This window comes from Sminthopsis crassicaudata, chromosome 5, assembly GCF_048593235.1.
Source record: "Sminthopsis crassicaudata isolate SCR6 chromosome 5, ASM4859323v1, whole genome shotgun sequence".
NCBI classification, from domain to species: domain Eukaryota; kingdom Metazoa; phylum Chordata; class Mammalia; order Dasyuromorphia; family Dasyuridae; genus Sminthopsis; species Sminthopsis crassicaudata.
In genome coordinates, this window is record NC_133621.1 from 130312561 (window position 1) to 130456739 (window position 144179).

A 144179-nucleotide genomic window follows, 5' to 3' on the forward strand; every position below is an offset into this window, starting at 1 on the left:
TATTCCCATTTTATAAAGGAAGAAATTCTTAAAATTTTTTGCTGAAAGTCATACAGATGTTAGTAACTGAGCTTAAGTTGTTTTCTGGTTCCTCACCTATCTAAAAATTATTTCATTAATGAGAATAGAGTTGAAAAAGAACTGAAATATCAACACTTCCATTTTCTTTGTTTTACTGAAGAGGAAACTGAAACCCAAGAAAATTCAAAGATTTTTTCTCAAGCATCCAAACCTCCTAATTCCTAGGGCTTGTGCTTCCTTTACCATCATATTTACTCACTTATTCAAATATATATTAAAAAATCAACTTGTGTTTTCCTTATTCAACAATTGCTGGTTCCAGGAAAGGTAATTAGGAATGATTTTCCTTTCTTTATCTAAAGGTCTAGACACCCTGGAGAAGGGCAGCAATGGAAAAAAATCCATAGCAGCTCTTGGCAAATGTCAGCATCCACTAAATAATCTTTAAAGGAAATTGTTCAAAATACAAGTACAAATATTAATAGAATATTGCTGAGTATCTTTAAGGGTCTAATCATGCCTGTCTTATATATGAGAATACTGGTATTTATAAAATTTACATAATTTGTCCAGGGTGATGGCATTTTTTTCACATTAATGACAAAAATTATTTGGCAAATATATTTAGGCAACTTTTCACAATTTTCATGAGCTCTCAATTTTATATTGAGGTACATATAAACAAGCTTAAAAACGTAATTTTGAACTCACATATATGTATAAAATAACCACTTGTGAATATACTAAATAAATTATATTAGTCAAAACCAAATTGTGTTCCAACTTTTTTGGAAAACTCCTCCCACACATACTCACCAAAAATTAAAGATACTATAGAAGAAAGGTACTCTAGGTTTAATAATGATAATTATAATAATGATTTTAATGATATTTACATGGCATTTTTATAAGGTACTCTATTTGTATTACCTCATTTAAGTCTAAATATTGTGCATTAACACGTCAATGTGAACAGAAAAATCTAGAAGGGGAAGGAAATGCTCAGTGAGCACAAAGCAAAATTATAGAATCATCAATTTAGAGCCCAGAAGGCTCTTAGAAGCCACATACACCAACCCTTCACATTACAGATGAAGAAATGAAGGCTAACCAAATACAGGGGAACAAGATCACACAGTTCAGTGGTAAGGGTGGAATTTGAACCCATATCTCTTGATTTTTAAGCCCACTGTTATTTTTCTTACACAGACATAGCTATAGTCATACTTATTTTTTTCTGGTACTTAAGTGTCCCAAAGACAAACTGAAATGTGGTGATGGATCAAGAAAAAGGTACGCCATTATTCATCCATGGGATTTTCTCCCTAGTAACCATGATCAAATTGGATGAAGTGAAAATGCCTTCTGGGTGAGAAAATAAAGATTCTCCCTTTGAAATACTTCAGAACCATTTCACTAAATTCACACTGGGAGATGTGTGTGCTTGGCAACTTGTGTTCAATGTAAGGAGAAAAAATCCCCACACTTCCCTTGAAATATCAGGGCTGCTAAATCTAAAAGACTTAATATTGATTTTATACTATGATTCTTTAGCAAAAAACCATCAATTCTCCAATGCTACTTGAAATCCAAGTACCCTAAAAATCTGTCAATCATTCTAATAGCTGCCACTCCCATTCCAGTCATTATCCATTCCAATCTATCAAGTATATATATAATATATATATTGCTTCCAGTTAAAGTTTCCAAAGGCAGTGTTCTGATCATGTCAAATATTTTCCTCAACCCCTGCTCAAAAATATTTGATTATTTCTCAATTAACTACCACAATTCACTTTTATGACATCCAAGATCATGATTTGTCCTCAATCCTCATTTCCAACTTATACTTTCCAGGGAGCATCTGTTAGCTAAGCCAGACCATATGCTGTCCTGTAAGCACAGTACTGGGCTCCTGGTCTCCATCCTTGCCCTCTCACACTGTCCAGTTCTGCCTGTCCAATTATCCTGTGCAACTATCGATATCAACATATCAAGGATCAGCTCAAATATGATCTTTTTCTTGAAGTCCTCTGCTCTGTCCAACCAGAAGAAATGTTTTCTAATCTACATGACATTGTGTGCTTTCTTAATGCACCTTTTTATTCTGGTTGTTAGTGTGCTTTATGGAAAGTAATGTTCTGTGAGAAAAAGCTTTAGAAGTCAGAAGACCTAGGTTCCAATTCTGCCTTTGGCAGTATTTGTGTGACCTTGTATAATTTAAATTTATTTCAACCTCTCTGCCCCTGGGTTTCCTCTTCTGCAAAATGAGGCCTTTCTAAATAGCCCTAAGGTTTCTTTCTAGCTCTAGGTCAATGAGCTTCTGATCTGTTTTAGTAACGGTGAAGCTCCATAATGTTAAAAACATGATCTTATTCCTCTTTATTCTTCAGTGCCTAATTTGTTGATGTTTAGAGTTGTTTCAGGCATATCTTCCTCTTTATAACTTCATTTTTGTAGATTTCTTGGCAACGATACTGGGAGAAGTTTGCTATTTCCTTTTCCAGCAAAGTGACTTGCCCAGAGTCATTTAGCTCATGTTTGAGGTCATATTTGAACTTGGGAAGATGAGTCTCCCTGATTTTGGGCCGAGTATTGTCTGTCTACTCTGTCACAAAGCTGTCCACAATACCTAATATAGAACCTCAAACAGAGTGGGTATTAAAGAAATATTTCAATGAATGCACACTAATCGAGCCAAATATGTCTGTCTTTACACTTGAAAATATTTGGTTGTTATTAGTGAGGGTAACTTTTCACTAGCCGTTACCTGAATATTCTCATGCTTTGCACCCTAGCAGTTAGTGAACAAATTCCCCCCTTTGCCTCATAATTTATTTAAAAACAACTTATCCCCCACCCTGGGCCAACCATAGTATCTTGGGACACTCCAAGTTAGCACAAAGACCCCATTCTGTTTTATCAGTAACTTAAATGGAGGCAAAAATGGCATGCTTATCAAATTCACTGGTGACACAAGCCTGGGGAGCTGCAAAAGTAGCTACTATGGTGAGTGGCAGGATCTGAAAAGATAAATGTAAAGGTCTACTATAATAAATGCACAGAGAGAAGCTGAGGGTGGGCATGACTGGCTACAAGTTTTTACAAAAGGCTCTGGAGGCTTCAGTGGATAAGAAATCCAATATGAGTCACAGGAATGTTATGCAGGCAAAAAAGGTAATAAAACCTCAGCATTGTGAAGTATGTGTCAGGGATATGCCGTACTCTATCCTGTCAGACTGGAGAAGAGAAGGGTAGAAGATACCATTTTCAAGCATTATAGGGCTGATTTACTGAAAAGGGATCAAACTTTTTTCTGCTATGCCTTAATGGAGAGAAGTGGGAACACTGTGGAAAAGTGACAGAGAAGAGAGCTTCATTTCAATTTAAGTTTCCACTTCGTAATAATTTGAGCTATCAAGAAGTGGAATAGTAATTTTAGAGTGGTGACATTGTCAAGACTATTACTTAGAAAGATTATTTTGACAAGTATGTGGAGGATGATTATTAAAGGATATGGACCAGAAGCAGTATGAGTAACTGGAAGACTCCCAAGGTGATTTAATCAATGCTGGTATTCTTTTTTTGCTCCTATCACCTGGAAATATCTCTCCTTCCTTCTTAACAACCCTTCATTTTGGTAAAGGTGTAGTGATTGGGACTGCCTGATGCAACTGTCATTGATAAATCTAGTTGTTGACCAAATTAATATTATTATGAATCAGAAAATCTAAAGTATTCTGGGCACAGGTTATAAGAGGCTTGCTGCTTTCAGGTAGCTTTGTTTAGGAGAGCATATTATTTCATATGCTAAATAAAACCCTCTTATTACCAGCTAGTCAGCCAGTCTTGTCTTGTGCCTCAATCCCAGATGAATTTTTGAACTTTGCCAACTTTACATGGTATTATCAATCACCGGAATTTTAACCACTGACAAAAATAATCCAAAGGCATTTTTCCAATGATGCCATTATTCTTTCATTTCTCAAGGGCTTGGACTGAATAAAAATTAAGATTTAGATTCAGGTTTGGAGAATCTTTGGATTGTACAGGTTCTACTAGAAGCTGAAAGTCTTATTCAAAAATGTAGAAATGTTTAGAAGAATTGCACACATTTAAACTATATTGGATTATTTGCTGTTTAGGGGAGGGAGAAGGTGGGCAAGGAAGGAGGAAAATTTGCAAAACAAGGTTTTGTAAGATTGCATGTTAAACTACATGCATTTTGAAAAATAAAGTAATTATTAAAATTATTTTAATTTAAATAATTTAACAATTTAACAATTTTTAAATTATTTTTAAAAGTCTTATTATTCAACCATAGTTCACATGAGTTCACTTAAGTTTTGTTTAGCTTAGGTGGATGGCACAATGGATCACTTGCTGGGCTTTGAGTCAGGAAGACCTGTATTCAAATTCATTCTCAGATAAATCTAACTGTGAGAAGCTGGCTCATTAAATCTCCATTTCCCCATCTGTAAAATGGAGCCAATAGTGGCTGTATAATTTATTTCACTTAATTCTTATGACCTTAAATGCCTTCAGATAAATATATTAATATTAAATTTTAATACAGGGAAAAAAAAAACAAACAAGGAAGCTAGAAAAGACAGTAGATAGAGCATTGGGCTTGAAATCAGGAAGGCTCATCTTCCTGAGTTCAAATGTGATCTTAGATACTTACTGTGTGACAAAACAAGTCGCTTAACCCTGTTTTCCTCAGTTCTTCATCTGTAAAATGAACTGGAGAGGGAAAGGACAAACCACTCCCGTGTCTTTGCCAAGAAAACCTCAATTGGGGTCAACAAAGAGATACAACTGAACAAGTACTCAACAACAACAACAGTTTTCTTTCTTTGTGCAGTTAAAATCTATACTTATGAATCCCAAACCAAAATGAATCATAATGAATGTCTTTAAAATTAAAAATAATATTAACTTTTTAAAAAACTGTAACCTTCCCAAAATTAATTTTTTAAAACTTTTTTTGGGGGTTAAGGCAATCTCCTTTAGGAAAAAATACATATTAGTTATACACCCATGATCCTTCAGTTAACTTTTTGTTATTCATTTGTTTCAGTCTTATCTGACTCTTCACGACCCCATTTGGTATTTCTTGCCAAAGACACTGGAGTGGTTTGCCATTTCCTTCTCCAGCTCATTTTACAGATAAGGACCTGAAGCAAAGAGGGTTAAGTGATTTGCCCTGTGCCACACAGCTATTAAGTGTCTGAGACCGGATTTGAACTCCGGAAGATGAGTCTTTCTGACTTCAGGCCTAGCACTCTATCTTCTGTGTCACCTAGCTGTCTCTTAGTTAACCTATTGTGCCAAATATATAGATTTACTCCAGGCACACAACAGACCCAGCTTCTAGTTTGGAAATGGGCCAACCTCCTGTGATCTCAGTAGTATCAGCAAGCAGTACACAGACTGTCTCAGAACCAGAAAGACCTGAGTTTTAAGTCCCATCTCTGACAAAGATAAGCTATGTGTCTTTGGACAAGACACCATTTCAGAAAACTCTCCCAGGACTATAAGTCAGACAAGTTACTGATCTTTTAGATAGACAGGAAAAAGTTATCCCATGATAAAATCAGTCTCATCAATTGTAACAAAATATTTCCATACACTTTGGAACTACTTTTTCTCCTTCAGTCGTCGGAGGGTGTGGAATGGAAATTCTGCTTTTTTTCTGTCATAAGCCTTTTTGGCAACCTAGTGAGATTGATGGACCTATCCTTGAAATTTGGAATTCATAAAATATGTAGAATTATAATGGAAAATCATTATATTAATTTTTTTTTAAATTCAAGGACTATGTCCAATCTTTCCTCAACTTTTAAGACTTATCTCTCAAGATTATAAAAATAACATGAAAAAATACACATCAAGTTCATTATAAGATAAAGTGCTGTACAACTAGAAATATTTTACTTTTTTAATGATTTCACCTATTAAAAATAATTTTTTATCATCTTCATATACAAGCCTTTAAAATTTACCTAAAAACAGTAAAATCTTCTCTAATGTAAAAATAAAATAAAACATTACACAAGTAAAGGACTTGTGTTATTAAAAAGCAACTCTTAGTTAAATGAATGAAATGGCCTTTAGGGTCCCCCTTCTAGGAAACTAATTTTATGATATCATGATACAGAACACTGTGTTCAGACAGGAACAGATAGATGCTCCTGTTAACAGAAGAAAAATAGTCTGAGACGAGTGATAAAGTCCATATTCTGTTTTTTTCCTAGAGGAACATGGAGTATTAGATATATTTCCCTAAAAACGTAGGGGATAAAAACCTATTTTATAGTAGAAGTGATTAATTTTGAAGTGAGAAAATTATTTCAGCATTATAGACATATGTTCTAAAATTAAGGCAGGGATGGGTTCAACTAAATGATCTTAAGTCTTTTATAGTTCTAACATCCTGGAATGCTCTGCATGCAAAAAGGTCAAAACAGACCTTCAGATTTTCTATTTTTCTTTGCCTTGGAACCTAATAGAAAAAAAAAAAAAAAAAAAAATATATATATATATATATATATATATAGAAAAGCCATTTTAAAAGTCTTATATAGAAGTGAAGTTGTTACTATTGTACAGAAGTAGCAATTAGTAGGGACTGGCAGGAACCCAGAACCCACAGATCTCCTTGGGTTTGGAATGAATTTTAGCATTTTGCCACTTAACTATCTATGAATCCTTAGGTTTTCATTTAATTTTTTCTGGGCCTCAGTTTCCTCATCTTACAGATGAAGGTATTAAATCAGATAGACCATTGATCTATCTATCTACGGTAACTTGTCTAAGATATATAGTCCTGGAAAGTTTCCTGGGGATTTGAGACAGTGCCTTGTCCAAAGACACACACATTATTCACAATACAAAGATGTTTTAATTCTTAATGCTGTATATTTCTAGCTATTGTCATACACAAAACTTCTATGGGAACCTTGATAAATTTTTAGCCTATAAAGGAGTCCTTAGAATAGAAAGCTTGCAAACCACTGAATCTTACTAAATTCACTTCCAATTCTAAAATCCAGTGCTCTCTGAATAGGAAATTTAAGTACTAACTACATCTTTAAGATAATTACAATTCCTAACCAACCAAACATTGATGCTCTAAACCCTTTATTCTTTTGCAAATAAAATATTAAGCTTAATGTCAAAGTTTCTCACTTTGAAAAGCTCAGGGATTCCCAGACTTTAAGCAGTAGCAATAGCTTACTCATTTTTTTGTCTTTAATCCTTGAAGATACTGCCCCCTGCTGTAAAAAAACATAGTTGCAATAGGATTTAATTTTTCTACTAAAAAGATGAAAATATACAACCATTAAAGTGATCAAAGATTTTATTTTGATATAACATGCACAAATACACCTCTCTAAGGTATGTATAATTTGGATGCTTTTGTAAATAATATCCTACATAATTGTTTATAATACACACACACATTTTCTGAGGAAAAAGAAATTAGGCACACCAATAAGCATTATTATAAATCATCACAGAACAGTTATCATTTAGAAAAAAAAAATACAAGGATTTATCAGATTCCAAATTTGTCAATGGCAATTAACACATTTCACAAGTTCTTATGGCTCCACAGTATATACCTTGAGATATAGACACAGATGTTCTTAGAATCGACAACATACGCTATAACTGAGTATCTAAAATTCAAACATCATCTTTAAAAAAAAAAAGCCCAATAAAAATTGTAAAGCAGGCATTTCTGTACTATGTACAAAAATACCCCCCCCAAATGGTATCTATAGCTCAAGGACAGGTCATTGACTAGAAAAACTTACTACGAGACTAGGGATGTGAAGTTGAGGAGTTCCAAGTAGAAAACAATGATCAAAACAAAAAAGAAAATGATACATATCTGCTTACATCATCGGACAGTGAATATACAGAGGTTAGAAATAAATGACAGTTACAAATTTTTCTGAGATGCACTATGTATATCTTTCAATTCCTTCCTATTATCAGAAAAGCTCATCATTACACACCATCAGAAAGCTGTATAAAAAGGGACTGAGAGAGGATACATACATGTTTTTTACTTAATTTTAAAGTTGCTTCCTTTCATTCTTAAAAGTGAGGGGGGGGGGGGAAGAGACAAATAAAGAAATACTTGACCTTCCCAAATCAAATATGCCATTTTCATCTATTTTAGAATTGAATATGTACTTAATACAAATTCTAAAAGATGAAAGCAAAGGCAGAAAGAAAAAGGGGAAAGAGAAACAAATAAAAATTTCTCAATTTATTCTAGGGTTTTTTTCCTCTTTTTTATTTTTTGCAAATGCCCAAATTCCATTTTACAGTAGAAATGCAAACCACTTTGGAAGACAGCAATGGCTCAGAATTATCTAGTGCTTTCTCATTAAGACATCATCATCTTTTTACATTCTACTGAACAGAAAAGCATTGCTTCTACTGGCATAAACTTCTGACCAATCAGACACTTGCTGCAACAGGAACAGAGAAAGCACTCTTCGGTAGCATGCCAGTTAAAATTGTTGTAAGTCACTCGCTGTACTTCTGGATCAATTGCATTATGACACCCTTGGCAAATCTGTTGAACAAAGAAGAAAAAAAAAAAGAATCAAATAAAATCTTCACCAAACATTTTTGACTCAAATTTTTGAAAAGATACATTAAATATCTGTCTTATTTAAATGCAGGAGATACTCCCCCAAAGGTAGAGGACCTTACTGTAAAAGCCTGGGCAGAAATACTGTCCTTGAAATTCCATTTTTCTTTCTATGGCAATAAAGAATTGAAAACTGAGGGGACTATCCCTTCACTTGGAGAATGGCTCAACAACCTGGGGAATATGATAATGATGGAATACCATTGTGCTTAATGTTGAAGGGAATGGTTTCAGAAAAAATATGGGTTTGGTTCTATTATACACAATTAAGATGTATACTAGTTCATTGTAAACTATAATAACAATCTAAAAAAGTTTTCATGCTTCATTAGAGCTGTATTTAGGCAGATCTCACCTATTATATAAAGAATACTTATTAAGAGCTTTAGTTCTTATAGACAATGTTGAATGGAAATATTAAAGGTGATCAAAGATTTCACTTAAAAGGACAATGAATTAGCTTTGTAAAAGTTATACAATGATATATAATAAATTGCATACTTATTTGGAGACAAGATGATTATTTTAAAAACTACTAATTTCACAGGGAAAATGGCAAGCTGTTAAGGTCAGTCATTCAAAGTCAGGAAGGTCTAGTTTGAGAGACTGAGAAGTATAGAAATCAGGGGTTATGACTAGGGTGTTGAAGAATTGGAAGAACCTAAAAGAAAAGGAAGGAAACAGAAGGGAGCAAAAACAACTTGTCAAAATTGCTTTAAGAGCCAGTGGCAGGAGCTGCGGCTAACAAAAAGGTTAGACTGTTATTTCATAATTGGCTGATTGAAGAATGCAGGTGTCACTAATGCCTTTTTAGCATCACCTAGCATTTTAGGAGAGGTGAAACCTCCTAAAAGAGCTTGTGGTCCTTCTCTGCTCCTCCTAGTTAGAAAATGACAGGAAATATTAGTATTGTAGCTGCTTTGCTATAGATTCTGCAGAATAAGAGAAAAAACTGGGTAGGCTGATTTCCCTTGCTCAAAGTTAGTTAACCCTAAAGTCTTTTAAGAGCTATGTTCAGATTGGAAAATACTGTATCTTGGGTGAGTGAAGAGACTGCCTGGGATGGTGGGTAGAGCTCGGAGATTGCTAGTTTGAGGGGTTTTTTTCAGTTTTCCAATTTAAAGAGAATTACTATTTGCAGTAGGAAGTAATACTGTCAAAATACCACTTTAAGGGTGATTTTTACATTAAGAGATCTTGTAAATTCTAAGTTTCCAATATAGAAAAGCATTTGCCAACTGAAGAGCAGTAAGGACCAAGAAACAGAAGTTAACAAAGAAATGGGTCACATGATGGAGGGGTTCCTGAATAAATCAATGACTTCAGAGAGTACAGTCCAAACTTGTGAGTTATCCAGAACAACATATGGGTTTTCCTTCTTCGTGTGCTTTCCTGCCAGGTTTTACAAGTGCATGCTTACTTTTCCCCTCAGATACTAGGTGCAATGGTACAATGGGAGAAACAAGTGTGGTATAGGAGTAAGATGAAGAGAACAGCTTAGGATTAAAAGGAATTGTATCAATAAGATACTGAACTCCTTGAAAAAAGAGGAAGCATGAGCTGGGAACTGAGAAATAACTGTCACCAAGATATGGATGGAATGATGCATCTGGATGCTCCAAGGAAGAAAGATTGCTGAGCTGGTGGCAGTTCTATGTCTGCTCAACTTTTATGAATCTTCCAAAAGGGGTCCACCTGACAGCCTTGGCATATGAGTGTGTGTCATATGTCCATATATCTTAATACAACTGTGATACTAATGGAGCAAGTGGACTGTCCCTCAAGTATTCCCTGCTCTCACTTATTTTTTTCTTTATCTTGTATCTTTCTGATTATAGCCTCTAAGCTGCTTGTCCTATACAATTTTTATAATGTTTCATCCTGCAAATGCCTGCCATGTGCCTCTAATGTGCCCTTTCAGTGACTTTCAACTTTAATTCTTCAGACATTGGGTTTCTTCTAACTTGCAGACACACAACATCATGGAAGAACTCATTGTTAAAAGATGAGCATTTTGGCTTGTTGATGCACTAGATATATTCCCAAATGCAATTCAGCCCAAGCATTTCCTTTTCCTATTCAATTCTGGGATTTCTTCATTGTCCATGGGCAACATCTATCTAGGACATACGTCCTTATAGAGTACTTTAATGGTTTATTTATAAATAGCATCATCTACACAATAGGCGTTCTTCAACGGTGTGGGTTTTTCCTGGATGGATAGTTAAAGTCAAACTTCTTTGAGTAATTAAGGATCTTGTTTAGGAGGTACTTTAGTGTCCTGGGGTTTGTTGCAATCAGCTCAATGTCATTCAAAATCAGGAACATCTGGAGGACTCTGCCATCTCTATGGAATCTTTCCTTCCTTTTCTTGGACTCTGTCCTGGTCCTTTCTCCATGACAGTAGAAAACATCTTTGGTGAGTAAGTATCCCTGGTTTTTTTCTTACATATTTCTAATAGTTCTTTCTAGTATTGCATCATCTATTAAAGTTTCTTGTATGATTTTCATATATGCATAGCAGAAGCTCCATTGGATGTCTGTTGCTCACTAAATCCTGATGAGAAGATTCTGAGGTTTTTGCTAAGTCTTTAGTATCCTCATCATTAGGAAAACACCAGTGTTGAAAAGATAGAAAGTTTTTAACTCAAAGAGAAGTTATTGCTGAAAATGCTGTGTAGTCAGGGCATGATGGCCCATATCTATAATCCTTGTTCCAGAGGAAGGCTGAGTGCAATGGGTTACATGAGTTCAAGAGCTCTGAGCTACAGTAATGCACATAAAGTTCACCGTTTGTTTCCTAAGTCTGGCAAAAATATAATAAGCCTCTGAGAAAGGAAGATAATTAGATTTACCTGAGATAGAGTGAACCAGTTCAGGTCTGAAAAATAAAATAAGTTAAAACTTCTGCGCCAATCAGTGTTGGGATCCAGTTGTGAATGGTCATCACTATGCTTCCAGATTGAGAAATAGGATGTGATCTCAAAAAAAATTGTATAATTATCTAGGCCTGGCTCTTGCTCATTAATTTTGTAATGAAGTTCAGTCCATCTCTTGTCCAAGATAAATTTCCTTGTGAACTAATATGAGATAGGCAGCCCATACAACCACATGTTACAGTCTTGGTGATAAATATTATTCATCCACTTCTTTTTTTCTTGTGTGGATTTTAAGGCTGACTTCAAAGGACTAGAAATCTCATTGAAGAGGACCCATATTATTTAGGAGCTTAATGCAACTACTATGATGTTGCTACCAAACAGGAGCATCTGGGATATTTTGCCACCTCAAAGGAATCCTTCTGAAGTTTGTTTTTATCTTTCACTTGATATTGATAATTAGAAAACCAATTAGAAAAAAGAAATCCCATATAATCTTAATATTTTCATGTGAGGCATCTTATTGACAAAGAGCTTTTAATGCTGTGTTTTGCTCAGAGGTTTATATAATCTTATAATTTTTTTTAAAAAGCACAAAAAGATTTTGTACCCTACTTTTTAATCCACTATGTGAGTGAAGATAATTTCTACTGGGGACTATAATATGTGAAAGCCTGCCTAATCCCTTCTATTTTCAAGGGTCCCTAAAACAGCCTTGCAAATAGTAATTGCTTAATAAATTTTTATTATATTGAATAAAAGATTTCTTAAAATGATCAAACAGGTATGATTAGCACAAGTTATTGTTAATAATTTAGTCAGTGAATTTCCTATTGTTCTTTTGAATATCTTTTCTTCTTTGAGAAAGTGTGAACATCAAGTGTCTAAATTAAGAAATTACACTTATATTGGCTTTTTTAATGCTTTCTTTAACAAAGAATTAATAATAATTAACAAGACAAAACACCTGGTTATCCCTTTGGTTTACAATAAAAAGCAATAAGTTGCCGAAAATAAGAACTCTAATGGTTGAACGACTTCATGTGATTGATGAAATGTGAATCCTTTTTGGGTTGCTTAAAAAGCAAACAAAAGCTGAGAGGTCAAATAATGAGGACTAGGACTATGAGGACTGTTTTTTTAGAAAAGTCCTAACATCACAAAGAACCATTAGTAGCATCCAAAGAAAACTATAGAATCCATCAGGAATATGGAGCTAATTATTTTCTATCGGGGCTTCTCTTTTTCTTGACTTTTTGCTACCTTCAGTTTTTCCCTTCTCGTGTCCTCTGATTTCATTATTATACATTTGTACATTGGTTGTTCAGTCATTTTTCTAATCATGATATCCAACTTTGTGACTCCATTTGAAGTTTTCTTGGCAAAGATACTGCAGAGGGTTTGCCATTTCCTTTTCCAGCTCATTTTAAAATAAGGCAACTGAGGCAAAGAGAATTAAGTGATTGGCCCAGGATCACAGAACTAGTAAAGTATGTCTCAAGGGTCAGATCTGAATTCAGGAAGATGAATGAGTTCCTGATTTCTGGCTCATTGCTCTCTTCTTTTTACCTCCTAGCTGCTCCACATATACATAAGGAAATAGGAAACTTGATGGAACCTCAAGAATCACTTTTCATACTGAAAAAAAAAATTGCCTATTTCCTTCTCTTTGCTCTGGGACTGAATTTGTGATACCTTAAACTCTTAAGTTATATGCAATTGATTGGATTATCTAACTGAGCTTTATGTTCTTTGTCCAAGTATGCACAGAAAATGGACACACTATGTGAAACAAGCTCAAGTTAGTACCATTTATCATTAGAAGTTTACCCAAAAATTGCCCTTATAATGAATTATGAAGTTATAAATGAGTGGTTTAGAGATCATAATAGAATTAATGTACTTAAATATTTATGTTTCTCAAGGTAGACTTGAAGTATACACACTTCAAATTATTTTGCAATTCATGTTCTCACCAAAAAAATTGGCATATAGCTAATTTATTTTTCATATTCCAGGTGGTGATCTTAACTAAAGAGATACTGGGCTCAAAGATTTGATACAGGTCCATATTTACTTTTGCATGTTTATTCATATTTATGATGAAAGAGTTTTTTTGGTAATTGGTGGAAGGTCAGAGAAAGAAGAAAAAAGTTTGCTAATTAAAAAATATACTTAATTTTAAAAAGAAATGAACATCCCAGGAAGTACAGATATAGTTGAGGTAAAAATTCATTTATAACTACTATAAAAGTAATTAGTCTCCAATTCACCAGAGTAGGTTCTGACATATGTATGTGAATGAATTAGTTGTTATAAGTGGGTTTCAAGAGTAGAATTCTATTTTTCAAACCAAGCTTACTAAGACTGCACTGTAGGAACTCTTCAGTGGTTCCTGTTTAACAAACCTTTTCTGTTTAAGTTCCTTGGATACAGCACTTCATATAAAGTCCTCCTAGAGAAGCCATATGTTTCTGGTTCAGTAGAGCCTTTTGCTTTCTGTTCCTAAGTTTACTGATGTATGTAAATACTTTATTGTGCTACAGGATATTAGGGTAATTCTGTGTCCAGAAGATCTCTTACCACAGCATGGTTCCTCACGTAGCAAGGCTTGCATATGGGCTTGTTATTGACCATAACATAGATTTCCCCAGCAAGAACGCAGTCACAATCAAAGCAGCAGAAATGTTTCAGATGCCAGCTCTGATTCTCTGCCTGGGTATATTCATTGCTGAATATCAACTAGAAAGATGACAACAACAACAAAAAAGAAAAAAGTCATTTTTTTCCCTTTAATCCTATTTAACTCCAAAAACCCATTTGGCAAAGCACATATAATTAAATTCATTGACCCCTTAAAGCATTTAGATACAATCAATTTGAGAGATGGTACCATAGAAGGGTTAAGTTTGAAAGTCAATTCAAGTACCCTCCCTAACACATATTGATTGGGTGACCATAGCAACCATAGTTAATTAAACTCTTGGGAGTCCTTGGTTACCAACTTTCCAAGATTACGAATTGCCAGTGTGCGATAGCTACCATACCAGAAATTCCTTGCGAGTTTGCTTTCCCTGCCCTCCTAGGCCCTCAAATTCCCCAAATGTAGCATCTTAAGTTTCATACTTTGAAAAAGAATATCTAAGTTCTGACCCAGTCATCTCAATACATACAAGGCAGCCTTCTTTATATTTTCCACTTAAACATCCATCATAAGTTCTCCTGTGTCTAAGTGACACAAGAACTCAGAAGAAATTATTAGTCATTAAATACCAATTCTTGGATAGGTGAATAAAACACTTTAACTTGAACATATCGCACTTCTCTGTATGGTTATATCACTGAGGAGGACCAGCTTGGGACTACCGTGGACATTTGTAAGTGTGTGTGTGCAGTCAGTCCAGGAATCTCTTACCTCATCACACCCTGCACACCGAGGTTTCTCGCTGTCACAGTAATGCCGGCCACAATACAGCTTCCCATTCTTCCAAAAATAGATCATGTCCACCAGGAGCTCATTGCAGGTGCCGCACACGAAACAGGCAGGGTGCCAAAATTTGTCATACCCAGCTCTCTCAGCGTAAACTGCGGGATCACCTTCTTTCATGCTCTGCTTGCAGCAATAGCAGTACTGAAAGGGACACAATGTGGAAAATTAAGTCATGCGACGACAATGCTAATAAATACATCAGATTTACTAGGAATTCCCTTCATTCATTCATACATACATTCAGGGCTGCTGTCACTTGATACAATGAGGACAAAGCATTATATACATCCCTGACATTCTATATCTTGCTCATCTCTGTCCAAACAACTGGACCATTTCTTCTTCCCACTAATATATCTACCAAAAATATTAACCTATCAAAGCTAGTATGGAGCAGTGAGTTATCCATGAAGGAAAAATAATGTTCTTTGAATTTGTAAAATTACACAATCCCATCTAATTTATATCCCACACATCACCACTCTGCTATGGAAAAAACAACAACACATATTTATATTAGAGATTCTTAACATAGGAGGGAGGAATGTAAATGACTTTCTTCCCAATCCTATGCATTTTATTTTACATATTTGTAAAACATTATTCTAAGGAGGAGTCTATAGGCTTCAGCAGCCCAAAGGGTACCATGACACAAAAGAAGTTTAGATAACAGAAATCTTCTCCCTCCTTTAGCTTTAAGAAAGTGAAGTATGACAAATGGGAATCCATTCCACAAATGAGAGGCAACATGGCTTTAGTGAATAGAGAGGCAGTCTTGGAATTAGAATTTGACCAGAAATATTTCTCTGGACACTTATGGCTGTCTGTGTGACCATAAATGGATCACCCAATCTCTCTGTGTTCCAGGCAGTGTCTCTAAAATTAGAAGTCTGTCTATTTGCATGGATGGAGGCATTTTCCTCACTGGGAGGAGAAATTTCATTACACAGGTTGGCCCTATATAATCAAGAAGTAATTAGTCATTTTATAAAAAAATTTTGATTTGTACAAAAGAACTCATGTAGGATTTCTTTAGATAATTCACATCCTATTATATTTGGAAATATGATAAAATTATAAAGAGATTTGACTTGTGTATACAATTTTTCTATCAGTTACTTCTGTTTTTCCACACTGAAAAGCACAGTGTCTTTGAGTCAGAGCTTGCTTTTGTCTCATTTAAAAAAAAAATAATCAAGTTGTTACATAATCTGCTGGCAACTTAAAGAGATAACAATAAGAAATTAAAAGCATCAAATGAAAAGTTAGTTACTGAACAGAGGCAAGTGGTGATCTGATGGAGATAGGAAAAGAAAAGTACTTGGTAAAACCAAGTACCAGCATACTCATGGTGAAAGAAAAGACAGGAAAGATAACTCTGGTTACCTGCAAAAGTAGGCAAGAAATCTACAAATAAAGCATAATCTAAAAGATTAACAATTAATCTGTCTACTTCATTTCGCTGTCATTATTCATACAATCACAGTATAGATATGCTGTAACATTTATTAGAAAAGGAATAAAGATTAGAAAAGTGTCCTCTCTTAGGATACAGGATCACAGATTTAGAGTGATCTGCCTCAGTTTCCTCATCTGTAAAGTGAATTGTAGGGATAAAAGTAATGAATATTTGCAAAGTTCTTTGAAAATTTTAAAATACTATTTATCAATATCTTATTTGGAAGTTTGTCCATTCCTAACATTGCTATGTTGATTATATACATAAACACAAACATATAATAAACACTATTACATAGAAGATAATTGTGTGTTTCTATATACATATATACACTTTTATTAGTAGAATTTTAAAATAAAAATGTACACCTTATTTGCCTCACATATTTTTCTATATTTAGTACATTTATTGTGGAAATAATAACAGCTAACATTTATGTAGCAATTTAAGGTTTGCAAAGAGCCTGATTATATTATTTCATTTAGTCCTCATAACAACTCTTTAAGGTAGGTGATATTATTATCCCTATTTTACAGATGAGGAAGCTGAGGCATTGAGAGGTAATTTGTCAAGATCACACATCTGAATATCTGAAGCAGAGGTTAAACTCAGCATCTCCCTGAATCCAAATCAGCACTCAAAGTCACTGTGCCCTTATGAGGAAATCTGAATTTTACTCTTTATTCTTCTAAATTAACAGTATGAGTTACCTTGAGTTACTTTAGGAGCAGTTTGGTGGCAGGCTGGCCAAGAATCAGGAAGGACAGTGTCTGAATCCAGCCTCAGATACTTATATGTTATATGATCCTGGACCAATCTCTTAACCTTTATCTACCCTCATTTTACTCAATAGTAAAGTAGGGATAATATCATCTGCCTGGAAGGATTGTTTTGATAATTAGAGTAATGTAGTGACACAGTATTTATCACACAGAAGGAGATTAATAATTGCTTATTTCCTTTTTTTTTTCCTATTTACTTATTCCAACCTTCCGTTTTATCATTTATAAAATGAGAGTTATCTAGATTTTATCTCTATACGCCTATCAAAATCTAAAATTATGTAACTAAAAAACTAAAACTATTGTTAGAAATTGAGACTCACCAAGTTCTATCCTACTAATTATCTATATACATCATTTCAATTCTTTGGACTCTGGTTTTCTCAGTAGTAAAACATGGATTAGATTAAATTAGATAGTAAATATGGGTCTGTGAAATTTAAAATAAATAGATAGATAACTATATTTTGATGTAATTGGTTTCCTTTAAACACCTAAATATTTTCTTTTATGCGTAAAACATTTTTTTTTTCTGAGAAAGGGACAACAGGCTTCACCAAAGTACCAAAGGAGTCTATAATATCCAATAAATGAATGAATGAATGAATGAAATCCTAGATTAAATAATCTCTTGGGTCCACTATTGCCCTAAAGCGCTTAACATTCTGTGAAAACAGTAGTGTGAAAACTATTTAGAAAGTCAGAGAGCTTGTGCTCTCTATTTTCTCTCCCCTCACCCATCATTCACATTCTATCCTTGTCCTCCAGATCCTGAGATTTGAAGTAATACTATATTTTGTCAGTCACAAAAAACTTAAAACATAAAAGTATTGAAGAGTACTTTTAGAATATATTTTATGTGAATTTTATCCAACTTAAAGTACTTGTTCAAAGCCCTTTAAAACATCCCCCCCCAAACCCTCACCCAAATCTTAGCCATCCACCTCCAAACTTTGTGAGTCAATAATACTGGCTCTCTTTGCTCTTCCTCAAAAAACTCTTGAATCAGGCATTTTCATTGGCTGTTCCTTATCCCACCCCACCCCCATACACAGAACTCTCAAGGCCACTCCCTTCTTCACCTCAGCCTCCTGGATTTTTTGCTTTCCTTCAAGTCCCAACTAAAATCTCTCTTTTTCAGATAGCCTTTTCTAATCCTTTTAATTCTATTGCCTTTCCTCTATTACTTCCAATTGTTCCTGTATATAGCTTGTTTGCAGTTATTTGCAAGTTGGTATACTTGACTTTTCTTGTATACTTGGAGCTTAACATAGTACCTTGGCATACAAAAGGTGCTTAATAAATGTATTACTAGTAAGAGTCTGAGGCCAAATTTTACTCCAGGACTAGGAATTTATCTACTGTATCACCTAGGTATCAAAAGTCACATTAATATACTAAAAAGTCATTATAGATTCAAATTATTGCTAGCTAGAAAGAAGTCAAAGTTAAAAGTTAGGATTATATTTCTGGTTCTTCTGCTGGTTTTCTACCAAATACTACCAAAAAAATTTACCATCTACATGCTTTTATTTCACCAGATACAAAGGGCATTTCTTTATGATTGCAATTTTGTGAGGAAAAAAATCAGATGGCATTTCTGAAAATACCCTGAATCCTTTCAAAGAGAAGTCACATGAAATTAAGAGGTCATTGTTATGAAGTAAAATAAATAACACTTGTTTTCTGGAGGATTTGTCAATACTTTCAAGGTTCTCCACATTATTAGGAGCATGTTAAGAGAATTTTACCATAAACTATTTTTCATATTTTACTTTTTTAAGATCAATTCAAGTAAACATGAACAATGATTCAGGAATTGCCCCCCTCACCCTAATCCTTTGTTTTTTTTTTCAGATAAAGGAAATGAATCATACTTAATAGTTGTTTTTGAAAAACTGAGTTATTAAATTGAATCAAATTGCAGGAAGAAATACTAATTATCCTAGGATTACAGTTTTAAAACTAGAAAAGATTTTAGAGCTCATGAAGTACCAAACTTTCACTTTAGAGAAAGAGAAAAATTGAGGCCCAAAGAAGTTAAATTATTACTTGGGTGAGGTAGGGAGAATTCAACTTCGGATTTTTTGGACACTAGGCCTAAAATTCTACCCACTCTCCCAAAGGTGTCAAACACATAGCCTGATGCAACCTATAACACTTCTGAATACTGCAGCATCAGATTAAAATGTGATTGGGAAATAGTTAAAGAAATAAATAAAAATACAATAAAACAAAAATTTTTACATTTTAAAAACTAACTCAATATGCAACTGTAAAGAGCTTTATGAACATTGATTGGCCCTATTTCTATTTGTATTTGACACCTCTATTTCATAATTCTAACGTACCAGCATTACTTCTGCCTTCCCCCCAAACCTGAGTTAGAAGAAACTTAGAGATATCAAATGTTCTAGTAACAATTTTTTAAAAGAAAGAAGTAGCAATTAAACTTTTTTAAAAGGGTAATATAATTTTTTTTCTTAAATAAATATCTTCTTGGACATGTCTATAACTTATCACCCATTACAAAATTCTCTTAAGTTCTTATTTAGTCATTTGTAGGCACAGACACAGAGAGATGGGACAGATCCTCCTTGAAAAAACAAAAACAGGACAACTAGGTGGTGCGGTGGATAGAGCACCAGTCTTTAAGTCAGGAGGACCCGAGTTCAAATCTGGTGTTAAGACACTTAACTCTTCCTAGCTGTGTGACTCTGGGCAAGTCACTTAACCCCAATTGATTCAGCAAAAAAACAAAAAAACTGCTCAAGTAATTAAGTGGCAGGTATTATTTCTTAGCTTTTTCTTCTCCAGGACTGCCAAGCAAATTCAGTTCTCTTTAAAATCTGTATCAGTATTTGAACTCCATTCTTTCTGATTTCAAGGCCAATTCTATAGGTACTAGACCATGCTGCCTCTAGTGGCCTGTGTGGATATATCACACAAACATATTATTTATTAACATATATTTAATACAAGCATAAATGAAAATGATCTTTTTTTTTTAATTTTCACAGTTAAGAAAGCAATTGAACCAATAGACAAATTGCCATATAGACATTCTAGTGGTAGATGAATACCATTATAATTTTTATTATAATCTGTTATATCATTATAATATCTATTTTTTTCTATAATTGCGTATTTCTATAACTAAAAATTATGTTAAAAAAAAAAGACTAAGAGGTTAGGTCCATATTCATTAACATCTTAATTCTTCAGTGCATTTGGGGAAGTGCATAGATGAAAATCTATCTTTGAACAATAATCTCAACGTTACTTCTCCTTAAATTAGTTGATTTGAGTTAAATTTTGGTTTCTCTTGCCTGTTCTCCTGGAGTAGTATGAGGAGTAGAAAAATTAGTGATCCTAGGGAAACTGAGTAAAAACGAAAATGTGGCTCATGGCCTCAGAATAACAAGGACAAATCTTACTTACATAGTTCTCTTTTTGCTCTGCTGATTTATCCTCCATTGCTCCCACGGAAGCTGTAGTGCCCTTGTGCCCTCCATCAAGTGTACTTCTATCAAAAGCTTTGATATCCATCTCACTCGGAAGTTTGACATCTCCAACACCGAGAGCCTCATTCTTGTATTTCTTCACAAATTGTTCCATCTGCTTCACCTCATTGGGAGTCAATTCGTGACATTTTGAAGGATCCTGATCATGAGCAGGGAGTTGCTTAGCTAATTGCTTCTTCCGATACTGGGCCCCTTCTGAGCCAGCCACAGGTTGTTTGTCCCTTGGAAGCAACTGCATATATCTTCTAGCCTAGAGTTAAACAAAGAACCAGAGCGCCATTATAGAATTCAACACTTTAAAACAAAGGTTAGAGCTAAATTTGCCATTTCACTTAGGCAAGCTTTTATTTTTATCTAAAAAGGCTTGCAATATAAATAAATCCTGGGGTGTCTTTTTAAAAGGAAATTTTGAGAACAGTATTAACTATTATAGACTGAGTTCTATAAAGTTTTAAACTAAATAGATCCTCTTTTCAGAATTCAGCCTAATTTTTTCCAACTTCCTGATCAGTTTTTAAATAATGAGTCCTGTTCAAGATATAGAAGATACCCTGTTTTCCAGAACTAAGTTTCAGCAAGCAAGATGTGTCCTGAGCTTGGCATAATAATAATATTTGTGTTAACCCCTCAATGATCTTGGGTTCCCCCCCAACTAGGGGAGGGTTCCAGCACACATGTCCTTGTTTGCCTCACTAAAATGACATTTTTGTTTGATCCCTGTCTTTAGCCTTCTCTGTTCAGCTCTGACCACCCACACATCAGAAGCTAGTTCTGTACTATGGACAGTCCATATAGCATTTTCCTTTATAATATGTACAACACAGTTTTTATAAGGCAATACATATATTAAAGAACTGGGAGTATCTTTTTTCTTACATTTTATTTTCTTGGTCACATACACACAAACGACATTAATTCACCATGTCTTCACAAAGCTGCCTTCACTCAGTTCTACATTTCTGAGCAAAGAAACTCTCTTAAAAGACTTTTCAGATGTCCAATCTGGCTGTAGTTCTAAGAAAACTGGAACAACACTCTGCATAGTAGAGTTTTTTGGCCTTATACAGTAATAGAAGGGCTCCACTGAATGTTTTCCTCAGCATCAGTGATATAAATTATATTCTTTACTATTACAGAAGTCATCCTTTATGGTCTTTTAACAAATGGAAAAGTTTCAAGATTTGCAAGCTTAATAATGTATATAACTCTCCTTTTGCTATTTAAAGGGAATATATCCTCTTCAAGGAATTAAAAACAGACTCAGAAATCCTCAAAATATTTCCTAACATATTCATACATGGCATAATTGTAACACAGAAAAAACTATGAGTTCAACAAGTGAACTCCCTAAAATGGACTTTATTTTATAACAGAGGACAATAGGTAGTAACCTATTACAACATGAATGAAGATGTTAAAAGCACATAAGAACAGTGATTAACATCAATTTCATTACAATTTTGTCAAAAAAGGCCAAAAAAGAAAAATTCCCAACCCATAAAAAAAAGCCCAGATCGAACATGGTCCTCTATATTGCCATATGTAGAGATCTTTTCTGTGTGTGTGTGTGTGTGTGTGTGTGTGTGTGTGTGTGTGTCTTTATCTTTGTCTTTCTATTACATTCTCTTTCTTGTATGTGCATACACATACACACACACACACACACACACACACACACACTTCTTTTTTTTTATTTAGAATTTTTTTCCCACAGTATATATGCATGAGTAATTTTTTTATAACATTATCCCTTGTATTCATTTTTCCAAATTATCCCCTCCCTCCCTTTATTTCCTCCTCTAGATGACAGGCAATCCCATACATTTTACATGTGTTACAGCATAACCTAGATACAATATATGTGTGTAAATACCATTTTCTTGCTGCACATTAAGTATTAGATTCCGAAGGTGTAAGTAACCTGGGTAGATAGACAGTAGTGCTAACAATTTACATTCACTTCCCAGTGTTCCTTCTCTGGGTGTAGTTGTTTCTGTCCATCATTGATCAACTGGAAGTGAGTTGGATCTTCTTTATGTTGAAGATATCCACTTCCATCAGAATACCTCTTCATACAGCATTGAAAACACACATACTTCTTTTAAAAAAACAAAAACAAACAAAAAAAAAAAACTTACCAAAGCTTGATTCTGGACAGGGGGAGCCCATTCATAGGTAACCGTGTTGATGGAGACATTCTTCTTAGCAGGGACAGGATTGGTCAAGATCATAACATTACGTTTATACATGGGAATTCCATCTGTTTTCAGCTTTGCAATCAGGGTAGTATATTTAGTATCTTCAAAAAGTTTTCCCACTTTCCTATCTTCCTCATTGCTCATGAAAACATCGTGCTCCTCTTGGCCACATTTGCAGTTGCGGCATATTTTCCTATCATTTTGGAGAAAAGCATGCAATAATAATATTTTATTTACTTATTGTGGGATAACCTTGTTTTAGTTTCTAATAAAAATATATATAAACACTCACAATGGAGGCAAAAAGAACACATTGTTAATTCAATTAATAGCACTATCCTCTTTGTGAAATGTTCTGGATAACACGTCTCATCCCAAACAAAAAATGATTCTACCCAAAGTTATAATTCCTTTCTCTATTTTCAGGTTAACATTTGGCTGCCACCAAGAAAGGGCAAAAAAGAAGATTTGTCTTCCTAATACCAAAACCCCTGTATTCTCATCTCTTTTCCAATAGTACTTCTCTTCCTATATTTATTCTAGTACCTGAGGCCTTCAGTTCAAAGACACAAATAAACTTTACAATTAGGCCATTCATTCTGCATACAAATCACATTCAACTGAAGTCAATTACTACTTGCCCCCTTAATACTTCTAAATCCCTATCCCTGGAAAAATCCAAGCAACTGGATGCAATCTAGAAATTATATTCCTATTACAGCAAGAGTCCTCAAAGCTCTTCTGTAATTTATAATACATAATAACATTTTGCAACTTGCCTAAAAAGTTCTTCATTGAGTTTCCTTTTACTAAAATAACCTTTTTTTTTTTTTGTGAAAATAACCATTTGTCAATTCATATTTAAATAATGATTACCAAAAAAGAAGGGCTACATAATTTGAGAAGGTAGGCTATAGAAGACTAAGAGCAGCCTGGAATGAGTCAACAAAAGACTCACAGAGTATGGTAGCTGGAAAGGAATACCATGGCTATCAGGTACAACAAAAGGAATCCCTATTATATAACACCCAACAAGTGGTCATTCAGCCTCTGCTTGAAGATCTCCATGAAGCAGAAACTTAAATCTGTCTCAAGGTAGCCCATTTAACTTTTGGACAGCTCTAATTATTTACAAAGTTCACTCTGATATGAAACCTATATTGATGTTTTTCAAACTTCCATTGCTCCTGCTTCTGCCCCCAAATGCCAAATATTAAGAACAAATTTATCCCATGGTAGCCCTTCAAATACTTGAAGGCAACTATCAAGATGCCCTTACTGCATCCTCTCTTCCTCAGCCTATGTATATCCAATTCTTTCAACAGATCCATATATGACATCCTCAATATCCTTTCACCATATGGGTTTACTTATTCTGAATAATAAGAAAAATGTTCTTATGAAAATGTGGTATTCAGAATTGAATACAACACACCAGATATACCAGATGAGACTAGTGCTCAGTGGTTCTATCTGAGAATATAGAGAGATGTGTACTTTTAAGACCTGGAAAATTGGAAAATGTTAACCAACTGTGAAAGATAGACTATCATTTATTCCAGCTATGCAAAGTCTCAGAAGTTACTCCAGAAGTAGAATCTGGGACTCAGCGCATTATGAAGTCAAAAAATCATGCAACCTGAAGAAAATCATTGAACAAACCACCATGCCCACCTCACAGGCTTATATAATCATTTAAAATTGCAAAGCATTTTACATGATGATCTCATTCATAGGTATGCAATGTACTAGCTGTGCTCTGTGTCATTTCAGTCTCAAAATAACACTGTGAGGTGCATATTTATATTACCCTGTAGTATAGAAGGAGAAGCTTAAAGCAGAACTGCCATCAGGCATCGTGTACAATGGACCTTCCTTATACTGCCATGCTAAGTGATGAAGAAGCTTTGTTTCATTTAAGGGAGGAAAGGTAAGACCACTGACTTGGAAATATAAACAGGTCAAGGTCAACAAGAGGTTTTCCGACATTGGGACTATACAGGATCAGTCAGGGTTAACTAAATAATCTTTTCTCTAGCTTTGTATATTTGAGAAACGACCTTTTTTCTGAGCTTATTTTCCTAGAAGAGCTTTTAAAATATCAACTGTCTCATTAAAAGAGGGAGGTATCTTTCTGGTCCAGTAAGTAGGAGAGAAATGAAAGTCTTCTTGGGTCCCTGATGAAAACTAGTGACAGCAAAGAATAACAGGAAAGTGCCTATTGCAGAAGGACTACAGAGGGGAGCAATAAAGGCTATTCTCAGATTCCTAGTGACATTTCTTCTTAGTCGCTCCTTTACAATGAAAATAGTAAGATTCTACATTTAAAAAAAAAAGATACCAAATTTCCTAAGTAAACCTCATTATCTTTTCTCCTAAAACTGCTCTTCCTTCAAACTTCTTTATTTCCGCTATAGAAACAACCTTGAAGTTTGCAACTCAGACACCATTAACCCAATTCCACTTCATACTACATGTCTAAAGAACTGCTAATTCTTGTTGATTCTACCTGCACAAATCTCTTGCATTCATCATTTTCATGATAATTACCTTAGGTTCAGGTTCTCACTGCTTCCCATCAAGTTTATTATAATAGTCTCTATTTTTCCCTCTTTTAAAAAATGTTTGATACCTTTGTTTTTTCTCAGTAGTATTTCATTTTTTCAATTACATGTAAAAATCATTTTCACCATTCATTTTTTTTATAAGATTATGAGTTCAAAATTTTTCCTGTCCTTCCCCTTTTTCCCCTCTCCAAGACAACAAGCAATCTGATATAAGTTATGCTGTATAATCATTTTAAACATATTTCCATTAGTCGTCATATGAAGAAAAAATCAGAACAAAAGGGAAGCCATGAGAAAGAAAATCCACACAATTTTTTTTAAAGGTGAAAATAGTACGCTTCTAGTTCTTTTTTTGAATGTGGGATGGCATTTTCCATCCCAAGTCTATTGGAATTGTCTTGGATTACTGTACTGCTGAGAAGAGTTAAGTCTACTATCATAGTTGATCATCATTTGCTGTGACCATATAATGGTATTCTCCTGGTTCTATTCACTTCCCTCAGCATCATGTAAGTTTTCCACAGGCTTTTCTGAAATCAGCCTGCTCATCATTTCTTATAGAACTATAATAGTCTCCCAATTAGTTTCCCCTACTTCCTGTCTTTCCTCTTTCTAATTCATCTTTCACAAAGCTGGTAAAATCATCTTCTTAAAAGAGAGGTGTGATCGTGTTCCTCCCCTATTTACAAACCATACCTAGTGCTTAGCAGAGTGTCTGACATATGTCATTTCAGTTTTCAGTCATATCTGACTTCATGATCTCGTCTGGGGCTTTCTTAGCAAACATACTAGAATGGTTTGCCATTTCCTTTTCCAGCTTATTTTACAGATGAGGAAACTGAGGCAAACAGGATTAAATGATTTGTCTGGGGTCATATAGCTAGTAAGTATCTGAAGCCAGATTTGAACTCATGAAGATCAATCTTCCTGACTCTAGGCTGGGCACTCTATCCACTGAACTACCTGGCCTTATGCCCATACCTGGCATATAGTAGGCACTTAATAAACATTTACTGAATGACTAGGAAAGAAAATGAGACAAGGGATGTTAAAACCCAAGGTCACATGTAATATTCTCTCTAAAATGTAATGTTCTCTGTTGAGGTTTTCTTGGGGTCTCTGGGAGCAGCCTTCATTTCAGTTCAGTAATCACCACAAGAGTAGCCAGGGGCTAAAGTCCAAATCCTTTATTGTCTCCTTCAAAGTCCTATCTCCTTCACTTGGGGCTTGGCTAGTTTTCTTAGAGGCCTATCTCTCTCCTTGGTTCTGAGAGCTTGAGCTCCTGCCTCCTTCTCTGCCTTCCAAATCTCTCCAAATGTCTCTGAATCCAAAGGTTTGTCCTTCAGCCTGCAGCCACCACAAAGGTGGACAAAGGAATGAATCTGTCTCAGCCTCCGAGAGCTTCTAGTGCGCTTGTCTTTTTGGCCCTGAGAGCTTCTTGCTTACACTGAGTAAACACCATTCATTATATCACTAGGAAATCATTATTTGTTGTAGTATTAAATTAAACTAGATTTAACCACTGTCTCCTCAATTCCATTTAGTACCTTGTTTCAAGTTCTGGCCCATAACATCTCCTTGTAGGATTAAAACAATCATACTGAACCATGCTAAATTAGATAACTACTGTCTCTATCAATTCCACTGACTTATTAGTACCTTGTAAGAATCCTTTGTTTCAAATTCACAGTTCTGGCCCATAACAGCCATACAAGGAAAAACTGTCAGAGGTAGGATTTGAACCAAACCTCCATGATACCGCCTTGCTCCTATGTGAAACAAAACCAACCATATATCATCTGTCTGGGCCTTAGTTTCCTAACCTATAAAGTCCAAAATATTCTCAGTGAGTCCCAATTCTAAGTCTAGAGATAGAATACAGTATGTTTGAAAAACAATAATGTGAAAAGTCTGGGAAGATAGAAAATAATCTTTAAAGTCAGAGTTCTTAACCTTTTTTGTGTCATGGACCTTCCCATCCCCCTGCAGTCTGGTAAAATTGCTAGGTGGACCCCTTCTCAGGGAAGAAAAAAAAAAAAAAAGTTTAAGGAAGTGTTAACTTTCAGTGAAAGGTCAGTGAAAATAAAAATGTATTTTTTTCCCACCCAAGTTCATGGATCTGCTAAAATCTGTCCATGGCCTCCAAGTTAAGAATCCTTACTTTAGGAAGAACAACAACAACTCGGTTCTGCACATATATAGTGTCTAGGATATACTGTAACATATTTAATATGTATGGGAATGCCTACCATCTAGAGGAGAGGGTGGAGGGAAGGAGGGGAAAATTTGGAACAGAAGGGAGTACAAGGGATAATGTTGTTAAAAAAGTACCTATGCATATGTACTGCCAAAAAATGTTATAATTATAAAATTAATTTTAAAAATCAAAAAAAAAAAAAAAGAATCCTTACTTTAAAGGGCTTTAAAAATGTCAAAAAGAAGAATCTACATTTTATCTTAGAAGCAGTTGGGAAGTACTGAAGCTTTCTCAATAGAGTGATTTGATCAGACCTCACAACTGTGACAATATTAATATGATAGAGCTAAACATTTCAAATTTAGCTTAGGGTCACTGATATAGTTGTTCTTCAATTTTAACTTACTGGAAATGCTATTTTCCAGTGTGCATGTAAAATCACATTTTTAGAAAGCTACACAAATTATTTTATGTAGTTCTATAACAAACAATGTCTATGTAGTGAGTAGGGGAGAAAAACAGCCTTTGATATAATTTCATATGATTCTAATGATAGACAATCTTATGAATTTAGCTAGGGCATGAATGATTAGTCCTTTTTCATGTAAACAAAAAAACCCCAGAGAGTTCCGTTGCCTTACTTTCAGCCCTTCTGATTCTATTCTCCTATTATTCTTCTCTCATTTTATAAGTTTGCCTTTTTGCATATAGTGTTGCCTTAAAGCAAGGCAAATATAGTAAAACAGTTAATTCAGAACTTCAAGTCCCCAGGGAGAGTACAAATTACTTTTATTATCCACACAACATTGGTTTGAATTTTAAACTTTGCAAATAGCTTCCAAACAGTCAGCACAAGCCAATTTGGTTCTCAAAGATTTCTTGCTCATGGCTGTTATCATACACTCCCATCTAGTGGAAAAAAGTGCAAGTTCTCTTTCTGAGGTTTCTATTCATTTTCTCCTGTCCTTTACAAACGCTCAGGGAGGGATTTTTTATGCTGTTTAAATACATTTTTGGTTGAACCTGATAGAAAACTGTTTCTCTGAAGAGAAAGCATAAAAACAAACAGGCTTTTAAGTTTTTCAAAAATTTAAATATGTAATATTTTGTCAAAGAGACTTCTTATCTAAGAAGTAGACATAGTCAACAAAAGTGTTGCCCCAAAGGAGATCCTATAATAGGAATCAGGATAGGGTATCGTAAGGTTGTGTCCAAATCCCCATGGATGCCATTAAAACACAGAAATAGTTATTTTGTTACTTAAGGTATGGTTATATATACATAATAAAGAATGAAAAGCAAAATTTTGGAAATGATGTCAAGCATGAAAATGAAGTTTTACTAAATGAAATAATTCTTGCTTGTTTATAGAATACCCAAATATAACAAGATATCAACAAGATATAACAAGTATCAGATAGTTTCTGTAAAATATATATTTAGGCATATGTAATATGTATATGAGAGAGGAAGGAAGGAAATTGGAAATAAAGGATTTTTGTCCTAAGATATTACCCACTGGGGTGACCCCAGAAAGCTATCTGCAAGCTCTAGTAAGTTCTCTGTAGCCAGAAAAACCTCAAGGCAAGTCTAGCTACTTAGCTAGTTTGACTCATAAGGCAAGTATTTTTCTGTGATGTGAGAATCAGTCTAAAGAACCTAAAAAAAAATGAAGTAATGAAGCAGTTATTAAAAAAACAAAAAGTAAAATACCTCTTTGTGACACATTATATATTTCCCAGTGAAACAGGAATATGTTACACCTTTCTGCCCACTAGTAAAAGTCAACCTTGAAGAAGCAAATAAAAATACTGGCTAGTTTTAGCTCCCAGGAGATAAGATTAATTACAATGAGTATCAAAAGCGGAAATGAAATCACAAAAATGCACCTTGGCCTAAAGTTATATGGAAGGAAATAAAGTAAGAGGACAATTCACTTGGAGCCTAGGAGGTTTAGGGTCATACTGGATGATTAGAATATTAAATTTCATCTCCTCTACCTTTCTATCTGCTTTTCTAAGAATAGTGACTGGTAGAACACTACTCCCTTGCCAAGAGCTATCTCCACTAGTTCTGCCCTCAGTCAGTCACATATTGAATATGTTCACCAAGTTTAGGAAAAAACTGTAACTTAAAATATATTGTCAAGCATATACAAATTAATCTATAAGTTCTGCCAATAGTCATATTTTCCTTTCTTAAACCCAGTGTGAAAGAGAAAGTAGCATAACCTTGGCTGAATGTGCACTCTTAAGATTTTGGGTCTGGTTATAGTAGATCCTTTCAGATTGTGGCAGTTTACTGCCTACAGTGCAATGGTAGAAGGTAATTACAAACAGAACAGCACTGGCTGGATGGACAATTGGAATCAATCCTTTTTAGCTCCAATCTTATACTGTAAACAACAGAAGGGAAAAGTCTAGTACTTAGATCTGAGATATGAGATATAGAGGCTTCTATTTTAAATTTTAACCCTTTCAAATTAACACTGAAAGGCTTTATATATGACAAACAATGCTGTACACACTGGATAGAAAGGTAGCCTCGAAAGTCAGAGAAATAAGATCAAATCTTGTCTCTGGCATTTGCTGTGTGATTGGCCAAGCCTCCTCTACGTTGATTTTAAACTCAGCAAGAAAGGGATTCCTGTCAGCAACATATTGACTTAAAAAACCACAAATAAAAATTGTCTTTCATTATATTTTAGTTTTATTTTATTAAACATTTCCCAATTATATTTTAATCAGATTTAGGCAGCAAAGGATTTTTATACCTCTCAAAATAGTAAGGAATAAGACATTTCTCCTTTAGTCTAAGTCCATAATGAATTCACAGAGGGAATTTCTTCACCCAGGAAGTCTTCACCAGGAAAATCCATAGATCTTGTCCTGATCTAGTTGTAATCTCTATTCTTATACTTGAAAATATTTTTTGAGATCTTTAAAAAAAGAAAATGACTTTCTCCAACTGATAAATGGTCAAAGGACATGAACAGACAATTCTCAGATGAAAAAATCGAAACTATTTCTAGCTGTATGAAAAGATGCTCCAAGTCATTATTAATTAGAGAAATGCAAATTAAGACAATTCTGAAATACCACTACACACCTGTCAGATTGGCTAGAATGGCAGGGAAAGATAATGCAGAATGTTGGAGAGGATGTGGGAAAACAGGCCCACTGATACATTGTTGGTGGAATTGTGAATACATCCAGCCATTCTGGAGAGCAATTTGGAACTATGCTCAAAAAGTTATCAAATCTGTGCATACCCTTTGATCCAGCAGTGCTACTACTGGGCTTATATCCCAAAGAGATCTTAAAGAAGGGAAAGGGACTTGTATGTGCAAGAATGTTTGTGGCAGCCCTCTTTGTAATGGCCAGAAACTGGAAACTACGTGGATGCCCATTAATTGGAGAATGGCTGGGTAAGTTGTGATATATGAATATTATGGAATATTATTGTTCTGTAAGAAATGACCAACAGGATGATTTCAGAAAGGCCTGGAGAGACTTACATGAACTGATGCTGAGTGAAATCAGCAGGACCAGGAGATAATTGTTGTATATTTCAACAACAATACTATATGATGATCAATTCTGATGGACATGGCCCTCTTCAACAATGAGATGAACCAAATCAGTTCCAATAGAGCAGTAATAAACTGAACCAGCTACACCCAGCAAAAGAACTCTGGGAGATGACTATGAATCCCTACATAGAATTCCCAATCCCTCTATTTTTGTTCCGCCTGCATTTTTTATTTCCTTCACAGGTTAATTGTCCTATTCTTTTTGTACAGCAAAACAACTGTTTGGACAAGTATGCATATATTGCATTTAATTTATACTTAACATATTTACCATGTATTGGTCAACCTGCCATGGGGGAGGGTGGCAGAGAGAAGGAGGGGAAAAATTGGAACAAAAGGTTTGGCAATTGTCAATGTTGTAAAATTACCCATGCATATATCTGGTAAATAAAAACTATAATTTAAGAAGGAAAAAAAAAAACGAAATGACTATTTCTTGAACTCATTCTCTTTTTCATTTCCATGATTTTGTACTGGCTATTCTTCCACCCCTAGGATGTTCTCCCTGATTTCCTTCAAAGCTTAGCATCAATCCACCTTCCAAATGAGTTCCTTCCTGGTCCACGGTCTACAGTCAGGAAGATCTGAAATTCAAGTCCAGCTTCAGATAATTTATTAGCTGTGTGAACTGGGGTAAGTCATTTAATCCTATTAGTCTCAGTTCCTTTGTTTATAAAATGTGCTGATGAAAGAAATAGCAAACCTATCCAGTATCCAGTATCTTTCCCTCCAAAGATTCTTTCTTTCTCTCTTTCTTTCAACCTGCCTTACCTACCTAGATATTCATCCATTGCCCTATAGCTAATGGAAAATATAATAATTACAAAGATTCTTTCTTTCTCTCTTTCTTTCAACCTGCCTTACCTACCTAGATATTCATCCATTGCCCTATAGCTAATGGAAAATATAATAATTACATATGCACATATTCTCCTTCTTTGCAATGAACATTTTATGTATTAAAATTATATTGATATCTATATTGTACATATATTTCCCTCTTTGTAATATAAGCTCCATGAGAGTAGAGACTGCACCACTTCTGTTTTTGAATCTTTAGTACCTGAGGACATAACTTAATAAATGTTTGCTTCTTTTACTGATCTTTAGCTTATAGTCTTAGAAAGCTGCCAGGCCACTGAATGGTTAAGAGCTTTGCACATTATCCCACAACTTATTTGTATGAGAGGAAGGAAAGGAACCCAAGATTTCCTGAATTCAAGACCTGCCCTCTATTTCCTATTCCAGACTGCCTTGCAAAACAAATACACACACATACACACATTCAGAGAGCACTCTGGTGATTAATTAAGTACTGTAACAAAATACTAAAATCTAGAGTAAATGACTATTACCTTTATAGAATATTATATAAATGTTTAAAATCAGAGGGGTGATAAAGTATTACTCTGGAGTGGTTGTGATGATGGTAGCGATACTAGCAGTAATAGTAGTAGTAATAGCTAACATGTAAATAATAGCTAGGTGGTACAGTGGAGAGAGATCATGGTCTACAGTCAGGAAGATCTGAAATTCAAGTCCAGCTTCAGATAATTTATTAGCTGTGTGAACTGGGGTAAGTCATTTAATCCTATTAGTCTCAGTTCCTTCGTTTATAAAATGTGCTGATGAAAGAAATAGCAAACCTATCCAGTATCTTTTCCAAGAAAATCCCAAATGGGAAAGGCAGACAAAATTAAATAACAAAAAAATAACACTTTAAGATTTGGTATCTCATTGGATCCTCACAACAATCTTATGATGTACATGCTATTATTATTATTATTATCATCATTTAATAGATAAGGAAACAGAGACAAAGAGGCTACGTGCTTATTCAGGGTCACATCATTAGCGTCTGAAAGAGCATTCAAACTCAACTCTTCTTCACTTTGTCCAGTTCTGGATGCACTCTGTCACCTAGTTGTAATTCTTCCTCCTCTCCTGTTTTATACTTAGTATCAAAAAAGACAACTTCTGCAACAGCTTTTCCGAGACAAGTAAATGGAGCTTCAATTCAAAGAAAGGAGGTCCTTGAAATGTTATCAACATTAACATTGGTTTAATCTAATCAGGTCATGGTTGCAAACTATAATTTTAAATAGTTAGGAGACAGTTTTTGGTAATAAGCATATACATATATGGCTAGAAATCTTTGTTATTGCTACTAAACCTGACAGAAACACATGTGCTCATCTATTTTTGGATGTGGAGTTTTTTGGTCTTCTGAAAACCAATCAAAACCAGTTTGAACCAAAGTATATTTTACATTCCAAACTTTTCCTCTAATGATATGGAACTCTTTACTGTTCCATTAATAATTCCAAGAACTTCACATTAATTATAGTTGAGATGACTATACTTAGACATTTATAAGAATATATAACTTTAGAATTTTTTACTTTAGTGTTTATTTGGTTTACATAGTGTTTATTTTGTAAATGCTCAGAATTCAATAATAATTTGTTAGTAGATATCCATCAGAGGCCCCCAACTTTTAGGAAGCTACCTTGTAATTCTCCACATCAGTGGAAGGATAGGATACAATGAAATCTCTTGATTATAAGTAATAGTACTGGTGGTAACAACAATAATAAAATATATAATAAAACTAAGCATTAATTCATTTGGCCTTTCAAACAATCCTCTGAAGTTGTTAATATAGGTAATATTTTCATCCTGATTTTACAGATGAGGAAACTGAGACGTAGAGAATTAAATGACTTGCTCATTATCACAAGACTTGGAAGCCTCAGAGACATCAGTTTCAGTATTCCCCAGATCAGGTACATTTCCCACCATACTGCACAGCTTCCTAAGGGAGGACCTGCTTTTTTATTTCCCCAAAGTCTTTAAATCATTAGATGGAAGGATGAGAAACAAGGAAGGGGGAGGCAGTGACACAAGGGAGGGGCTACCATTTCCAGTTGCAGATCCTTCTCCAGTGATTATTTTGGTTGAAAACGTCCCCAAGGATGCATAACCGTAGTACCCAGCTTAGAATACAAATTTACCCAATAGATCTTGAAAATCTACCCACAGATCCCAAACCACTGGGAATTCTTAAGCAGATCTAAAGACAGAGAATCAAAGAAACTTAATGGCAGAAGTTTGGTATAATGGGAAGAATAGTAGAAAACAGGAAATGTGTAATATAGTCCTAGCTTGAGGACCTCAAATAATTGACTTTGCCTCATCTATAAAATGAGGAACTTAAGCTAGATTATCTCTACATGATTTTCTACCACTATAATTTTGTGATCTGATGATTCAATTTTCCTCTACTTACCACACTCTTGTTCTGTGGGGAAATAAGAGGGCTGTCAAAACCTGGCATCCAGGTTTGTCATATCACATACTTTGAATTTCCTCACTGATGTCAAGTTTTCCTTTGAAGGTGAATTCAATCTTCAGAAATAGCCAGATCATTTAAATAAACTTTGGCAAAAGTAAATTTTTAAAATTGAACTTATGATGAGTAAGATCAAAATAAAATAATGAGAACTTTTTGATAATGGTTAACACGTGGCCAATTAAGGGAAGCCCAACTATTTAAAGAAATGGTGCCATTAAGGAGAATATGTTAGTAGTATGCCAAAGTAGCACTCCTAAAGTACAACTCACTAGTGTATATATATATATATATATATATATATATATATATATATATATATATATATGTATATATATATATATATATATATATATATATAAGTTTTGGTAGACATTGTTCAAATAATCAGTTTCATTATCTTCTTATTAAACTTTGAAGTTTCCTGCCTGTGGACAGCAGAGCTTTATTCCTTATCTCTTGGAATGGTAGTACATCAGGAAGAATAAGATCAAAGTGCTCAGAGTATCACATGATAGTTATTATACATGTATTATTCACATATATTTGGGAAATGGTACTCTAAATATTATTTCCTGCTGGTTGGTTGAAATCCCATGGGTCTGATGACCTTTGTACCTGCATGTATCATTTCTGTGATCAAATAAGGATGTTGCCTTCTATATATCTAATTTTTTTTTCTATATAAAAGTTACTAACTAAATTCAAGTATTAAGGGATAATAAATGAGTAAAAAGTGACATCTAAATTGTAAGAGTGGTGGCTCTGAACTTCAACTTTACCAAAAAGCTAAAGCAAAAAACAAAACAAAAACCTGAGGTGATATCCAGGTGGAAGGCAGAAAAGCAGTTAACAAAGAAATCTATTAAGTAAATTCTATGCAAACTGATGATTCAAACATATATTTAGAAATGGTACAAGAATTAGATTAACATTCAATCCTGAGCAGAGAATAAATATTAAAAGAAACAAGAAGTCACCATGACTGCTACTAACATTTATAAAATGCCCGAGAGCATTCTCTCCTTTGAATCTTATGAACTGCCTATGTGATAAGTATTACAGGTGTTTTTATCCCAATTTTGCAGATGCAGGGAAAAAAGCCTTAGGGAGGTTGTGTGACTTGCCCAAATCCACAGCAGATTAGGGTCAAAAGAAAAGTCAAATTTTCCTGACTCCAAGCTCTCTACTTTTTATTAGGAAGGTTTGTAGCACTTATACAGTACATCACAATTTCCTACAATACATACTTAATCTAAAGATAAAGGTCATATAACTTTTAAAAAGAGAAAAAAAAAAGAAAATAGTACTTTTACAATCAAAGGTTGGAGAAGAATTTCTCAACTTTTACAATCAATGGTTGGGAAAGCAACACACAGAAATGATGAAAAAAAGGCAAAATAAGCAATTTGAATTACTTAAAGTTTCAGACATAAAATCATTTCAGATAGTATAAAGAAGTTAACAATTATATCATAAAACTAGAGCTGATAGAGACCTCAGCAGAGCCCATCTAGTACATAACTCCCTAATTCTGCAAAGAAAAAACCCTCAAAATATTAAGATTTGACTAAGTCATACAAGTAGTTAATGTAGAAGAATTTAAATTCTTGTTCCAGAATCCAATCCTCTTTCTCCTGTTGATGCTGCTTTAGTCAATTTTGGGGACAAATTTCCTTTGCAAATACTATCTCAAAAAAAAAAAAAAAGGGGGTCTTAAATAGCTACAGAGAACTGACACAAATATATAAGGCTGTGAGCCATTCCACAACACAACAAAGCAGCAAGTGTCTGGGGCCGGATTTGAGTTCAGGTCTTCTTGACACAAGGCCTATTACAGTATCCACTGAGCTACCTAGCTGCTTCAATCTTAATAGTTGCTCTGAAAAGTAATTTAAGATTATGAAAAAAATCACTAACAAATTCCAAGATGGCTGAGCACATATGAGCTACTGTTGCTTTGTAATTAGGGAAAAATCAACTTTACCTGAGGATAGAACTAGCTTGCAACTAAAAAGGGAAAATGGACTTGCCATACACTCAAAGGCAAGAAGGCTGTGAGCTGGGAATGGATTGTTTTAGGCTGCCTGGCTAGAACTATGGAATGTCTAAATAAGAAATCATTGAAGCAGCCAAATTCGAGTTTCATGTTTCTTTTGGGTGCCTCAAAATGCCCAGTTGTATACAGCTCATACTTTTATACCCAAGAGTTTTTACAGCACTACAAATGTCAACATTGGGTAGAAAGTGACAATTTTCCTCCCACAGGGTGAAATGTAGGGAGGGTACAGAGAAAGGAAAGGCTATATCTGGGAGGCTGTCACCATAAGAAAGAGCCCCAAATTCCATCTCTAGCTGTGGAAATAAAGCCAAATGGATAAGTAACATATTTTGTTATAGCCCAGACTATAAAGGCCAGAACGAAGAGAGAAACTTGTATCTACTGCATATCAGAAGGAAGATTGATGGATTCTTGTCTCAAATGACCTTGGAAAAACCATGATAGATATGAGGGCTTGTCTAGGCTCGTTGTCTTTTATGGTTATTAATAAATTCTGAGGTTACATCTGGGTGAAATCATTAGTCTTTGTATAGGAGAATGGAAATGAACAATCCTTTTTACATATCAAAGATCTGCCATTGTTGAGCTTTGAAAAATCATAACTGTGTCAGGGAAGATTTAGGCTAAATTAGTCATTCCATTTAAGATTAGCCAGAGTTTGTGAAGCTGGAAGGTAGGAGGAGGATGTAGTGGAATAAGCCAAAAAAGATTTCTAGCATAGGTCTTTGAAGTCTCTAATATTAAATTCTACTGGCAAAGTCAATGCAAAATTAACTCAGTTACTTTTCTGTTATCAGCATATACATATTTATATAAATATAAACACATATTAAACATATATATGTATATACAATATATACAAACACATATATAGATATATATGTTTATTTGTATTATAGCTTATAAAAATCCCAACTCTGTACTATCTAGATAGCTAAGCAACATACAAACAAGTTCAGCTAATAAAAAAGTATTAATAAGATGACACAGGTCTCATTTTAAAATATATTATGTCTGGTTTAAATTCAGTATCTAAACTAAGTTTTGTAAGATTCAAATCATCTATCTCTTCGCAGCAGCAAGATAGTTTAAAAACTTTTTACATGAAAAATTAGACATATAACAAACAGGAAAAACATACACAGACATAGTATTAGATCAATAAAACAGGAATTTCAATCTTTTCTTTTCAGAAAAAGCTGACATTTTTTTTCATAGACTTAGTCTGGGCCAGCTCTGTAACTGTGAACAGGATTATGAAATGACAAGTACACTTTAGCCCAGTAGAGGGTAGTATAGCCTCTCACAAAGCAGGCAAAAATCAGCTCTCAAAGAACGTTTCATCAACTTTTAAAGAAATGAAGTACTCTGTAACATCCAACTTTATATTTACAGATTTTATCTTTGGAAGGCATTCTAGAAACATGACCCCCTTGAGAAGGAAACATAAGGAAGCACAATTTATAAAGTCCTTTTGAAGGTGCATTGGAAGTCCCTTGGAAGGCTGTCTGCTTTACAAATAAACATTAATACTCACATAACAGCATAGGTGAAAATGGGTATTTTATAGCCAGCTACAAAAAAATATATGGAAGGCTGTGATGCTTCTCAAATAATATTCATGATATAAACAGAATATTCAAGCATTTTAATAATATGTTTCTTTTTCTATCTAAAATAAGCTTCTTCTTAGGAACAGTAGTCTGAGGCAGAGAGATCAGACATATGGCCAACACTCCTTAGTACAGCTTAAATCAGATTAAAAAGTAATTGGGAAACAAATAAAAATACAACACAACACAGATAGTATTACATTTTAGAACTAACTCAATATGTAGCCTGAAGGGATCCTTACAGGAAGGCTTGGTGACTTCTGTTTCTATCTCTAATCTCCTGCTATGAAGCTTAAAATTTGAAAAGTATTATGCTCTTACATGACTGTATTTTTCATAACAACCAATTAAAAATGTCAAATGACTATAAGTGACTGAGAAAAATTTGAGAAGAAAATATTCCTTTTTTATTGTAACCATTATGTAAATAAATGTGATCTATGCCAGCATATTATATAATAAAGTTTTCTTCCTTTTTAAAAGTTGCTAGAACATTTCATATTTTTTCTTAGCAGTCAAATTTACTGCTTTTTAAAAGACCTTCAGGGTCCTGAATTAATATTTATTAATACTGACTATTATACAGTAGATCACTTTCTACCACCAGTGTTACCACAATTTTAAATAATGCCTTACAGCATCATTAACAGTTCCTATGAAAATATTCATTGGCAAAAAAGTCAGATTAATTGTAATACTTTGTGTTTTATTTCATTGAGACAAGTAAGGCTATCTGTCCTTTATTCTAAAACTCAAATCCCCACTATGCTATTTCCTATTCTCTTCTGCAATATCTGAGAAGAGATGTTCCTTCTTCTTGTTTCCTCAAAATTTTCCTTTCCATCTTCTCCTAGAGCTTGGTAGTTTTTATTATTCTCTCTGGCTTGTTCATTTGCACTCTCTTCTTATCTACCACTACTATTCTAGCTCCTTACCTATTACCTACAATCTCAGGTCTCTAAAATTCTGGAAAAAATTTAAAAAAATAAAAACTCTTACCCTGACCCTGCCAAACCTTCATATTCTTATCCTGTATCTCTACTCCCTTTTATAATTTAAAAGTGTTGCTGTCTATACTAACAGATTCTACTTCTTCACCGCCCCTACCCTCTTGCTTTTAAAGGTTGTTTCAAGTTGTCTTTTAGCCCCCACCACTGCTCCAAAACTCTCTCCAAGGTTATCAACTATATATTATTTGCTAAGTCCAGTGGCTTTTATAGTACTCACAGGTGAAGCGCAAACCAGATTAAAATATAATTGGCAAAATTTATATATTTAAAATATAATTGGGGAAAATTTAACAAAATAGATTAAAACATTATAAAATTCTGTTTTAGACCACCCATCTCTCCTGGAATTTTCTTTCTTTTAGATCCTGGGACATTCTTCAACCTCTTCTCTCCAGTTCTTTCCTCTCAGTTTCCTTTTGCTGAATCATAAAATATCTACCCTTCCCTAATTAAAATTTAACCTCCAAAACTCAGATCAGACCTCTTCAACTCCTTTTTTCAGCCCCCTCTCATCTTATTACCTTATATGTGTTTAATGCAGATGATTCTCTTATCTAGTCCATTATTTTCTTAAACGCCACTTTTTTTCGAACTTCCTATTGGACATCTACTGAATGTGCCATGGACATCTTAAAATCACCATCCACCCTCTTCTTATCTGTCCAGGTGCCCAGATTAAGTTGATCTGAATCAATCACTACCTCAATTCTCTTCCCTCATGTCAATATACCCAATCAGCTTCCAAATCATGTTGATTCCACATCATGTCTCCATCTTTCCATCAGAAAGTCACCATTTTAGTAAGAACCATTTTCACCTCCATGTGAACTGCCACAACAACCTGTTAATTGGTCTCCTTATGTCCACTTTCTTCTTTGCACAAAGTATTTTTTTCTAAAATACAGGTCTCCCATGCTACTGCTTGCTCTAGATGCTTCAGTGGCTCACTATTCCTTCCAAGACAAAGTACAAATTCCTTCATATGGTATTTAAATCTTCTATAAGCTGATTTCAGGCTACCTTTCCAGATTCCCTTTCTATCACTCTGTCTACATTCCAGACAAATTGGATTATCTGCAGTTCTCTGAATATGGTATTTTAGCTTTAGTAACTATGCCTTTGGAAAAGCTTTCCATCATGTCCAGAAAGGATCTCCCCTCCATAATGCTGCTCTTTGTCCCTCTCATGATAGGTTTCAGCTTCTGCATAAGACCTTTCTTAATTACCCCTAATTCAAATATTCTTTCTTCTCTTCCCTTCCATCAAAATTATTTTTATTTTCTTTGTATATATTTACTGGGTACACTCCAGCCTCAAGTAAAATGTAAATCTCTTGAAAGCAAAGACAAGTTTTCATTTTTGTTTGTGTTCCAAATGTCTAACTTTGTACCTGGCACATCATAGGCATTTATTCAATACAATAATCAATAATTAACTTACCTTTATATAGGCTTTATGTTTTATAAAATATTTTCCTTACAACAGCCTTATAGTCACATAGCTAGTGATTGTCAGAACTGGAACTCTGAACTCAGGTCTCCTGACTCAATCAATCATTTTTTCAATTATATACTATAGGAACGATCTAATTGTTAAGAGTTTCCAGTGATATTATTGCTGATCAGTTGGTCTGCATCTCATATAATATCATAGTCAAATAAGGTTACTATTGGATTTCCCCAATTTTTTGCTATATTTTTATTTTATTACAACATACTGATGATGTTAATGCATAAAAGATGTTAGTTGGGGCATTGTTGTATCTTAAACACTGAAGTAAAGATGTAATCCCAACAGGTTGATAAAAGACTCATTTGCTACTCCAAAAATATCAGATTCCACTTTCTAGACCTAAAGGAAAATGAACAAATCAAGCCCTTTAAAACATAGTTTTGTGGTCAAATTAAATCATTACAAAATTATGACAGGAAGAAAGGAGAGATTTGTATTTTATTTACATTTTAAAATAAAGAATGATGTATCTGCATTAGCAATCATTGTACAAAAAAAAAAAAAGCTAAGAAATTATTACTATGGAAAGAACTTGCTAATAATGCAGGATTTAATTTTTAAAAAGCATTACCTCCAGAAGTGTAGCTCGAATCCTTCACATTTTTCCTTGCATTTTAAGCAGGGGGCACCAAATCCTTGCTCATGACCTAAGCCCATCTGTTCAAGAGAAAACAAGACAATGTGCCTTTAATGTAATAGTTTGAAATTAAAATTTTTTTTAAAAGTCTGCTACCACTAATTTTCTATTTGTAGTTTTTAAAAATTATTTAGCTAGAGGAAGAGGAGAATACTATACTATTAAACTGTGACAACACCTTGGTAGATGATATATCCCAAGTCCAGTGGAGAGAAAAATTAATAATACTCATATTGGTGAAATCTAGATAAGGGGTACCTAAATAAAATTAGGATTAATTGAGGTCTAGTGGCAGGTTCAGGGTACAGGAAGTCAAATAGAGCTCCCCTGCAACCCCTCTGGATTAGGCGCAAGGATACAAAGTTAAATGAGTTCTAATGGTGGCGCAGAATCCCCTGTAAAGGAATTTACAGGCCCGAAAACCTAGATTGATAAAAAGGTTTATTGTAGGGTTTGGAAGTAAAGTTAAAGTCTGGTTAGTAAAAGGTATTAGGTAGAGAAAAGAATACACCATAAGTGGCGGACAGAGAGTCTTGTAATGCAAAGCATGATGCTTGCATGTTTAGACCCTCTGCAAAGAGCTGATTCCAGCTTGGCTCTTTTATTTGGTAAAAGGGTCCTATGGGTGCAGTCCCAAGTTGGTTGCTCCCTGAACCCAGTGAGGGCCAGAACCCGCCAGGTGGGGGTTGGGAAACCTGAGCAGATCATTAGAATGGGGGCTTCGGACAGCCCAAGTTAACTCAGATCTGAATATCTCTCTTTGGAATTCAAAAGGGTGCTTTTGACCAGGTCTTGTAAATCAAAGGTCAGTCATGGGGGTTGAGAATCAGAAAGGAATCTTAAAGGGGCTACCCATCAATATCATTTATTTCAGAATAAATTTCACATAAAAAAACACTAAAATAAGATCTGACAAACAGAATCAGAATACTGCAAACCTTAAAGTGCTATAGTATATACACACATACACACACACACACACACACCCCATATATAGAAAATGCTACAATAAAGAAAACTTTAACACGTGCCAAAATATTATAACAACACTTTTTGTGCTGGCAAGCAACTAGAAACAAAAAGAGTGCTTTACGTATAGGAAATGATTAAATTATGGCATACAAACTCATGGATCCACCCAGAGCAGTGATTTCCCATTTAGTTCTTGAAGCTCCAAAGATGTAATGCTAAAAATTCTTCAATGGAACGCGATTCAGTAAAATTTTATAAGTGTAATTAAATAATATAAGTTTTAATTTGGGGGGAAGAGGGAGAGGGTTTATCATTTTAGTTAATGTAAGCAAGTTATTGTACATTGATGAATAAATTTAAAAAGAATTTGAGTAGTATATTAAATTACCCTGGGGATTCACAACACATTTTGTTGTTAATTCCTGAGGCTCAGAAGATTATATGAAAGTAATGTGACATTATTGGATTGTAAAAGATTATAGATACAAGCAATTCAGAATAACCAGATTTACACAAACTAACAGAGTAATCAGAACCAAAAGATAAATATATACAAGGATTACAGTAACTTGAATTTTAAAAATTCCAAAAGGAAATGAGTAATTTTAATAAACAATCTTTAACAACAAGAAGATAATGCAACAATCTCCCTCTTTTTGTCAGAGAAAGAAGACTATAAAAGGACAAAATGTTGAATACAGAGTAAGATAGGGTCATTATATCCTTTGTATTTGCACAATTATTGTTTTGGGTTTTTTGTTTTTTTAGTTACAACATAAGATTTAAATAAGGTTTGAGGATGTGGTGGGGGTATGCAAAAATAACTGACATAATATTAAAGTTAATATTTCTTAAAGCAAGAAAATATTATAAAGTCCCTTAGCAGTAAGAGGTCAGCTTGACCACTGTCTTCTGCTATGTGAAATAAAAAGTTATTTAAATTCTTCCCTTGGAAATGGGAAGTTCAAATCATAGGTTGGTTGGAGATAAAAGTATTAAGAAACATATGGCCTATTTTTTAAGTGTACCAAACTAAAATATGTTAGATGAAACAAAAAAATGTATCCTTTGGGAAAAGGAGACTTGAGAACGCTCAGATTGATATATTACTTCAAAACTGAAATGATGAGACACAGAGAGAGAAAGAGAAAAAGAGAAAGAAGCATTTTAGTTTAACTTAAAGAATAATCCTATTTATAGCAGAAGTATAAAACAAATAAAATCCTGAATTAAATCAGATTAAAATATAATTGTGAAAAAATTTTAAAATAAATAAAGCATAATATGTGGTACTAATATGAGTTCTTTTAAGTCAATATGAGGTCCCAGTGAGTCTTATGTTTAGCAGCCCCTCCTTCTACATAAGTTGGACACCACTGCTTTAGAGTCCCTGAATCATATCTAATAGAAGGGGGTAAACAGCTGGAACCTAGGAGATGTTAGAAACTTGTTTTACTTCTGCTGGGCACATGACAATGTTCTATTTTGTTTTGGGAAAAAAAAAAAAGATAAAAATACAATTAAAAAACAAAAAAATGTTAAAAACATTAAAAACACAATTTTTTTTTTTAAAGAAACTTGTTTTGCTTAACTATAGATAAGAAAAAGACAAACAGCTCTGAATACCAGGACAGCCACAGCATTCTTCAGGATTCTAAATCTCTCAGTAACTTATCAGTTTGATAAGTTTGGGGGGAAAAAAAAAAAAGCTTGAAATAGCTTTTTAAACCAGAAAAAGGACTTTTCAGCAGGAGCCTTCATATCTCTCTATGTTGTTATTCCTATCAATGTGTACTCAATACCACTGGGTGACAATCACAAAAAGATAAGTCTTTGATAAATGCAAGGCTAAGGTCACATTTAAATTGTCTTTTCTCAAACAAAAGTTACTAGATACTACATTCATTTATAACCAATCCCTACTTCTGATTAACACCTGTAGATGGATTTTGCTTTTAGGCTATACATTTCATCTGATTGTAAATTAATCACTTTTATTTTTAATGTTTAAAAAGGAAATTAAGCATCTCTTAGTGAGTCTGGCATGTCACAGTGAGGATATCTTTTCCATGATCATTAAACGGAGTACAAAAGAAAAAAAAAAAAAAAGTCTAATTATCTGGGCAAGAATGTGGTTAAGAAAACACAGACAGTTCTTGCTTTAGGTGAATGGACCTTTCAGAGACCTTATAGAATGCATATTTGCCCAAGCCATGGGGAAGGAGAAAAGCTAGAACAGTTTAAGGACATGTGGGGGTCAGAGAGAGAATATGCAGAAGGAACATCATACTGGAAGACCAAGTGGGCAGAGCAGGGCAAAAGTCTTGTCTCTTGGCACTTGGAACCAAGCTAAGCCCTGATTCACTACATTGGTGGTCGGTTCAGTGTGTTCTGTTTTCATTTTGTTTTATTTTTTAGGATTTTGAGGGGGATGGGAGTAACAGTAGGCTGCCTCAGAGTCAGGATTAGAGGAGCAGAAAGAGAAAGCATAGTGTAGTTTTTGGAATAAGTTTCTTTCAGGAATCTTTACCTTGTATAAAGTAAATTTAGGTAAAGTGAAAACTGTATTAGTTTCCACTATGAAATGAATAGCTAGTCTGTGGAAGCTGCATTCTTCATTTCTGTTCTCTCTTAATAAAAATATATAGAGAGAGGGGGGGGGGGAGGCAGGCAGCTAGCTGAATCTGGAGTCAAGAGGACCCAAGTTCAAATCTTGCCTCAGATTTATTAGCTCTATGATCCTAGGCAAATCACTACTTCTGCTTCAGTTTTCTCATCTGTAAAATGGACATAATAATAGAACCTACTTCTCTGAGTTATTTGTGAGGATCAAATGAGATAGTAATTGTAAAATGCTTACTACATACAATGTCAGGCACAAATTAAATGATATATAAAATTAGCTATTGTTATTTTAGATTATTTAGGCTTTTTTTTTCACATTAGCTTTAATAAATCTTCTCCATCAGCTCTATTCCTGAGAGGGTAAGGGGTATTTAATAAGGTTTGACTAATTTGCTTTGGCTAAATGACACCTGAAAGGAAATCTTCTGTCCCTGAATTATGAATGGTCTTTTACAAGTTAAAGCCATTTTAATATGATCCTCTAATCTGATTGCCCAGGTTTATTCCAGGCAACCCCCGTGACACAGGTGAAACAGAATAATCCATCTCACGCCTTGCTTTTTCTTTCTCCTTCTGGATCTGGTTTGGTTATTAACACACTGTTACAGGAACCTTTCCCCTTGGAAGAGGATGATATCACTGATATCTCAATACTAGACATTAATGCCTATTGTGTATGTCTTTTCATTAACTATTTTTAAAATCCATTTGGAAAAAGGATCATTTTTTCCCCCTCTTCACTTACTTTCTCATAAATTTTTTACTTTCCTAAAAGTAGGGCAAGAAAATAATTAGAAACTTTACTGTCTCCCAGTCAGAATATATGATCAACCTGTTTGATTCAGCAGCTAAGCATTTAAAATTTCAAAACACGAAATCATGTTATTCTTTCCTAAACAAAAGCCTTAGTTCATTCTTTCTTCAAGGTAAAGGACTAAAGGACAGAAATATAAGACTGAACCTGTTATCTCATGGTTGTAAGTAACTCTCAGATGAACAAACTCCCTCTAACTCACCTTAGTCTAAGAGAGTTACTGATAAAACAAAGCTAAGTGACTTGCCCAGTGTTAATCAGCTAGTTTATATATCAGTGACAGGACTTGAACACAGATTTCCTTGGCTGTCTACTATGTCACAATGACTCTCCAACAACTAAAGATAAATATTATGGAACTCTCTTGAGTTCAAACTTCCTGTCTTTTTTATCATTTTACTTATACCTAGCCTATGATTTTGTGTGTGGACCAATGTTCCTTTAAGTTGTGTGCAAGCTAGCCTCAAATGATCTTAAATATCTCCAAATACAGCTTTCATTTATATTAGTCAAAATTACTTTGTTGCTCAAATACATACACAAATTAAAATAAAAGACATATAAAGAAAGAAAAAATAATATAATAAGGTAAGTGGGGTCAAATTTTCTTATAATTAGATTTTATGTAAAGATTCTGTGTGTGTGTGTGAATGTGTGTGTGTAGTAGAGTACGAGGCATATCAGGTGGATCAAAATTTAAATGCTTCTTGTTTTCTATTTCAGTCCTTTCTCAATTAGCAGGATTCTTTCCAAACTAAATAAAATTAAAATAGTGATGTATATTGTTTAAAAAAAAGGGGGGGGTAGAATTCCTTTCAAGATGTTTCCTCCTCCTTTTTGAAGTTGCTTCATTGTTAAAAGACTATTATTAATTCAAACATTGGATTTAAGTCATTTAAGTCATTTTCTTCAATTGTCTCCCCTTACCAATACAGTTCTTAAGTATTGATTTATTAATAAAAAAAAAACCCTCTAAGCCTATTTTTATATTATTTTTTAGTGAAAATTTGCATTGGTTGTCATTGGTCTATTATAATAATTATTGTGCCATATTGTACCCAAAATGAACAACTGTAATTTTAAATCCTGGTAATTAAGAGTAGATGATACAAAGTTCAATTAGCTACTGCTAATGAGAAATGATGTGATTGTAATTACAGTACATATACTGTACCAATGTGCAATCATGTAGAATCCTATACTAAAATTCTGATAAAATTCCTTATTTTTCCAATAATTGTGCCAATGTACTTTTCAGTGATATTACTTAACTATGTACAGTGCCTGGACATTTATCCTCAATTTATATCAAAACCAAAAATTAATACTAAATTAATAAGTGCAAATTCCCAAATCTATTAATTATGCTAACTGCTAATACCAGTAAACTTTGTTTTATAAAAATTGACATTAAATGAAATCTGTTTTCTTAATAATGACTGAGTTAAGTAGGATTTGACAGAAATATTAAGAGCTTTTGTCAAAAAGAGGTAATGAATGTAAAGATCTTGACTGCTGAAAAAAGTTCTTTTCCTCAAAAAAAAAGAAAAGAAAAAAATGAGAGAAGAAATTTCAAGTGACCTGTTGTTAACAAGTCAATAGAAGGAAAAGGAAAAGTATAATACTCTCAAGAGTCCCCTTCAAACTATTTGATCCCATACTTATATTAGTAAAAAAATTTTAAGCATGACCTCCCCAAATGCATATATAGTTACTTATATAAACAACACATACATATATGATATACTAATTTATATATTTCAAACAAAAATATCTAAAAAGATGAGATAAAGATGAAGCAGGTATTTTAAAATAAATTTCACTAATTAGAATAATCTGACTGAATATGCTTCATTTTACAAAATTCTTTGTCATTTTTTGATAGGTCTACCTCTAATTTAAGTTTATTTTAATACTTGGCAATAATGGCTGTCAAAGCTAAAATGGGAAGGAATTTCCAAGTTTTTTTCAGTCATGTCTGACATTTTGTGACTCTGTTTAGGGTTTGTTTTCTTGACAAAGATATAGAATTGGTTTTGCTGTTTACTTCTCCAATTTATTTAACAGATGAGGAATTGAAGCAAACAGGGTTAAATGACTTGCCCAGAATCACTCACTCAATATGTGCATGAGGTCTAATTCTAGGCACAGCATTCTAACCACTGTGCCACCTACCATTTTACAAACAAATCACCATTCTTAAAGGCAACAGGGTAATTGGTAGGTGAAAAATATATTGTTTTTCTCTCCCTTATTAATTCTGAAAAAAGTTAACTCAAAAAAAAGTATCAATTCTGAAAATACCTTTTCTTTCAAGAAATCTAGAGGTTCTTCCCTGCTGTTAGCCCTTCTCCAATCCTTTCCCATTACTTATATTTGTTTGTAATATATTTATATTTACTTATTTTTGTATGCATTGCTTCACCTTAATAAAATGGACATAAACAACCTTTACCTATATTCATATAATAAGAAACAAATGTCTATGAACTTCAACGTATAACCAATTTCTACTTGTTTTGCACTTTTTGGTAAAGGTCAATATCAATAAGACATAACATCAATGAACTCAAAAGAGCAAAACACACCCATTGTATCATTAGTTAAAACACAGTTATCTAGTGGCTAAACCATATTTAGAAGGGAATTAGTTAGAGTTAATCCTATGTAAACATTAAATTCTATGAAACTAAAATTCTATGTAAAAACTCAAGTTTCTCCCCAGTCCTACCCCAGGTTTCAAAGGGAATTGTTTATACTTTGGTTTTTGCTAAATCTGTGAAATAAATATCTCCTTATAAAAGTTAAACAATATTATTTGCTAAAAGAAACAAAACAAAACAAAAAAACTGGAGTGTTAATGGGGTCAAAGTGTGAGCAAAACACACTAGAATGGGAGATCAAACTGAAAAAATTACAGAAAAGACACTCCCTGATAGGGTAAATAAGGGAATGAGATGACTCACAGACAGGAAAGGATCTGAATTACTGAAGCAAACAGGGATATGATCATCTCTTTAAGTAGGACTTTTGTTCCTTGTCAAATTACTTATATTGACAAAATTATCATAAACCCAGAGTTATTGTACCCAAGTAGAAGGCTAAGGAATAACATAAACCCTCAAAGTAATTTTTTTCTCTTTTATAAGAAACTACTAATGTCCCACTTCTTTTCAGGTTCCCTTAAGAAATGCGTGATTTATGGCATCTTTCTCATTATAGCTAATTCCTTTTAGGATGTTTATTCCATTTACTAAAGTTTACTAAAACAATGCTTACTCCTTTTAAAATGCTAACTCCTTTAGGTTTAGCCCACCATCAATGTCATAATTCCCCACTCTGAGATTAGCCTACTTGTTAAGGATTCCAAAGGTTAATTCTTTTAGGAACTTCCCACCTTATGGCATCATTAGCTCATTAAAAAGTTAGTTTGCCTTTATGGAGTCTTTCCCCTGATTGTGAGCTCTGCTAGAGAATTTAGAGTTCCAAGTCTTTTTCCTTGTTAATTGCTAAAAATCCACTCTGAAAATCAGCCCACTATCAGCAGCATAATAAAATGTTTGCCTCTTGATTTGGAGATGGTCTAAACCTGCAAATTCTTTTGAGACACCTCATCACACCAGTCTATAACCCCATTAAATTTGGGGGGTCCAACTCCTGGCTCTCCACTACCACCAACAACAACCACCACCACCCTTCAAGGGTACCCATAAACCCCTGAGAAAAAGAAAAAGAAATACAGCCTAATTCTGAGAGATTATGGTCAGAGTTGTTTTTTTTTTTTTTTTAACAAGCTAAACCTATGGGAGCTGATGAGAACACCAAGAAATAGTCCAGAGGAAGAGACACACAGAGCAAAGCCTGATGAGACACCTAGGATTACTAGGTAAGATCTGGATGAAGTCTGAACTTTCTACCTTTTAGCCCACCCAAGTTAATTACTACATTTTAATTTCCTATATCCTAAATGCAATTTAGCCCCTTCAGTTCTCAATGGCAACAGAAAACAAAAACATTTTGCCAGGATTATTCCTTGTTATAAAAAAAAAAAAAAAAAGATGAGCTCATCTTTTAAAGCAGATATGTTAAATCTGAACAGGCAGAAAGGAGGAGTGAATGAGAATAGAAAAGGGAAAATGAAACCTTAAGAGACCACTTAGAGAGAATTATTAGGAAAAAAAAAGCAAAAATGACACTTTCACTACCCCCTCCTCTTTCCCCACAAGAGATATAATCCCTTAGTTGTTTCCTGATGCAAATCAATATGGTTCTATATTTTAAGACCAAAAAACTTACTGTGCTTTTCTCATATAGACAGAATAGACCCATCTCCTTCCCAATTGCTGTACTATGGAGTTGGGGTAAGTCAGAATGAAAAAAGTAAAGTGACATCAAATAGGAAATTGCTCAACAAAGTATGTAGCATGTAGATGGCTACCATTGTGCTGTAATAAATGACAAAGGAGATGATTTTAGAGAAACCTGGCAAGACTTAGATGAACTGATAGAGTGAAGTGAGCAGAATCAAGACAATTTATACAGTATCTACTACACCATTACAAAAAATTAACAACTTTGAAAAACTTAATAATTATAATCAATTCAATGAGTATTAATAATTCTAGATAAGGATTGTTGTCGGGTGTAGAATATAACATTTGTAAAACATCCCAATATAAGAACCTGATTTGGCTGACTAGATATGACTTTGCTATACCTTTCTTACAAGAGTTTTTTTTTTTTTTCCTTTTTCTTGGAAGAGAGAAAAAAATATTTATTTTTTGGAAAAAAAATTTATTTAAAAAAGAAAAGAAGGGAGAATTCAGAGATGGGTAAGGAGAGTCTCCTCTCCACTTTATTAGGAGACTGAGCAAACAGCATGCTACCATCCATGATCACAGTCCTATCTTCCTGGTCAATATATCTTGCTTCTGTAATGTGCTGTCAATTCAATTCAATAAACATTTGTTAAGGGCATACTCTGTATAAGGTATATGAAGGCAAAAATGAAATATTCTCTGCCTTCAGTAAGTTTATAGTATATTGGTGGGAATACAGCATAGACACAGGCAAATACACAAAATAATTTGGCGTGGAGAATCCAAAAATTAGAAAAGACTTCATTCAGGAGGTGATATTTATGCTGAGCATTAAAGCAAACTAGGAATTTTATGAGATAGATGGGAGAAGGAGAGAATTCTAAATATGTGGCAAAGAGGAAGACATAAAGGTACAAAGATGGGAGGTGAAATATGTATGGAGAAAAGAAGGAAGACCAGCTGATTAAAATACAGAGTGCATGAGAGGGACTAATGTGAAGTAAGTAGGGGAAAAGAGGCTGAAAAATTGCAAAAGGATTCAAATGCCAAAAAAAAGAGTTTTTGTTTCACCCACCCTTTCAGAAGGACTGAAGCTTAATGAATGGGAGCAAGACAAGGTTGGGTTTGTTTTAGGAATATCAATATGACAGCTCTGTGAAAGATAGCTTGGAGAAGGGAGAAACTAGCAGCAGGAAATATAGTTGGAATACTGTAACAGGTCATGTGCAGAGTGGTGAGAGCCTGGACAGAAAGAAGCCTTAATTTGAAAAGAGATTCAACAAGACTGGGCAAGTGACTGGATATGGTGGGGGAAGTGAAATCAGGGAAAATGAAGAGTTAACAATGATTTCCAAGGTTGATTATTTGGGTGACTCAAAAAATAGTAGTATGCAAAACATATCAAGAGGTAAATTTATGTTAGTTTCTTTAAAAAAAAAAAATATTGAATTTGAGATATCTAGTCGGGGGCAGCTAGGGGGTGCAGTGCATAGAGCACCAGCCTTGAATTCAGGAGGACCCGAGTTCAAATCTGGTCTCAGACACCTAACACTTCCTAGCTGTGTGGCTCTGGGCAAGTTACTTAACCCCAAACTCAAAAAGAGAGAGAGATATCTATTCAACATCCAAAGGGAAATATCTAGCAAGTATGGGACTGGAGCTCAAGAGAGAGAGGTATGTAGGAGTCCTAAAGGAGCTGTTGATATGTCAACAGAACAGAATAAAAGAAAGAAAAGAGTCCCAAGACAGAGTCTCCAAGTTACTTAAAATTTCATGTCCCAAAGGTTCTTCTATGTCAAACATTCTGGAGAGCTGGGGTCTTTTAGGGTGGATAACAGAAACTCAGAATCAGTTGAAAAGTCCCATTCATGGATTCCTAGTGTACTATTTGGGGGGGGGGAGGGGAGAGATAGAATAAAAGGAAAACAAAAAGGAAACCTCAAAAAATCTCAGATTCAGAGATAAAGCGATTTGGGGGTTAGATCAAGGATCTATATTATAATGAATCTGAGTGACAATGTGGTTATGGTTATCTGACTGCTAGTATATGTTAGATTAGTTTTCTACTTTTATTTGCCCCGTCTTCTTTTTTTCTTTTTTTGAGAGAGTGAAAGTTCAGTTGAAGGGAACTGAACTTGTGATTATTTTCACATTTTGAGGTTATGAGACTCATCCAGTGTATGGGTCTGGGGTAGGTCTTGAGCCAGATCTTCATGGCAAGCAACAATCTGTCTTCTATGCCATGCTTCCTCTCTTTATTTGCTTACAACACTAAATACTGTTCATTCTCAATCCACATAGGTGTTTTGAGGTTTTTTGACTTATGTAAAAAAATCTAGTCACAGCTATGAAAAAAAATTAATTTGCTTCATGATCAAACATAATCATTAATCTGGCCAACTTCCTACAACTTTCAGAATTTTACTAAAATGTTTTTTGTTTTTTTTTTTTAAACTAAAAGATGGCTTATGGATTTTAAAGTAGGTGGAAGAGGAGATAATTAAAGTCATCAGAATGCCAATCAATTTTCAAATCCCATTATATCTGAAAAGGGAATAAGCAGGATTTAGAAAAACAATTTCCTTCACAAAAAAGAAACACATTTTCATATTCATACAACACTCATAATGTCTGTGCTTTTATTTCAGACGGTATTTAACTTGCAATGCAACTTTCATCTATCTCCCATGTATACAAAGCCATGCAAGTTTTCATGACAGATAGGACCACCAACATTACTTCTGTTTAACAGTAAGCTGATTGGTTATGAAGATTAACAACAGGGAGGGTGATGTTCACCAAGGGTGGTCTATAGATTTCATGACAGGTATCTTACATAAAGTCCAAACAGAAAAGGGGTTTCACAATGACAGTGAGGTTCTAGATATCTTCTTTTTTGTAGATTTTGATGCTGATTTGATTACACTAAGTTCTGGAACCTCCTGACAGTCAAAAAAAGAGACATCCACAGTGGAGGAGTAAAGTACATAAGGAACAAAGATTGCCTATTATGCATGTAATTGGACAGGCCTCCATTGAGTGCAATTCTTGGCTAGAGGGACAATGACTTTGGATTGAAATCATTCAGTGACTCAGAATTAAAACAGGAAAAGTTAAAGATGAGTCACAATTTCAAAACCAAAAAGAATGTCCGATGATGACAAGTTATTCTCTGCTATCATAAAAACCCATTTAACACCAATATATTATTGTAATAATTTATGGCATAAAATCATGACAAATTTTAAGCTGTGAAAGAATCACAGTCCACCTTTTAAAATCTGAACCTTAGTTCAAATGCCATCAGGTCCTACATGAGTCTTTTCCCCATCTGCTCAGTTATAATTGTTTCCCTCACAAAATTACCTCATGTTTACTTCCCCTAGGGAAAGCTAGGTGGTGCAGTGGCTATAGAAGCATAGAAGACATGTCTCCATAAGTCCAAATCCAGCTTCAGATACTTCCTATCTTCTATAATAAATGTCAATTTTGTCGTTCATTCATTTTCATTGTGTCCTTTGAGCTCGTCACTTAATGCTGCCTTGGTTTACTCATTTGTAAAATGAGCTGGAGAAAAAAATAGCAAACCACTCCTGCATTTTTGTCAAGAAAATCTCTGTATCACAAAGAGTTAGACACAATGAAAACAAATGAACAACAAAACTGACATTACCTATATAAGATAAACTTCTTTAGAACACAGACATATTTTTGTATTCCTAACACATAGCAAACTTCTGGCACATCATAAGAGCGTGATAAATGCTTGTTGTTTAAACATGCATGATAAATATAAATAGATCATAAGTTATCATTAATATAAAATATTATAAATGGCATTATGGATATGAATGACCAAAAAATGGGTAGCCCAAATATTGCACCAATCTCCACAAAATATTAAAAGAAGCAGAAGATATCCAGCCAATTTGAGGGAGTAGGGGGAGTCTTGAAGTTTTTGAGTAGCAGCTTTTCTGCTTATAAGTCTAAGACTTCAAGCAGGTCCTTTCAAAGATTTAAAAATAATAATAAATTTATCTGGAGGGACACCAAATCCCACATAAAGAAGTAGCTTTTTAAAAATACATTCAGGTATTGTCATACCAAGCATGAAGCTGTACTGCCAGAATCCTAATATTACATTTAAAACATTTTGATACTTAAGAGGACAAAAACAGCAATGGAATAAATTTCTTTAAACACAAAACTTCCAAGTAACTAGATAGACTGGCAACATTTCATATAACCAAGGAAAGGGGGTAGAGAATGGATTGCGGGGGAAATGGAGAGTTCTTGTCAGTGACTTTAAAAGAACAAAAAGAGTTAGGAAACATCTGGTATTTCAAATATGCCCTAGTCTGATTTATAGACTATTTGGGTCTGGAAGATATTATAAAGAATTTAGAATGAGATCATAATCTGTTTCATGCTGCTTTCAAATCTAAATCTCCTTCCAGAGTAAAAGATCATACATGATAGCAAACAAGTAAATATTACTAATACTTTTTTAATCATTCTGGAATGAGGTTGACCTTCCGAAACAGACTATCTGTATTATAAAATATTTTTAGTTTTCTATTTTAGTTAGTTTTATGAAACCTTAGGTTTTGAAAGCATGTGGCTGATTCTGTAGAATACCACAACTATGCCCTCCTCTCTTCCTCTTATCCTTTCCCCTCCCCAGTCTCTCTGTCTGTCTTTCTCTCTGTCCGACTGTCTCTCTTTTAGTCTCTACCCTTGTGTTCCATTCTGATCCAAAGTGCAAAGGCTTTACTAAATATCTCCAATCTGATCTTGGCTTATCATGGGAACTCTGACTTACTCAGTTTCTAACCTGAGCCGTTTCAAAGTTCTCCTGAACTCAGTGTAAATCCCTGATGTACTTATATAGCCATAACCCACTCCAACTCTGAACCTCCAAGATCAACACACCCACTAGTTTCAGCCTCTTGGGTGGCTGAAATTGCAAGCCTGGGCTACCAAGTCTAATCTGCATTTCTATTTTAATCATAATCTATGACCATGTAGACAGACCCTCTTAAAAAAAAAAAAAAAAAAAAAAAAAAGGAACTGTGACTTAAAAACTGGTCTAATCTATGAAGTGGAGAAAGAAGTGCATACCTGCATACCGGCAGTAGGAAAAACAAAATACAAACACTGTACCCACCCTGTGTTCAAATACTAACTTTGCTATTTATTTCTGTGTTACCCCGAACATTTATTTCATTTTACTTCTAAGATATTAACTTCTTTACCTGTAAAGTTAGGTACCACATGTTCCTTTCATCTCTAAATCCTATGAAGTTTATTTTCCCTTTTCCATAGTTTGATTAAAACTATGTTCAAGTGATTTAAGAATATGACTTAAATACATACAAAAAATACATTACAAAGAAAACCAGAGTATTTTATTTATTTATTTATAAACACTGGTGACTAAATCTTCTAAACTTCAAAACACAACCTGCCAGTTGTGAAACCACAGAGAAATTCTCATTGAGAATTAGAAAATCATTTTACTCTGTAACTACCCTGCCCACCTCCCACATCCCCCGGCCATATATCAGTTTCTAGAGATGAAAAAGTGATGGTGTTATTTATTTTCCAGACCTAAGATAAGCTACTAATACCAACACTTCTTAAAGAGTCCTATCCAAAGCTGGGGAGACAATATGATACAGTGGATGTGAAGAGCTGCATTGGTCTCAAAAAACCTAATCCTAAAGTCTGGCTCTGTCCCTAATTAATTATATGACCATAAGCAAGTGACTTGACTGCTCTGACTTCAGTTTTCTCAACTTCAAAAATGATCTCAGTGGTCCTTTCAAGTTTTAAGTCTGTGATCCCAAACTTATAATTTTATAAATGAAGATATAATATAGATCACCAATCCCCCCCCCCAAAACAACAACAACAACAACAAAAAGCTTTGCTTGTTTCAGTTCTGTCTTTGGGATTTTTTTGAAAAAACAAAAAACAAAACTGAAATGGTTTGTCATTTTTCTTTTCTAAGTCATTTTACAGATAAGGAAACTGAGGCACACAGGGTTAAGTGACTTGCCCCGGTTACAGTTAGTGTCTGAGATTGTATTTAAACTCAGAAAGATAAATCTTCCAGTTTGTGGGCGTGGCACTATCTCCACAGTATTATCTACCTGCCCTTAACAAAAACCTACCTTGGGTTATTTAAGCAACAACTTATTAACTAAATACCTTCAGAATCTTCCATATCCTCTAATATTCATTCTAAAGCTAATCACCAAAAAACCTTGTATTCTTTGTATATAACGCTCAGCTATGAAGCAAATAAGCAGCCAAGACAGGGGAAGTACTTTGAACATCAATTTCATCCCAAGATAACTCAAGCAGTTTTGGCTAAGGACTAAGACACACATGATAGGAATAACAATGGTTCTTTGCTTCATATAGACTAAAAAGTTTGTCTGTTTGTGTTACTTTATATTATACACAGTATCTTCCAGAAATTTTGAATCAAATTCTTGAGTCCTCTTAGGATATAGTTGTTGTTCAGTTATTTCAGTCATGTCCAACTCTCTGTGATCTCATTTGGGAAACTGGGTCCAAGAGGGATTTAAATATCTTGCTCAAAATCAAGAAACAGATAATAAGTATTTGAAGTGATTCAAACTCAAGTTTTTCTGACTAGGCCAGGAGCTCTACACATTTCACCCCCTAGTTGTTTCTTGAAGCCATTATGCCCCCCAAAATTTCCACATCTGTCCCCAATCCAGATATCCAAAATTGTACCTCCCCTTCTCAGAGATAACTCAGAATTACACTAGCCTTTACATTACAGGTACAATTCACTAAGACTTGCATTTCCCAAACTAATTATGAAATGGAACAGTACAAGTCTTAAAATACATTAATTCCATATATAACTTTTTCCAGAAGCGGTCAACTGGGAAATATCACAGCAAAGAGGTAAATCAGGAAAATTTTCGACTAAGAAAAAATTAAGCCTCTTTTCATACTCCCCCCAAAATATTTAGTATTTTAGAGGGGAAAAAAAAGGTATTGGTATGCAAATACCCATAGAACCACATTTTATATACATACTTTAATATTTCTGACATCACAAATATTGTATACTTCTTACATTCATATGGAAAGCAACCCATGTATGCCTTTTCACAGCATGAAATAATGAAAAAAGCACTGAATTTTCCCCACTAAACTTAAGGCCATCATGCATGGAACCTTAGTCCATATCCTAGCTCTTGTTCCCAACTACATCCTATGTGACATTGGTCAAATCATATTTCTTTTTCAAACCTAATTTTCCTTCTCTATAAAATAAAGGTGTATAATAAGAAGCTGCTTCCTGTCTTTTTATTCCAGATCTTTGACTTAAAAATTTTTTGGCAGGAGGTTGGAAGTATGTTCAACTTCTTAAGAGATTTAAAAGTTTCCTGGCATTATAAGGGTCCTGGTACAATATAGGAACTGCCACCATGTGGCATATATATATATATATATATATATATATCATACCATTTTCTACAAGGGGAATGTTGTAGACAGTAACAAAGATACTGTGCTTTAAGAACTTTGATTAAGTCATTTTAACTATTATAAATACCTGAATTAACTACAAAGAACATATGAAAGAAGGAAGATGTCATCCAAATCCAGAGAAAGAAATGATAAATAGAAGTATGTATAGAATGATTTTACACTCATTTGTGTCAGATGATAGCCATCTCTCAGGAGGGAAGGGAAAAAAAAGAAAGTTACATGACAATTTTATTATATATTTAAAAGGAATAGAAAGTTTTACATAATAGATCTACTAAATTATGGAAATTTGTTTTATTTCTTAAATTTAGAATAAATAAAAAGTTTTTAGTACGGAGAGGTGATTAGGTAGTATGCTGTAGACTATTTAGTCCCATCCATGCACTTTGAGTAACTTGCAATTCTGATTCTTGTGAAGGAAGCAGGATTTTGAAGAAAAGCTTGAGGTTAATTTGAAAGCATATGCAAAATGTTTCCATGGAATCCAGTTCTTCCTCATATATGACATGGAAAACCAGGGATCCTTAATACAGAAAACAGGAACCTAAGTATCACCAAAGTGAAATTTTCAGAATGTAGCATAAATAAACTTCTAAGAAATAAATGATCATTTTATCTTAGCTATTAAAAAGCCCTGAGCTAGATTTATGCTGTCTTTCTAAATAGAAATTATTAGTTTAGGCCTTAAAAAGTCACTATGAAATATTATTAATTAAGAACATTTTTTTATCAACAACTTTCTTGGTAGGTCTTTGTAACAAAATGTCATTTGGAAAAATTCTGTACCATTCCCTCTTCCAATTATTTTTTTTAACTTAAGAAGCCATTGACCTATGATTGAATGAGTGATTATCATCATCTGGAAATCCTTATAAAAGACTAACTTTAAATGAAAAAGACAGATGTTCATCCCAAGTCAGTAGTTTCTTTCTATATGAATTATTTATTTATTGTATAAAGCTGCTCTGTCTGAAGACCAGCTGCACTAATACTTGTGACTGCAAGGTCACTGAGTGACACTTAAAGAGCCCTCAAAAATGGGGCTTGGTAACTCTGCAGAGTCATAATGAAAGAGTTTTTTTGGTGCCTTTTTGTCATACTATGGAAATAAAATAGAAAAAGACTGAACCTTTCCATCAAAGAGACCACTCAAAAGGAGGACTTTAAGAGTCAGTGGTCAAATTTTTTTTCCTTATTTGGAGAATACCATTTATGAGGTAGACAGATCTGGGCATAAGGCTTGAAACATGGTGGTTCTTTATTTAAATTACTAAAAATTTTTCTTGGCAAATCTGATTTGTATTTGGGTTTTGATGCCAGAAAAGATTTGAGTTATGATAAGACAGTGGTAAGTTTAAAATGGCAATGACCTAATGCCTTTCCCGACTTTTAAAATCTTTAAGGATCACTAAACCAAAAGTTTTATGTACTTATTATAGTAGAATATTGTTTTGTCCTCAACTTTGCTCTTACCTACTTGGGTTTACTAGTCCTGAACACAGAAAGAACCATCAGTCCAAGCTTTGCTGAGTATTTTGTGACCGTACATATCTGAATTTTCTTGTTTATCATGATAAATGTGGAAATATTAAAAACTGCTTATGTTTAACTTATATTGGATTATATGCTGTCTAGGTGAGGGGGGGAGAAGGGAAAAGAATTTGGAACAAGGTTTTGCAAGAGTGAATGATAAAAACTATCTTTGCATGTATTTTTTAAAATAAAAAGCTATTATTAAAAAACTATGGAAAGATTTTCATTATATTTGTGGAAAGGATACAGGAGGCTTTTCATTACATTTTAGCTACTGAATATCTCTGTAGACCATTCTGAATCAGGGCCAACACACACTTTTGCTTAAAAACAAAAAAAATTTAGAGAAGCTAAGTACCTTCCCAAGATTCAAGAGGTATATAAATCCCTTAAGCACAGCTAGGAATACAGTAATAAGGTGCTAGATTTAGAATGTAGAAGTTCTGAGTTCAAATCCTAATGTAGACACTTACTTAGCTATAGGCAAGCTGCTTCCTCTTGCCCAGTCTCAGTTTCTTTATCTATAAAAAGGGGGCTACCTCACAAGTTTACTTCTAGGATCAAATAAGAAACTATGAGTAAAATATAGAAATGCTAGCTTTTATTACAAGCAGCGAGGTGGTACAGTGAATAGATGCTGGACTTGAGAATTAGGAAAATCCATATTAGCTATGTGAGCCTGAGCAAGTCACTTAACTTTACTTCCACTTCAGTTTCCTCAAGCGTAAAATAAAAATAATAATAGCACTTACTTTCCAGGTTGTTGTGAGATTTAAATAAGATAGTATCTATAAAGCATTTCACATAGTGGCTGGGGCATAGAAAGTACTTAATAAATGCTTCTTTCCCTCATTATTATTAACATAAAGAAACAAATCTTTATTAAGTATATACTAAGTGCCCTGTAGAGGAGTTTACATAGCTTAAATCACAAAATAAATGCTATCTCATTATTATTATTGAGGCAGGGAGGGACTGGGTTTTGGTTTTTTAAAAATTTTTATTCCCAATGTCTAATGTTTTCTACATAAGTTCTTAATAAATGTTCACTGAATTGAATTACTACCTTTGTGACCTGTGGCAAACTATTTTACTGGTGTGGTCTACATTTCATCATTATAAATTGAGAGGGATGATTTCTAAGGATCTTTCAGCTCTAACTCTAAATCTATGATTCTACAACATAAGTTAGAACTTTGCCAGAAAATATGAGCTCAGAATCAAATTAGCTCCTCCCCTTCGTTTTATGCCCTTTGTGCTTAGGAGTCAGCCACACACCCACTTATACCCACATAGGGAGTTTCCAGAAAAAAATTTATTTGTGATAAAAGTTTTCAGACTAAAAATATACAGATTTAACTCCATTTCCTCATAGAGCATATAGAATACTATAAAAATAGGCTATAGTTTCAACAGTTTCCTCAGTTGTTATTATAAATATGATGATGGCATTGGTCAGGAAGAAAAGGCTATTTTTGGTATTCTCAGGAAGCAAATTAATTGGTATATAAATTAGTTGGCAATTTCTAGTTTACATTGCCATTACTCTTTTTAAGTCTAAAAAGAATAAGGATGACCACTCAAAAGCCAATAATAAAATATTTCTTTTCAAAGTCCACTTTAATTTTAGTCAAGGAGATGATTAAGAAGATAAATTCAATTTTCACAGGACTTTCCCAGCTACCCACAAACTATCTGTCAGAATATCTTGTCCCAAATGAATTTTGCTCAAATTCTGTAAGAGGAAGCCAATGCTCACTAAAGTATAATAAATAAAATATATCTCTAGTGGTTGCTCCTTAGAAAAGGACTAACTCCAAAGTTTTTACACTTGGAAAAGAAAAATTCAGATATTTAAAAAGTCACAATTAGCAAGTTATAATTTCTTCAGTAATACTCCTTCAACTTGGCTTGACAAAAGTTTGGCTCCCCTCAAAGGCTCTTGGTATACAATTACTCACATCTAGTTCTGAAGTCTAGCTCTGATGGGCTTTAAATCTGTATTCTATTTTTTCTAGTTCCTGGAAAGGGAATTAAGTCACAGGCCAGACATGTTTCATTTGCATGTGTTCCTTTACTAAGGGGCCCCAGCTTCCAGGGGTGATCCTATTGAATGCAAAAACATTTATTCAGTATCTCTTATGTGCAAGGCTGGGGAGAAGGCTTAGACAATATATTTACTTTTTATCCTCACAAAACTTGCTATTTGTCTTTCCTTCTCCAAGAGCACTATGACATTAGGAGGTGATGACATGACATGCAAGTGACTTAGATGTAAGTAAAAGAGAACTGGGGATGGTCTGCAGCCTCATTTCTCTTCTGGGTCCAGAAACATGCTATAGATTAAGATGACTGAGATGGTCCCATGTTTCCCAAGTCTCTGATGGACTGAGGCAATACACCCATTCAATGATGAAGATTATGTAAGCAAACAGGCAGAAGATGGCCTCTTCTACCTACTCAAAACAACAACAAAATCTACCAGGAAGAGGAAGATCATCAGAGTTTCTGGCCAAAATCAGAAACAGTTACTATTTACATTCACTCAGAGCCATCAGGGCCCAAACAAAGGCCAAGTGGGATTTGGGCTAGGACCTGTTGTTGGCAAATCAATAAAGGGATACAAATGATATATGTACATATAATATACACATATAATAATAATAACAACAATTAGTATTTATAAGTAGTGTTTTAAGGTTTGCAAAGCACCAGGGCTTAGCACTGTACCTGGCACTTAATTCATGTTTATTGATTATTTGGATTCTCACAAAAGCTTTAATTATCCAGTTTTTTTTTTGTTTTTGTTTTTTTTTATTTCAGACTCCAGGTTAAGAACCTTTGTCTTTATGCCCCTGTTTCATTAAGTTTACCCAGGGATCCACCAAACAAGCATGCTTTCCTGACAAAATGAGGATAACAGAAGTACATTCTTTCTGTCCATGCATCTATCACCCTATACTATTTGACCAATACTTGCCACTTCCTATCATACATTTTTATCACTTCTACTTAAGTTCTTCTTTCAAGTTCTTCACTGGTTGTTTTTGCCTCCTAACAGGCAATGGGTTTCTCTACACTAGCCTCTGGTGATATTCACATTCCAGTTCTTACTAGATTGTGTTATTTCCATTTCTTACCATATAGCAGCTCCACTAGAATCCTGTTATTAAAAAGATGGATCTTTGTTTCCAGAAGCCTGGGTCATTACTTTTCTCCTGGGATTTCCAAGAGTCAATCCAACCTGTTTCTTCCCTCAATTCAACTCAAGACCCAACTTTTTATCCATTTGTACTGTGTCCCCAAACTACATACTGATGGACATGCTCTGTACGATAACCATCCAAATGTACTTTATAATCTGGTAACAGGCATTTTTCATAGTAAAGAAAGAGAGGAATTATGTGTGATAAATGTATGCCACATTATGAATTTTCTTCAATGGAAGGCTGAATTAATTCTAAAGGCTATAAGAAACCACCAAAGATTTTTGAGCAGGGTATGGATGAACTTAACCAAATCCGTGTATAATAACAATCATAGCTATGGATTTGCTAAGTGTTTTACAATTGAGATATTCAGAAACGTAGCAAATATTTGTAAAGCTTAGTGCAGTGCCTGCAAATGGCAGGCATTTAATAAATGTTTATTCCTTCTCCTCTCTAACATATATTCTCTTATCTGATCCTCACAACAACCCTGTGAAAGAGGTAATATTATCTCTTTTTTACAGATGAAGAAACTGAGGCTGAAGCTAAATACTTGTCCAAAGTCACAAAACTATTAAGAAGCAGAATTTGAACTAAGGTTTTAAACTCAGGTATAGCACTATATATTCCACCACTTAAGCTGTTTAGGCCAGGAATGAATTGGAGTGAGAAGGAAGTGGAATATGACCCATTAATAAGTTATTGAAATGTGGATAGGCAAATAGTAATGGTAAAGGTAATCATAGGGATAAAGAGAACAGAAAGACTTGGACAGATGGGAAAGAAAATGTGAAGAAAGAATCAAAAGAACTTGGGAAGTGATTGGAGATTTTGGAGGACACTAAAAAATAATCCCAGGTTTTTCAAAATAGGATACTTAGAAGAACAGATTTATGGAACAGCTGATAATAATATCAATTTGTTGAGTTTGACATCCAGGTAGAATGTTTCTCCAGGCAATAAAAAAAATGAATCTGAAACTAATAAGTTTTCTTATTTACCCATATTATGGGTAAAAATTTAGGAGAAATGCTAGCAAAGACAAAGGGATGTCAGGGTAGAAAGTGCAAACAGAGAAGAGGGTCAAAGACTGAATTTTGGAAAACACTCACCTTATGTGGTCAGAAACAGGAAGCAACAAAGGAGACTAAGAAGGCTCTGTTAAATGTAGTAAGAGAATCTGAATAGGTTTCTAGCCAAGAAGTTAAACAAAGAGACAGTGGTAGTCTCTAAGAGGAGGCTGTGATCAACAACAGTGTCATATGTAAAGGAGAAGTAAAAGAGGATAAAGACTGAGAAAAGGAGATTGGTTTTGGTTACAAGGTCACTGGTAATCTTGGAGAGAGTAATTTTAGTAGAGTGATAGCAGTCTAAAAAGGTATGAATGTCTAGGAAGGGAAATAGAAGAAGAAATGTGGAAAGTTTGGGATTTTTTTAAGTGAATAAAGTAAATAAACAAGGGGGGGAAAAAGATGAGGTATAAGGAGAGGGATATAAGGTAGAAAAAGAATATTTATTAAATACTATGTCTCAGGAACTGGGATAAGTGCTAGGGACACAAATTCAAACAATCAAGACAGTTCCTGCCTTCACAAAGTTTACATTCTAAATAGCAAAGAACTCATGGGTTCATGAGGTGAGAAGAAAAGGGGAAGGAACATAGCATAGGGAAGGTTAGGAAGTATTACAGAAGCCAAATCACCTAACAGAACGGATAGCTACCTGTAGCACAGTGGATAGAGTGTTGAATCTGGTGTCGGAAAGATCTGAGTTCAAATCCAGCTTCAAACACTTAATAGCTATGTAACTTTAGCATTTATCCCTATTTGCCTCAGGTTCCTCATCTGTAAAATGAGTTGAAGAAGGAAATGGCAAATCACTCCAGTATCTTTGCCAAGAAAATCCCAAATGGGGTCATAAAGAATCAATCATGACTGAACACAAATACCTATCAATCAGAGGGTCTAGACTTCAGAGTTCACAGATTATAGAGGAGAAGAAAGGGTAACTAGGATGTTATCTATGTCCATGTCATGGTGAAATGGTGGCTTTGAAGTGTTAGAATCCAGAGCACAAGGAGACAGTCTGTAACTGGCATGGAATACTTCTTCCCCATTGCCAGGAGAAAGAATTTGTAGAGCATTGGGAAACTAAGTGTGGTGAACAAGAAACTAAAGGGGCCCGACAAAAGAAAGCAATTTGTAACAATTACATTACACAGTAGCTCAATTCTTACGTAAAATATACAGCCAAGGTCCACAAAAGCTTTGTCTACCCCCACCAGATTATAAAATTGGGAAAACTTCCAAGATTCCTCAAACAAAACTTGGATATGAATGTTTGAGAGAGCCAAGATAGTAATACAATACATTAATAACAATTACTTTGTCTAAAGGAAATCCAAGACAGAGCTTCTCTTCTACACACTTTTTTTTTAATGGTCCTTCAGTTTCATGGATAAAATGATCAGCTATGTAAGAAATCACTATCTCTTTTTTGTATATAATTAATTACTGAATTCAAGATCAAGGTTTTCCACTTTTCTATTCTCTCATCCAAAATCCAGCATGGGAAATCTCTTTTAAAGATTTAGCTAGGGCAAGATCTAACCAGAATTTCTAAATCTGGGCCCTTGGAGTGTATTCCTGTTGATCATGATTGCTCAGACAGATCTAGGGATGTACTGATTCTCCCTCTTGTAAATACTGGTGATATGGAAATTGATGTCTTTTTAACCAAGATGTGAGTGACTCAAGTCACATAACATAAGACTTTCATTTGATATAGCTCACCACCTATTGTGTTAACCAATCAGAGTTGACTGATATTTCTCGGGAACCCCTACTCTTTAAAGGACATGTAAACTGTGACTCCAATACCACAAAGGCCTGGGATCTAAGAAAAACAGCCAAATGCCCATCCTTTTATTAGTAAATGTGCTAGGTTTATTAATTTAAGTCTTTTAGAACTTTTAAATCAATTAATGAGGAACTTATACAGATTGGTTTTTGGAGGTTGCCTGGGACACTTAAGAGTTAAGTGATCTTCTCTGGATAAAACAGCAAATATTTGTCAGAAGGGAGGATTTGAACTTAGGTCTCCTAACTTAAAAGCCAGATCTTTAGCTCCCATATATTGTGACAATTTTCATCACACACTTAACTAATTATCTGTGTCCTATCTTCCTACTAACTTGCAAATTCCATGGTGGAAAGAAAAGGTAAAGAAAAGAGGGGCAGGAACTTATATTTTAATTTTAGTTTCTATCTTCCACAGTTCCTACAACAGCATTCTGTACTTCATTAATATTTACTAATGTGAATTCTTTAAAATATCTAATTCATAGTTTTGCCTAGGGTTGAACATCAGAGTTATGCAACATTAAAAAAAATAGCAACAACAACAGGAAGGATAAAGCAATCTAAAAAGCTTAGAAATCAGTCTTAAAGAAAGGAAGGAGATGAAGAAACTCATTGTTAGTTATCTTATCTTTTTCTCCTTCCTATTGCACTGAGAAAGTAAAGAAAAATTAAAGGTTTTGCATATCTTATAAAAATAAAAAAGGCAATTTTGACCCATCATTCTTTGTCTTTTGGGAGGGCAGAATGAAATATATACAACAAAAGAAACAATTCTCAAGAGACATTTCAGATTTGCATGGTGGCTTAGAAGAAAAAAATCTTTGAAAAACTAGATAGAGTACTTATTTTCCCCCAAGATTCAATTTAATTCTCTTTTGCTTGTAACAGTCAATGTGGCAAGGCGCAAACTAGCTGCCTTGGGAGAGGCACCAAAGTCCCTAAAGTTCTCAGGGAATCGTATTTCTCACCAGTTTCTAAAAGAGACAAAGCTAGGAAAGGATCAAAACTGGAGAACATGCTTTTCTCCTCCCCATTTCCCCCATAGTGGAAGTATTTGGGTCTCCAAAGAGAGGTGAGTATATTAAGAGGCAGTGACAGAAATAGGAACACCAAAGCAGAAGCAGATGAAAGATTTCCAAGACACTGACTTTAAGCTTTTCACTGCTGGAGCCTGATGCACCACTTCACTTATAAAGAGAAGCTATCAGTGAATGACTAAATTGAGGCTACTCAGAAAAATTGCTGCAATGGTGGATTTACTCATTTTGCTTTTCCCTCCTGTTCTGTTATATGCAATAAGCAGCATATTTTGTTGTGGTTCAGTTCTATCTTACTTTCTGTGGTGACCCCATTTGGGGTTTTCATGGCAGACACTAGAGTGATTTTCCATTTCCTTCTCCATTTCATTTTACAGGTAAGGAAACTGAGGCAAAGAGGAGTAATGGACTTGTCCAAAGTTGCACTGTCTGAGGCCATATTTGAACTACACAGCTGAGTCTTCCTGACTCCTGGAGCAGCACACTTATCTACTGTACCACAGAGCTATACTGAATTAATATTTTTGGAGAGAGTATAATGGGGATGAATGGGTAGAAACAGGAAAGACCTACTGAGAACTGAATTGATTGGCACCAAATTCTACTGGGAGACCATCCTCCTGGCTTGGCAACCAAAAGACTAACTCTGGGCTAAAGCATTTTATAAGCTTTATTTACAATCCATATTTGTAAGTTTTCCAGCCTTACAAATTAAGGAAATCACATTGAACTGGGATCTTTTACCAAAACTAAAACCTGGAGAAGCACTGGGGATTTCTCTTCTCCTTCCTCCTGCTAACTCATACTAGAAAGAAGGTCTGGGTATAGAGACTTCAGAGATCATACATTGCTCTGCCAACACCTTCTTCCTCAATTCATTATTTTTTTCCTCTTCTTTGTATACTGAAATATCACACTATTCTTGGAGTCAGGGGACTCAAGTTAAAACCTTCCCCACACACTTACTGGCTGGGTGGCCCTGGCCAAGACACACTTAAATCCTTGCAGTCTCTATTTGGGAATACATAAGAGATAAATAATAACGCTATCCACATAGGGTTGTTGTGAGAATGAAAGGAAATAAAATACAAGTTCTTTGTAAACTTTAAAGCACCCTAAGACTGGACATATTAATTATTATTTTTGTATGTTAACTTCCATAATAAAAAATAAAATTATTATAAAGGTGGCTTTCCCAACTACCCACAGAAATATAACCCCAGAAACTGGTGTTCTAATTGACTCACTTTAGACAAGCTCTCCCAGCACTGTTCCTTTCCATGTCTCTGGGGCCCTATATAGACTAGTTATATTTTGTGCCTTTATTCAGAGGAAAAGGCATCAGGGTTGGCTAGAATGACTGAACATGAGTATGGGCCTCAATTCCAAAAGGAATTCTACCAATTTCTGTTCTTTAGCTACATTTCCTTCCTCTAAGTTTGGTACAGTTGTAGTTCTCTTAGTATAATATGAGAGTCCCAAGAGCAATTAAAAACACTAAATCCCTCTCCCTAAAAACACTAAATCCCTCTCCCTCCCCCTCCTCTCGATCCCTCCCTCCCTCCCTCCCTCCCTCTCCCTCTTGGAAGTTCAAGATGGGTATAACTATGGTTCTGTTCCACAGTCTCTAAACTTGACTCCCAGATGATTAGTACACAATTACAGAACACTTTTGAACTCATTTCTTCCCTACTCCATACTGCCAAGCACAGCTGTGATTTGCCTATATAGAGTAGATGGTTTATAAACTGGTTAAGAGATAATTAGTGCCCTGTTAAATGACTCAAGACTAACCTAAAACTCTCACATAAACTTCTTATCCTTCCCCACCTTCCCAGGACAAATTTCTTCAATAAATGGACTTCATATGTCCAGTCTTTGATCATTTAAGGGAAAGAAGCCAAACACATATAAAAGAAAAGACGATTCATACACACAGCACCTATGTTCTCTATATTACAAAAGGAATACATTTTTTCTCCCCTCCTTTGTTTCCCAACCTTACTCTTGAAATCTGAATTTGATTCTGCACTTTGTAAAAGCTACTATTGAAAACTGGTATTCCAGAAAACTTTGAGGGAAAATAAGAGCCTGTGTTGCATGCCTTTAATCAGATGGCAATTGAAAACTAATGAAAGCCTTACAAAACTGAATATTCTGGATAAGTACAAGGAAAGCATTGTATTTGGCCAACACAGGAACTGAAAACACAAGGCTGAAAGTTCCCTCTGTTCCTCTTACCTTACGTACTAAACTAAATCACAGAAAACATGTGGTGGCAGTGTATACTGATGACTTAATATATAACATAAACATTTCATCAACAGTAACAGCTGTTGTTCATGTGGAAAAGGTTCTCAAAAAACACCAGGAAAAAAAGGCAGCTATTGTTAGTGATCTGACTCCATTTGACAGTTTTGACTATAATCATTTCACATTATTCATAAATCTTGGAGAGAAATTTCTAAGGCAAAAAAAGTGGGGGGGGATTGTAGGATCACTGATTTATGGCTAGAAGAAACAATGGAAGGGAAGAAGTCCATCTTCCTCATTTTACTGAAGATGAGAAAGAGCAAATGACTTATTCTGGATCACAAAGTAAATTTAAGGTAGGATTTGAACTCAGGTCTTCTTGAAGCTACGCCTACAATCTTTATTTACTATGGCACCTAGCTGCTTCAAAGTATTTATGATAATTACCTTTTCATTTCAAAATATTTCCATTCTCCTCCTCTCACTTAAAAAAAATAGAAAGATATGCATTTTAAACATAGTTTTTAAAGGACACTTTCCTGGTAATATTTAAAGTGTACCTTTACAGACCTGGGAGGAGTTTCAAAAATACAAAGAACTATAATAAATGAAAATATTGGTGCTCATATTCATTTGCCACATGTTTTTGTGTTATTATTGCAAATATTTAATGTTTGGTTGGTTTTGCAGTTACATTAATGGGGGTATTGTTAGTAGACCATCAATTCTATCTCTCTAGTGCCATGTGATTCTTGTCCACTTGGCTCCCCAAAAGCCACCTCAAGAAGGTCTATTTCTCTCAATATTTTGAAATTCTGTGGATCTCATAGAAGAACATAGAATATCCATCTCTCTTCCTCCTAACACTGACAGTCAACTTTCTTTTCTGATATTCTACTTAGTAGCTTATTCTTTAGGCCAGTTACATCTTGTACACAAGTTATCATTGGTAAAATACTGTAATCTACAGATGCCCAACATATTTCTCTCATGATATCTCTTGGAAACACACAGAATGAATAAATCACACTGAGGAAATAACTGTAACGAATGATGTTTTCCCTTAACCTAAAAATTCTAGTTTTTCCCCTATTCATAATTAAAATTTTCTTCTTGAAAAATATGATCTCATACATAACCCAAAGAGAAAGTAGGAAAGGCATCTATTTCAATTGGTGTCTTTGCTTCATGGCACTATTCCTCTCCAGTACATTTTCCTAACTGAGAGATTTTCCTAAAATGTAAATCTGGAAATGTCATCTCCATCTCTCCCAACCTAATAAACTCCAGTGATTCCCTATTAGCTACAGGATCTGATAAAAAAAAAAAAAGTCCTGTTTGGCATTTAAAGTTGTAAAGAACCTGGACCTTTCCAACCTTTTTACACTCCCTTCAAACTATTTAGACTTTAATCCTCTCCCCACATGATATTAGCTGGTCATACCTACTTACTAATTGTTCCTCACCATGTGACAATCCTTTCCTTAATACTGTCAGTTTATTCCAAAAGTCTAGCTTTCTTCAAGACTCAACTTAAATTCCATTTTCTGGAGGAGAATTTAGTGCCTCCTAACTGTTGAAGCCTTTCCTTCTCAGATAACCTTGTAGTTATTCTGTATTTATCTTGTATATTCTTGGTTATTTCCATGTTTCTCTCTCTGTCAGTGTTAGAATGAGAGTTACTTGAGGACAGATACTGTTTTGTTGCCTTGTTTTGCAACCCCAGAGCACCAGTGCCTGTCACATGAAAGAGTAAGTAATCCCAGAAGGAAAAACTAGAGGCAGTGTAGGCAAAAGTTGTGGAACAGCAAATTTGGACTTGATGAGAGAAGTAAAACATTTCCTCACTCAAGAGCTTCCTAAGAATGAAATGGGTTGTCTTGGGAGGCACTGAATTCTCCTCACTGATGGTCTTGAAGAGTTAGATAGCTTCATGTGTATTGCTGTAGAAAGAACTGCTATTCAAGTAGGGTTGTCCAAACCTCTCATTTATCACATTAGGAAACCAATTATCAGAAGGGTTAAATAACTTAATCCCTTAGTCTAAGAGGTAGTAAGAGTCAGAGAAAAAAAATGTGAACCTAGTGCTTGAGTCCAAGTTTAGTTTAATTTGGCCCATCAAACAAATAGTACATGTGTGCCTAACGTAGAGGGAAAAGTGATTATTCACTGTATGAAAATTTATGTCTTTATCTTTCTCTTTGAATAAAGATAGCTACGTCACTATGGATTTTTAAGGTGGCTAAGCACTTTTTTTATTAATCCATGTAAGCCTCCAAAAAGTGCTGTGAATCAGATATTTAGGTTAATCTTCATATTTGATGAATGAGGAGAGGAAGACTAGTTAAGTGTCTTGAGGCATAATTCAAATCCAAGTCTCCCCGATCAGATCCAGTGTTCTATCCATCATATCATACAGTGGCCTTCTCATTTTCTTCTGAAATAACCTAACTTTATTCCTAATCCCCCACAAAACCTAGTCTATATGGTTTCAAAACAATCTCTGAATGAAAGGATAATTAAATTACATCCTTTATCATATTTCTGGAATAGTTTTATATTCCCCAACGCTCATTTTAAAAAAACAAAGGATTGGATCATTTTATATTAATATTGCTAATAATGTCTGGCATGTTTTTTATGGCTTATTAAAAGTGCTTTCCATGCTTTCTAACTCAATCCTCACAACAACCTTGTGAGGCAAATGCCATTATGATTGCCCAAAAAAACTAAAGCTAAGTAACTTGCTGAGGACCACCATGCTAGTAAATGTCTGAGAAAGGATTTGAATTTGCTTCTTGATTCTAAGTTCAACACTCCATTCACTAGCCACCCAACTATGTGTAAAACAACAGCAAAATAGGGAAATCAAGTGCTTTCTATCTCCCATCCCCTGGCTCAATTAGGTAATCCAGTCATTGCTGACAAGATATCCACACTGATGCACTGAATGCATATTCCTTAATCTTACAAAAATCCTATGAGGTAGTTAGGGGAGGGCCTTCTCACATAAGCACTGACTCACTAAAGCATATCCTTAACAGAGTTTACACTAGGTTTTCTGTGCAAGCAGCCTTTGCTGTTTTGACAACTCAAAAAAAAAAAAAATTTTAAATGGGATATTTTGAAAAATTAGTTTTGATCAGTTTTCACTGTGGTCAGAATTTCATGGTGTTATGAATCTAACAGCATATATGTATGCTTTGAAGTTAAGCACACTCAGTATTCTGGAAACAAATATATTCATAGAGGTGCAATTTGGGCAAATCACAGACTCTTAGGGATGCAATAGCAGCACCTAAAAAGGGCTAAATTGTTGGTGGAATTGTAAAATGATCCAATCATTCTGGAGAGCAATCTGGAACTATGCCCAAAGGCATATCAAACTGTGCATACCCTTTTGACCCAGCAATGCCACTACTGGGTCTGTATCCCAAGGAAATCTTAAAGGGGAAAGGACACACATGTGCAAAAAAATTTCTAGCAGCTCTTTTTGTGATAGCAAAGAATTGTAGATGCCCATCAATTGGGGAATAGCTGAACAAGTTGTGGTATAAGAAGATAACGGATTATTGTACTATAAAAAATGATGAACAAGTTAATTATAGAAAGGCCTGGAAAGATTTACATAAACTGATACTGAAGGAAATAAGCAGAACCAGGAATACGTTATACACAATAACAGCAAGAATGTGCAATGATCAACTATGAAAGATTCAGTTCTTAGTGGTTCAGTGATCCAAAGCAACCCCAATAGACTTTGGACAGAAAAGTCCATGTGCTTCCAGAAAAAGAATTATGGAGATTGAAATCAAGACATGCCTCAATTTCTTTTTTCAGTTGTTTTTTTCTCTCCAGTGTTTTTTTCTCTTTTGCTCTGATTTTTCTCTCCCAAAATAATTCATAAAGCAATGTGTATTAAAAATAAATAATTTTTTAAATAAGGGACTGAATTTGATCAAGGATTTTTTATTTTTTGCATATGTCAAGGACCCCTTTGGCAGCCTGATAAAGTCTAAATTCCTTCTCAGAATGATTTTAAATGCATAGAACAGAATACACAGGACTTCTAAAGAAACCAATTATATTTAAATGAAGATGTATTTTTTTTTTTTGCCATCCAACTTCATGGATCCCCCTGAAATCTTCTCATGAACAGGTATTTGTGAACTAAGCAGATTAACAGCCTCCACATTTCATGATATTTACAGTTCCTTCCAGCTCTAACAATCCAAAAGTATACTATTTTTATGCTGGCATCTCAAAGATCCTTAGTGTCTATCACAGTACCTGACAGTAGTACATGCTTAATAAGTTCTTGAAGGATCCCTGAAAATTTGATTGCAGCAGGATCCTAAGGACACCAGGGAGGAAAAAAAATATTACTACACCTATTCTCAAGAAATCACACAGCTCTTTCCTTCTCTCTCCTACCCAAATGAGACACTGAAACAATGGTAATTCCAAAATGGCTTCTTAGCCTTCGGAAATGGCCACTACATTGATAGTAATGTTAATTTCCATCAACAACTTACAAGATATAATGGAAAGAATAATGGAATTTCAATCAGAAGAACTAGATTCAGATGCCTGTTCTATTATTTAATATTTGTGTGACTTTAGGCAAGGCCTCTGAAGTGGCTGAATTAAATACTCTCTATATTCCTTGCCAGCTCTAAATACAATGACTCTATGATGAAAGGAAATGGTAGAGTAATTTTTGTAAAAAGCCTGAAGATCTACCACTTAACACTTTTGTGTGGCCTTAGGAAAGTCACTTAACTACATGATGCATTTATATCCATTTTCATGTTCTCTCAATAATCCCCTAGAGACAGAGGACAAGCAAAGGCATCTAGTGGTCCTTTTTCTCTTTTCTCTAGACTATTAAATGATCACATCAATTCAACTGTCAATCATTCAACAAGCATTTATTAAGTACCGACTATATACAAGGCCTGATAAATAAGGATATAAAGAGAGAACTAAAATTGTATTTACCCTCAAAAGACTACTTTTTAGATGGGGGTATAGAGGAGTGAAAAGGACAGTGAGAAAGTGAGAAGGAAAGGACAAATATAAACAGTGACATAAATTGAAGATTTTTTTTTTAATGCTTGAAAATAAAATAGCTTGTGAAGATTTTGTAGATACAATACACAGCCAAATATGGCATATTCACACTGATTTTAGAGAGGAAGAAACTGCAGCCCAAATAAATTACATAATGATCTTAATTATATCTTCCCTATAATTTACTACATGTAGATATGGCTTAAGTGAAAATATTAAACTTCTTTAAGGTCTAGTGTATTTATTCTTAGAAAAAGCCATAATATTTTAGGATGGATAGTTAAAAAGCCTGAATTCTTCAGGATCTAATTCCTACTAAAAGTTTTTGAGAAAACCCTCCTGTTTTTGAAAGTTCCCTCAAAGAATGAAATTAAAATGAGAAATGACCAAATTTTTGTTAAAGGAAAATATTCTCAATTAAAAAAACACCACATCATTTCCATATTTGATTATTTCTCTATTACTTTCTACTTTTCCATAAATTAAGAATATATTTACTCTTTAGAAATGACATAATTCTCCATCCAAGTCATTACTTCCTTAAACCAAAAATGACCCAAGTTATAATGTGCTTTGAAGATTTAGAGGACAGATATTTATCATACTTTCAGTTACCATGACAGCAGAAATCAAATAAAAACATTTTAGTTGCAGACAGGAAATGTAACCCCAAAGTGCCTGTTGACTTCTTTGTATGTATTATTCACTTTCAGATAAACTGAACCTTGCTCCTAAGAGATAGACTTTAGGGGTTTGATTGTACTTTAGACAGCACAATATCTGACACATAGTATTTGTTTGGTAGATGAGACCTTTTGTTTCTGTGTTATTTGAAATTTTGACAGTCTTGTTGAAGTCGCATTTATTTTCAACTTTATTTTAAGTAGCAAATTCTTGATTACCAGGATATCCCAACTACAGTGTCATGCCCTGCCCATACAAAGAGCCAAGGACATCAATCATCAACTGAATTGCTCGAGATGAGAGTTGTAACAAATGAAGAAAATACGGTATAATAGTGGGAACTACTGGCTCAATGAAAAGAGTTAATTGATAGCTTAAACTTCCCAACTAAATTTCAATCAATGAGACATTCTTCTAACTTTTGGTGAATGCTTAGGGGTAAACAGTTTAGTGAAATGACTTCTGAAGCTCCTTTATAACTGAAATTCTGTAAATAAAATACTCAACTCTTACTGCTGTTTTGAAAATTAAATCAGTTACTTAGTGATTTGGTTATTACATAAGTAAAATATCTCCTCCATAATTTTTATAACATTTTAGTTTATATATAGATGTCATTGCTGAAAGCTTGAGGAAAAATAAAGATAAATGGGATTTGTTATATTCATAATTCTCCAAAACATTAAAGCCTAAAAGGCTATGACTTGTCCAAATTGCACTTCTATATTTATTTCCAGAATACCGAAAGGGTGTGTGTGCTTATCTTCAAAACAAGTTGTAAACCAGTGTGAACAGAAAAGTGGAGTGGGAGGAAAATGCTGGATTTGAAGACAAGAACTGGATTCAAATCTCTCCTCTGCCGTTTTATACCTGTGTAACCCTAGGCAAGTCACCTAACCTCTGAGTTTCAGAATATAATCTATACAATGATGAGATTAAATTAAATAACTTTTAAGATAACTTCCAATTTATCTCCAAATCTTTCTACTTTCTTTCCACTCTAAATCATCTCACACTATGAAAATGCTACAGTATTCAGTTGTTTTTGAATTTCCTCATTGTAGTTTACAATGTTGATTCAATTTTGCTTAAGAATTTTTTAAAAGAAGAATAAAAAAGGGAAAAAAAATTTAATAAGCATATATGTTTCTAAGTAACTTACAAATAGCATCTCATTTGAGCCTCACAACAACTCTATATGGTAAATGCTCTTATTATCCCCATTTTACAATTGAAGAAACTTAAGACAGAAAAAGGTTAAATGCCTTGTCCAAAGTCACTAAGTAATCTGAGGCTGGATTTGAACTCAGGTCTTCTTGATTTCTGAACCTATGTAGAAATATACATTAGTTAAGAAAGGAACATGTTAAAGCTAAAACATCCCCCATTTTAATTTTTTAAAAAATTGATTTCTCAGATCTCTGATGATTTGTCACTTCAAGCATTTGATTTTGAATCCAAAGACCCAGACCTCACATCATATTTCCACTTTTAAGCAAAGCTGAAACAAAAAGTATAATTGTCTCTGTGATAAAGTTTAAAATTTGATTTCCCAAGGTTTACTATATCTATAGAAGGTTTCAAACCTTTCATCTTAATACATGAAATTTGATTTAACAAAAGACAGACATGATGGAAAATATTCTGCCCTTCAAAATATGTACTATTTTCAAAAATTGCAAGGCAAAAACATGGACCTAGCATTTTAGTTTTGCATATCTGGTCATGCTGTATCCTTAATTTACTATATAAAAAGGAAGAAGGAAACCATTAATTTAATGAAACTATATTTAAATCCAGTAAGAGGACAAGGTTTAAAAAAAAAAAAAAGAGCCTGGTATAAAGAGGAGTAATGGACTTGGGGGTCCTATTTCTTACATGAACCAAACTGGGTAACCATGGCCAATTTAATTAGCTTTACATATTTCAAGCAACAGTGTAGGTATACAGAATCATAGATATGTGTCTACATTGGAGGAAGTTCCCACACTGGGAATTCCTTTCCATTCAAAATTATAAAGACTTCATGTATTTCCATATAAGGGGACAGTATACCAAGTTCTGAATGAATCTTAATCTTGAAATTGGTGATTTCCTTTTGAGGTTTTCCAGGTGACAACTGTTACATAGTATTTGAGTTTGGGGGGACCTTCTAAACCAATTGTACTACAATATGATGTGAGGTCTGGGTCTCTGGACTCAAAATCAAATGCCTTGATTCTGTAACTCCTTTCCATTCTTGTTTGTGAGAGACCCCTAATTATTGAGCTTCTATGTCCTAGAGATTCTAACTGAAAGTTATTCTAATCTTTTTAAAAAATAAATTTTCATGATGCAACCATTCTGGAGAGCAATATAGAACTATACCTCCAAAGGGCTGTCAAACTGTATATACCCTTTGGTCCAGCAGTGTCTTTATTGGCTTATATCCCAAAGAGATCATAAAGGAGGGAAAAGGACCCACATGTGCAAAAATGTTTGTGTAAGCCCTTTATGTAGTGGCAAGGAACTGGAAATTTGAGTGAATGCTCATCAGTTGAATAACATGATATATGAATGTTATGGAATATTATTGCTCTGTAAGAAATGACCAGCATTTCAGAAAGGCCTGGAGAGACTTACATGAACTGATGCTGAGTGAAGTGAGTAGAACCAAGAGATCACTGCACATGCCAAAAACAAGATCATAGGATGATCAATTCTGATGGACTTGGCTCTTTTCAACAATGAAGTGATTCAGGTCAATTACAGTATCCTTGTGATGGAAAAAGTTATCTGCATCCAGAGAGAAGCTGGACCCCAGAAGAGGACTGAATGTGGATCACAACATAGTATTTTTACCTTTTTTGTTGTTTGCTTGCATTTTGTTTTCTTTCTCATTTTTTTCCTTTTTGATCTGATTTTTTTATGCAGCATGACAAATGTAGAAATACGTACAGAAGAATTGTACATGTTTAACATATATTGGATTACTTGCCATCTGGGAAGAGGGGAGGGAGAAAAAAAAATTGGAACACAAGGTTTTGCAAGAGTGAATATTGAAAACTATGCATGTATTTTCTAAATAAAAAGCTTTATAAAAAAATAAACGTTCAAAGTTTGTACATTTTGCTTCAAGATCAAAGATTTTAAGTTTAGAATGGAAAGGGTCCTTACAGGTCATGGTCATGTCTTCATTTAATACTTGAAGTCACTAAGAAGTTGGGATATGAGCAGTCTTGAAGGATGACAGAGAAAATAGAGCTGAAGAGGGATGAACATCATAATGCATAATGTGGCCAAGAAAACCCCAGATTCTTAGGATGCTTTCAGTATTCAGACATCACAAGATGCAATCTTCTTCTAAGACAGTCCATGTTTGAAAGAAAAAACCCTTCTTGATTCTGTTATTAGCAAATTATGGACTAAAGGGGGAACAGGAACCCCTGGGATTTGTGCCTTGGCACTAATGCCCCCCTCTCCCAAAAGAAAGGCTGATGAATTAAAGGTTTTGATTACATCCCTGTTTCTCAATTACTTTGCAGGATTTTAGTGCTTAGAAAGGGATCTAAAAATAACTTAAGATATATCTCCTCTACCCTGGCCTAACATAAGAAGAGGTTTAGATCACAAGAACATAAGTAACTCCCCAAATTCACATAGAAAAATAAATATTTTAATGTGTTCGTGGTACGACAGCATGGTACATAAAATGCTGGATTTGAAGAAAGAGGACTTTGGTTCAAATATAGATGCTGCCACTTGTGTCACCTTAAGCAATCACTATGAAAGATGTCAAGTAAGATAGATATCCCAGATGAACTTTTGCTTACAAAATTTTTGAATTTATTTATTGTTTTTCTCTAGAATACCATTTCTAAGGGGGAAAAAAAGCAAAAAAGGGACTAAAAAAATGCAATTGCAAGTAACAAAACAGGAGAGTAAAAAAACAACCAACCTATAATCATTCCAATTATGTAAACAAATGAGCATCCCTTCTCCTCCTTTAGTATGTTTAAAAAAAAAAAAATGTCCACATGGAAAGCCAGTCTAGATGGAAAAGGAGAAAGCAGATGGATAGAGGCCTAAAACTGGCAAACTCTTCTACGCTTCTGACTTATCTAAGCATGAGAGAATCATGTAAATACTCAGTTTCTAACTCTGTGATACTGAATATTATAGTATGGGTATTATACCCTACTAGATGTTCTTAGCTAAACTTTTCATTTGAATAAAAAAAAATAAAATAAAATAGAGAAAAAAAATAAGGTAGATTCTCCCATTATATGATCAAGATTCCTTATTGAATCATTAATGCTGGTCCTCTTATATTGGTCTAGAAAAGCCTAAAATTTCTTAACATTGAACATCAAGTTTAGTTCATAAAAGATACAGCTGCACTGTTCTGATAATGTGCCAATTTCAATGCTGATTTTCTTCAAAATCATAAAACTGCTAGAATTTAAATAAATAAGCAAGATTGATGGGCTACAAAAAATAAGATGAACTAAAGACACTAACTAATGGTCACAAAAAAGTTTGGCCAGGGATAGTGCTGAAAACCAACTTCCTCCAGGGAATACAGGTTCACTTTTTAAATTTAAAGTTGAATTTACTAAGCCCCTTTTCCTAAGCCAAGGTTTTCAAGCTGTGAGTTATTTTTCATTTCCTTAAAAACTTTCTGGAGAAGTATGGGGTTTATGTTTCCAAATGGAAATGCAGGACATTGTGGGTTTGGCTATTTTCCCAGTTGGAAGTCTAGGAAACTAAGAAAATGGAGGGGAGTTTAGGTATGAAAACCACAGAAGAAAGTAGCATGAAAAAAATCTATTACTTAAAATTTCTGAATCTATCAGGAAAACTTAAATTTGGGAATGAATTTTAAATAGACTATTTCAGGAACTGTTCCTGAAATATATGATTTTCAAATAAAGACCAGAATGTATTTAAAAAAAAAAAAAAAAAAAAAAAAAAAGAAGTAAGTTTTGAGTGTTGGAAGCTGGAGAGGGAAAAAAAAAACTGATCTTGTCATGATAGTATTTTTCAGAGTCCATATTGGGAATATTTGTTCAAAAAACTGTGCTACACAGATATTTATAAATAAAAGTCAATTTCTTCATGGCTGGTTTAGTTATTTACTAACAACTGGATATTTGTCTTCCAAATGCCTGGTTATTTAAAATGTTTTCAAAACATGTTTTACTTATTTGCTTTTATTAAAAAATATATCTATATATAATTTCAATCAATACATTTGGCCAACAATAAGATCACAGAAATGAGTAAACTTCAAAATACGAGCTTTTTTATTTCCAGTGCCAAAATGAATTAGAAAAGAAGAAACGCTCTGAAGCTCTCCTAAATTCTCCTCCAAACCGCTAGAAAACCATCTCAGAATTGTTCTAGAAGCAGGGAGGCAGCTTACTAGCCTCACAGGAAAGCTCTGACTCACTACAGTGGGAAGGGAGGTAGATTCAAGAACAGCAGCAGCAGCTGCAAAGGAGAAGGGTTTGGGGGGGAGAGGGTGCTTGCAGTAATGCTCCAAGTCTGCAGCAGGGTCTCACCCTCCTGCAAACTAGCAGAACCCTAGGCAAATGAGTAGTCTGTAAGATCCAGAAAGACCCTCACGCCAACATAAGCCACTTTGATCCCACTGCTAACCAGTAATGAAATCTGTCCCAGAGTTGGCCAATTGTGAGACCTTGCTCCTGGTACCTACCAGCAAAGAGACCTTACTTCCATAGCAACCCAGCAACAGGGTCCTACCCCTCATACAGCCCAGCAACAAGATCCCACCTCCAGGGCCAACCACCAGAAAGATTCTATAACCATAGTAACCCAGCAGCAAGGCCCATCCCTAGAATAGTCCAGCAGCTAAAACCCCACACCCAGGGGAGGTCAATGGGGATTCCCCACCCCCCAGTAGAAGTCAGTTACTCTCTAGGGAAAGCAAGCAGCTAAACCCTGAAGCCCAGGGAAAGCTAGCAGTAAGAGGCAGAGCTCCAGCTTGGGACAGCAAGGACAACAGTCCAACTCACATCAAAATATCAAGTCACAAAAAAAGGCAGAGAAAATAAGTTAAAAAAAACAAAAATAGAGCTTGACTATATAAAGTTACTATGCTGATAAGGAGGATTCAAGGCATAAATAAACTTGGAACAAGATAATAGTGTCAAAATGTCTACATGTGAAGCCTCAAAAAAAAAAAAAAAAAAAGTAATTTGCTTTCAGGCCCAAAAAGAATTTCTAGAAGAACTTTACAAGGATTTAAAAAAACAAATTATAGAAGTAGAAGACAAATTGTGAAAAGAAATGACAGTAAGGCAAGAGAATCATTAAAAAAAAAAAAGTCAACAGCATTGGAAAAGAAACATAAAAATTTACTAAGAAAATAACGCCTCTAAAAATAGAGTTGGCCAAATGGAAAAGAAGAAAAGCTCACTGAAGAAAATTATTTCTTAATTGAACAAATGAAAAATAATGACTTTGTGATACGATAAAATAAAATTTTAAAGTTTTAAAAAACAAAAAGTGAAAATTCTCATTGGAAAAATACAGATATAGAAAAATAGAAAAGATATCACAAAGATAATATAAGAATTATTAATTAGATGAAAATCATAATAATAATAAAGCCTAGACAACATCTTTCAAGAAAGTATGAAAGAAAATTGATAGAACCAAAAAGCAAAACAAAATCAAAGAATCAACCAATCACCACCTGAAAGAGATCCTCAAATAAAAATTCTCACATCATCATAGCCAAATTCCAGAGTTCACAGAATAAGGAAAAAATATCATAAACAACCAAAAGAAATAACTCAAATAGTCAGTTACACAGGGTTTAGCAGCTTCCACATTAAAGAAACAGAATGCTTAAAATATGACATACCAGAAGGCAAAGTAGTTAGGATTCCAGCCAATAATCATCTACCTTACAAAACTGAATATAATCTCTCAGTGGGAAAATGGATATTTAATGAAATAAAGGATGTTCAAGTATTTCTGCTTAAAAGATCAGAAATGAATAAAAAATTTGATTTTCAAATATGAAGGGAAATGTAAAAAGGTAAATTCAGCAATGTTATGGTAATAAGAGCAATTAGAAGAAATAGACAAAAGATGTGAATATAAGGTGACTTTGATAGGCTTATAAACAAAAAAAAAAAAGGGGGGGGATGAGAAAGAAACTACACTGGAAGGAAGGGGAAGATTGAATGGGGTAAATTATACCTCATAAAAAAGGCATAAAAGAGCAATTATATTAGAGGAGAAGATGAGGAGAGGATTGGTAGACAAAGTTTGAATCATACTCTAATCAAAACTGACTCAAAGAGGCAATAAAAATACACACTCAACTGGACAGATATCTATCATTTGAACATGACTTTTTCAGCGGTGAGGTGATTCAGGTCAATTCCTATTGACTTGTTAAGGAAAGAGCCAACTACACCCAGAGAAAGGACTGTGTGGAATGAATGTGGGAAAACACAACATAGTATTTTCACCATTTTTGTTGTTTGTTTGCTTTTTTCTCCTTTTTCCCCCCTTTTTAATCTATTTTTCTTGTGCAGCATGATAAATGTGGAAATATGTGTGAAAGAACTGCATATAGCAGCAAAGAATCAAAGAACAATTTACAAGGAAGTAAAGAAAAAAATAGTCATTCATGAATATATAATTTCTTCTGCTAATATATATACTTTCTTGATTTGGTAATTTATTGTCATATATTTTGAATCCTCCCTGATGTTCTGCTGGACACATAATAATGTTCTCTTTTTTTTTTTTTTTTTTTTTTTTTTTTTTGGTATTTCTTTTCTGTTGTCTTTTTTTCTTTACAGTTTTTTTTTTTTTTCAAATAAAAAAATTAAAAGAAAAAAAGAAGTGCACATATCTTGGATTGCTTGCTATCTAGAGGAGAGAGTCGAGGAAAGGGAGGGAGAAAAATTTGTTACATGAGGTTTTGCAAGAGAGGTTTGCAAATGTTTTGAAAATAAAAAGCTATTATTTAAAAAAAAGAGAAATCTATCATACCCTATAAGAAAGTAAAAAGGGGAAAACAGAAGGAAGAAGGATTGATAAAAGGGAGGTGCAGAGGCAGCGATCAGAAATTGTGATCTTTGTGAGGAGGCAAAAGGTGGAGAGTAAGAGATAAGTAAACAAAAATAGCATGGTGGGAAATACAGTTATCATAGCTGTAAATGTGAATGGGATGAACTCACCAATAAAATGAAAGTAACAGAATGAATTAAAACTAGAATCCTAGAATATGGTTTTGTTTTTGTTTTTACAAAAAACACATCTGAAGCAGACAAATACACATAGGATAAAAGTTAGGGACTAGAAGTGGAATCTATTATGCTTTTAACTGAAGCAAGGAAAGCAGGAGTAGCAATCTTGAATTCAGACAAAGCAAAAAGCAAAAGTAGGTATAATTAAAAGAGATAAAGATATCTTGCTGAAAGGTATCATAGATGAAATCACATCAGTTCCAAACATAAATGTGCCAAATGCTGTAGCATCTAAATTTTTGAAGTAGATGAATAAAATTTCTAGAGGAAATAGACAATAAAACTATACTAGTGAGGAACTTCAACTTTATTCTCAGAACTAGATAAATCTAATCAAAAAATCTAAACAAGAAATAAACTGAAATGAATAAAACTCTGTAAAAGTTAAAATTGAAAGGGAATAATGAAGAATATACCTTTTTTCTTACATGGCATCTACACAGAAACTGACTATGGTTTTGTACATAAAAATTTCACAACCAAATGCAGAAAAGCAGAAATAGTAAATGCATTATTTTCACATCATAATGCAATAAAAATTACATGAACAAATCATAGAAATAGATAATTTCACTAAAGAAAATGAAAATAATGAGACAACATGCTAAAATCTATGAGATGAAACCAAAGCACTTTATTTTACTAATTGCTTACATCAATAAAATATAAAGGAAAAAAACAGATCAATGCATTGGGCATGTAAAAAAACAAAAACAAAAACAAAAAAATAAATAAATAAATACATTTAAAAGCCCCAATTACACACCAAATTGGAAATCCTAAAAATCAAAGGAGAGATTAATAAAATGAAAATAAGAAAACCATTGAACTAGTAAATAAAACTAGAGCTAGTTTTATGGGAGAAAATTAATAGATAAACTATTGGTTAATTTGATTTTTAAAAAGAAAGGGAAAAAAACAAATTACTAGTATCAAAAATAAAAGGGATGAATTCACCACTAAGGGGAAATTAAGACAACTGCAAGGAGCTACTCTGCGTAATCATATGCCCCAAAATTTGGCAATCTAAATGAAATGTATATCAGCAAAAATATAAATTATCCAGATTAACAGAAGAAATAAGCTAATTCAATAACCCAATTTTAGAAAAAGAAATTGAACAAGTCATCAATGAATGTCCTAAGAAAAAAATCCCCATTGCCAGATGGACTCAAAAGCAAATTCTACCAGAGATTTAAAGAACAACTAATTCCAAAACTTTATAAGCCATTTGGAAAAATAGGCAAAGAATGAATCCAACTAAATTCCTTTTATGACAAATATGATGCTGATACTCAAATCTGGAAGTGCCAAACAGAGAAAAAAAATTATCTTAATTTCCCTAATAAACATATAGCTATAGATATATATTACTGAGACAATTGGGATTAAGTGACTTGCCCAGAGTCACACAGCTAAGAAGTGTCTGAGGTCAGATTTGAACTCAGTTCCTCCTTACTTCAGGGCTGGTGCTCTACCTAATGAATATTGATGCAAAATTTTTAAATAAAATGTTAGCAAAGAGATTACACAAAGATCATACACTGTGATCAAGTGGGATTTATATAAGGATTGTAAGGTTGATTCAATATTAGGAAAACTACCAGCATAATTTATCATATCAATAACAAAACCAATAGAAATCATATGAGTATCAATAGATGCAGAAAAAGCATTTTACAAAATACAGCATCCATTCTGATTAAAAGAAAAAAATACTAAAGAGCAAAGGAATAATGGAGCTTATTTTAAAATGATAAGTAATATTGATTGTAGAAAGCTAAAACTCAGAATCAGATAAGAGAGCACTAAAGGCTACCTATTGGAAGTGTGATAATGGCTCTATTAGCATATATTTGGATGATGGCTCTCATCATAATTGGTGCTTGCTGAATGTTTGGTGGTGAGATAATCCTAGGCAAGGATTAGAGGGCCAGAGGGAGAGATGTCAGAGTCACTTGGCAGCAGGACAAGGAGAAGCAAGGCTCTAGACTCCAGAATACAGAATATATCTTTGGCAAGCCACGTGGCACCTTGCCTGCCTCCTTCACTTCTCCCCCTAAAGATCAAGGACTTTGATTTATCCTGACTCTGGCTGATCCTGAGGCCCTCCAGGAAGCTAACCCATACTTTACAATTGATAAAACCATCAGCAAGCATTATCTGTAGTGGAGATAAACTAGAAGCCTTCCTAATAAGCTCAAGGGTAAAGCATTATCACCTCTATTATTTAATATTATACTGGAAATATTAGTCATAGCAATAAAAGAAGAAAAAGAAATTAAAAGAATCAGAATAGATGAGGAAACAAAAGTTACTCTTTGCAGATAACATGATGTTATACTCAAAAATCTTAGAGCATCAACTAAAATACATGAAATTAACAACTTCAGCAAAATTGCAGTATACAAAATAAACCCATGTAAGTCATCAGCATTTGTATATATTACCAACAAAGTCTAGCAGCAAGAACTAGAAAGAGAAATTCCATTTAAAAAACTGTGGACAACATAATATACTTGGGATTCTACTTGCCAAGACAAACCCAGAAACTCTACTAACAATACTATAATATACTTTTCACATAGATAAAGGGAGATCTAAAAAACTGGAATAATGTTAACTGCTCATGAATAGGTCAAGCAAATATAATAAAAATGACAATTCTACCTAACTTAATCTATTTAATTAAGAGCATACTAATCAAACTATCAAAAAATTATTTTATAGAGTTAAAAAAAATTAAAATTCAACTGGAAGAACAAAAGGTCAAGAATATAAAGGGAATCAATGGAAAAAGATGCAAAAGAAGGTGGTATAGCCATACCAGATCTCAAACTAAGTTTAAAAATGATCATAACCAAACCAATTCTGGTACTGGGTTAAGAAACAGAGTGGTAAATCAGGTACAAATTACATCGCAGTAAATGATCATAATAATCTAATATATAATAAACACAAAGATCCAAGCTTTTGGAACAAAAATTCATTATCTGACAAAACTACTGGGAAAATTAGAAAATATGGCAAAAACTAGGTACAAACTAACATCTCACACTGCATACCAATACAAGGTCAAAATGGATTCATGATTTACCCATAAATGGTGATACCATAAGCAAATTAAGAGTATGCATAATTGTTTATGTCAGATTTATAAAAAAGGGAAGAATTTAGAATCAAAGAAGATTTTGGAGAGCATTTCAACATGTAGATTAGTTTTGATTAAATAAAATTAAATTGGTTTTGCACAAACAAAACCAATGCAACTCAAATTATAAAGAAAACAGAAGACGAGGGAGAATTTGTAACAAGTGTCTCTGATAAAGGCTTCATTTCTCAAATATATAGTGAATACAGTCAAATTCATAAAAATACAATTTGTTAACCAGTTGATAAATGGTTAAAGGATGTGAACAAGAAGTTTTCAGATAAATAAGTCAAAACTATTTACAATCATAAGAAAAAAGACTAAATTGTTATTGATCAGAGAAGTTCAAATTAAAACAACACGGAGGTACCACTTCACATCCAAAAGACTGGTAATGACAAAAAAAGTTGGATGTCTGAGGGGAGGTGGAAAAACTGGGACGGATACTAATGCACTGTTGGGGGGATTGTGAACTAATCTAACCATTCTGGAGAACAAGTTGGAACTACACCCAAAGGACTATAAAATTGTGCACCCCCCTTGATGCAGCAAAACTTCTGCTAGGTCTATATCCAAAACAACTAAAAAAGAAAAATAAAAAAGGACCTATTGTACAAAAATATTCAGAGTAGCTTTTTTTGTGGTGGCTACAAAATGTAGCCCAAATTGGAGAATGGCTAAATAAACTGTGGTACATGATTAGAACAGAATATTATTTTGCTATAAGAAATGACAAGCAGGATGATTTCATAAAAACCTGAAAAGACTTATAAGAACTGATGCAAAGTGAAGTAAACAGAACCAAGAGAACATTTTAACATAATAGCAATATTGTTCAATGAAGAACTGTGAATAACTTAGCTAGTCTCAGAAATATGATTCAAGACAATGCTGGCATAATGAGGCATACTATCTGCTTCCAGAGAAAGAACTGACATTGAATAGACTGACACATTCTATTTTTCACTTTTTTCTTTCATTTTTTTTCTTTATTCAAGCATTCTTGTACAAAATAACTAATATGGAAATGTTTTACATAATTGCACATATATAACCTGTACTGTTACTTTATTTTTACAGGGAGGGGGAATGGCAGGGAAGGAGAAAGGCATAGAATTTGGAACTCAAAAATTTAAATAAAAATCTTTTTAAATTTTTAAATGGGCTTTTATCTGTGAAAAACAAGTTTTGAGGATATCCTTATCACTAGAAAGTTATTTTCAATGACATGCAAAATTTTCCAAGGTGCACAGAAATTTGTCAATGAGAATCAATTTTAAAACTATATTAGAAAACACAGTCATACTGGAAGAAATCAGCACATTCAGGACACCCCCCAAGTCTTTCATATGCCTTCCTGTTTCTCATGTTCCCATTTATGTGGTGGCTTAGTCATAGAATGCAAAAGTTTATGCAACGTTGAGTTGTTCTTCTCTAAGGCTTCCTTAAGCTTAAAAAAAAAAAAAAAACTGGAATCCTGCTAGAAAAAGAAATTTCATTCTTTAAAAAATAAAAGACAGCAATATTGCTTGCTATGTGATAGATTTGAGAGATATGCAGAATAGTAAAGTCTTTAAAATTTCTTCTTTCTTCTGCCCAGAAATGCTCCTACTTTCTAAGCAGGAACTTTTACATCCCCAGAGATGATATCTTCCACCTAGTGCAATGAGAGATTAACCTGGAACTGCCACTTTTTGTGACTCACCAGCTGCATCCGCTCCCTTCCTCTCTCAGGTGACTGTACTGGCAGGAATGTCTGGAAAGATTATACCTCAAGACTATCACTGACAGCCTGCTCCACTGAAGGTGGGGAAAAGTTACTAGCCCAGAGCTATTCTCTTAACAATCTGTTTAAGGCATACTGTCATCAAGTGGAGGGGAGAACAAGGGAAACATGGTTTCTTTTGGAGATAACACACCCCATATCAAACTTAGAATTAAACAGTGGGTGTCCAGCTATCATCACTTTTCAAAAAATTAACCAGAGCAAGGGGAAGAAGCAGGTTTCATGAAAATCACTGCCCACGTCCCGGAATTCTGCGTGCGGCTTTACAAGAATTAAAAATGAGTCTTTTCCGCAGGCTTGTCAGAGTCAGACCAGTGCCCTGAAAACCACGAAAGCTCAAGACAGATTTCCTGAGACAGGAAAAGAATGTGCCCCGTTCTCGGGGCGTCTCCTCTTAAACCCCCTTTCCAATTAGCTCCCCCAGTAAAGCAGATGTCCAACTTGCGAGCACCCGGAATGTGCTTGGGCAGAACCCAGAAGTTTCTTTATTCCCTCCCTCCCTCCCAGTCTCGCCTTTTGTTTCAAGGAAGTTAAGGAGAGGTCAGCCACTCCCTCCGGCCCCAGCAGGCGGGGTACCTGAAGCCCATTCAGGCGGGATACCTGGGTCCCTTTAGGCTTCGAGCTTCTAGGGCACGCTTTTTCCACTGCAGTTTTATCCCAAGACAAGAGACTGGGCAAAAGCTCTGGGTCGGGGGAAACCCGGAAAGGCGATGCTCGAGGGCACAGCCCAGCTCAGGTGAATGCATTTCCTGCCTCTCTTACCTTTTTCATTTTGTTCTCCAGATCCATGATTCTCTTAGAGCTCGGGTCTTCCTCCCTCTTGCCCAGGCAATGAAGAGATGGGACCTAAGCGGCGGCACAGGCTGACTTGGCTTGGTTAGCTCGCTACTGGGAGGCGCCCAGAAAATCTGGCCGGAGCGAGCCGCAGATCCCTTCCAAAGCCCGACCCAGAGGCGAGCTAAGCCTGCAAGCAGTGAAACTTCCGCTGCTCTAAAGGGGTTCAGACTGCGGAGTGGAAAAAAGGAAACAAAGGCGCGGGACAACCAATAGCAGCTCAGCGGGTTGCGAGGGCGCGCCAATCACACAGCGCTTCAAATACCTTCCTAGGCTGAGGCCCGCGGTGGCTGGGAAGGTGTGGGGCGGGTCAGCGGTATGACCGCCTTTGCCAGGAGGGAGGGCCGCTTTTTCCTGGCAGATGATTAGAGGCTACCTGGGAGGCCCCTGCGGGCTCTTTCCACAGCCCAGTAGATCAGTTCTCTAGGGAGTTGAATCGCAGCCCCAGAGACTTGCTAAAGGAGGAGAGGGTCCCTTTGACTGATTGCTCTATGGACGGCCTTAGCGCCCTAATTCTTTCAAGAACATTGCTGTTTCCAGGCCATGAGTTTAATAAGAGATGCTTTCTTGGAAAGCAGAGAGACAAAGAGCACGTGGAGATTAATTATCCCCAGGAGAAGAACCCCCCGGAAAGATGCGGTTCCATAACACTCATCCCAGGATCTGACCCTACACGTGCCATAACTCAGGAAACAAGCAAGACGATGTTTTGATTTCTTAAAACAAAAGATTGTTACTTTGTTTCAAGACCACCGGAAGACTAAGCCAAATGAACCTTTCGGTAGAGAAAGTATCCCTGCAGTGGAAGGTACTGTTTGTCCCAAATCCTTGCTGCTCTAAAGTGAAAATAACTGAAATTGCATGTGCCCAGGTTCCCGTGTGACTATTATCTTACCAATCTTGCGTCAGCTGTGTCATATTCCAGTAATGTTAAAAAATAAAAATAAAAAGTAAAACATCAACTAGAGCAAATCAACCATGAAAGCACCTCATGATAACAACAACAAAGAAAGGGGCATTAAATTCATTGTGATTAAAAGAGAAAAGAATTTTGGGTATGGAAAAATGAAGTCAAGAAGTATCCTGTAGGGGCAGCTAGGTGGCGCAGTGGATAGAGCACCAGCCTTGAATTCAAGAGGACCCGAGATCAAATCTAATCTCAGACACTCAACACTTCCTAGCTGTGTGACCCTGGGCAAGTCACTTAACCCCGGTGGGGGGGGGGGGAAGAAGTATCCTGTAATCCAACAAATGCAAATAAATTCGTTTCTCTCACCCAACCCTTAATTATGTAAATATATGAGAAGTGTCTTGGTGTCATAGTTAGCTGTGGCTGGAGTTAGAAAGACCAGTAATCAAGTTTTCTCTCCTCATCTATGTCATAAATATTAATTTTAGGAGTTTTCCAAAGCCCTCTTTTGGGTCCTCTTCTTTTCTCCATTTACACCATAGGTTTTTAAACTGGGGTTGGAAAATGAGTTGCCTGTGTGTGTGTGTGTGTGTGTGTGCATGCATGTCATGTGTATACACACAAACATATGAACACAAGCATACACACATATAATTTATAAATAGTTTCATATAATTTGTAATCCTGTGCAGTTTGCTCATCTGAAAATATCATTCTGAGGATTCCCGAAAGGTTCATCAGATTGGAAACGAAGTTCATAACACAATGAACAACCCCTACTTTGATCTGTGCCCCATTCCCTGGCAGGACTGATGTTTCAACTGTTCTTGCCATTCATTACACTTTTCAAAAACCTTCAGTAGTTTCTTATCACCTCTCATATAATTCTATCTACTTTAGCCTAGCATTCAAGAATCCTCTATGTGTAACTTTCTTAACTGTGTCGAAGGTCCCATAAGCTTTAGGAATTCAAGAATGAACTAGGAAATTTAATTATTTTTGCCTAGCTATTTCAATTATTTCATTTGTTGGTAAGTGCCTCTCCAAATATATGATTATGGGAATAATCAAAATATCTGCACTCAAGAGAGGAAAAGGAAATTCCTGTATAAGATTTAAATGTTCAAAGGAAATTAAAGTATATTGTGTGACTGAGATCCTATGGCAACTCTATAAATGGCTCCCCAGTTTTACCTTTTTATGTAGGAAAAGTACCATCTGTATCATGATGAGTACAGAGGTGCTCCCTACTTTTAGAGAGTTCCATAGCATCAATTTTGGGGGAGCAAGGTGTTGTCTACTATATATGCTTTCAGGTCTAACCCTCAGATCTTTGAAAACAGTAACTGCTTGAGGGAAATGACAGTATGAAACTAAAATGTTTTGTGAGTTTCAAAGGTTAACCAATAAGGAGAATGTGGGTTGTCTATGATGACAGGTGATATGAAGCTATCTAAGCCCATAAGTATACTTTATGAATTTATCCTTAGGAAGAAGTGGGGAAATAGTTTAAGGAATGAAAATAAGACACAATTATCACATTCCATACATGAAAATTATTTGGCAATTATTTGTTGTTTTAAAGCAATAAATCTAAGCTGTTCTTTTAGAGTAGTGCATCTAAGTTTTTATAGTTAAAGATTTTATATTCTAGGAACTGTGCTTAGCATTATAAAGATGGAAAGAAAGGCCCAAAACATTGTTTGCCCTTAAGAAACTTATATTCTAATAGAATATAGCTGGAAGGTGGTAGAAAAGTTAAGGAACTAGCAGCTAGTGGCTAGACCGGATAGAAGACTGGGAAATGCCTCCAGGAGTGGGATTTGAGATTAGTCTTAAAGGAATCTAAGGAAGATATGAGATGGGTATGAGGGGGTAGAGAATTCTAGGCTGAGTACAGCTTGTGGAAAAGAATGGATTTGGGAGATTTTTTTTTTTCCTTTGGAGAAATAGTAAATGGGCCAGTGTGGTCAGAGTATATGAAAAAGTGAGAAGGGAAAAATTATGAAGAGCTTTAAATGTCAAGGAAGTAAGTGTATATTTGATCCTGATAGTATTCATTAGGCAGCCACTGTAATTCATTTTTAGGGGAGAACACAGAATTAAATTGCTGAGATGGTTTACTAGGGTGTAGCCATTGGGTATGCTAGAGCTTCTTGGAACCATAGATGAGAGTTGGATGTCAGATGCAGACACTAAATGTGGATGAGCAGTTCTGAAAAGGGCTGGACAAGCCCTCATATCAGAAGTACTAATCTTCCTTGAACAGCCCATATACACATATGTACACATTTATATAAATATATGTAAGTGTATATGCAGTATATGTATAAAAATCAATGCATATGTGTACCTATTTTAGCACTGTATTTGATTCTTCTCCCATGCTTCACTAGGCTCCTCACATACTAATTCTATGTTCTTAATCTCTACAGCAGTACATATTATGTGCATACATACCCATTACTTTCCTACTTCTGTGCCTTTACTCATAATATTTGTCTGGAAAGCTTCTTTTCCCTTTTTTTTTTTTTTTTTTTTTTTAAATAGCACTTACCAGACCCTTACATTTCAAGTCAAATACCTCTATCTCCAGTAAACTTTTGCTGCTCTTCTCCAACATTTCCATCTCTCTTAGTCACTTACTATTAGAGACAGCATAACTTAGTGGACAGAGCACTGAATACATAGTAAATGTTATAGAGATAAGTAAATCTATAATCCACAGGTATCACTTTTTACTGTAGGTCCATGGAGATAGGAAATGTGTTTTACTAAACCTTTTATCTTTCCCGGGTCCCTACCACTGTACTCTCCATGCTATTAGCATTTAATAATCATTTGTAGATTTTAATTCAGTTGTTGAATTTAGTCTCATCACAACATGGTAGCAGATTTCTCTCTCAATAAGCCATATCAAACAACCAAGCATTTATTAGGTGCCATCTGTATATCAGGCAATGTACATGTATTGGAAAACAAAGACAAAAATAAAATAATGTCTGCCTTTGATTAAACTTGTTATTTCTCTAAGAGTGTTTCCATCTCTCTGCCTTTATTAATGCCATTTATTTTTGCAATTGAAATCTAATATGCTACCCTTCAACATGAAGCCTTCAATTATAATACAAGATAGATTCAACTTTTCTTATCTTTGAACTCTTATAGTATTTATTATTGGTATTAGTTTATGATACTTATATTGTCTCTTATAGTTTCCCTTTTTTGAGTCAGTCTTGCCTACATTGTTCAAAACATTTTAGAGGATTCAATAATAAAATAAAACAAAATATCTTGGCCCTGGACTCATGGTACATGAAATATATTTAAGAAGACAAGACTGCCTCAAATATGATCTGATAAACATTTATTAAGTTTATACTGCATGATAGGCACTGTGGGATGAGGGTGGTCTAGGTGTACCTGATCTAAAGCTATATTATATAGCAGCAGTCACCAAAACCATTTGGTATTGGCTAAGAAATAGACCGGTAGATCAGTGGAACAGATTAGATACAAAGGACAAAAAAGGGTACATCTATAGCAATCTAGTCTCTGACAAACCCAAAGATACCAACATTAGGGATAAAAATTCATTATTTGGAAAAAACTGTTGGGAAAACTGGAAAATAGTATGGCAGAAATTAGATATGGATCCACACTTAACACCATATACCAAGATAAGATCAAAATGGGTCCATGATTTAGGCATAAAGAATGAGATCATAAATAGATTAGAGGAACAGAGAATAGTCTACCTCTCAGACCTGTGGAGGAGGAAGGAATTTATGACCAGAGGAAGAGATCATTATTGATCACAAAATAGAAGATTTTGATTACATCAAACTAAAAAGTTTCTGTACAAACAATATTAATGCAAACAAGATTAGAAGGGAAGTAACAAATTGGGAAAATATTTTTACAGTTAAAGGTTCTGATAAAGATCTCATTTCCAAAATATATAGAGAACTGACCCTAATTTATAAGAAATCAAACCATTCTCCAATTGATAAATGGTCAAAGGATATGAACAGACAATTCTCAGATGATGATATTGAAATTATATCCACTCATATGAAAGAGTGTTCCAAATCACTACTGATCAGAGAAATGCAAATTAAGACCACTCTGAGATACCACTACACACCTGTCAGATTGGCTAAGATGACAGGAACAAATAATGATGAATGTTGGAGGGGATGTGGGGAAACTGGGACACTAATACATTGTTGGTGGAGTTGTGAAAGAATCCAACCATTCTGGAGAGCAATTTGGAACTATGCCCAAAAAGTTATCAAACTGTGCATACCCTTTGATCCAGCAGTGCTGCTACTGGGTTTATATCCCAAGGAAACACTAAAGAGGGGAAAGGGACCTGTATGTGCCAAAATGTTTGTGGTAGCCCTTTTTGTAATGGCTAGAAATTGGAAAATGAATGGATGTCCATCAATTGGAGAATGGTTGGGTAAATTATGGTATATGAAGGTTATGGAATATTATTGCTCTGTAAGAAATGACCAGCAGGAGGAATACAGAGAGGTTTGGAGAGACTTACATCAACTGATGCTGAGTGAAATGAATAGAACCAGAAGATCGCTGTACACTTCAATGTTGTATGAGGATGTATTCTGATGGAAGTGGATATCTTCAACATGGAGAAGATCCAACTCACTTCCAGCTGATCAATGATGGACAGAAACAACTACACCCAGAGAAGGAACACTGGGAAGTAAATGTAAATTGTTAGCACTACTGTCTATCTACCCAGGTTACTAATACCTTCGGAACCTAATACTTAATGTGCAACAAGAAAATGGTATTTACACACATATATTGTATCTAGGTTATATTGTAACACATGTAAAATATATGGGATTGCCTGTCATCAAGGGGAGGGAGTAGAGGGAGGGAGGAGATAATTTGGAAAAATGAATACAAGGGATAATGTTATTAAAAAAAAATTACTCATGCATATATAATGTCAAAAAAATTTATAAATAATTTTTTTAAAATGATAGGCACTGTGGGAGATAACATATTTAGATAAAACATGCCCCTGTCTTCAAGCAGTTATTACACAATAAAATATTATTCTTCCTTATAGTTATCTGAGTGTATTGTGTCATATCTATGATGAGACCATAGATTTTAAATGCAGAGGGGCTGAATCTTAATTAAACTTTATATCCCAGTGACCAGCACATTGATCTGCATATTTATACAAGAAATGCTAAGTTACAAGATCTTAAAGTCTGACAGATCCTACCAAAATGGGAAGGTTGTGAATATAGACCTGACAATGGTGATAAATTGTCTATGAAGCAGCATGACTGATGTTGGAGAGGTTTCTCACCAGGTTGGCCACAGATTAATGAATCTTTGAGACCTAATATCCAGTTTCAAATATTCTCTCTCTGAGTGTGCCCCATACCTAGAATGCTCTCCCACCTCTGCCCCAACTCCTGATCGCCCTGGCTTCCTTTAAGTCCCAAATAAAATCTTATCTTCTACAGAAAGCCTTCTCTAACCTCTCTTTATTCTAATTCTTTCCTTCTTTTTATTATTTCCTATTTATCTTATATATAACTGTTTCATATATATTTGTGTTCACATTGTCTCTCCCATTAAATTGTAAACTCCTTGAGGGAAGGGAGTCTTTTACCTCTTTTTGTATCCCTCAAGATTTAGAACAGGATCTGGCACATATTAGACATTTAATAAATGTTTATGAATTGAACTGAATTGTGATCTGAGTTGCTTTAAAGAAAATCCAATAAGAACAAAATTAGAGGCTTTTGATATGTTATATTATAAAAGTATTAGAGAATAACAAAATTAAGTACTAAAAGAGCTCAGAAGAGGAATTAGATTGTAAGAACTCAGGAAATATTGTCATTTTTGTCTTTATATTGTATCCTTCATACCTGCAACAAGGCCCAGTACTTCAAAAGTACTTAATAAATGATGACATGATGGTATACTTAGAGAACCCCAAAGACTCTGCTAAAAAGCTATTAGAAATAATTCAGAATTTTAGCAAAGTCGCAGGATACAAAATAAATCCACATAAATCCTCAGGATTTTTATACATTACCAACACAATCCAACAGCAAGAGATACAAAGAGAAATTCCATTCAAAATAACAGTTGATAGTATCAAATATTTGGGAATATATCTACCAAAGGAGAGTCAGGAATTATATGAGCAAAATTACAAAACACTTGCCACAAAAATAAAGTCAGATTTAAATAATTGGAAAGACATTCAATGTTCTTGGATAGGCCGAGCGAATATAATAAAGATGACAATACTCCCCAAACTAATCTATTTATTTAGTGCTATACCAATCAGACTCCCAAGAAACTATTTTAATGACCTAGAAAAAATAACAACAAAATTCATATGGAAGAATAAAAGGTCGAGAATTGCAAGGGAACTAATGAAAAAAAAGTCAGAGGAAGGTGGTCTAAGTGTACCTGATTTAAAGCTATATTATAAAGCAACAGTCACCAAAACCATTTGGTATTGGCTAAGAAATAGACTAGTTGATCAGTGGCATAGGTTAGGTTCACAGGACAAGATAGTGAATAAAAAAGCAATCTAATCTTTGACAAACCCAAAGATCCCAAATTTTGGGATAAGAATTCATTATTTGACAAAAACTGCTGGGAAAACTGGAAATTAGTATGGCAGAAACTAGGCATGGACCCACATTTAACACCACATACTAAGATTAGATCAAAATGAGTCCAAGATTTAGGCATAAAGAATGAAATCATAAATAAAGTGGAGGAACATGGGATGGTTTACCTCTCAGACTTGTGGAGGAGGAAGGAGTTTGTGTCCAAGGGAGAACTAGAGACCATTATTGATCACAAAATAGAACATTTTGATTACACCAAATTAAAAAGTTTCTGCACAAACAAAACTAATGCAAACAAGATTAGAAGGGAAGTAACAAATTGGGAAAAAATTTTTACAGTTAAAGGTTCTGATAAAGGCCTCATCTCCAAAATATACAGAGAATTGACTTTAATTTATAAGAAATCAAGCCATTCTCCAATTGATAAATGGTCAAAGGATATGAACAGACAATTTTCAGATGATGAAATTAAAACTATTTCCACTCATATGAAAGAGTGTTCCAAATCACTATTGATCAGAGAAATGCAAATTAAGACAACTCTGAGGTATCATTACACACCTGTCAGATTGGCTAAGATGACAGGAACAAATAACGATGAATGTTGGAGGGGCTGTGGGAAAACTGGGACACTGATGCATTGTTGGTGGAGTTGTGAAAGAATCCAACCATTCTGGAGAGCAATCTGGAATTATGCCCAAAAAGTTATCAAAATGTGCATACCCTTTGACCCAGCCATACTACTACTGGGCTTATACCCCAAGGAACTACTAGAGAAGGGAAAGGGTCCTGTATGTGCCAAAATGTTTGTGGCAGCCCTTTTCATAGTGGCTAGAAGCTGGAAGATGAATGGATGTCCATCAATTGGAGAATGGTTGGGTAAACTATGGTATATGAATGTTATGGAATATTATTGTTCTATAAGAAATGACCAACAGGAGAAATACAGAGAGGCTTGGAGAGACTTACATCAACTGATGCTGAGTGAAACGAGCAGAACCAGAAGATCATTATACACTTCAACAATGATACTGTACGAGGATGTATGCTGATGGAAGTGGATTTCTTCAACATAGAGAAGAGCTAATCCAATTCCAATTGATTAATGATGGACAGAACCAGCTACATCCAGAAAAGGAACACTGGGAAATGAATGTAAACTGTTATTTTTACCTTCTGAATCCAATTCTTCATGTGCAACAAAAAATTCGGTTCTACACACATATATTGTATCTAAATTATACTGTAATATATTTAACATATATAAGACTGCTTGCCATCTGGGGGAGGGGGTTGGGGGAGGAAGGGAAAAAATCTGAATAGAAGTAAGTGCAAGGGATAATGTTGTAAAAAATTGCCCATGCATATGTACTGTCAAAAAATGTTATAATTATAAAATAAAATAAAAAATTAAAAAAAAATGAACTCAAGTTCTTCCTTATTACTTTTAGGATCAAACCTTAAATCTCTATCTTGTAAAGCCTTCAATAAACTGTGCCATCATAATCAAAAAAAAAAAAAAAGTACTTAATAAATACTTCTTAAATTGATTTGAAGGTTATTACTGATCTGAGAGAAGACTTCCTGAAACTAATGGTACTTGAGTCTTGCTTTAAAGAACAGATAGCACTGGAAATTAGTATGGCAGAAACTAGGCATGGACCCACATTTAAAACCACATACTAAGATAAGATCAAAATGGGTCCAAGATTTAGGCATAAAGAATGAAATCATAAATAAATTGGAGGAACATGGGATGGTTTACCATCTCAGACTTGTGGAGGAGGAAGGAGTTTGTGTCCAAGGGAGAACTAGAGACCATTATTGATCACAAAATAGAACATTTTGATTACACCACATTAAAAAGTTTCTGCACAAACAAAACTAATGCAAACAAGATTAGAAGGAAAATAACAAATTGGGAAAACATTTTTACAGTTAAAGGTTCTGATAAAGGCCTCATCTCCAAAATATACAGAGAATTGACTTTAATTTATAAGAAATCAAACCATTCTCCAATTGATAAATGGTCAAAGGATATGAACAGACAATTTTCAGATGATGAAATTAAAACTATTTCCACTCATATGAAAGAGTGTTCCAAATCACTATTGATCAGAGAAATTCAAATTAAGACAACTCTGAGATATCATTACACACCTGTCAGATTGGCTAAGATGACAGGAACAAATAACGATGAATGTTGGAGGGGCTGTGGGAAAACTGGGACACTGATGCATTGTTGGTGGAGTTGTGAAAGAATCCAACCATTCTGGAATTATGCCTAAAAAGTTATCAAAATGTGCATACCCTTTGACCCAGCAGTGCTACTACTGGGCTCATATCCCAAGGAAATACTAAAGAAGGGAAAGGGACCTGTATGTGCCAAAATATTTGTGGCAGCCCTTTTCATAGTGGCTAGAAGCTGGAAGATGAATGGATGTCCATCAATTGGAGAATGGTTGGGTAAATTATGGTATATGAAGGTTATGGAATATTATTGTTCTGTAAGAAATGACCAGCAGGAGGAATACAGAGAGGCTTGGAGAGACTTACATCAACTGATGCTGAGTGAAATGAGCAGAACCAGAAGATTATTATACACTTCAACAATGATACTGTATGAGGATGTATGCTGATGGAAGTGGATATCTTCAACATAGAGAAGAGCTAATCCAATTCCAATTGATCAATGATGGACAGAATCAGCTATATCCAGAAAAGGAACACTGGAAAATGAGTGTAAACTGTTAATTTTACCTTCTGAATCCAATTTTTCTTGTGCAACAAGAGAACTGTACGGATCTGCACACATATATTGTATCTAGGAAATACTTTAACATGTTTTACATGTATATGACTACCTGCCGTCTAGGGGAGGGGGTGGAGGGAGGGATGGGAAAAGTTGTAACAGAAGTGAGTGCAAGGAACAATGGTGTAAAAATTACCCATGATTTTGTTCTGTCAATAAAAAGCTATAATAAAAAAAAAATAAAGAACAGATAGCAAATTAACAAGTAAGGAGGGGGAGAGACAATACTCTAGGCATCGGGAAAGGTAAAACAAAGGCACAAAGAACTAAAGGATGCAGTGCATTTATTGGACAAAGAGTAGCCTAGTTTGGCTGGATTATAGAGTGCCAGAGGGTAATATTTGAGATGAGAAGGTAATAGTAAATTATGTAAAGCCTTTAATATTATTTCTCAATGGGTCATTGGGTAATGGCAGTCCAGTGGAAATTTTCTTGTGTAGAGAAGTTACATCACAGTCCAATCTGGAAGAATTATGAAGGATCTTTTGGAAGGGAAAGAGTGAGGTCAGGAATAATGACAAAGTATCTAAATATTACAAAAGTGTTGATGATGAGTCTGTATTAGAATTGTAACAATAGAAACAAAAATTCATAAAATTATTTTTATAGGCTTGACTAGTTCATCTCATATTTTCCTTAAAGCTACCTTACATATATGTGTAGACCATTAAAAAAGATCTTTTTAAAGATGAGAAAAAATTCATATAAATTAGTGGTTCAGTCAATGGATTTGGAAACAGAGAATTTAGGTTTGAATCCCAGTTCCACTATCTGGAAGATCACTTGATCTTTCTTGATCTCAGTTTTCCAATTTGCAACATGAAGAGCTGAATCTGATAATCCCTAAAGTCTTCTAGCTCTAAATCCTAAAAGCCTAGAATAAAACATATTGCTTGTAATGGCCAAATAAATTAAAAAGTGAAATAGAAGCCATCATCCATAACATGCATGATAAGGGAAGGTAAATGGCGCAGTTAATAGAGCATTGGCCCTGAAGTCAGAAGGACCTGAATTCAAATTCAGCCTCAGCTGCTTAATACTCATTACTGACTGTGGGATTCTGCACAAGTTGCTTAACCCCAATTGCCTCAAAAAAAAAAAAAAAAAGAAGAAAGAAAGAAAGATATGTATGATCAAAAGAAGATCTAGACCTGACATATAATAATTGATAATATTTATATAGCATTATGTACCAAACACTATGCTAAACACTTTATAATTATTATCTCATTTGATCCTCCTAACAATGTACCATTTTTCACATGACAAAACTGAAACAGAGGTTAAAATACTTGTTTAAGATCATGTAGTTAGTAAGTGTCTGAGGCCAGATCTAAACTCGGGTTTTTAATGACTCTGGGTCTTGTTCTTTATGCACTGCACCACCTAACTGCTTCTACAGTTATAAAGTTATGAAACTTCTTCCCCACTTCCCTTTCTCATCACCAGCCTAAACATGCACAGTTCCTTCAATTAATTCTCATATAACAAGACTGATTCAAAATTCTTCTTCATCCTGGTTGTTCTTTTCTGAATACTCTCCAGTTTTTTAGTTTCTTTCCTAAAACATAGCACTTAAAATTAACTATAGTATATAGATATATTCTAACCAAGACAGAGTACAGTTACATAGCTACTATCATCTTCTATTACCAGAAGTTATGTCTTTCTTCAATGAGCCAAAAGATTGCATTACTTTTTTAAACTGGTACTTCATACTGCTAAATCATATTGAACTTGTAGTCTACTAAGATACACTGATTTTTTCACATTCACTCCTATTTCACTATACTTACCTATCTTGTATTTATAAAGTTGATTTTTAAAACTCAAGTGTAAGGCTTTAAATTTACCTCTGTTAGATTTCATGTGGAAAAACCTTCCAAATGCTCAAGCCTTCAAGGATCATCCAATGTGTTAGCTATCACCTCTTAGCTTTGTATTTTCTAATGATGAATTTGCCCTATAAGTCTTTATACAAAATGCTGACAAAATGCTAAAAATCATAGGGCCAAAATCAGTTGCCAGGGCATCATCTAATTTAACATCCAGTCATTGACAAATACTCTTTGGACCTGACCATTAAATTATTTTTGAAGGTATCTTATCATAATATCTTCTTGCCCACAAATGTTCCAGGAATAATGACATGGCTTATGGAAATATGTTTAAAAGGACTGCACATATTTAACCTATATCAGACTGCTTGCTTTCTTAGGGAAAGAGTAAGGAAGAGAAGGAAGGTGAAAAAAATTGGAACACAAAAGTCTTATAGAAATGAATGTCGAAGAATGACAAGACTTTGTCAAATACTTTGCAAAAATTTAAATAAATTGTAACTACAACATTCTCTTGACATACAAAACTGGTAACCTTTTTGCAAACAGGACTGAGATTAGAGCAATTGGATTTGTTGATAAAGCCTTGCTGCCTTTTTGTTTCCTCAGACTCTATCTAGTCCACCCCGGACATTGTAATTCAACTAGGCTTCCAACTCTAGGGCCTGTGGAAGTGTCATTTGAGCATTGGAAGTGTTATAGTGTATATCCAGTGATAAATGAGCTGTCCTCTTTTCTTCCATTTCAGCTTGAACTTTCTTCCACTTTTCCAAACAATGTTACTTCTTCCACTTAATATTTTAACTGTTCTAAAAGATGTTTATTAATTCTTTGATTGAGTGCCTGATTAAGCTGGTAAGCTTTGTTACACTGAATATTCCCTTAAATGGGAATTAGAAATTACATAGATCATATCTACATCCTTTGGCCATTTTACCAATTACTTTTGAAATGTTTCAGGCTTTGAAAAGTATATTAAAGATGGTGTGTTCACATTCTCTGAAGTTTGACAAGTATATGTGAAATTTGTGTACTAATCAAATTAGTCATTCATCATCTTTCCTTCCTATCATCCCTTTTTCCTAATTCTGTTAATAGTCATTTACATTTCTTTTACTGCCAATTTTGCAGTGATATATAATTTCAACCCCTTCTGAATTATGGATGAAAATCAGCTTAACTTGGAAACTATTATATGCATTTTGCTAGACTAATCCCTGTAACTCTCTTACTTGTTACCCTCATCTTTTCTTATTACAGGTATTAGTTTGCTTTTTTTGTTGTTGCTGTTTTTGTTGTTGCAATAGTATTTTATTTCTCCAAATACATGTAAAGATAGTTTTATAAGACTTAGTGTTCCAAATTTTTCTCCCTTCCTCTCTTACCTCCCCTTTTCCCCAAGAAAACAAGCAACTTGATAAAGGTTTAATATGTGCAATTCTTTCAAAAATATTTCAATATTTGTCATGTCATGCAAGAGTAATCAAACCAAAAAGAAAAAAAATGAGAAACAAATAAACAAACACAGATGAAACTACTATACTTCAATCCATATTCAGTCTCTACACTTCTCTCTCTAGATGAATATGACATTTTTCAACCCCAATTCATTGGAATTGCCTTGAATTTCCACACTGTTGAGCAGAGCCAAGACCATCTTAATTGATTATCACATAATCTTGTTATTACTGTGTATAATGTAAGTCTGCTCACTTCATTCAGCATCAGCTCATGTAAGTCTTTCCAAGCTTTTTTTGAAATCAGCCTGCTCATCACTTCTTATAGAATAGTATTATTTCATTACATTCATGTACCAAAGTTATTCAGCCATTCTCCAATTGATGGGCATCCACTCAATTTCCAGTTTCTTGCTACTACAAAAAGGGTTGCTACAAACATTTCTGTACTTGTGGGTCCTTTCCCTCTTTTATTATCTCTTTGGGACAGACCCAATATGGAGACTACTGGATCAAAGGATATATTCAGATTTGTAGGCCTTTGGGTAGTTCCAAATTGCTCTTCAGAATGGTTGAATCATTTCACACTTCCATCAACAATGCATTAGTGTTCCAGTTCCCCCACATTCCCTAGAGCATTTATTATTACAATTCTTGTCAATCTTTCTCAATCTGAGAGGTGTGAAATGATATTGCAAAGTTGTTTTAATTTGAATTTCTCTGATCAGTATGATTTAGAGCCTTTTTTTTTTCATATGACTAGACATGGCTTTAATTTCTTCATCAACTATTGTCTATATATAACCTTTGGTCATTTATCAGTTGGGGAATGAATTGTATTCTTATAAATTTAACTCAGTTCTCTATTTTTTAAATGAAGCTTTTATCAGAAATACTGGCTGTAAAATGTCTCTCTCCCTGCCCCCTCCCCCCCAGTTTTCTGCTTCCCTTCTAATCTTGACTACATTGATTTTGTTTGTGCAAAATTATCCATTTTGTATTTCATAATGTTCTCTCATTCTTTAGTCATAAATTTCTCCCTTCTCCAAAAATCTGACATTCCTTACTCTCCTAATTTGCTTACAGTATCACCCTTTATGTCTAAATCTTGAAAATCATTTCAACCTTATGTTGATACAGAGTATCAATACAGAGTTGATAACTGCCTAGTCTACTATACTATTTTCTACTTTCCCAGCAATTTTTGTCAAATAGTGAGTTCTTATCCCAGAAGATAGAATGTTCAGATTTACCAAATACTGGATTACTAGTCATTGACTATTGTGTCTTGTGTATCTAATCTATTTCACTGATCCACTACTCTGTTTCTTAACCAAATGGTTTTGATGACTGCCACTTTATAATATAGCTTTTGAGCTGGCATGGCTAGACCACTTTCCTTTATGTATTTTCCCATTGATATCCTTGATATTCTTGATCTTTTGTTCTTCCAGATTAATTTTGTTATTATTTTTTCTAGCTCTATAATATAGTATTTTTTGGCAGTTTAATTAATCTGGGACTGAATAAGTAAATTAATTTAGGTAGAATTGTTATTTTTATTATATTGGTGCAGACTATCCATGAACAACTGATATTCTTCCAATTGTTTACATCTAACATTGTGTGAAAAGTGTTTTGTAATTGTGTTCATATAGTTTTGGTTTTGTCTTGGCAGGTAATCTTACAAATATTTTATATCATTTACAGTTATTTTAAATGGCATTTCTCTTTTTATTTCTTACTGCTGGACTTTGTTGAGAACATACAAAAATGCCAATGATTGATGTGGGTTTATTTTATATCTTGAAAATTTGCTGAAGTTTTCATGAGAAATGCTAGCTTTAGCAATAAGAGAAGAAAAAGAAATTGAAAAAATTATTGGAGATATTGAGAAAACAAAACTATCACTTTTTGCAGATGATATGATAGTGTAATTAGAATCATAGAGAATCAACTAAAAAATGACTAGAAACAATATACATTTCTCATATAATATTGAATAATAGTGCTACTAATGGGCATCTTTGTTTCATCCCTGATCTTATTGGGAAGTCTTCCAGCTTATCTCCATTACATATAATTACATATTTTCATTTTAGAAAAATTCCACTTATTCCTATGCTCTCTAGTGTTTTTAATTGGGATGGGTGTTGTTTTTTGTCAAATGCTTTTTCTGCATCCATTGAGATAATCATGTGATTTCTATTAGTTTTGTTATTGATATAACCAGTTATGCTGATAGTTTTCCTGATATTGAACCAGCCCTGCATTACTGGTATAAATCCCTCTTGACCTTAGTGTATTATCCTTGTGATAAGTTCCTATAATCTCTTTGCTAACATTTTTACATCAATTTTCTTTAGGAAAATTGGTTTATAATTTTTTCCCCCTGTTTTTGTGCCTCCTGATTTAGGTAAGTTTTTGCTGTATTCTAAAAGGAATTGGTAGGACTCCTTCTTTCCCTATTTTTCCAAATAGTTCTTTGGTATTGGTATTAATTGTTCTTTAAATGTTTAGTAGAATTCATTTGTAAATCCATCTGACCCTGGAGATTTTTTCTTAGGGAGTTCATTGATGGCTTATTCAATTTCTTTTTCAAAAATGGGACTTTATTTGCTCTTCTGTTAAGCTGGGCAATTTATATTTTTGTAAATATTCATCCATTTCACTTAGATTGTCAGATTTATTGGTCTACAATTGGGCAAAATGCTCTTATTGTTTTAATTTCTTCTTATTTACTGGTAAGTTCACTGTTTATTTTTGATACCAGTTATTTCCTTTCTGTAATCAAATCAACTAAAAGTTTATCTCTTTTGCTGGTTTTTTTCATAAAACTAACTTTTGGTTTTATAAATTAGTTCAATAATTTTCTTAGTTTCAATTTTATTAATCTCTCCTTTGATTTTCAGAATTTTTAAATTTAGGATTTAATTGGGAAATTTTAATTTGTTATTTTCCTAGCTTCTAGATGCATGCCCAATGTATTGATCTCCTCTTTATTTTATTCATGTAAGAATTTAGAGATTTAGAGATATAAAATTTCCCCTAATAACTGCTTTGGCTGCATCCCATAAGTTTTGTTATGTTGTCTCATTATCATCATTTTCTTAGATGAAATTATTGTTTCTATGATTTGTTGTTTGAGTCACTCATTCTTTAGGATTAGATTAGTTTTCAATTAATTTTTGTTCTCTTTTTCCATAGCCCTTTATTACATGCATTTTTATTGTATCATGATCTGAAAAGGATGCTTTTAATATTTCTGCCTTTCTGCATTTGATTATGAGGTTTTTAATGCTCTAATATATGATCAATTTTTGTGTAGGTGCCATGTACCACTGAGGAAAAGGTATAGTTTCTTTCATCTCCATTCAATTTTCTCCAACGATTTATCTTACCTAACTTTCCTAAAATTCTATTCACCTCCTTAGTTTCTTTCTTGTTTATTTTATGGTTAGATTCATCTAGTTCTGTGTTTACACTGTGTGTGTGTGTGTGTGTGTGTGTGTGTGTGTGAGAGAGAGAGAGAGAGAGAGAGAGAGAGAGAGAGAGAGAGAGAGAGAGAGAGAAACAGAGACAGAGATAGAGAGAGAAAAAGAAAGAGACAGAGAGATGCTGATATCTCTTATTAGTATAGTTTTGCTATCTTTTTCTTCTTGCAACTAACAACTTCTCATCTAAGAATTTGGATGCTACACAAGTTGGTACATATACGTTTAGTACTGATATTATTTTAGTATTGATTTAGTATTTAGTATTGATATTACTTCATTATCTATATAAGATGCAGTTTCCTTCCTTATCTCTATTAATTAGATCTATTTTTACTTTTGCTTGGTCTCAGAACAGGATCACTACCCTTGCTTTTTTACTTCAACTAAAGCATAATAGATTTTTCTCCAGCCTTTTATCTTTGCTATGTATGTATCTCTCTGTTTCAAATGTGTTTCTTAGAAACAATATATTGTAGTATTCTGGATTTTAATCCATTCTGCTATCCACTTCCATTTTTGGGGAGAATTCATCCCATTCACATTCACAATTAAAGTTACTCTGTTTTTTTATCATCCTATTTTCCCCAGTTCATACTTTTATCTCTCTTTGATCTTTTTCCTCCCCACCAATGTTTTGCTTTTGACCCTCCCCCCATGTCCTCTAATCCCTCTTTTATTGCCCCTTTCTTATCATTTTCCCATTTTAGTTCTGCCCTCCTATTTATTAGCCTCCCCCTTTCCCCTCCTACTTCCCTATAGGGTGAGACAAATCTCTATACCAAACTCTAAGTATGTATGTTATTCCCTATTTGAGCAAAATCAGTTGAGATTAAAGTTGATTCCTCTCTCTTCTTTCCCTTTATAATAGGTCTTTTATGCCTCTTCATATGTCATAATTTGTGCCATTTTCCCTCATCTTTCCTCTTTTCCTAGTAAAGTCCTTTTTCCACCCCTATTTTTTTTTCATATTATCACTTTAAAGCCAACTTATACCTATACTCTCTGACTATGAATATCCCTTCTAACTATCCTGACAAAGATACAATTCTCAGGAGTTACAAGTATCATCTTCTCATATAGGAATGTAAACATTTTAACCTTTAAAAACCAAGGTGGTTTTTTCCTTCTCTGTTTACCTTCTTATGCCTTTCTTCAGTCTTCTATTTGGAGATCAAATTTTCTGAACAGCTCTGGTCTTTTCTTCAGAAATGATTGAAATTCCCTTATTGAATTTCCATCTTTTCCCTTGAAAGATAATGCTTAATTTTGCTAGGTAGTTGTAATGTTAGAACCCTGAAACTGAAGGGGGAACCCCAAAACTCTCTCTCTCTGAAACTCCTTTGAGGAGATAGTCTCCTAGAATTCTTACCTGTAAAAGACCCACCTGAGGGAAACAGGATAAGTAGCTTCATTCTCTTATCCTGAGAGAACAGCACCACTCCCAAAGATAACACTCACTACTAATTATGTTCTCTTTTGAGTTGAAAATTAGTCTAGGACTTCTCATTCAATTCCAAGATAGTCTGTTTTGATTTCAACATAAACTGCTCCCAACCCCCTCCAAGAATTGCCCATATAACAAGTTTCCTTCAAACCAACTCCCTGTAAAGGATCTCAAAGCAGGAATCATGCCAGACCAAGGGACCTCCCTAGATATAGCTACCTGCAAGGGACTCTCTGCCCAATGAAAGACATTCTCTTTCAGCATTACTCCCTCTTTATCTTTCTCACCTATTTCCCTAACAGGACTAGGCCCTCTTTACCTTCCTGCTGGGATTTCTCGGCTAGGATAGGATTTTTCTGCTAAAAAACTTTATATCCCTTCTCCAATTGATAAATGGCCAAAGGATATGAACAGACAATTCTCAGATGAAGAAATTAAAACTATTTCTAGCCATATGAAAAGAGCTCCAAATCACTATAGATCAGAGAAATGCAAATTAAGACGACTCTGAGACACCACTACACACGTCAGATTGGCTAGAATGACAGGGAAAGATAATGCATAATGTTGGAGGGGATGTGGGAAAACTGGGACACTGATACATTGTTGGTGGAATTGTGACTATATCCAGCCATTCTGGAGAATAATTTGGAACTATGCTCAAAAAGTTATCAAACTGTGCATACCCTTTGACCCAGCAGTATTATTACTGGGCTTATATCCCAAAGAGATCTTAAAGAAGGGAAAAGAACATGTATGTGCAAGAATGTTTGTGGCAGCCCTCTTTATAGTGGCCAGAAATTGGAAACTGAGTGGATGCCCATCAATTGGAGAATGGCTGAATAAATTGTGGTATATGAATGTTATGGAATATTATTGTTCTGTAAGAAATGACCAACAGGATGATTTCAGAAAGGCCTAGAGAGAGTTACAGGAACTGATGCTGAGTGAAATGAGCAGAACCAGGAGATTGTTGTATATTTCAACAACAATACTATATGATGATCAATTCTGATGGACGTGGCCATCTTCAACAATGAGATGAACCAAATCAGTTCCAATAGAGCAGTAATGAACTGAACCAGCTACACCCAGGGAAAGAACTCTGGGAGATGACTATGAATCACTACATAGAATTCCCAATCCCTCTAATTTTGTCCACCTGCATTTTTGATTTCCTTCACAGGCTAATTGTACACTACTTTGAAGTCTGATTCTTTTTGTACAGCAAAACAACTGTTTGGACAAGTATACATATATTGTATTTAATTTATACTTTAACATATTTAACATATATTGGTCAACCTGCCATCTGGGTGGGGGTGGGGAAGGAGGGGAAAAATTGGAACAAAAGGTTTGGCAATTGTCAATGCTGAAAAATTACCCGTGCATATATCTGGTAAATAAAAACTGTAATTAAAAAACAAACAAACAAAAAATTTTATATCCCTCTGTCAGAACCTTGCCAGCAAGGAATTCAGTCTTTCTAGCAAAGGCTGACTTGCCAATGCTAATAATTAACTTTTTCCAGTTTAACTTTTTAGGTTCATAAATTCATTTACAAAGAACCTGCGCCGCCAGAATGGGGTCCCCATAACTCCCTGCCCTGTACCAAACCTCATCATTTGGCTCCCTGACCAGGAATCAAGGGGAACTAAACCTCATCAGTTGATCCTTGGTTGTTGTCCAAAGATTTTTGCCTTCCAGAATATCATTCTAGGGCTTCTGGTCCTTTAATGTGGAAGCTGCTAGATGCTGGGTAATCATGATTATGGCTCCTCAATATTTGAATTGTTACTTTCTGGCTTCTTGAAGTGTAATCCTGGAATTTATTTATAATATTACTTGGAATTTTACTTTTAGGGTCTCTTTCATAAGGTGAATGGTGAATTTTTTTAATGACTACTTTACTTTCTGGTTCTGGAATATCAGGGCAGTTTTCCTTAATGATTTTTTGAAAAGATGTTGTCCAGGCTTTTTTTTTTTTTATCATGACTTTCAGATAGTCCAGTAATTCTAAGATTATCTTTCCTGGATCAATTTTCTAGGTCACTTGTCAATAAGTATTTTATATTTTCTTCTATTTTTCATACTTTTGGGGTTTTTGTTGACTCATTCTATCATTCTCTTCATTTTGTCCAATTCTAATTTTTATTGAATTATTTTCTTTGGTTTGCATTTTTACCTCCTTTTGCATTTGATCAATTGTACTTTTAAGGAATTTCTTTTCTTTTTCCATTTTGTCAAATTTATTTTTTAAGGAATTATTTTCTTCAGTATATTTTTTCCTCCCATGTCACCAAATTTATTTTTTAAGGAGTTTTTTTCAGTCATTTTCTCTGCTTCCTTTTTCAAGCTGTTGGCTTTTCCCAAAAAAACGTTTATAATTCTTCTACATAACATTTCTTTTCACCATTTTTCTTCTATCTTTCTTTTAAGATCTTTTTTGAGCTCTTCCAAGAGAGCCTTCTGAGCTTGAGACAGTTCATATTTCCCTTTAAGACTTCACATGTAGGCATTTTGCCATTGCTGTCTTCTTCTGGATTTGTATTCTCATTTTCCCTGTCATCATTGTAGTTTTATATGTTCAGAACTCTTTTTGCATTTTTGTTCATTTTTAAAAGTTGAGCTCTGCTCCTAAAACATAGGTGATTCTATCCCAAGACTTGTTTTTTTGGCAGGTGGACAGAGGACTTTTACTGAATTTCCACTGTGCTGGGGCCAGCTGTGTTGCAGGCTTTCTTGCTGCACTGTGTTGGCCTGGCCTAGTCCCACCTGTTATCCTAGGGTTCAGGAGCTCACAATTTGTCTTCTGTGGTTGTATTAGAGGTCTCACAGCTGGCTATTGAGCCACTGGCCCTCTGAACCTGAATAGAGTTTGTTACAAGTACTGTAATAACCTCATAAGTGGTTTTCTTTCCTTTTCTATCCCCCTTTTCAATCTAGCTTCTATAATGTCCATGTTATTTTTCTAATGCATTGTCATGACAATGCTAGTTTTGTATCTAAACATTTTTATTGAGTCTGTTGACTAATGAATAAAGTTTATGGAAAGCTGTTGAAAATCTGGTTGTAAGCTGTGTTCTAGTCAAACTTGTCATCTTTCCTTCTCATCCTGCCTTTTTCCTAAGTCTGTGCCTTTTATTATTCATATCTATCCCCATACTTGAAATAGAATCCCTCTTACCCCATATTTATATAGTCAAATCCTCTCTTTCATTGCCACATATACCCTCTTAATTTTGAATTCTTTAAAATAGCTTTAAAATGCTGGGTACAGCTGAATGATTAGTGAGTTATTGTACTAATTAGTTTATTCCACCTAGCAAGGCCTTCTGAGACCACTTAGACCAGATCATGTTTTACAGCCAACCATTTATCCCAGATATCTTGTTATCCACACTGGAATTTCTACTTTCCACCTCTTACTCTGAAGTCATTGGATTTTATTGTTGCTTGGGGAAATGTGAAATAAAATTTACTTTCAAAGGTGAGGAAAACATGGTAATATCTACATAAAATAGGGAAACATCCAGTATACAGGAGGAGATTAAAGATTAGTTTAGTGAGAGAATGAGGATGATAGAGTAATTTACTATAGAAAAACAAAAAGGATAAGATCAAGAATACAAAGAGAGGGATTTGCCTTGGCAAGTAGAAAGGTTACTTCTTCATCTGAAATTGGAAGGAGATAGAAATAGTGGAGGGAGAAATATGAATTATGTCAGGTGAGAAGAAGGGAAAAGGTAGAGGGGATATCCTAGAAAATGGTCTCATTTATTGTTGTTGAAGTAAGAGGACAAGTTCTTGACTACAAATTGGTGTGCAGTAGGCAGAAAGGAAGAAACAGTCTCATGAGAGTTTTGAGAAGACAAGAAGTTTTGAAATAGTTTCTGTAGAAAATATAATAGAGAAATAATTAGGTGTACTGGAAGCTCAGTTGAAATTAGATGACCTAAATTTATAATATAGTGAGTCAGCATGGTTTCATGATTTCCTAGAGCTTTATTAAGTAGCAAGTACAAAAGGTATAAGAATATGGAAGTAATCCAGGTTTGGGGTTTGGAAAAGTGTAAATAATGATAGGACAAGGGATAAGGGGATTTGAGAGTAAAGTTTATTGGTTAGTTGGTTTTCGTCCATTATTGTGGAAGAAGACCAAAAAGACAAAACTATGTATCTGACTGTTGCTGATCAGATAAATAAGAGCTCGGAACACTCTGCCACAGGTCAGACACAGATAGTTCCTATGAACATTTGGGGTGGCTTCTCTAACTTTGCATAACTTGCATTTTTTTTCTGAGCTGATTCCACTTGGGTCAAAGAGCACAGCATCTTTTCTGATGAGGGAATGCAATGCAGGGCAGTCCTGTGACAATGTCTCCCATGTCATATAATCAGTTCCAGAGTTCTTGAGAAACCTTAAGAGTTTTTTTATTTGTTTTTTTTGACCACATGGTGAACACTTGTCCTGTATGAATTCAGTTTACCAAATGGTGGAGATAGGAAAGGGAAGTAATGGGAAGGGCAAGGGTGGAAAGGAAGGCAGTCCTTGGGAAAGTAAAAAGTATCACTAATGAGAATAGAAAATGAATGTCCTGGGGGCATTCTTAGATAATAGCCCCTGGATCTATATTAAACGATAAATTTAGATTTTGTGAAATTTAAAGGGAGAGAGTTTGTTTAGTGGAGTTGGGTACAGGAAGTGCCTAAATATGGCAGTGGGGAGAGACCTGTGACAAAGGAAGTGGTACCATCAGGAGAAACAGATATAGATATCTATCTATCTATCTATCTATCTATCTATCTATCTATCTATATGCTATATATATAGTATATATATATTTATTTAACAGTTCTCATTTTAAAATTTATCAATTTATTATGCCCTAATTCATCGTTAATTTTTGAATATATATGTATGTATTCCTATGATTTTCATTCAGTAATCATAAAACTATCATCTATTTTTTCTAAAATTCTATTCAAAACAACATTTACTTAGGTCTGAAAGGGTTATGTTGGAGTCCCAAATAACTATTATTTACCTATTTGTCTTTTTAATTCATTTATCTTCCTTTAAATATTCAGATGCTATGCCATTCAGTGGATATCACTTAATTTTTCAGTGGCTCATGCAGATTTCTAAAACTGTAAATTGCAGATATGTTGCTAATCAATTATTTCTCTGGGTATCCATAGGATTTTTCATCCTAAATCCTTTACAGTAGTCATGGATCATTGTGTTGGTGAAAATAGCAAAGTCATTCACAGTTGATCATGCCAGAACATTGCTATTACTTTGTACATAGTATATTCCCTTTGCTTGACTTCAAGAAAGACTTTCTGGGTTTTTCTGAGAGTACTCCATATCATTTCCCATAGAATAATAATATTTCACCATAATAACCTGTCATAATTTATTTATCTATTTCCCAATTGTTGGGCATTCCCTTAAGTTTCTATTTTTTTCCCTATTAATATTATTGTACATATAGGTCCTTTTAAAAAAAATCTCTTTTGGGATTTATGCCTAGCAGTAGTATTGTTAGGGCAAAGGATACACATGATTTTAAAGCCCTTAGAGCTTTGTCCATATTTATTGATCATTTATCAATTGGAGCGTGGCTCTTATTATTATTTTTTTTTATAAATTTGACTCAGTTCCCTATATGTTTGAAAAATGAGACCTTAACAGAGAAACTTGCTTCAAAATTCTTTTTATAATTACTATTGATAACTATATTTCCCTCCATTTATTCTATTTTATCAGCCTTACCACTTTCCTTCCCCCTCTTACTTTCCTGAAGGGTAAGATAGATTTCTATACCTATATTGTATGTATGTCATTTCTTCTTTGAGTCATTTCTGATGAGAGTAAGGTTAACTCACTTAATCCTGTCCTCCCCCTCTGCCCTTCCACAGTAAAAGATTTTTCTTTCCTCTTTTATGGCAAATAACTTAAACCATTCCACTTCTTCCTTTCCTTTTTTCCAAGTACATTCCTCTCTCACTACTTATATATTTTTGGATATTATCCCTTCATATTCAACTCACCTCTGTATCCTTTGTCTATATATACTCCTTCTAACTGTCATAATAATGAGAAAGTTCTAATAAGTTACAAGTATCATTCTTCCATGTAGGAATATTACATTATTAAGACCCTTATATCACTTTCCTGATTACCTCCTTATATTTCTCCTAAGTCCTATATTTGAAAATCAAATTTTCTATTTAGTTCTAGTCTTTTCATCACAAATGCTTGAAAATCCTCTATTTCACTGAATAACTACCTTTTCCCCTGGAGGATTATATTCTGTTTGGTAGGTGATTCTTGGTTATAATCCTAGCTTCATTGGTCTCCAGAACATCATATTTCAAGTTCTCCAGTTCTTTAATGTAGAAGCTGCTAAATCTTATGTTATCTTGACTCATACACAATCTTGAAAGATTTAGGATCTCTGGTCAATGCAACGACTAGACATGATTCTAAAAAACAGAGATATTTTGGACTCAAAATGTAGAAAGAGATATAAAATAATAAGGTGTCAGTTTGTTTTGCCTAACTGCCCATATTTGTTATATTTTTTCAGCGGGAGGGGAAGTGAAGAGAAAAAAAGTTAAAGAAAAAAAAAAGAAATCTTTCCCTGTTGGTTCCTCCAATGGAACTATGGAATTTATCATTAAGAGAAGCTTACACTTAATACCTGTATTTTTTATTCAGAAAGAGACAATGATGTTATCTGTTTAACCAGAATTTCATATCACAATTACATAATAAGCAAAGCATTTTATCTGTTGGATCATCATCTATTTCCTTTTCCTACCTAGGTAGCTTGTGGTACACTCCAATGACAATTCTGATTCTATTCTTGCCTCGGCTGATATTTCTGTCATCCTTTTCTTCTGTAGTTGCTCAATTTCCTCACAAAATGAGACATTCTTATTTTAAAATATTTTTATTATAAGCTTAATATTAACTATTGGCACTAGTTAAACATGCTCTGTTACTCAAATTATTTTCAACACATTTGATACAGGTGTTCTCTTTAGGTTTTTATACATATTTTGTATTTGTTGATTCAATCTCTAATTTTTCTCTTATGTGGTAATCATCATTATGTGCTTTTTTCTCTTTCTCCTTTTCCTTCTTCCACTTTCATAAAGATATTTCTGGGTTTCTTTAGAATCCCCATATTTGTTATATGTTATAATTTAAGTATAATATTTCATTAAATTAACATACTAGCATTTAATTAAGCTTTCCCTTCTTGGGGGAATTTCTTGTGCAATGATGAATAATAGTTATGAAAAAATTTCAAATCATAACATTTATTTAAGACTTTTGGAGTAAACTCATAACAATGAAATAATATAATATGTATATCTTTGTAACTTTTATTGCATTTTGTCAGATTTTTATCTTAAAGATTTCCCTAGTTTGCAATTCCACAAGTGAAGAATTAGTGTACCTACTTTTCCAGGATCTTGCTAGCATTTAATTTTGTTGTTTTTAATTATTTTTGCTATTTTGATGAATGAGAAGTAATAAAGTTGTTTAATTTTCAAACATTTAATTATATTAAGTTTGAGCAATTTAAAAATTTTTTTTCCAGTGATGGAAAAGAGGCTTGGACTAAACCAATGTGGACAGGATTGGAGTACTAAAATGGAAGAGAGTGTGGATATCCAGTTAGTATTTAGAGGTATTACTGTCATAAATTCCTATACCCTGGGGCCATATACAGACATCAGAATATAGATGAGTTTATGTCATCCATGATGAGTGGGCTTGTGACTATGTACATAATGTTGGAGCTGGTAATGTACAACCTAGCTATTACATAATTTTGCAAATCAATAGAATATGCTACCAGATGATCCACAGGATAAATTCATCTGTTCTAGAATTATGTCTGTTTCCTAGGAATTCTATTTTCTCTCCTTTATTCTCCCATCAATTCTAGGCCTTTCCTGCCTTTTGCTATAGGAACAAAAATTCCTAGTTATAAATTTGTATATTACTACAAATTTCTCCCAATGCTCTCCTTTCTTCAACAAGTTTGAGCTCTAGCACATGTATTTCTTGATAATAGCTCCCTTGAATAACTGCTGTGGGAAACTGCTTTGATAAGGATAACAAGCAGCAGAGCTATTTTCTTTAAACTTTGAATCATCACTTTACCTCTTACCTGTTAAATTCTTTACTTCCTTTTATCCCCTTATTAACCTTTTCTTACTTTGCCTTACCAACTTGTCTTATTTACCTTACCTTTTCCTTTAAGTCTTATCTTCCTATTACTTCTCTTCCACTTTCTCTTCTTTCAATGGTCCTTCTCCTTCAATCAGAATCCTTCTCATTCTCCTTTTGCTCCTCCTCCTCCTTCTCCTCTTCAGGTCCCTTTCCTCCTCTTTTTTTCCTTCTCCTCAAATATTTTTCTTTCAATGTGAGTCCTTTTATGCTAATGTTTCTACTCTTTTAATTCTAGCCCTTCTTTACAAATTTTCCCTCCCCAAATTCAATCTCTGATCTTCTTTAAAATTCAAAAATCATCTAAATCACCAGCTCTTTCTTCTTTTTCCTCTTACTCTTCAGCTCAAGACCTTCCTCTGCTTCTTCTCCCACAAAACCTTCTTCTATGGAAGAGTAAAGTAGAATGGTAGCTGGAATTAGAATTCTACCACCTATCACCATAGAAACTGATTCTTCAAGAGAAAAAGTAAAACTATTGAATATTGTCTGGAATTGTGATTTCATTGATATAAGGAGCTCTTGATAAGGAAACTGCTAACATGGCAGAGTGACAATAGTTCTGCAGTTAAAACTGCTTCAGGACCCTGTGGGGCCAAGTGCCTTGCCAAGATGACATAGACATTATGGATCAGAAATAAAGCTTGAAGCCAGGCTATCCTGATCCTAAGGCAGCTCGTCAGGGGTTCTAGGTTTTCCTGTCCTGGGCATTTCTATGTAATTACAAAACCACACATCATGAATGGCATAAACTCATCCATACTCTGATATCTATACATGGCCTCAAGTGATGGGAGTTTATGGCTGTGATTCCTTTAACTGCCAGAGGGATGTTCATTCCCACCCTTATATTTTGGTATTCCAAATTTGTTTAGATCAAGAGTTATGAGAAGGTTGTCAAGGGCATAGGGAAAAAATATATTATTGAAGTCAATGTATTTTATTTTATGTCTTTTTTTGCATATACATAGTGAATTCTAGATTTATTTCCTTTCATCCTTAATAGAATACAGGAGAAGCTTTTTCTTATACATAGTAGACTTTAGAATTTATTTCCTTTCAAAATAAATATGGGGTATAAGATTTATTAAAAGTTATTAGTACTAAAAATGTTTGGGAGCTCACGATCGACCCACTATACCATTGGTTCTCAAACTTTATGGTCGCAAAGCATTTCTGAACTCTTAAAAATTATTGAGGCCCTCCCAAGACTTTATTTATTAGGATTATATATATTGAGATATGCCATATGCCAAAATTTCAAAATATCTATTAATTCATTCAAAATAACAAAAATAAATCCATTATATAGTAACATAATTTATTTTATTTAAAATAACTGTTTTAAAAATACCAGAGTGATATTATTTTACATATTTTTATAAATCTTTTAAAAATATGGTTTAATGGAAGATTAATACAAGATGAATTCTTGTATTATATTAGTTTTGGTCAAACTATATGAAAAAATCTGACCCCACACAGATATTTAGTTAGAAAATCAAGGTGTATTTTAATAAGCAAAATCTTAGTATTATTATAGAATTAGGTTTAACCTCAAGAACCCTTTGAAAGGGTTTCTGGAACTCCCTAGGAATTCATATGCCAGACTTTGAGAGCTACTACATTCAACCATGCTACCTCTCACTATTCAATAAATAATTGTGTATGGATGTATGGATGTGTGTGTGTAAAATCTTGTTATAGAATGTGCTATTATGGGTTGTTTCTGCATGTCACCCAGAGAAAAGAAAACTACCAATGAGTTCAGAAATATCTTGTATAACAGGTAAATTCACCTGATTATTTAAATCTTGGAATGATAATAACATAATCCACTTAAGTCATTCTAAAGCCAAGAAATTGATTACTGTTAATACAATAAATATTATGATCCATTGGAATGAATCTTCTTTAGCCTGAATTAATAATAGAGAAAACCTTCAAAGTCTTGTCAGAACAACTGACTTTAATCAAGTGGTTTTTATTGTTGTTTTTGCTGTAGAAGCAACATTACTGTCCTATTAGACTAACTAGTCTTGGACTTATTCATATTTGTTTTTACAGACACTATTATTGGACAATTTGCTGTCGTGAACTATTCATTTTGCTACCCTAGGACTATGGCATTCCTTTTGTCTTACATAAAAAGGAATGTATTCTTGCTACTCATTTTTTATAGGTTTTAGTTTCTTTATTTTTTGTATTTTGTTGTTTTCGTTTAGTTTTGTGATTTTTTAAATATAAGGACCAATTCCAGGGAGGAAATGCCCCTTCACTATAGACAGAAACAAGTAAAATTTCATCTTAGAGTTTCAATCAAATGAGAGGTTAAGAGACTTTCCCAGAGTTACATAGCCATTATGTGTGGGCTTAAATGCAGCTCTCCCTGACTCTGAGACCAGCATTCTACATTAGCCAAAGCTATTAAACCTAGTAATGGTCCCTTTTAACTTGCCAGATAAATGAAAAATGATGTTTGAAGAAGAATTTAGATTTATTGAAATAATAATAATTGTTTGGACTACATGTATCTAACCAAGGCAACTTCCCATTTCCCATTTTTATATAATCTTAAGGATGGCCTCTGCTGCCTGAGATGTACTTTATTCCTCTTCACCTACATCTCATAGAATTCCTCTTTTCCTTCAAAGCTGAACTCAAATACTGTCTCCTTCTGAAAGCATATCCTAGCGCTTTCACCCTATCTCTGCCCTCATACTCTTCCTCCCCCACAGCTCCTTCCTTTCCTCCTCTTGGGAATGATTATTTATTCTATATTTTTTGTCTCTGTGGTCCCAGTGCTTAGCTTGATGGAGCATAATAAGTGTTTGTTAAATGAATGAATTAACTGGTACTTATATAACATTTTTTAAGTTTACAAAGTTTAAAATTTATAATGTTTATACTGTTTAATATCATTTGGAGTTTACAATAGCCCTGGGAAATAGAGATTATGGGACAGGTAACTGTTTACTTTACAATAGAACATTTCAGTATTTCAAGGATCTATAATTTCATCCATGTAAGTTTTCTTACTAATGCTGAAAACTTGGAAGATAATATGATAGGTAACTGTGGCTAGACTAAATGGCCTTCTGGTGCCTAGACCCTCTGTTGACATGATGATGTTCCACACTTAGGTAGGCAGATGCTAAGAAAAATTGGTACCTCTCCTTAAAGTCTTTGCACATCAGTAGAACTTTCCCAGAATTTGCCTTTCTGAGCATAGTTTTCAGTAATATGAAGTCACCCCTCCACATTAATATTGAGGATATTTTGGGGTATATTTATCTATACATGAAATATTGATATTTCATCAATGTGTTGAACTCTTGGGGTAGAACACCTGTTTCCATTACCATCACAATCACCATTACCAATACAATTTAGCAGTTCTACAACTTGATGTATTAGAGAGTTGTCTGAGGGCACTAAGAAGTTATGTGACTTCTCCGGGATAATCGAGCAAAGTGTGTTTCAGTGGCAGGACATGAATGTAAGTGATTTTTTTCTAAGACTACCTCTTTAACCATCCTGCCAGGCTACTTTGTATAAATACCAATTTTTTATTTACATGGATCTAGTAAAGCAGAGAAAATAGTATAAAATGAAAGTTTTGTATAATGTTTTTTTTTTCATATTGCATGTTCTTTTACTCACTTAGAAAAGAAATTATTTGCTTAAAAACCATGCGCTTTTTGAGAACAGAGACATAACTCATGGAGCATTTTAAAAACAAATGTTTCTACAAGAATGCACTGAGCTCAGAGCAGTATTTATGGAATTAGTTTCTATGGTAGCAAGCTTATTTAGAGGGATGACATAGTTTCAAATAAGGAGAAATGGCTCTTAGGAACAAGGCATGAGGGTTATCCCATTTTTATCAAGCAAGAAACAATTACTAAAACATTCTCTAGATTGTACAATGAATGCAGTTTATATTAAAATGGTATTTCCTTAATAACTTTTTGGAGGAAGAGAAGGATATTCAGCATATATATTCCAAGTCATATGGTCATAATAGTCTATTGGAGAATCAAGATATAATTTTTTGTAAGAAAGAGAAGTTAGTATTTCATAAAAAACAATTTTGTAAATCAAATTTTAGGTTTAATTTTGCAACAGCCTTAGCTCAATTCCTACATATGTACAATCATGAGGTTTTGATAACCACCTTAAGGGGATGACAGCATCTTGTCCTCATCACCTATAATAAACATCTCATGTGTTTGATATTTAATAACTTCTTCTACTTAAAAATGGGAACAATGCACCCATGTCATTTTTTAGAGATAATTTCTCTTGTTATGATTTTCCCTAGAGCTCAGTATGTCATGACTAGTGACAGTATTGTGCTTTTGAGATGGTTTCTTAAGTGCAACATAAACATTGGTGTCTGCTCTGCCTCAGTCAGAGTAAAAAACACTAATTTATCCTTCAAGAATTAATTCAGCCCCAAAAAGGGATGACACTGACCTTTCAGTATCTATTTAAGTACATCACTTGATGTCACATCTGGCTTAGAAAATAAATCAATTAATAAGATGCTGAAAGAGATGAAGAATGTGTTCATTTGCTGCATTCCAGGTTTTTAATCCCCTTCCTAACAATCCCAGTCATATCTACAGAACTGGTGGGGCTGTTCCACAGAGTGTTGCCTTTTAGTATAATAGGATGGTGTAACTTCTAGGATTTTGTCATTTAAACAAATAGACTGGCCAAAATAATGATGTGGAAAAGATTCCAAATTAGGCCAAAACTCTATGTTTGGCTCTGAGAAAAGTGAATTGTGTAATATTATTTTCCATCATATTTCATCTAGTTGATAGGTCACAGAAGTAAAACTGTTCTCATATACACATGAAAATCTATGATTATTTTTTTTAAAAAACCAACCAGACTAACTAGCGTCTTTTACACTTTTAACCAATATTCCTATTCTCTTCAGATCTACGGATTAGTTTTAGTAGCCAGGGTATGTAATATGTAGTCAGTTTCGAATTATTTAATTAATTATCCTTCTCAAAATTATCTAAAAAAAAGCAGAAGTTTGCTAGCATCCTACTGCTGCTCAGCATACTTCTAGTCTAACTTTTATACCATTTAATTCTACCTGACGCAGTAAATATTTAGTGAGTATCCACTGTGATAATTATAGCACATTATAAAATATTTCAAAATCTACAAAGTACTTTTCTCATAATAATTTTGAGAACTAGGTGTATAAATATTATCACCCTAATTTATAGTTGAGAAAACTGAAACTCAGAAGTTAAGTAATTTGCCTAAATTATTCTGTTAACTTAGGTTTTTGGATTTATAGTTGTAGGACTTAGCGGACATTGATTATAGGACTTATTGGGCAATAATAGGACTATATTTAGACTTATAGGATCATAGCTCTAGATCTGAATGGAATGTCAGACATTAACCAGTTATAGAATCATCAAATTTGAGAGTAGAAAGAGACCTCAGCAGCCTTCTACTCCAACCTATCACCCCACTGTATCATAAGTGGCAAGTGGTTGAACAGCTTCTGCTTAATACCTTCTAGGAAGCAGAATCCACATCTCAAAGTACACAATTCCACTTTTGAAAACTTTGTTAGGAAGTGTTTGATGAAATCAGGCCTTCATTGGACTCTTTGTAACTTCAACCTATTACTCTTTCTTTTGCTCTCTGGGGCCAAATTGAATACTATGAATCCCTCTTTCACAAGACAGCCTTCAAATACTTAAAGACACCTCTAATGGTCCCCTTGAATCTTCTCCAAGCTAAACATGTTTGCTTCTTTCAACCAAACCTCATAGGGTATGAACTCAAAGTCCATTATTATCTTCATTGCCTTCTTGGATAGGTTTCAGCTTATCAATGTCCTTAAACTATGATAACAAGAAACAAACACATTTCTCCATCTGAACTCTGCTGAGGAAGGAGTGCAATGGAATTATCATCTCTCTATTCCATGAAGCTATGCCCTCTTATGATAGCCTAAGACACATGAGCTTCTTTATTGACTCCCTAGATCTTTTTTTAGAACAATTGTTATATATATATTTTTTTCTCCTACTTTGTTTTTGTGATTTTTTTTTGTAGCTATGTGCAAGACTTTACATTTAGCCTAATATAAATTCAGCCCAATTCTTTATGTTTTCATGATACTTTCAGAGCCTGACATTCAGCCAGTGTTTTGCTTTCTTCCTAGATTAATTTTAATATTTTTGCTATCACAGCCAATATTGCTATAAATGTTCTGAGATGTTTCATGTTTTTATTGTGATTCTTGAAGTAAATATAAAGGAATAAAAAAATTCAGAATCAGAGTATGGATGCTCAATCACTTTCTTTATGAGCATATTTTTACATTGCTTTCTAGAATGGTTAAATTAACTCATAGCTCCACCAAAAATTTATTATTGTGTCTTTCTATAACCTTTATAGCATATACCATTCCCATCTTTGTTATCTTTGCCAGTTTGCTCTGTATACAGTAAAATTTGAGAAATGTTTTGATCTGCATTTTCTTATTATGATGACTGAATTCATTGATTGACTGGATATAAGGGGCAAAGGAAAATGAGGACATGAAAATAATCCCAAGGATTCTAGCCTCCTAAAACAGACATGCTTTTGATAGAAATAAGGGAACTGAACTGGTTGGAAGAGAAAGTATTATTCAGTTTTGGAATTGAAAGCAATTGTAATTGCACAATCAGATTAACTCATCTTCCAATAATAACCCCTTTAAATATACAAAGTGATATTCACAACAACACAGTGAGATAGTCAGTGTACCTGTTTTCATTCCCATTTTACAGATGAAGACACTGAAATGCTAAAGAGAGAAGTAACTCCTTCAGAATCTTTCAGTTAAGTGGTATTTGTTTATCTTATTTTATTTTATTTTATTTTTTTATTAATTTTTATAATTATAACATTTTCTTTGACAGTACATATGCATAAGTAATTTTTTTTACAACATTATCCCTTGTACTCCCTTCTGTTCCGAATTTTTCCCCTCCTTCCTTCCCCCCCTCCCCTAGATGGCAGGCATTCCCATACATATTAAATATCTTATAGTATATCCTAGGTAGTTAAGTGGTATTTGAACAAGGATTCAAATCTAGCTTATGTGATGTCAGCTTTCTTACATTTGATTGCTTTCTCAGGAAAGGAATATTAAAAGACTTATGATAAACATTTAGGAGTCATAACTGAAGCTGATAGTTATCAATTACAATTATAGCAACAGGTAATATTTAAATAGCTTTTGAAAGTTTGCAAAGATCTTCAACTTCATTATTTAACTTGACTCCTACAGCCGTCTTATGAGGTACATCCTAGTATCCCCATTTTACAAGTAATGAAACTGAGATTGAGGGAAATTAACTTGCAAAGAGTCACACAACTATTAAGCTGTTTAAGTGAGAATAAAGGGAAAAGATTAAGATTATGGAGGTAGGAAAGATGAATATGGCAGGAAAAGTCCCTTTTGAGAGAGGAAACATGGATCAAGTATAATGGAATCTATTGAGGAATGTAAACTTTTTAGTAGTTTATCAACCAAAATTAAATAAATAAGGTATTAAATATGTTGGGGAAAGTCATGTGGTCCATTGGATAGAGTATCTGGTCTAAAGTCAGGAAGACTTAAATATGGAATTCAAATCTGAACTCAGACACCTAATAGCTATGTGATCCTGGGCAGGTCACTGAACTCTGTTTGCCTCAGTTTTCTCATCTGTAATGTGGGAATAATAATAGCACTTGCCTCCCAGAGTTTTTATAAGGATCTAATGAAATAACAATCTTAAAGCTCTTAGTTGGGCCTGGCCCACAATAATGACTATGTAAATGTTGACTGGGGTTATTCTTGACTCTAAATCTAGCTACTATGCCACCTAACTACTGCAGAAGGAGAGATGAAGGGGATGGAGAAATGAGTTAATTTTTTTAAAAATCTAAAATCTAAAATCTATACTGAGGGAATATCTACAGTAAGGAGATAAAACAGAGAAGAAATAATCAAAGAGGAAGAAGAGTAAGAAATGTAAGGTATTAAAATATGCTAAAAAAAGTTTCAAGAAGGATAATAAAATAATATCTGACATTTATTTAATAATTTTCATGCTTTATCTTAATGAAGATTTAAACAATTCTGTGAGAAAGGCCTTGTAAATCTTATTATCCCAGTTTTACAGATGAGAGAATGCTTGTGGAAATAAAGTCTTCCCCAAAGATGGAAAAGATATGATACAAATACAGATAGTAAGTAAGAAACATAATTTGAACTCAGTTCTCCCTGATGCCAAAACCAGGACTTGATTCATTATACCATTCAGTTAGTATTAAATACTGAAGAGAGGTCGAGAGAAATAGAAAAGCATATGGACAATAGAGGATGGGAAAAGATAGAAACAAACCATGTTGAATGGCCTTTAGAAATACAGACTCACTAATGTGCTACTGGAGAAGTTGAGAAGTAGTCCAACCATTCTGAAAAGCAATTTGGAATTAAATTAAGGAGGTTTCTAGAATGTCTATACCCTTCAATATGGAGAGCCTACATACTCAGAGGAAAACAAGCAATACTTTGTAGTAGGAAAGATCTCGAACAAAATAGTTGCCTATCAAGTGGGGAATGGCCAAATTATGATCCATATGAATATCATGGAATATTGTTTTGCCATGAGAAATTAATATTAGGGATCCATGGAAGCAAATGAAGACTTAAATGAACAGATAAAAAGTGAAGTAAGCAGAGCTATCTATACAGAGATGACAAGGACAGAAATTAAAAAAACAGTAATAGAAACATCTTCCATTATACTTCACCTGAAAACAAGGTATCCCTGTGTTTGGTAATACCATGATGTTCTTCTCTATCTCCTATCCCTCTCCCACCTTTCCTGCCTCCATTTGTTGTTATTGTTGTTGTCTCCCTCCAATAGCAGTGACTCTCTTTCTTTTTGTTAATTGTATCACCAGTGCTAAGCACAGTGCCTGGCACATAGTAGGTACTTAATAAATGTTTACTGATTAGACAAAAGTTGAAAAAATATACCTTATTCCTTTCATTGCAGAGGTGTTTGTCCCAGTTTTTTCATTTATAAAATAAGCTGGAGAAACAAATGGTAAATCTCTCCAATATCTTTGCCAAGAAAACTCCAAAAGGGTCACCAAGAGTTAGACACAACTGTTATAACTGAGCAATAACAACAAAAATATCCATTATTTTTTAAAAGAAAAATAAAGACTGAGAATAGAATATTGTTTTTGAAGAGAAAGAGCTTACTGTTGACTTCTGGAATGATAATTTCAGTATATTAGTTGAGATGGGAGCCAGGTTGCAGAAGAAAAAATATGGTAGAGAAATAGAGGAGGCAGTATATCTGGATTCCAGAAGTTTGACAGAGATGAAAAATAGACTAGTTTGAGGAATTAGATAATGGAGGTCAAGTAAAAAATCAGAGACTTGAGCAGGTTTGAAAGCAAAGGAGAAGTGAGAATAAAGGGGAAAGATTAAGATTGTGAAGATAGGAAAGATAAATATGGCAGGAAGGTTCCTTTTGAGAGAGGAAACATGGTACCAAGTATAATGGAATCTGTTGAGGAATGTAAACTTTTTAGTTGTTTATCAACCAAAGTTAAATAAGGTATTAAATATGCTGGGGAAAGTCATATTGTGTATTCCAAAGTAAAACAAAAATAATATGAGACATATCTATGTTACCTCTCTTCTTCATTTTTGGAAGATAATAATAATAATAACTAGCACTTATACTAGTGCCATAAAGTTTTCAAAGTGTTTTACAAATATAATCTCATTCTGTCCTTACAATGACCTTGAGGGGCAGATACTGTTATCATCCCCATTTTGCAGATGAGGAAACTGAGACAGAAGTTGTGACCTGCCCACAGTCACACAGATAGTAAGTGTCTGAGGGTAGATGTGTTCCAAGTCCAACATTCTATCCACAGTCACATGATCAAGAGTTGATTACATAGCAACACAAAGTTCTTGGGTTACGGTTCAAATGAATGATAAAGAATAATACAGGCTCACGAGCAAAATATGTATTGTGATAGTGATACCATATAATTAAAATATGTTAATTATAGAAGGAATATAATTAAATCTTTAAGCTGAGTCTTCTTTTTAGCATGTCTAAAAATGAAAATTGAAGAGGAAATAGCAATCATTTTCTACAGAACTCATACTTCCAAACCAGTTAAACTTGAACTGTTTAGATACTTAAGTTCAACTAATTCTGGGAAACTGAAGCAGTAAAAAAATAAGTGGAGGGAATAGAAATAGCTGAAGTCTGATTACTCTTTTGAAGAAAGAATTGAAAAAAGGAAAAAGAGGTAGATTGCCTTAAGACTTTCACTGAAATCTAAACTAGTAACAGTGGACTGCAGCTTCTGTTTGCATCATGGCTTTGACAGCAATCTGGCTGTATCTTTACTGTATAAGAGATAAAGATCTGGAAGAAACTTCATTTTCTCGATGAAGAAATTGAAATATAAAGAAAGTAAGTGACTTGACCATAGGCAGTAAGCATCAGAGGCAATATTTGAAGCCAAATTCTCTGATTTCATAAATTATGTTACTTTTTTCCCCACCATATCAGACTTATTCTTCCAGAGATCATGAACAAGTAGGAAAAAAAACCCCAGCAAAACCCCAAATAAAGGCTAGATATCTTCCTATTAATTATCATTAACAAGCCCCCACCAAGGTAAATGTGAATATGTTATACTTAACCTATAATTTGCTGGATGGCAGTTACATGAATTAAGCTGTAAGAGCTCCCCAAAAGAATGTCAGAGAACTAGGCACCTCACTCACCAAGCATGGATCACAAGTGGAGCTATCCACTTGGAGCTGTCCATGGATCACAAGTGGGGAATCATTATGTGTCTGTTTTTCTGCAAGTACAGGAAACAGCTGTGAAGACCTAAAGTGCAGGCTTATCTTCCAATAGTCATGTCAGCAAACATTTATTAAGAACAGACTATGTGCAAAGCACTCTGCAAAGTGCTGGGAATACAAAGAAAGGCAAGAAACGCAGTCTTTGTCCTAAAGAAGTTCATGTTCTAATGAATATGCATTCACATGTGACCAATTATGCAGCTGTAAGGTCCATACCGACTAAATTGGAGGAAGTTTCAAAGGAGAAGCCATATTGAGCATGACCAGCAAAAACTTCTTATAAAAGGTAGGATTTTAGCTGAGACTTGAAGGAAACCAGGATATGGCAATAAGAAGGGAGAGAATCCTATGTATGGGGGAGAATCAGAGAAAATGTATGGAATCAGGAGATGGAGAATCTTATGCAAGGAACAATAAGGCACACAACATCTATTGAGGGGACTAACTGGAAGGAGCCTGTGAGAACAGAGCCATATGATGAACTTTAAAACCTAGGAGCTTTTATATTTGATTCTGTAGGAACCACTGGAGTTTATTGACTAAGGGGAGGTGATGTGGTCAGACTTGCACTTGATAAAGATTTGATAATTGAATGGAGAATGAATTGGAATGGGGAGAAACAAGGTAGGAACACTAACCAGGAGACTATTTTAACAGTACAGAAATGAGGTGAGCAAGGCCCCAGAGCAGGAAAGGGGGAATATGGTGACACAGCTTGACAACAGAATGGATATTGAAGATGACACACAGGAACCTGCATGAGTGGGAGGATGGTGGTAATAGGGATAGTAATAGGAAAGTTTAAAAACAGGAGAATGCTTATAGAGGAAGATAAGCTCAGTTTTGACATGGTGAGTAGTATGTCCACAGGACATTTAATGTTTATATCTTCCTATATCTATATCCATCACATATTTAATGTTCAATAGGCAGTTGATGGAAAAAGACTAGAGATTAGGGAAGAGGAAAGAGCTGAATAAGTATATCTGAGAATTATCAGAATAAGAGATGATTATGGAATACAAGCTAAGCTGATGGATGAATCTTCAAGTAAACTAATACAGAGGGACAGACCTTGGGGACATCCATATTTAATCCATATGCTAATGTGCTTCAACCTAATTAAATCTACTTTGTGCTTCTTCCTTTTTGTGATATGCCATTTTATTTGTTTAAACATGCTTAAATTCTATGATTCACAGGCTTCTAGCAGCACTGGAAAACTCATGATTTTTAAAAAATGGCCTTTATTACAGGGAGAAATTCAAGGTCATTAAAATCACTTTCATTTCTTCAATTTTTCATCCATATTCAACTCTTTCTGCTCACTTCAGTTCTCAGTTCATTGTTTGTCTGCGTTATCCACCAAGAATAATGATGGACTAGATCCATGCATTGTCCGTCCAACTACATGTCAAAATATTGATAATAGGCATTCTTTATCCACTCTTTTTTTGTTTGTTAAACTGAATTCTTTTGAGTAATTTTAGATCTCAGTTAGGAGACCTTCCAAGTGCTGGTATTTGAACCAATCAAAATATCATTCACCAGCAGGTGCATCAGAAGGACTTCTTTATCTGTTCTACAAGGAATCCCCTCATTCATTTGTATTCTATACTTATTTTTGATGTTATTTTATTTTTCTAAATACATGCAAAGATAGTTTTCAACATTCACTTTTGCAAAACCTTGTATTCCATGTTTTTCTCCCTCTCCTCTCCAATTCCTCCTTCCCAAGACAGCAAGCAGTCTGATAAGGGTTAAATGTGTACAATTCTTATCAATGTATTTCCACATTCATCATGCTAAGCAAAAAAAAAAAAAAAAAAAAAATCAGCTCAAAAGGGAAAAAACATGACAAAAGAGAAAAAAAGCAAACACCAAAAAACAAGCAAAAAGGTGAAAATACTATGCATTGATCTGCATTCAGTCTTCATATGTCTTTCTCTGGATGTGGGTGGCACTTTCCATCACAAGTCTATTGGAATTGCCTGGGATCACCTCATTGTTGAATTGGATTCCATTCTTGACTTCCATCTTAACAGTACGAAATAATTTCCTTATACCTCTTTGATTTAAATCTCATTTGATATGCTTTATCAGAGGATCATTATACAAAATTATCTCTGTTGTTATGTCTTTCAATGAATCTTTAGTGATTCTTTAATAATCTTTAGTGAAGCACTTTAGTGGCAAAGTGGATAACATACCAGACCTGGATTATGAAAGTCTGATTTCAAATCATTTACTCACTAACTATATGACACTGGGTAAATCACTTAAACTGCCTCAGTTTCCTTAATTTCAAAATTAAGAGAATAATAGCACCTACTTCCCAGAGTAATTGTAAAAATCAAATGAAATGATATTTGTAAAGTGCTTAGTCTAGAGTGCATGATACATAGTACACAATTATTAAATGCTTATGCTCTTCCTCTTTCCATTTATTTTAACACATATGGAAGATAACCTTGATGGAGAGAAACTTTGAAATGTTATTTTGTCCAAAACAATTTTTTTAATTGTCAGCTATTAGCACGATGGAATATACATAATTTTTGTTATTCTCAGGTAATTGTATAACTATAAAGATTGTGATCTGCTATAGAATGTGATTAGCAAAAGCCCAATGTCATACCTTCACAAATATTGTTATTGATTCATGGGTAGATTTTTCTCATAGAAAAGTTGTTTGGGGTTTTTTTTATAGAGATAGAAAATGAGAATAACAATGGCTAGAATTTATGTAGTGCCTTGGGGTGTACAAAGCACTATACACATGTTAACTCATTTGATACTTACAACAACCCTGTGAGACAGATGCAAATATTATTCCCAATGAGGGAACTAAATGAGGAAACTAAAGCTGTGAATATTTAAGTGACTTGCCTAAGATTGGTACTTATTCATTTCTCTTCAATCATTGTTTTTGGTAATAAGATATGACTTTAAAAACATAATATATTTATATTATGCCTGCTCTGTTACTGTCAACATTTCAAAGTTAAGCTTGTCATAATTACAATTTTCTCCATCTTATAAAATGCAAAATTAATGACATTTAATGTGATGGAATTAGAAAAGGAATAATGAAATTCTACTATGTAAAGCATGAATACATACATACTTAGAAGTATTTAGTTTCTAGTCTCTCTAATTACATATTTATGCTCAGTTTTACATTAAAATATGATCACATTATTCAACTTTTAAACAGTGTTTTATCTGCAATTCAAAACCAGAAAGGAATTTCAAATGATTATTCTAACCAACTCTGTAACGCAAATCAAGATTTCATGTAAAATTATTTTTATTACTTATGTAAACATCCAGGAATTCAGGAAATGTTTGACCAAAAAAGGATGTGGTCTAGTCACATGTCAAGAGTGAGAGAAAACAGAAGGACAGACCTGAGTCCTGAATTGATACTCAGGGAATATTAAAAAGCCTAAACACCAGTGCATTGGGTTCTCCTTCCAATGGTACGTATCATGTCCCATCCTTGTGTGCTTTTGAAAGAAGGTTGTATTTGATAATCATGTTAATTTCTTGCCTTTTATTAAACTTAAATCTCTCCTGCTATATACAATTTCAAATTATTTTTCTTTTACCATCCTAAGTGGTAATGGAGGATTGTTACTTATCATATTCAAAAAATTTTGGATGCTTTTTTTTTTTGCATCACAATCATTTCTCAATAGATACTCACCCCATTGAATTTTTCCATATATATTAAAGAAAAAGTTGCATAAAGCCAATTGAGGAGCTCTACAATATATTTTATTCACATTACCTTATCTCTCTAATCAGAGAAGGAAGTTGTTTCATCATGTTTTTTGGAACCAAGGTCAGTAATTGCAATTAATATACATATGGGTACATTTTAATGTGATTTTCATTTGCATGCTTTTCTTCATTCACTTTCTTGAAAAATTAAGTCTGTATCAGTTCATCCAAGTCTTCTTCTATTTCTCTGAATTCATGATATTTGCTATTTATTGTAACAAAACAGTATTCAGATCAGTGATTTTTTTTTATTTATTTATTAGGTTTTTGTTGGATTTTGAATTCTGAGTTATCTCTTTCCCTACCTTGCATTAGAGAAGGCCAAAATTGGTGTGTGTAGACATATACATACATGTGTGTATGTATATATATATATATATGTATATGTCCATGTATATGAAACCATATGCTACATTCTTCCATTTACATTATATCAATTCTTTTTCTGGAAGTAGATAGCATTTTCCTTCATTAATCCTTTGGAGTTGATTTGAATGATCATATTGTTAAGAAAGCTTAGTTATTTATAATTACTCTACAATGTTCTCTTCATTCTTCTCATTTCACTCTTCATTATTTCATGCTAGTCTTTACATGATTTTCTAAAACCAAATTGCTCATCATTTCACAAAGCATAATAATATTCCATCACAATCATATACCAAATGTATTCAGCCATTCCCCAACTGATGGGCATTCCCTTAATTTCCATTTCTTTGCCAAAAAAAAGAGAGAGAAACATATAGGGTTTGTTTTTTTCTAAAACATATAGGTTCTTTTATTTTTCCCTAATAGTATTACAAGATTATGTGGTATACATAGCTTCACAACTTTGGCCATAATTCCAGATTGCTCTTTCAAATTATTGACTCATTTCACAATTCCAGCAACAGTGTTTTAATGTCCCAATTTTTCCATACCATCTTCAGCATTTCTCATTTTTCCGTTCTATCATTTTAGCTAATAGGATAGATGTGAAGTGCTACTTCAGAGTTGTTTTAATTTTCATTTCTCTAATCAACAATGATTTATAGTATTTTTTTTTCAATAAGACTGTGTACAGCATTGTTTTCTTCTTCCAGAAGCTGTCTATTTATATTCTTTGATCATTTATCATTCAAGGGATGACTCATATTCTTAAAAATTTGACTCAGTTTCTATATATTTGAGATATTAGGATTTTATCCAAAAAACTAGCTATAAACATTTCCCAAAATTTTTCTGCTTTCCTTCTAATCTTAGTTACTTTGATTTATTGGTATAAAACCTTTTTGATTTAATGTAATCAAAATTATACAACTTATATCCCATAATGCTCTTTCTTTTTTACTTATTCATAAATTCTTCTCTTATCATAAATAAGATGGGTAATATGTTCTATGTTCCTCTAATTGACTTCTGATAACTCCTTCTTATCTAGGTCATAGATCCATTTTGTCCTTATTTTGGTAAACAGTACAAGATATTGCTCTATATCTAGTTCCTGATAGACTACTTTCCAGTTTGTCTAGCAATTTTTAAAAAGAAAACAACGAGTTCTTATCCCAAAAGCTTAGGTCTTTGTCTTTATCAAATTCAAGGTACTTAGAACCAATCTTTTACTACTGATTTTTTATAGCCGCTCTATTTTCCTGATCTACTATTCTTAGCTTGTACCAGACAGTTTTGATAATTACATCTTTATAGTAAAATTTTAAATCTAGTACTACTGGACCTACTTCTTCCACATTTTTTTCTGTTAGTTCCTTTGATATTTTTGACCTTTTGTTTTTCCAAATAAATTTTGTTATTATTTTATCTAGTTCAAAAAAATAATTTTTTGGTGATTTAATTTGCATGGCATTGAGTAAGTAAATTAGTTTTAGGTGTAGAAGGCCACAGAGAGTGGGGGAATTCTGGTTAAGTTATAAGACCCTTTAGCCCAGAGGAAAACTCCTGAAAATATCTGGTTTGGCTCCCCATTTCCCTTTAGTTCCTATCTCCCTATCTGAAAAGTCTGGGAGGGCTTGATCACCTCCCTTTGGTGTTCTCACCTTTTCTGAAAAGTCAAGGAGTGTGTGACCACTTGTGTTCTACTTGAAAGAAGGGATACTTACAATAAGAGGTACTTTACATAGCAGAATGCTTATAGTTAGCACATACTCAGTGTGACTGATGAGATAATAGTTCTCTAGTTCCCACATACTTAGTATGCTGTAATGATGTAATCATAATGAGGTATTTAAGGGCTGAGAGGACTAGAAATGAGACCATTCTGGTGGCTCTCTTGCCTACTTTATTCCTCTACTAAGACCAAGGTTCATCCCAAGATCTTCCAGAGAGCTAGTCTGGACACTAAAATTTTGGCATCTGAACTGAGACTTCCAGAAGGATACTACATTTAGGTAGAATTGTCATTTTATCATCCTGGCTCATTTCATCAATGAACAATAAATATTTCTTTAATTATTTAAATATGACTTTAGTTGTTTTATTAAAAAAAAGTTTTATAATTATGTTCGTATAGTTCCTGTGTTTGTCTGGGCAAGTATACTTCCAAATATTTTATGTTGTCTATGATTATTTTAAATGAAACATCTTTTTTTTTTGAAGGCTTTTGTTGGTAATATATAGAAATGCTGCTGATTTATGTGGGTTTATTTCATATCTCACTATGCTAAAATTGTTTTAACTAATTCTTTTAGTCTAATCTCTAGAATTTTCCATATGTATCATGATATTGCTCATTCTAATTCCTTCAATTTTTTCTTCTTTTATTTTTATTGCTAACACAATATTGATAATAAGCATCCTTGCTTTACTCTTGAACTTATTGGAAAGACTTCTAGTTTATCCTCATTACAGATAATGTTTGATTTTATATAGATACTTCTTATTGTTAAGGAAAAATCTATTTTTTCTAGTTACCAAGTATTTTTCTTTCAATAGAGATGAGTGTTATGTTTTGTCAAAAGCTTTCTCTGTATCTATTTATATAACTATATGTTTTAATTATTTTATTATTAATATAATAATTTATTTATTAATTTTTCCTATATTGAACCAGTCCTGCATTCCTGGTATAAAGCCTACTTGATCTCAGCATATAATCTTTGTAACATATTGCTATAGTCTCCTTGCTAGTATTTTATTTAGAATTTTTGCATCAATATTTACTAGTGAAATTGATCTATGGTCTATAAATTCCTTTTTCTGTTTTTGTTCTTCTTAGTTCAGGTATCAGCCCCATATTTATTTTTAAAGCATAGTTCAGTAAGACTCCTTCTTTGCCTATTATTCATAACTATTTAATATTGGAATTAATTTATTTTTAAATGTTTGGCAGAATACACTTGTAAATCTGATCACCCCTTTTGCTTCATCCCATAAGTTTGGTATGTTGCCTCATTATTAACACTCTCTTTAATACAATTATTTATTGCTTCTTTGACTTTTTCTTTGACCCACTTTTTTTTTAAAGATTAGATTAATCTTCAATTAATTTTTAATTTGTGTTTCCATGATCCTATATCTAATGTAATTTTACTGGATTCTGATCTGAAATGGATCCATTAAATATTTCTGATTTTCTGCATTTCACTATAAACTTTTTATGTCCTATTACATGGTCAATTTTTGTAAATGTGCAATCCACCCTTGAGAAACGGATATATTCTTTCTTATTCCCATTCAAATCTCTCTAGATATGTCATCTAAAATTCTATTCATCTCCACTTCTTATTAATTTTTATTAGATTTACTTAATTCTGATAGAGAAAACTTAGTTGTGATTCTTTTACCATTTCCTTTATAAATTTGGATGTTATAACATTGACACATATGTTTAGTATTGATATTATTTCATTATCGACAGTACCTTTTAACCTAATATAATTACCCTGCTTATCTCTTTTAATTAAATTCATTTTAACTTTAACTTTTTCTGAGATCATGACTATTACTAATTTAAAAAAAAACAACCAAAGAATATTAAATTCTACTACAGACCTTTAATTTTACTCTATGTGGGTCCCTCATTTTTAAATATGTATTTTGTAAACAACATATTGTTGGGTTCTGTATTTTAATTCATTCTGCTATCCATTTCTGTTTTATGAACAAGTTCATCCCATTCAAATTCAAAGTTATAATTATTAATTGTGTATTTATTTCCACCCTATTTTGCCCCACTGTTTATCCTTCTCTCTCTTTTTTTACCCTAGGCTTTCTTAGAAGTCTAGTTTGCTTCTGACCATCCCTTCTAAGGACTTCCTTCCCTTATCTTAACTCCATGGCCTCCTATTTTACTGAGAAGACTTTTCTATTCAACTATATGTATGTGTTATTCCCACTTCAAACCAGTTCCAATGAGAATTGCCTTCTACTTTAGCCTCCCTTTTGCTATAAAAGTTGTTCTTTCCATACCTCTTTTGAATGAAATAATTTGCTCTATTTTACCTTGCCTGCCAAATTTTATTTTTTAGGATTATATCACTAAATTAACTCAAATCTAAGCCTTTTATCTTTGCATACTTTTTCTAACTACCTTAATAATGATAACATTTTAAAGAGTTACAAACATCATTTTCCCATATAAGACAAGAAACAGTTTAACATTATTAAACTCCCTTATGATCAGTCTTTCATGTTTACCTTCTTATGTTTCCACTTATTTGAAAGTCAGATTTTCTGTTCAATTCTGATGTTTCTTCAAGAATGTCTGAAAAGGCTATAATTCATTAAATATCCATTTTCCCCTTATAGGATTGCACTCAGTTTTGCTGAGTAGATTATTCTTGGTTAAAAACCTAGACCTTTTGTTCTTTGGATTGTCATATTACATATGATTGGGTCTTTTAATATAAAAAATGCTAAATCTTATGTGATCCTGACTGTATGTCCACAATATTTGAATTTTTTCTTTGTCTTCACTTGTAATATTTTCTTCTCCATCTGGGAGTTTTCCTTCTAGGATCTCCTTCAGGCGCTAATTGGTGGATTTTTTTTCAATTTCTATTTTACCCTCTAATTCTAAAACTTCCAAGATAATGTTCTTTACTTTTTTGATGTACAATATCTAGATTTTTTTTAATCTCATAACTAAAACAAATGAAAACCTACCAGACAGAGTTTCCATGTAATTAATGATATATATATATTAATTCAGCTAACTGGTATCAATAAATTAATTTTCATTCACTAACTAAAAACACCTAATGGAGATATTGAATACCTTAAATTTTTTTTAAGGGAATGTCCCTAAAATTAAAAATCGACCGTAAATGGTAGACATTTAAATGAGGAGATAGGATAAAAGTCTTCATTCCTTCCTGCCGAAGGATCATTATACTCAGCCACCTTCAGCAATCTGATAAAGAAATCTATTTCTATCCACATCACTGGGGTTTTCTCCATCATAAGTTAGGTTCCCCTAAATTCCAACGGAGTGGTGCAAGGACACGAATGTATTCTCTCAAGACTAGAATTTAGCTAGAGTAGACTTTGTTAACATCAAAAAGAAGTAAGGTTTTCTAGTTAGATGGAGTCCTGACTATGATTGAGGAACCTGTTCCTAGAGGGTTGGGCCAATTTCATTTATCACTCTTGTCCTTCAGAGACTGAATGACTGACTAAAAGACAATGGTCCTCGAATAAGGAAATAAAAAGCCTGGTCCTAATTAATAATGTGTTACTAATATAATAGAAGGTAAGCATTTCTCTCAACTTTACTGCAGCAATTCTTATATTATCTCTCTTTTATCTGTTTTCTAGGTTAGTGGTTTTTTAATGAGATATTTCATGTTTTCTTCAATTTTTTCATTCCTTTGATTTTTTTTTTTAATTTCTTGATGTCTTATGAAGTCATTGTCCAATTCTTATTTTTAATTTTCTTCAATAACTTTTTGGACTTTCCTCCAATTTTCTTACATTACTCTTTTCTTTCATCAGTTTTCTTCTAACTCTCTTATTTGATTTTAAAGTAGTTTTTAATTCTTCCAGGAATTCCTTTGGGGCTTGTAACCATTTTACAAGCAGCTATTTTGACTTCATTGTCTTCTTCGCAGTTTGAATCCTAATCTCTATTATTGTAGTAACTATTTATGGTCAAGTTCTTTTTTGGTTGTTTATTCATTTTTTAAATCAACTGACTATTTCTTGGCTGTTAATTTTGTTAGTGTCAGCTCTGCTCTTGGGTTGTGGGAGATAATGTCTCAAGCTTCATGTTTTTCATACCACTATATTAAAAGTTCTATGAGTGACTACAGGTACTCCTCTCTACCCCTAAGTCTCCAGTAACAGGAAACATTTTCACTTTTTGCAGTCAGGAAATATACTATCAACCTGCTTCAAGTGTTAATTTACTCCTCTGCCCTAGGGACAAAGACCTGGGACTTACTCTCTCCTATGCGTGGCCACAACCTGTCCTCTTAGTCTCAGACTATGCCTTTCTGTGACCACATCCTGGGACTGACTGTTTTTGGTCAATGCACCTGGGCTGAGGTGATTTCTAGGGGTTTTTGTGTTTCTTCGTTTTTTGGGTTTCTTCACTGTTCTCTTAAATATCTTTATGGAATGATAATTGTATCAACTGATGATTAAAGTCCCACCTTAAGCTTTTGTGGTAATGGATTATAGGTACAGAATAAGAGATTCATTTTTAGATATGATCAATGTGCAAATTTGTTTTTATTAACTATACTGATGAGGAGTAAATGATGAGGTATAAATTGTGGTCTAAACAAAGATGGGTCAGTTCCTTTTCTCTCTCCTTCCTTCCCCAAAGTAACCAATGGCGGGTTCGGCAGCAAAGGAATTTGCTACTTAATGCTGTATGGAAACATAGTCTTTATTGATTAGAATGGGAACACCGGAGAGCCGATGGGCAAAATGGCTGCATGGTACAAGGCCATTTTTGCAAAGAGAAAATTTTTGAGTTCTCTCTTTTATGCAGTGATGTAAATAAGATAAGGACTCTCTTGTTATCTTTTGGGGACAGACGGAAGTCTCTTCCCAAAAAGGAATTTCCTGATGCCATTTGGTCTATCCAAGCAGATTAGAATGGGGGCTGTAAAACCCTGGCCAGCTCAGATAGCCCAAACTAGTTTGACCACTGTAACGTGCTCTCCTGGCAGTTACTATTACTAGTCTGTCCTAGACCCACCAGAGTACCTTCGACCACTGTGCTTAGCAGTGTGAACTCTACCGGGCTCACCTCCTCTGAGGCCTTCAAAGGTCTCTGGCCACAATCTCTTGAATCTATAGCTTAATAACCGGTAAAGCCACGGGTAACCCTAGAGAACTTCTAAATTTAGTTCTCTATACCATTAATTTTGTAATTTTTGACAAAGATGCACTGGCTCCAGCAGACAGGTTTTATAACCCACCGGAAGGGCAGTGTCCAGTGCGAGCAGCTCCACTGTCTTTAGATAATCGTCAAGTGATGTGGAGAGACCCAGAAAGTGTTGAATGGAAGGGACCAGATAGGTTAACTGCTTGGGGGAGAGGGTTTGCTTGTATCTCTACAGATGGAGAAGGAATCAGATGGGTGCCAACGAGCTGTATTCGCCTTGTCCATCGGAGAGAGACAGAGCAGACCCTTGAAACGAAGGAGAAGACCCAAGAAACATCGGATGGTTCCGTTGCTGACTGTGTCCACCACTGAAAGAACCTGGCAGTTATCGTGTTTGACCCATGGACATCAAAAACTGTTGGACTTGAAAATCCTCAGGAATCATTGGATTCTCTGAGATATCATAAGAATATTGTAGGACTGAAATCCTCAGGAATCATTGGATTCTCTGAGACATCATAAGACTATTGTAGGACTGAAATCCTCAGGAATCATTGGATTCTCTGAGACATCATAAGGCTATTGTAGGACTGAAAGTCCTCAGGAATCATGGATTCTCTGAGGCATCATAAGACTGTTGCTGGATTTCAAAACCTTGTGGGGATCATTGGATTCCCTAACAGTGAAGCAATGGACAATAGATTGGTTTTGGACTATCTCTTGGTTGCTGAAGAAGGGGTATGTGTGTCTGGTGTTTACATACCCTCCTTCTAGGACTTCTGGAAATCTCTTACAAGACCATGTTGATTTATATTGTTTGTTACATCACTACTTGCATGTACAATTCCTGTTTGTTACACCACATCGAGTCTGCACTGACTGTGGGGAGAGTCACCACTAATAGCCTCTGTGTTACTGCTATGTGCTTGTGTAATAACTCCCATGTTGATGGGTTTATGCATACTTGTCTCTAATAAGGCCCTTCAATCCAGAAACCCGCTAGCAAATCCCCACTTCTCTTTGGTGCTTTTCATCTCCCTTCCTGAGATGTCAGGGAGGGCGTGATTATCTCCTTTTTAGTGCTTTGATCTCCCCTCCTGAGAAGTCATGGGGGGGGGTGATCACCTCCTTTTTGGGGTTCTCACCTCCCTGAAAAGTCAGGGATGGCGCGACCACCTGTGATCTAAAACAAAAGAAAGCAGGAGATGTAAAGGGCTAGAACTGATCAATGCACTTGGATAATGAAGCACATGAGACTAATTGCCAATTGGACGGTTCCCTATTAACTTGTTTGAAGGTTGACCCTCCCCAGCTGTTCTGTGCTGACTTGATTGGTGGGACAAAGAGGGGGAAGTGACTTGTGTGGGAGGAGTAAGAGAAACTTGGGTGGTGAAACTCGCGCTCTGACCTGGCATTGGAGGTGATGGTAAAGATCTAGAATAAAGACATTTAGTGATCCTGACTCCTGCTGATTTCTGGGAAGATAGAGTTCCAGCAGACCACATCAAAGTCCAAGTCCCAAAAGAAGTTGGAGATCAAACAAAGAATACCAAAGGGCTACCGCCCTCAACATATACTTCTTTATTATAAAGGAAAGGTGTTTTTAAAAATTATTATTCTGTATTTTTTTGGTGGGGTAATAGAAGGAAAGTTTGGCTGAAGACTAGAGAGTAGTGGCAATAAAGAAAGATAAAAAAAGTGTATCAAAGAAATATTTTAAAAGGCAAAAGAGAGTAAAGGGGAAACAGACAAGAAAGTATTATTACTACCAGGTTAAATTTAACATATGTTCTACACATATATATACAAAAAGCTAGATATATATATTAGATAGTCATGGTTTCATATGCAATCTCCTTTTCTTTTCTTCTTTGTATATAGCCATATTCATGTTCATGTGTATCAAATTATTAGTAAAAAAAACCTAAAAATATCATTTATATTGGTATTTGTTCTTTTCCCTATTTTTTCAGCTTTTTTTTTTTTTAGTATCAAGAGATTATATAGATGGATTAAGTTGAAATTGCCTTGATAGCATGCACACATATACTCATTTTCATTATTTATTTACATTTGGTATTGATTTTGATCTTTGTCCTAAAAAGTTGACAGTATACAGACCACTGATTCAGAAATGATACCTGTGAGGAGATACTGAGTCAGATGCCAAGAAGAAACAGAAGAACTCAAAAGATCATAAACCAGACAGTTTGCATCCAAGCAAGTGACTCCCTGATCTTATTCCATGATGTGAACTTTGTCAAAGAAGACAGAGCTCTGGGTCTTTGCCCTTATATCTAATTATTTTTGCTGGGCAGATTCACAAGGACAATATAAGAAAGGAGACTTTAGGGAGAGTCAGTGGTGAGTGGCCCAGAGTATAATCCCCTTCCCATTTTACTGATCACAAAGGTATTATTATTAGGAAAGTTTGTATATATGTATTAGATGAAATTTGTTAAACTGATTAGAATCAGGACAGCTTTGCATTCTTTGCCAACTGAAGTTCATTAAGCCAGTCCTGAGTACATAGAAACTTTCCAGTCCCTAGGCAGGTTAATCAGTGGAAAAAAATGATGTTACTTCACATGTAAAATGTATGGGATTGCCTGTCATCGGGGGGAGGGAGTAGAGGGAAGGGGGGGGATAATTTGGAAAAATGAATACAAGGGATAATATTATTTTAAAAAATTACTCATGCATATATACTGTGGAAAAAAAATGATGTTACTTTTGTCAGCTAGGGCCTAGCAAAAAGTTAATTGTCACACACTCACAACAATAATTTGAATAGAATTTATTAATTAATAGAATAAATAGAGTTTGTGTTTTGTTGACATACCTTTGAGAGCCCAGAGTCATCTCCATGAACTATCACAGTAGGTTGTTAAGAAAAATAAATTTTAATGGTAATAAAAATAACTTCCTACAGTGTTTTTTTTTTTAAAAATCCCTGATTGAGATAGTGAATACCTGCCTAAGCAACAGTTCATTTAAAACAAAACAAAACCCAGTGATTTAGTGGACTACAAGCTTCATGAGTCAATGTGACATGATAGTGAATCAAGGAACTTTTGATATCCTACTATATTTTGCCCTGGATAATCAATTTGAATTATTGAAATGAATATGAAAATATAAAACCACTAATGTCCCTTTAAAACCTTGTGCTTTAAAAAAACATAAAATAAAATAAGTTTTACATGTTACTTTTAATATGACTACATATTACATTAATTACTGCCCTGTTTGCTTTCTTCTGAACTTCCTTCTGTTCTCCTCTGTGCTTTTAAAAAATGTGACAATGAGTCTGTCTGTCACTGTCTCTATCTCTCTCTGTCTCTGTCCCTCTCTATCCCTGTCTCTGTCTCTCTCTCTGTCTCTTTCTATCTCTCTGTCTGTCTGTCTGTCTGTCTCCTCCCTCCCTGATTATTGTTAATCACCCAGGGATGTATTAGAACTAATTTGAACTAGCCTATAAGAGCCAATTCTTAAATTTTGAATGGATATTTACATCAGCTTGATTTATTGTTTTGTTGATTGTCTAGACTTAATGGCAAAAAGGAAATGTTAATTCAGATTGAAGTTAAAAGTGCATCTTGTGTACATTTGGGGTGCTAGTTATTAAAATAGCATTTACACTATACCACTATAATCACTCTAATTTCCTCCTTCCTCCTGATGAGGTTTTTTCACCAAAGGGAAAGGAAGTGTTTTGGATCCCAATATGCTTTTGGGGTCTTGGTTAAAGGACTTTGTAGTCTTAGACCCTCTCTAAATCAAAAGGCAAATATTTTATTATAGGCTAAATCTTGTGAGGTTTTTAGCAAAGAAAAGAAGTTTTCATTAACAAGGGGTCTAAGACACCCTTAAGAAAGAAACTATTTAGAGATGATAAGTTCCTAATGAACTCCCCCATGCTAAAAGAAGGGCTAAGTTACTAAATGAAGAGTTTAGCTGGAGATTATGCCATTGAATGGTAGGCTAATTGTAAAAAAAAAAAAAAAAAAAAAAAAAAGGTTTAATAACCTAAGAGAGTTAGAATGGTTACCAAGGTGACTAGCCCTAAAAAGGAATGAGTGAGGGAAAATATAAATTCAGGGGTTGACATCATAACTTGGCTTTCTGATTAGAACTGTAGGGTTATGATGATTTTGTCAATGCAAAGTATTTGACTTGGAGCAAAACAACTATTTCAAAATAAAATGTCCACTTAAAAAGATAGTCATATCACTGCTCCTTTATGCTTGCCTCAGGGAGTGGCCTGGACCTTAAAATTCAGGCACTCTCCTGGTGCTACTTCTACCAAAGATCCGGGATTTTATTCAGCCCCCACTTTTCCCATCGTTAAAAAACTAAAGAAAGGGGAAAAAAGACCTTTAAAATAAATATAATAAAGCAAATGAATCCACATATCCACATAGTAGCTATAGTCCAGATTGTTTCTTTCTGCACTTTCCCTCACCTCTCTGGAGATAGCTAACACACTTCATCAGCTATCTCTGGAGACATGATTGGTCATTGCTTTGATCAGAGTTCTAAAGTCTTTCTTCTTTGTCTTCAAAATATTGCAGTTCTTTTAAATGGTTTTCCAGATTCCAATCCCTTTGCTTTTTCAAATATGGTAATCCTATTTTAGGAAGGATTTAGGTGCATATTCAATGTTTGGAGATGAGGATGATGAGAGGAGTATAGACAAATCTCAGTGGGAGAATCAGCTGAAAGAACTGGGGAAATCTTGAGAAAGGAAATCTCACAGATATCCTTAAGAATACTAAGGGGAGAAATACTTATCTTCAAGTATTTGAAGAGCTCTCATGATTGAAAAAGAATCAGGCTTTTTTCCCCTCCTTCTTCCTAGAGGACAGAACTAGATAGGTCCCTAAATTAATGTAAGTAAAATGATTTTCAAACCATTAGAGCAATCCAAAAGTAGAATAACTTGCCTTCAGACATAGTTGGTTTCCCCTCTCTAGCTAACTTTATTAAGAAGGTGGAATGACCACTTGGGGGTATATTATAGAAATTCCTGTGGCAGCATCAATTGGACTATAAATGACCTCTGATTTTTTTTTTTTTTTCAATTCTGTGAGATTTTCAGTTCTGTGAATTACCAGGGTAAAAACTGCTTCAAATGTTCATTTCCCTATTCATGCCTGGATATAGCTTCAAGCAAAGTTCTAAGCAATATAGTTCTAAGACTCAGCCACCCAACCCTTATATAAAGAGGCAGCATCACTTCCAGCAAGCCCCAAAGTAATGGCCTTTGGTTAACAGGGCCAATTAAGAACTACATAATTTATTAAGCTTTCTTAAGAATATAAACTGTCAAAGACCAAAAGGACAGTAGCAAGTAATGAGGTCATATTTTAGAACAGACTTGCCAAGAAAAACACTAATGGGAAATTCATTTCTCTTGTATGCTTTATCCAAAGGAAGAAGCCCACATGGTACAAGACAGCACCCACATAATATAACAATAACCCTTTAATTTAATGTCAGTTTTAAAGGTTCCTCTCTTGGAGTCCTAAGAGGATTAATGTTATTTTAATTTAAATTGATGGTATTCTTCTGAGATGGGAATTCTTGGGATGTCAGTAAATGGAATCATGGCAGAGGACAGAAGTTGAAATATATGTTACTGGGCCCTCATAAAGCCTCAGGCGCAGTAACTGCCTCAGATTTTTGAATGCTGTCACTCTGAATTCAATATGGAAACTGTTGTCTCACTGTGTTAGGCATTGGAGATAAAAAGATAAAACAACAAATCCCTATGTTTAAGGAGGTCGGTTCTCCTGGGGGATGCAGCCTGCACAGAACTTGGTAAATACTAGAGAATTTGAGGAGATAGTGAGCAATACAGCCTAGGGGCCCAGGAAAAGGAAGCAATCCATTACTTAAACTGGAACAGTCAGATTCTTTTCAGGAATGGAGAACAGCTCCACAATGGTTCAATATAGATTGAATAGCAAAGTTCATCTTCGTCTTAAGCTACATTTCTAAAAGGTATTACTTTACAGAATTAAATCCATTAAGAGTAGAAAAGATATCACATTTATCATTGTCAGTTTTCTACATTAGAATACAACCATAATGATTTGCTTGTTCTGGTTACACTGTTAACAAAATCAATACAAACTTTTATTTCTCTAATTTTATATTATGCTTAAGAATTGTACTTTCCTTGAAAAAGTCAATATTTATGCTTTCCAAAATATACTTGTATTGCTATGTGTTGTCTTTTTTCCTAAATCAGTTTAAATTTTTTTCCTTTTAAAATTTTAAAATTTATTTTATTTTATTTTTTTTAATGGACAATTACCAGCCAGCCTAGAATCTTTTTGGTAGCAAGCTGATCCTATAGAGAGAAATTAGCATTTCTATAAATAGATGCAATGGAATTAAGGTATGAAGGAACTGTCATTCATAATTACCTCAATGATAATGAGGTGCAATTTTTCACTCAGCAAACTTTTATTTTCATAAAAATGAAGTAAATTGAGGTCATATGATTTATTCAAGGACATACAATTAGCTTGATCAGAGAATCTGTGAATTCTATAACTGGCACAAAACCTTAGGGATGGTATTGCTAATAAATATTCTATCTATTAGTCTAACTATCTATCTTATCCATCATCTATTTATCCATCCATCTCAATCCACTCATATAAATGAAACATTACACATACACACACACACACACACACACACACACACACACACACACACACACTATATTTATATATAAAAACAATTGTAACAGACCTAGCTCTTCTGACTCCAAGTTCACTGC

At 34.2% G+C, this 144179-nt stretch overlaps 1 protein-coding gene across 3 annotated transcripts; it reads right to left on the reverse strand.

Moving 5' to 3' along the window:
* Positions 1-7366: 7366 nt before the first annotated feature.
* TES (testin LIM domain protein) lies at positions 7367-115765 on the reverse strand. Of its 3 annotated transcripts, none has more exons than XM_074268226.1 (7): positions 115410-115765; positions 41504-41589; positions 22968-23220; positions 20747-21079; positions 14990-15205; positions 14158-14316; positions 7367-8617 (listed from the first exon to the last, which is right to left on the reverse strand). In XM_074268226.1, the coding sequence occupies exons 2-7, from the start codon at positions 41587-41589 to the stop codon at positions 8426-8428; spliced, it is 1239 nt and encodes a 412-aa protein (XP_074124327.1). In that variant the 5' UTR covers positions 115410-115765; the 3' UTR covers positions 7367-8425. The 3 variants fall into 3 exon arrangements, with proteins under 3 accessions (XP_074124327.1, XP_074124326.1, XP_074124325.1); XM_074268225.1 differs by lacking the exon at positions 115410-115765 and adding an exon at positions 88461-88802; XM_074268224.1 differs by lacking the exon at positions 115410-115765 and adding an exon at positions 50277-50367.
* Positions 115766-144179: the final 28414 nt, after the last annotated feature.

Bases quoted from the DNA above. Each gene is read 5' to 3' on its own strand.
- TES (XM_074268224.1), bottom strand. From the start codon at position 50,309: ATGGGTCTATTCTGTCTATATGAGAAAAGCACA. The intron at 23,221-41,503 runs GTAATGCTTTTT...CCAAAATGATAG, and splicing joins TTCGAGCTACACTTCTGGAG to GAAAATATGCCGCAACTGCA. The intron at 15,206-20,746 runs GTAAGTAAGATT...TGTCCCTTTCAG, and splicing joins CAGAGCAAAAAGAGAACTAT to TACTGCTATTGCTGCAAGCA.